The sequence below is a fragment of the Alnus glutinosa genome, chromosome 12, assembly GCF_958979055.1.
Source record: "Alnus glutinosa chromosome 12, dhAlnGlut1.1, whole genome shotgun sequence".
Taxonomy (NCBI): domain Eukaryota; kingdom Viridiplantae; phylum Streptophyta; class Magnoliopsida; order Fagales; family Betulaceae; genus Alnus; species Alnus glutinosa.
This window is the reverse complement of record NC_084897.1, coordinates 16126054-16259675: the sequence shown is the minus strand read 5'-3', so window position 1 is coordinate 16259675 and position 133622 is coordinate 16126054. Positions and strand designations below refer to the sequence as shown.

General features: G+C 36.6%; 4 protein-coding genes across 4 annotated transcripts; 3 read left to right on the top strand and 1 right to left on the bottom strand.

The window, feature by feature from the left end:
- The first annotated feature begins 3877 nt into the window (after window positions 1-3877).
- LOC133852437 (phosphoenolpyruvate carboxylase kinase 1-like) lies at window positions 3878-5644 on the top strand. The gene is made up of 2 exons (XM_062289196.1): window positions 3878-4809; window positions 5176-5644. The coding sequence occupies exons 1-2, from the start codon at window positions 4032-4034 to the stop codon at window positions 5220-5222; spliced, it is 825 nt and encodes a 274-aa protein (XP_062145180.1). The 5' UTR covers window positions 3878-4031; the 3' UTR covers window positions 5223-5644.
- A 54028-nt stretch (window positions 5645-59672) lies between these two features.
- LOC133851733 (phosphomannomutase-like) lies at window positions 59673-63631 on the top strand. Its single transcript, XM_062288288.1, has 12 exons — window positions 59673-59846; window positions 60121-60207; window positions 60352-60396; window positions 60501-60567; window positions 60859-60935; window positions 61361-61396; window positions 61736-61791; window positions 61879-61978; window positions 62101-62196; window positions 62322-62411; window positions 62965-63016; window positions 63392-63631. Exons 2-12 carry the CDS (start codon window positions 60139-60141, stop codon window positions 63448-63450), a joined length of 747 nt encoding a protein of 248 aa, XP_062144272.1. The 5' UTR covers window positions 59673-59846; window positions 60121-60138; the 3' UTR covers window positions 63451-63631.
- A 1441-nt stretch (window positions 63632-65072) lies between these two features.
- Window positions 65073-93218, bottom strand: LOC133851425 (serine/threonine-protein phosphatase PP1-like). Its single transcript, XM_062287853.1, has 4 exons — window positions 92745-93218; window positions 70379-70938; window positions 69721-69990; window positions 65073-65478 (listed from the first exon to the last, which is right to left on the bottom strand). Exons 1-4 carry the CDS (start codon window positions 92917-92919, stop codon window positions 65458-65460), a joined length of 1026 nt encoding a protein of 341 aa, XP_062143837.1. The 5' UTR covers window positions 92920-93218; the 3' UTR covers window positions 65073-65457.
- A 32682-nt stretch (window positions 93219-125900) lies between these two features.
- Window positions 125901-127151, top strand: LOC133852593 (putative disease resistance protein At3g14460). The gene is made up of 2 exons (XM_062289365.1): window positions 125901-126126; window positions 126265-127151. The coding sequence occupies exons 1-2, from the start codon at window positions 125901-125903 to the stop codon at window positions 127149-127151; spliced, it is 1113 nt and encodes a 370-aa protein (XP_062145349.1).
- Window positions 127152-133622: the final 6471 nt, after the last annotated feature.

Genomic DNA, 133622 nt, shown 5'->3' with positions numbered 1-133622 from the left:
GCATTTTTTCTCTAAAAGTTGGTTCTCAAGACAGGTGCCACTATACTATAAGATGATGACACATTTATCAAAATAATAGATCTTATGGAATGATGACACTTGGTAACCAACTTTTGAAAAAAAAAAATTAAGAAGTGTAGCATTTTTTCAGATCTAAGGTGATTTTTAAAAATGAAAAAGATGTGAGAAAGACAAAAAAAAAAGGAATGTATAACACAACTCGCCTAGAGAAATTTATAGTTGAAGGAGTTTTTCTGGGGTGTGGCCTAACCACTTCAGTTTGGCCACAAGCAAACTTATTTTTTAAGAGAATGGTTGAGTCGCTCATAAAGTATCTTTTTATGTACCATATGCAATGACGGAGAGAGGGGGGGCCGGTGGGGGCATGGCTGCCCCCCCCCCCCCCCCTCCTCAAATCTCAAGAAAAATATAATAATTAAAGGTTAAAAAAAAAAAAAAAAATTAAGGCTTTTTTTTGCCTATCAGCCCTTAACAATAAATTTTTTTTGTAGCCTTGGCCCTTTCCTTTTTATTATCTTTACAACTGGTTTCATCTCATTTAAAACGATAGCTTTATTGTCAAAACTTTTTTCTTTAATATTGCACGGTAGCAACAGACATGTCTAAAAAGGTAACAATAAAATAAGCTTTACAAAGTTGTAAAGGCTTTGTTCAAAATAAATGAAAAGAGTTTAGTAAAGCAGTGCATTAGAAAAGACAGATGTGGATTTAAGGAGTCACAAGCCTAACAAAGCTCGATTTCCTTAGGATGTGTGGCAAAAATAGCAAGATGACATTAGAAAAGTCTATAAGATATGCGTTTCATTTGTTTTGTATTGTGTTTAGCAAAATGTGTTTTAAATAATAGTTAGTGGGCTATTGTGTTAGTTAGAGTGGACTGTTCTAACAAAAGGAGCAAGATAATATGGGATTTGATTCATACACAACACCATCACAACAACCACACAACAACCCCTCACATGAGGGTGGGCCCCAATGTGTAGGGTCCACCCTCATGTGAGGGGTTATTGTGTGGTTGTTGTGTTGGTGTTGTAAATTTAACATTTTCCAGATAATATTAGCTTCAAGAGCCATGTCATTCAGGTAAAGCCTTGCGAAAAGGCTGAGAAGCACACAATTCAACCAATTGAAATTTCTCAATTTCAATACAGAAACTGAGACTTTTTTTATTTTTTATTTTCCAAATCTTTGGACAACAGTTTTCTTAACTTTTTTTGTTTTCAAAAAACTTTTTTCACTTTTGCTTATTGATTTTCAATTTGAAGGGAATAATAAAAATATCAAAACTGGGTTATGTTTAATTTACTTAAAATTTGTCTTTATATATATACTTTAACCCATACTTAAGAAAAAAATTTATTTGGCCCGGCCCCCTCCCATTAAAATGTCTGGCTCCGTCCCTGACTATATGTCTGCATCATTTGTTTGGACCAAAAATATTTTATGATTAAAAATATGACTGCAAAGGCGACAATGGGCAATAGCGGGACATGGCTAGTAACCTTTGGTGGCGGCAGTCGGTGGCGAAGAATGAACTGCAAGGGAGAGCATGCAAGAATGAGAAGGTAAACCTTGAAAAATTGTTTATGGGTTTTCATTTTATTTTTAAAAAGACAATTTTACAGAATTAATTTAAAAAGGGTTTATCTAGTAAACTGAAAATGTTTTTAGTTGAGCACAATTTTCTATCGTACCAAATACTAAAAAAAAATATTTTATGTCAAAACAGATGAAACCTCGGTGGATATAATACATGGCTTAACTTGGCTGGCAGTGGCAGACCTCAACATATAAAAAAAAAAAAAAAACCTTGGGTGATTATGCAGTAATTTAGACCGTATTTTAATCCTTCAACTCACTCTTCAAGGCTAATGTGCTTAATTTGTTAGCGTTTGGTCACATGATATTCGTCATGAGTGACATATCACACTTAACAATATTCTTTTGTGCCAAAAGAATAATTCCTTTATTTGTCAAACTAAACCCTCAGTCAGCCAGTCACGTGTATTGACTTCCAAGAGAGGACACCTTCTTATTATTATTCATATTTTATTTAAAGGAGTATTATTATTATTATTATTATTATTATTATGGTGGATGTAGAGTAAGTGAGTAACATATCAATAAATAAAATATGGGGGAAGTGATTATATAACACTCTCATAAGCTATCGTAGCACATGGAGTCCATCCCATACCCAATTGATAACTTATCTTGGTATCCTCATGCATCATTACAATTAATATTGGAAATTGTAATAAGAGAGACTATTGTGGCTTGTTTTTTACAACTTTTTTTTTTTTTTTTTTTTTTTTTTTTTTTTTGTTTTTTAAAAAAATTTCTTTATTTTAAGGGCTACTAGTCCTTTAAGGAACATTCATGTATAAAAGCACTAAAAGTTAAGCCAAATGAAATTCTGATAAGCATCATTTTGAAATTTACAGCCAACGGGGGGCCGGGGTGGCGTGTGGTCACCCTCAAAGGGATTAGCCACCCCGCATTATCTCTGGGGTTACGCATTGCCACTTTCATTGGCCGAGGGTGTCTAGGCGCCGGTGACTACCTAATTGGCAAATACCCATTTTTTTTATCAATTTTTTTCTTGTTTAAAAAAAAAATAGTTTCTTAAGTTTTATATATTTGTATTTTTTTTTATTAAGAGGGACATGTGTCGATATCTTATTAGCGTTGATGTGACACTTAACGAAATCTGTCAAATTTTTTAACGAAATTTGACTTTAAGAAGCGATTTGTAAATTAGCCTAATTACAGGATCTTTAAATTAATTTTGATATCCCATGGAAGTAACAATTTATAATTTAGGCCGATCAAAAGACTAATTACGTAATTTTCCAAAAAAAAAAAAAAAATACCAAATTTGCTTCCAAATCTTCAACGTTAATGGGTTGCAGTAAACTTCACGTCACACTAAAAGACTAAAACCAAAATCTGTAAAAAAAAAAAAGAAGAAAAAAAGAGAGAGACTAATGCTCCGTTGACGTAAAATGATTTTCATCGTAAAATATTTTCGACGAAATTAATTTCAAAATAAATTATTTTCTCGAAAATATTTTTCGGCGTTTGGTTCGCACGAAAAAATTACGAAAAGTGAAAATGCAAATGTTGTCTGAATCCGGTGACGACCGGTCGCCGTCGCCTGAATCCGGCAAGCATGTTTGGCCGGATTCCGGCAGGACACCTCCGGGCCCGGTCAGATCCGGCCGGATCTGCCGGTCATTTTGGCCGGATCTAGGTAGGATCAGTGGCCGGATCCGGTCAGATCATGCCGGATTCTGGCCATTTTGGCCAGATCCGGCCAGATCAGTAGCTGGATTTTGGCCAGATCCGGCCAGATCAGTAGTCATATCCGGCAGGATTCCGGCCATTTTGGCCAGATCCGGCCAGATCAGTGTCCGGATCCGGTCAGATCAGGCCGGATTCCGGCCGGTTTCTGTCCATGGCCAGATTTCGCCGTATTCCGGCAGCCGGCAGTATTCCAGTGGTCGGATTCCGACGCCGGCATTATTCCAGTGACTTGATGATGCCAGATTCTGGTCCTGCCTATTTTCGAACGACCGACTAGTGTCGGATTCGACCAGTCAGATATCAAACGTGCGTGTAAAGACGAAGAATATAATTTTGGAAAATTAAAACCGTAAATCGTTTTCCAAAAATTAAAGAAGGTTTTACGGTCAAACCGAAAATGATTTTCGTTGACCGTTATTTTCGCCCCTACCAAACACCGTAAAATACCGAAATCATTTTCTGTAAATCATTTTACGCCGAAACAAACGGAGCATAAAACCAAACAAGTTTATTATTAAATAAATTAGAATTAGAAGGTCTTGCTGTCAAACCAACCACAACGTTGTGAATCTCAAATGGCCGCCCCCACCGGACCGAATATTCCCCCGTCGATTCCCCCTCTTCTCCTCTCTATAAAGAAGGCATTGTAACTGGAAAACACACTCTTTGACAAACCCAACCCCATTAACAAATCGCAACCCCAAATGTGTGACGCTTTCAAGAACAACTACCAGCTTTGCGACGAAATCGGCCGTGGTAAATTCGGCACTATTTCTCGCTGCTTTCAACCCATCTCCGGCGACTTCTTTGCCGCCAAAACCATCGACAAACGCCCTCTAACCGATCCCACCGACCGAGAATGCCTCGAAAACGAGCCGAAGATCATGACCCTCCTCTCCCCGCACCCCAACATCGTCAGACTCTTCGACGTCTTCGAAAGCGACGACTCTCTCACCATGGTAATGGAGCTCTGTGAATCCTTTACCCTCTACGACAAGATCATCCAACGAACTTTCTCCGAGCGCGAAGCCGCTTTGCTCGTGAAGCAACTCCTCGAAGCTGTGTCTCACTGTCACAAGATGGGGGTCGTGCATAGAGATATCAAGCCGGAAAACTTGTTGTTCGACGGGTGGAGCAATCTGAAGGTGGCGGATTTTGGGTCTGCCGTGTGGTTGCCGGAGGGGAGGTGCGTGGATGGGATCGTGGGAACGCCGTATTATGTGGCGCCGGAGGTTTTGATGGGGAGGGAGTACAATGAGAAGGTGGATGTGTGGAGTGCTGGAGTCATTTTGTACATAATGTTGGCCGGGGTTCCGCCGTTTTTCGGCGAGTCTGCGGCTGAGATTTTCGAGGCGGTGTTGAGGGGGAACTTGAGGTTCCCGACGAGGATCTTCCGGGCGGTGTCGCCGGCGGCCAAGGACTTGTTGAGGAAGATGATTTGTAGGGATGTTTCAAGAAGGTTTTCTGCGGAGCAAGCCTTAAGTAAGTTGTTTATTGGTTCTTTTTTTTTTTTTTTGTGTGGTTAATTTGATTTGCATATAATTATACTTGGGTGGATAGTTTGTCAAAGGTTTTGAATAATTTAAGGCTTTACTTTGCAATACATTGTCCTTTCCAGTAACTTTGAAGCAGCCAAACAGAAATTAAGGGTTGACTTTCTTGGTTTTTTTGATTGGCTTTCTGAGTGCATAGTTTCACACAAAGAAAAGCTTTTCTAGGCTTTGATTCTTGTCATATTTATGCCTATGAGCTCCTATGTGTTTGGTAAATTGTTATTGTTTTGCTCTGTTCTGAAAATTGTGAAAATTGTGAAGTTCTCAGCTCTGCCTTCTTGTTTGTAAAATACAGGGCACCCATGGATCCAGAATGGAGGGGCAGGTGAAGTGGACTGTTAAATTTAGGGAAGGAAGGAAGGAAGGAAAGGCAGTTTGATCATTGTAGATGAATAAGGGATCCCACTGTTCCTTCAGCAGCAGAATAAATGCATGATGCTTCTAGAAACCAGTTTTTTTTCCACTCATAAAGGGTGTAAAAGTGTGAGCAGTAATAGTCAGAAAGAGAGCAGTCCATATATGAGTTTTTGTTTGTCTGTCTGTTTGTTTCTTTTTGTTTGAGGATTTGGAGAGAACCTGATGAGACTGTAGAAAAAGACGTGGGTTGAGAATATTATTGCCTTTCCCCGCCTTTTCTTTTCCGTAGTTTTTATTAAGAAAAGATTAGGAAGTGAGAAAGGCCATGATGATTAACCCAAGTTTGCTTTCTGGATCAGTGATCACCATATGAGCCATGTTTTGGGAATATGAATGTGTTTTTGTTTGTCCGGATCTTTAGTAATTTATTGTCTATATTATCATCGATCTGAGTAGTAAGGGTCCGTTTGGGTTTGCGATTTTAAAAAGTGCGATTTAAAATAACGATTTTAAAATGTGCGATTTGAAAAAAGTGATTTTTAAAAACGCAGTTAAACGTTTGGCAAAATCGCAGTTTAACTTTTAAAATCGCGAATTTACCTTTAAAATTCTGCGTTTTCAAAAAAGCACAATCTTATCTGCGATTTGAAAAAGCAGATTTCCTGCGTTTTCAAATCGCAATTTTTAAAAACGCAGTTCCCAAACGATCTATGTTCTGCAATTTGGTTTAAAATCACACTTATTATCTACGAAATCGCAATCCCAAACGCACCCTAAATATGAGAGTTTTTATGAGACTTAATTACTTGTTCAAACAAATGGACAGACTGTTCAGTTTCTTTTTCTGGTGGAGTAAATGTATATTTGATGAGGATTGGTACAAAGCAAATGCTTTGATATATACCATCTTTATTATTCCTTGATTAAAACATGTGTGAATCTTTTCTATGTAGTGGAAGAATTTGCACAAATTCTCAAGGATTCCACACCCCCAATGGCAAACTACTCAAACTTTCCCTCTAGTTTTTTTCATTTCTCCAAAAAAAAAAAAATATTCTAACTTTTTTACATTTTTTATATCACATCAATTATTTTTATTATTATTTAAATAAAAAAAAATCCATTACAAAACAAAACTTTTCAACTTTTCTATAAAATATTCTCAAATTTTATATCACATCAATCACTCTTTACTACATAACACACAAATATTTCACACTAAAATTACTTACCAAACATGCTCTTAGTCTTTGCCAAATTATAAGGTCACATCACATCCAAGATGAGGCATCTTCTTTTCTTTTTATTAGTGGATGGTAACTTAATTCAAAAAAGAAACTTATGGCTAGCAAATTGTGCTTATGCCAACATTAGTCATAGATTCCTATTGTATAATAATTTAAGAAAAGTTTATACTCTCTCAAACTACCATCCAATTGACAATGTCCCTTCCAAACTATCAAAAAAATTGTCAATGTTTCTCAAAAATAGATGGTATTTTTGTTGTTGCGGGAACATAAAATGTTTTGGTAGTTGGGGGAGAACATTGTCATTTGGGTGGTAGTTTAAGGGCTATGTGAATTTTACCCAAAACAAAACTAGAGCTACTTTATGATAATGTCCTATTTAGCCCCCTAAAAATTTAAGAAAACCCTCTTGATCCCCTTAATATCATCCTTTGACTCCACCAAAATGTATGGAAAAAAATATATTTGATTTTTTTTTTTATTACATCTTAAAGGTCTCTCTTAAAAAATAAATTTTTATAATCAAATTTTCTTATTTTAAATCACGACCATGAAATGAAATGAAGAGAATCTTTATCCGCTTTAGAAGTTGGAGATACAAATGTCAAATGAGTGCTTTCTAATCTACAGGACAAAAGAGCTTTCTTTCCAAATTGTATGAAAAAAATATTGGCCATTTGCATCATAATTAAGTACCCCATAATGATTTAAGTCTAATAATTATAGTTTCAAGGGGGGATTAACGCACCCAGATAAAACCTTATGAGCATCATCATTGAGGCCAGAAAAATAATTAGATATACACAAACAAGTATGCATATTAATATTAAAAGGAAACAAAAAGCAAAGCCACTTTTAGAATTATATCTTCCATTTTAGAAACAATAGAAAGCCCCTAACCCCACACTGGATAAGCATTACCTTCAACATTGTTTATTTTAAAGATGAATTTTATCAATTTTTTTGATGCCATAAAAAATTAGTCTTCAACTCCTCACGTTTTATTTTTTTGCACGCTATCACCTACGTAATGAATAATTCTATTTAGTAAATTTATGTATAATTATTAAGTTTGTCATACAACTGGATGACGTATAGTAAAATTAGTTCTTAGATTAACAATTTTTTTTTTTTTTTTTTTCGCAAGTGCTGTTTTTTATTGCCACGTAATTCTGTACGTTGTATAACAGTTGTACACGGGTCTCCTACATAGCATTACTGATCAATTGATAATAATAAAGAGTTTAACTCTAAAATATAAAAAGAGGAAAACCGAGTTATTGTTCAATCACTACTCAAAAGCTTAAACTAGTAGGAAAATGATTAGTTTAATCATTTAATTAATATCTAACATTGATCACCAAAAAGTGAGGTAAAACAATTAGAATATTTAATTGAAACAGAGTGAATTGACAGAGACAAAGTTTGAACTTATAACATATGCTCTAATCTATGTTAAATCACCACTTATCTCAAAAAATTAAACCAGTAGAAAATCATTAATTTAATTATTTAATCAAGAGTAATACTATATACCACATTTGTATTCCACAAGTATCGCACAATGATGACATGGAAGTTCCAATCAAACCTTTCATTTTTTTTTTAAATAATGATTGATTGAAGGGTTGGTTGAAATTGTCACGTAAACCTTGTATGATAAACGTATATTTTCTAGCATTACTATTTAATTAATATTCTATCAATTATTTCATAGAACAGCTCTTCTAAAAATTTACAAAAAAGTTATTTTGACTTAATCTAAACTAATAATGTAAGAGAGAGAGAGAGCATAATAGTTACCCTAATTTGAGAAATGTTAGGTTTTCAATGACTTTTTTCAAACTTTAGCATTTCTCAATTTGATACAGACAAGCCCTCACTATTTTATTTTATTTTGTAGATAAGCCCTAACTATCTTAATAAACCACAAATCAGTAAAGTTAATTCCTCGTTCCCTTTGATAATGGGAAACATCCGTCTCTAGCCTTTCTCTCCTTTTTTGTTTGGCTCATGTCCTTTTCATTTATATTTTTTTTTCTCTCTCTCTCTTTGTTTCGCTCCAACACGGAACCACAAATTACGTGGGTGGTTCGGATATTGAATCCAGTTTCTTTTTTTCTTTTTTCTTTTTTTAAGATCAAACAATCATAATTTCAGCATCTACAAGCTAGTTCCGACAGACATGTCGAGTAAGAATCTAACCAAACTATGTGTTGCTGTTGTAAGACAGCAAATTTAACGAGGTTACGAGCCACTTTGATTCTGTCTCTTCTAACATGCCTAACATCCCAAGTCTGAAAAGTCTTGAAGGAGTCTTGTAGTATCCTCAATTAAAATGCCATATCCATTAGCATCACCATCAGGCCGACACAAAGCCTTCATGCACCACAGCAACAGCAAGGGCGTCTCCCTCCAAAATCACAGCAAGGAAACCTAAAAATTTGGGGACCAAACAACATAAATAAAAATATGACATTTTATGTATTGCTGTAATTATTAATTAGAGAATTGGAGTGGGAGTGGGAGTGTGTGATAGTGTGTTGATAGGTTATTATTAGTTGTTAATCTTATGTTGATTATCCATCCGCCAAATGTCAAATCAGTCCTGAGAAAAAAATGAACGCCATTAGTATTTTTTTTGACTTTTTTGCTAAAAACCAATTACTCTTTTTCAAATGTCTTCTCTACCATTTAACCTTTTCTAATCACGGAATTAATTTCAGGCCTTGATTTTTAATTTTTTTTTTCTTAAGTCAAGTGATGCTGAGATCGATTTCTAAAGTTGATTTGTTTGTTTCTTAAGCGTTTATATGATGCGAGTATTAACCATTCGTATCAGCTATTCGTTATTTGTATATGTGTGTGAATACCAATAGTAAAAAATATTATCTGCAAGTGTTTACGTAGATGTTAATTTTAAAATATGTGGATGCAGATAACAACCGCATCGGCATACCCTTTATATATATCTAATAGTGTGTTTTTGTTTTTTTTAATATATCTATTCCACTTATGAATGTGTAATATCATGTTAAATCAACACTTATTTCAAAAGATTAAGGAAGTAGGAAATCATTGATTTAAGAGTAATGCTATAGAGATATAATAACGTTTACAATTTCTGTACAATTCTAACAATTTTTCTTTTATTTTTAAATTAATCATTAGATCTGTTTCTTACATGTGAGTCCTACATATCAAATGGTTGATTTAAAAAAAAAACAATTGTTGGAGTTGTACAGAAGTTGTAAATGCAGCTTACAACTTCTGTACAACTTAACAACTTTTTTCTCAAACTAACAATTAGATATATTTTTCTACACGTAGGTTCTAAATATCCAATAGTTGATTTTAAAAAGAAAAATTATTTTTGCACACACACCTTGTACACACCTTGTATACACACTTACAATGCGTGTGAGACCCATGTGAGATGGGTTCCTGTTATGAAAATGGATTCTATGCGAAACAAATATTAATATTAGAATATATAATATGGTAGGATATTTTTCTTATATTAGAATATATGTTATGATTTGATACTTACTTTATAGGATAATTGCTTTTTAGATGATTGATTGTAATTGATGGTAATCAAATCAAATAATTTAAGGGTCAAGAAGCGCCTTTTAACATCAACCCAAGGTTAAGCTCGTCAGTTCAACTGACCAAAATCAATCGTAAACCAATTTTGCTCTGGCGATTGGCGATTTCTAAGTAGTCCTAGGTTGAGTGTTCGGTTTGAGGCGGAGGAAAGCCCTCCTTCCCTATTTTATTTTGGTTGTTCTTTGCTTTGTTGTTTTAATAAAGGTTTCTTCTTCTTCGGCGTCTTGGCATCGAAGGTGGAGAAGTGGTTGTTCTCTCGCCCTATCCTGGGTGGAGCGGTTGGTTTTTATGGGTGCCATGGCGGACGATCTCTCTCATTCCCCCGCCTGGGGTTTTTTTTCCACGGATCTACTGATTTTGATTTGCGGAGACCGGTGTTGTTTTTGGGTGTAGCGCCGGCCGATGTCTCACTTTCCAGGATTTGGACTCCTTTCATGGATCTACCGGCTGAGTCGAGGAGTCCCATGGTTTTACCGGTATTCTTCGTGAAGGCCATTGCAGATCTTGAATCTGAGGCTTCTATTCTTCACGGTTATGGCGCTGGCTGATTTGATGGATGCGTCGGGTTGCCTGCAGCAAAGATGGCCACTAGATCTCTATTGGTGTGGCGGTTTGGATTGTGAGCGGTTACTTTGGGTAACCGTTTCTTTGGTAGGTGGGGCAACATGTGGCCGAGATCGAGGGAGGGTTCGGATTTTTCTGGAGTCTTCATGCTTTGTATGCGGTTCGAATGGCCGATTGTCTCGCCCCTTCCGATCTTCAAGGAACGGTTCTGTTTCATCCCAACCGTCGAGCAAAAAGGGGGAGTGGTCCATACTGTCCGGCATGTGCATTCGTAGTGGGGTTTTCTTTTTTTGTCTTGTTGTTGTGTTTTGCAGCTGCTCTATTTGTTTAAGACTAGAACCTGGGCTGTAAAAGCTATTTTATAGCTTAGACCGCAGAGGAATTATTTTGTTATCTAGGTTATTTTTAACAGCTGTGGTCTATTATAATCCGAGTCTGACTTGCCCAGTCTAGAGGAAACTCTACCCATAATGCCTCTGATTTGGTTTATTAGGGATTCTTTGTAACCCTGGACGTTTAACCGATTAATATTTTTCTATTTATTCGTAAAGTAATATCTACATTTTACGAATATATTTACAAATATCACAAATAACTGAGAAGATATCCAGGTATATCCCTAGTTTGAAGGAAGTTGATTAATTAAAATTAAATAGCATTATATGTTTTTTGTTTTTCCATTATTATTAGTTCCAAAAGTTGTCAAAGGTAACATGGGAAGCACCAAACCAGGACATGGGTTGTTCACTTGTCGGCCATTGTCCATTTCTCGAGTACCACCGAAATGTATTCCTTTTGCACGAAGCACAAGAGATTAATTGAACCGTGAATTAATTATATAGGTTGGTTAATGGGATCAAGTTTCCATAGCATTTTCAAATAATAATTAATTAAATAAATAAAAATTCATACGGTTTAAAAGAACAGGAGAATAGGTTAAGTATTCTTTTACACGATTCACAAATTTTACATAAATTCAATATAAAATAATTGGGTTGGATTGAAGTTGATAAATAGTTTTTATATTCATGTTTAAACACAATTTAAATTTGACAAATGAATATAAATTATTGAATATATTTAATAAAAAAATTTGAGCTGAACTTTGTTTTTGAATAGACTGAATAGTAATAAGAAATACTTGATGTGATATTAAGGGAAAACAAATTTATATGAAAATATGAGGAAATTTTATTTTGTAATGTGTTTTTTTATTTGAACAAATTAAAGTTTTTTTTTTTTTTTTTTTTTTTTTTTTTTTTTTTTTAAGAAGTGAAAACAAAGGAAGTCGCTAAGAGAATGGTTACCAAACAGAGCTATTATTTTTAATTCTAGGGTCACTTAGTTTGAACAGCTTAAGATGTAAAACCTACCTACTTGAAATAAATGAGCCCGGCTGGCAGGTAGCATTTATTTTTAAAAATTATTTAAATTTAAAAACTTTCAACCAACTTAATAATAAAAAATCTCAATACAACTGATAATTATATAATTACATAATAATTATTGGGAGCTTCCCAATTATATAACTACAAGGAAGAGAGTTAGATCTGTGCGACGGCAGATCAAGGGATGTGGGGTTCAGATCAGGTGAATTATAAATGTTGATACGTTGTGGGAGATGAAAAGTCAATGGAGTGTTAAAACGGTGGTTGGACTGAAATAAAACTACCACCCACGTGAGTGGGACCTATCTGCTCTGAAAAACTGGTGCTTAACTTTGTACGATGAATCTTGTCGTGGCTCCCAAGGACTTCCATCTGCCCAGGAAATTAAAATAATGGACCCCCCACATATTTCTTATGTATTCAGATTAGAGAAATTATTATTTGTCTCTTTTATGTGCTTATTCTATCCTCTCATTTTTATTTTTTATTTTTAAAAAATTATTTTTAGATTTGTTGGGGTATATGTGAATCCTCCCATATGCGCCCCACGTGTACTTCTCGAATTTTTTTTCTCTAAAAGTTAGTTTTTAAGAGAAGTGTCACCATACGAGGAGATGATGACATATTTATCAAAACAATAGATGTCACGTACAAGATGATGACACTTCACTTGGTAACAGGGGCGGAGCCAGGTTTTAAACTTTGGAGGGCCAAATTGATAAAGAAAAAAAAAACTTTGGGAGGCCAAAACTAAGAAAATAAAAAAATTTAAGGGTAAAATTTAAATTTTTTTAGGGTAGCTCCGCCCTTGCTTGGTAACTAACTTTTAGAGAAAAAATTTAGAAAATATAACAATTTTTTTATTTCAAATATAATAACAATTTTTTTAAAAAAAATGTGAGAAAGACAAAAGGTTGTATAACACATCCCGACTAGAAAAATTTATAATTGAAGGATTTTTCTTGGGTTGTTGCCTAACCACTTTGTTTGGCCACAGTCAAACTTTTTTCAATTAAAAGAGTGGTTTGGTCACCTATAAAGTATTTTTCTTTGTACTATTTGTCAGCATTTAGGAATCATTTGTTTGGACAGAAAATATTTTGATGTTTAAAAATATGACCGCAAAGGTGATGACCAGCAGTAGCGAGACATGGCTGGCATTAACCATTGGTGGTGGTAGTCGTCGGCGAACTCTAGTTGTGGCTTCAGCAACTTCCGACAACCTTTGGTGACGACGGTTGGCAGTGACTTCTGGCGAACTCTGATTGCAACTCTAGTGACTTCTAGAGACTTTTGGTGGTAGATGGCAACGATGGCGAAGAATGAACCGCAAGAGAGAGGGGGCATACGAGAATGAGAAGGTTAATTTCGAAAAATTGTTTATTTATTTATTTATTTATTTTTTAAAAAGAAAAGAAAAAAGAAATAAAGAACCCATGTTACAGAACTTAAAAATGGTTTTCTAGCCAATTGAAAATGTTTTCGGCTAACTTCGATTTTTGGTTGTACCAAATACTAAAAAATAAAAAATAAAAAATATTTTTTAGAAAACATTTTATGTCCAAACAGATGGAGCATATGTGGATATAATGCATGGCTTAACTTGGCTGGCATGCAGTGGCAGACCTAATATATATATATATATATATATATATTTTTTTTTAAAAAAAAAAACTTGGGTGATTATGCAGTGTAATTTAGACCAATGTATTTTAATCGTGCTTAATTTGTTAGCGTTTGGTGACATGATTTTCGTCATGAGTGACATATCACTTGACAATAATATTCTTTTGTGCCAAAACAATAAAGAGTAAACCTCCCTCCCTCCCTCTTTGAATGTGGACAACTTTCAGAATAATGTTAGAGAGAGAGAACTTGTCAAAAGCAGGCACCGTCTGAATTTGACTTCCAAGAGAGGGATGCCTTTATTATTATTATTTTCTCATTTTTAAAGGGGTATTATTATTATTATTTTCTCCTTTAATAAGTGAGGTAAAACAATTAGAATATTTAATTGAAACAGAGTAAATTGACAAAGACAAAGTTTGAACTCATAACATATGTTCTAATACTATGTTAAATCACCACTTATCCTAAAAGATTAAGCTAGTAGGAAATCATTGATTTAATCATTTAATTAAGAGTAGTACTACAAACCACATTTGTATTAATTCACAAGTATCGCATAATGATGACATGACAATCTCAATCAACCCTATTATTTTTTTAAAACAATGATTGATCGAAGGGTTGGTTGGGATTGGCACGTAAACCTCGTAAGATAAACGTATATTTTCAAGCATTATTATTTAATTAATATTCTAACAGTTATTTCATAGAATAATTCTTATAAAAATTTACGAAAAAATTATTTTAACTTAATCTAAACTAATAATGGAAGAGAGAGAGAGTACTATAATAGTTACCCTAATTTGAGAAATGCTAGGTTTTCAATGACTTTTTTCAAACTTTAGCATTTCTCAATTTGATGTAGACAAGCCCTAACTATATTATTTTATTTTGAAGATAAGCCCTAGCTATATGGTTAATTCCTCTTTCCCTTTGATAGTGGGAAACATCCGCCTATAGCCTTTCTTGTTTTCCTTCTCTCCTTTTTTGTTTGGCTTATGTCCTTTTCATTTGTATTCTCTCTCTCTCTCTCTCTCTCTCTCTCTCTTTGTTTAGCTACAACACGGAACCATAGATTACGTGGGTGGTCCAGATATTATTAAATCCAGTTTCTTGGGGACCAAACAACAGAAATAAATATATGACATTTTTATATTGTAATTATTAAGTTAGAGAATTGGAGTGAGAGTGTGTGATAGTGATAATAGTGTGTTGATAGGTTATAATTAGTGTCTTAATCTTATGTTGATTATCCATGCGCCAAATGTCAAATCGGTGCTGAGAAGAAAATGAACGCCATTAGTATTTTTTTTTGACTTTTTTGCTAAAAACCAATTACTCTTTTTCAAATGTCTTCTCTACCATTAAACCTTTTCTAATCACGGAATTAATTTCAGATTATAACTGCATCAGTGTACTTTATATATATTCATAAGTGAAATATATATATATATATATATATATATATATTTCACTTATGAATATATAATATCTAAAAAATTTATGTTTTTTATGTTATGAATTTGTAATATCTTTTCTAATTATGTATTTGCAATTTTTTTTTTTTTTTTTTTTTTTTTTTTTTTTTTTTTTTTTTTAATGTCTGTTGGCCGGCTTGATTGTTATGCTCGTTGAATCATGGATAAAAAAAATATAAGAGTATTTCTTGTGAAAATTGATTACCATGAATATTTTGAAGTCATATTCATCATCATTTTTTTTTTTTTTTCTTAATTCTTCATACTTTTGGTATTGCACTATATTTTCAAAACAAGCCCAAGAGACTAAAAATTTGTTAAAATTATTTTTAAAAGTGTTTAAAATAGGCCTATTACCTATTTGCGGATAATAGATAATAACCGTATTCAATAACTGCAATAACTACGCAGATGTAAGTAGTAAAAAATATGCATATGCAAATACCTAAAAATAATATCTACGTTTTACAATTATAAATACAAATATCACAAATAATCGTGCTATTCGTGTGGATATCCTGGTGTATGCTTCTAGTTTGAAGGAAGTTAGAGCATTCCCATGGCTTATGTATATCTCAATCTAGAATGATTAACCAAAACTCACTTTATCTAGTTTAACTAATGAGTTTTAATATGTACCATATATCCGATTATCTATTCTTAACTTTATATTCTTTCTTTATTCTTTTTTATTACTTTTTTCATTATTGTATTTTTTGTCCTTTTTTTTTTTTAAAAAAAAAAATAGTCATATTTAGTCATATTTGTCAATGGTCGTTTTGTTAAAACGGTCATTTCTCTAATGCAAATTTTTTACGGTTATTTTCACTATTTTTCTAACAGTCATTTTTTGACAGCCGTTTTATTAAATTAGTCATTTTTCTAGCGCAATAATTTTTAAACAGTCATACCAATTTAAAGAAAAAGATTATCCTTTTATTATTACTAGTGATTAAAAAAATGAATAATCTTAAAGCAACTTGGAATATTCTCATTTGTGCAAGAAAAATATCACAACTAATTGAGATATTTATGGAATCTCATTGGCAGTATGCTTCATGTAGAACGTGGAGTGAAAGAAAAAAACAAAAAAAACAAAAGAATGTGGTGGAAAAAAAAATAGATATGTGAATAATGCAACCCTACATGTAGAGTTCCACTATTTAAGGAATTAAGTAAAATCTATTCTAAAGTTTAAATAGATAAGCGAATCTCTTTTTAACACTTTAGTTATCTATTCTATCCTAAAAATGAAAATATATAAGTCATTGAGAGTGCTCTTAGTTGATTAAATAGCATTATATGTTTTATTTTTATTTTTCCATTATTATTAGTTCCAAAGTTGTCAATGTTAACATGGGAAGCACCAAGCCAGCACGTTGGTTGTTCACTTGTTAGCCATTGTCCATTTCTTGAGTACCACCGAAATGTATTCCTTTTGCACGAAGCCCAAGGTTGTCCATCCACTAAGATTAGGAAGTTGTTTGGTAACCGAGCCTAAAATTTTCAATTCCCATTTTGTTGTAAAATCAAAGAAAATAATAAGACAAGATAAAGAGATTGTAAATGTGAAACTAGTTCTTTAGGAATTATGTATGATTCTTCTCTATAATTGTGTATTTTACAAAGTACCCAATACTCCCTTTTATATACATAGAATCATAGTGGGAGGTTAAGGAATAAGAAAGGATAGGACATGAATTAAAAGGTTACATCAATGTATTACATGAATATTATGAAATTCTAAAAGATGACATGAATGTGTAGAATTCCAATAGATGAAACTAAATGGTCATCCATCAAATGCATGAATGCATTCATAACACTCCCCCTTGGATGACCATACACTAAGAATATGCCTCATTAAAACCTTGCCAAGGAAAACCTAGTGAGAAAAACCTATGGTGAAGGAAAAAGAGTACATTATTCTTGTGTGTCGTCATATGCTTTAGGATTGCCTCATTAAAACCTTGCAAAGGAAAACCCAGTGGGAAAAACCTTAGCGAAGGAAAAAGAGTACAATTAGCATAATCATTTTACTCCCCCTCATTAGGATGAAGAGCTTCAATTGTTTATGATGAAAGATCCTTGAGTCGGCGCATTCCAATGTTATTCACCAACTTCTTAAATGTTGCAGTTGGTAATGTTTTGGTAAATAAATCTGGTAAATAAATCTGCTAAATTGTCACTTGATCGTATCTGCTTCACATCAATATCACCACTCTTCTGGAGCTCATGTGTATAAAAGAATTTTAGTGAAATATGTTTTGTTCTATCACCTTTAATGTATCCTCCTCTGATCTGTGTGATACAAGCATCATTATCTTCATATAATATTGTCGGGCTACTTTGATTGTGGATAAACCACACTTTTCTCAAATGTGTTGAATTAGTGATCTTAGCCATATGCATTCCCGACTTGCTTCATGAATTGCAATAATTTCTGAGTGATTTGAAGAAGTAGCAACAAGTGTTTGCTTGCAGATCTCCATGAAATAGCAGTACTTCCACATGTAAATAGATATCCTGTTTGAGATCTACCTTTATGCGGATCAGAAAGAAAACCCGCATCTGCATATCCAACTAACTGTGAATTTGAACCTCTTGGATAAAATAATCCCATGTCAGTTGTTCCACGAAGATAACGTAGAACATGTTTGACCCCATTCCAATGCCTTCGAGTTGGTGCAGAACTGTATCTTGCTAGTAAATTAACTGAAAATGCTATATCAGGTCGTGTGCAATTTGCAAGATACATGAGTGCGCCAATTGCACTAAGATATGGTACTTCAGGACCAAGAATTTCTTCGTCATCTTCTCGAGGGCGAAAATGGTCATTTTTTACATCAAGTGAACGAACAACCATTGGAGTGCTCAAAGGATGAGCTTTCTCCATGTAAAAGTGCTTCAGGACTTTTTCTGTGTATGTTGATTGATGAACGAGAATTCCATTTTGAAAATGTTCAATCTGTAAGCCAAGACAAAATTTTGTCTTCCCAAGATCTTTCATCTCAAACTCATTTTTTAGATAAGTGGCAGTTTTTGTGAGCTCTTCTGGAGTCCCGACAAGATTTAAATCATCTACATAAACTGCAATGATAGCAAATCCAGATTCTGATTTCTTAATGAAAACGCATGGACAAATTGAATTATTCTCAAATCCTTCTTTCAATAGATATTCACTAAGACGATTGTACCACATGCGTCCGGATTGCTTTAACCCGTATAAAGATCTTTGTAGCTTGATAGAATAAATACTTCGGGATTTGGAATTATATGCTTCAGGCATTTTGTATCCTTCAGGGATTTTCATGTATATATCATTATCAAGTGATCCATATAAATATGCTGTAACCACATCCATTAAACGCATATCCAAACTTTCTGTAACTACCAAGCTAATAAAAAATTTAAATGTAATTGCATTCACTACAGGGGAATATGTTTCTTCATAATCAATACCTGGTTTCTACAGGAAACCTTGTGCAACAAGTCTTGCTTTGTATCTCACAATTTCATTTTTCTCATTACGTTTTCGTACAAATACCCACTTGTATCCAACAAGTGACACACCTTTTGGTGTTTGGACTACAGGTCCAAATACTTCACGTTTTGCTGGTGAGTTCAATTCTGCCTGAATTGCTTCCTTCCACATTGGCCAATCATTTCTACGTCGACATTCTTCGACGGATTGTGGTTCAATATCATCATTACTTCTGGTAATGTCAAATGCAACTTTAAATGAAAATATGTTGTCGACAACAATTTTATTTCTATCCAATATTTCTCCTTTACTTATATAATTTATTGAGATATCATTATTTTCAGGTACCTGATCCTCTTCAGGAGGTAACTCTTCAGGAGATTCCTCTTCAAGGGGTTCCTCTTCAGGGGATATCTTTCCAGGAGAATTTTGTATAGAAAGTTTGGATGGATCAATTTTCGTTGCCTATGTTGTGGGTAAGGCCTCTTCAGGAGCGCCGATTTCATTTCCTTGTGCTTTTCTCTTTCGGGAAATCTTATCCTTTGCACCAATAGGTCTTCCACGCTTCAGGTGTGCCTTAGACTCATTTGCTGTTGTATTAGTTAATTGTCCTACAGGGACTTCTATCTTTGCTGGAGTATTAGCAGCTGGAATGTCAGACTTAATTATTTTCTTGTTGTCAGTAAATGCATCCGGCAATTGATTTGCAATACTCTGCAAATGAATGATCCTCTGAACTTCTAGTTCACACCGGTTTGTACGAGGATCAAAATGAGATAACGTCGAATTATTCCAAGTGATTTCTTGTCGTACTTCTGGCAACGACTTTTCTTTCCCTAGTGATGAAAATATATTTTCATCAAAATGACAATCTTCAAAACGTGCTTTAAAAATATCACCAGTTAAAGGTTCAAGATATCTAATAATAGATGGAGAATCAAAACCAATATAAATCCCAAGTCTACGTTGAGGTCCCATCTTAGTGCGATGAGGTGGAGCAATTGGAACATATACAGCACAACCAAAAATGCGAAAATGAAAAATATTTGGTGGTTGACCAAATGCAAGTTGTAAAGGGGAATATTTTTGGTAAGATGTTGGTCTGATCCAAACTAATGATGCAGCATGTAATATTGCATGCCCCCAAGCAGAAACAGGCAGTTTTGATTTCATAAGCAAAGGTCGAGCAATTAATTGAAGTCGTTTAATAAACGATTCAGCTAAACCATTTTGAGTATGTGTATGAGCAACAGGATGCTCAACATTAATACCGATTGACATGCAATAATCATAAAATGCTTGAGATGTAAATTCACCCGCATTATCCATCCGAATAGATTGAATTGGATAATCAGGGAATTGTGCCCGTAATCTAATTATTTGGGCAAGAAGTCTAGAAAATGCAACATTACGAGTAGAAAGTAGGCAAACATGTGACCATCTAGTTGATGCATCTATTAAAACCATAAAATATCTAAATGACCCACATGGAGGGTGAATTGACCCACATATATCCCCTTGAATTCTTTGTAAAAATGATGGAGATTTAAGAATTACCTTAGAAGGGGATAGTTTTATTACAAGTTTACCTTGAGAACATGCAGCACAAGGATAATCACTTTGTAAAAGAATCTTTTGGTTCTTTAAGGGATGCTCATGAGAGTTCTCAATTATTTGATGCATCATAATTGTTCCCGGATGTCCAAGACGATCATGCCAAAGAATAAACATTTTTGGATTAGAGCACTTCTGGTGCATCACAACATGTGATTCAATTGTTCTTATTGTTGTATAATACAACCCGGAAGAGAAAGCAGGCAGTTTTTCCAATATGAGCTTCTGGCCCGAAATTATTGAAGTAATATAAAGATATTCGTCACTGCCTTCATTAGTGGTTTCAACATGATAACCATTTAGACGAATATCTTTAAAATTGATTAAATTTCTTTTAGATTTAGAAGAATACAAAGCATCATCAATACAAAATTTTGTTCATTTTTGCAATATAATATTTGCTCTTCCAGAGCCTTCAATTAGGTTTGATGAACCTGATATTGTATTGACACTAGTTTTGTTTAATATTAAATATTGAAAATATTTCTTATCTCTAAGAATTGTGTGCGTTGTACAACTGTCTGCTAGACACAAATCTTCACCAATCATTTTGGAATTAATCATTCCATCAGTATGACCCATACCTCCATACATAATAAAGTAAATATTAAATTTCATTAATCAAAATAAAATAACAAAATAAAATTAAAATTGACAACATAATGAAAACATATATATATATATATATATATATATATATATATTACTACAGGATTACTGTGATTAACAAAATTCATTTTAATCCACTTTTCTTTCTCTTTTATGGATGCTTGATATAGGTCGATCAGATGTTTAGGCGTACGGCAGGTACGCGACAAATGTCTTTTCATATTACACCTGTAACATTTTTCGATCTTCATAGTTCTTTGTAGGTTTATTCTGTAAACCTTTGTTTTTATATTCTTTCGCCTCAGTGTGGTTTCACTTCTGGTGGAAATGAACATTTCTTTTGTAAGATTTATGAGTACGTTCCCATTGACCTCTATAATATATATATATATATATATATATATATATATATATATATATATATATATATATATATATATATATATATATTTTCTACCACGTCCACCTCCACGATAATGGTTTCTTTTATTACCACAAAATGAGGTTCCATTTGCTTCAGGAAATGGTGTAGAACTCGTTGGACGAGATTGGTGATTTTTCATTAATAGCTCGTTGTTTTGCTCAGTCACTAGAAGACAAGATATTAGTTCAGAATATCTTTTAAAATTACGCTCTCGATATTGCTACTGCAGGAGCACATTCGAAGCATGAAATATGGAATATATCATCATAAGTGCACAGTTTTAACTGTGAGCTGATTTTAAAGAGTGCAACTTTAGGTGCATCCAACAATAATGAGCTTTTTGGGAGGATAACTGTCTTCTGGTACTTGTATCTCTCCCTCAAATTATTCCACAAGGTCAATGGATCTTTTACTATAAGGTACTCATTTTTAGTTAATTCATCATGTAGATGATGGCGAAGAAAAATTATTGTTTTAGCGCGATCCTGTTGGGATGCTTGATTTTCATTCATTGCTTTAGCATGATCCTGCTGGGATGTTTGATTTTCATTCTTAATAGTATTTCCAAGATTCATAATATCAATATTCATAGCATTATAAAATGATAACATTTTAGTTCATATTAATCTTATATGGATCATAAGATTCATATGTTTTAATATGATTCTTAAAACAATAAAAATTTCTAAGTATATGTTAGAATGTTAATTAATGAAATAGATAATAAGATTACTAAATCTTAAAGAGACTTACAATGATTTAAGAATATCCCACGGATAGCTTTTGATGTTGAAGATCAAAAGAACACAACAACTGGCTAGAGCTTCGTGCTGATAACGTGTTGTAAAATCAAAAAAAATAACAAGACAAGATAAAGAGATTGTAAATGTGAAACTAGTTCTTTAAGAACTATGTATGATTCTTCTCTATAATTGTGTATTTTACAAAGTACCCAATACTCCCTTTTATATACATAGAATCATAGTGGGAGGTTAAGGAATAGGAAAGGATAGGACTTGAATTAAAATGCTACATCAATGTATTACATGAATGTTATGGAATTCTAAAAGATGACATGAATGTGTAGAATTCCAATAGATGAAACTAAATGGTCATCCACCAAATGCATGAATGCATTCATAACACATTTCACTTTATCTAAAAAAATCAAATAAAAAATATTTCAACTTTTTTACACTTTTTACACCATATTAATAATTTTTTTTTTTATTATTCAAATAAAAGAACTCACTACAAAACAAAACTTTTTTACCTTTCTATAAAACATTCTCAAATTTTATATCACATCAATCATTTCTTATTACTATTCAAATAAATATTCCAATTCACAATTACTTACCAAACGGCTTCCAGATGAACCGCGATTATAGGTTGGTTAATGGGGTCAAGTTTCTATTGCATTTTCAAATAATAATAATAAAAATTCATACAGATTAAAAGAATAGGAGAATAGGTACTAGTCATTTACACTATTCACAAATTTTACATAAATTCAATATAAAATAGTTGGGTCAAATTCAGGTTGATATTTAGTTTTCATATTAATGTTTCGACACGACCCAAACTTCAAAGATAAATTTAAATTATGTTATCTCTAACTGTAGGGTTACCTAGTTTGGATAGTCTAAGACGTGGAATTTACCTTGTTGAAATAAATGAGCTGGACAGATAGCATTTTTTATTTTTAAAATTTTTTAAAATAGCTTAATAATATAGAATCTCAATCCAACTGATAATTATATAATTATATAATAATTATTGGGAGCTGCCTAATTATATGATTACAAGGAAGAGAGTTAGATCTGTCGAACGGCAGATCAAAGGAATGTGGGGTTCAGATCAGGTGAAACTTGAATGAATGTTGATAAGTTGTGGGAGAAGTGAAGTCAATGGAGTGTTAAAACGGTGGTTTGACTGAGTTGAAATGAAACTACCACCCACGTGAGTGGGGCTCATCTGCTCTGAAAAACTGGTGCCTAACTTTGTACGATGAATCTTGTCATGCTTCTTCTACTAAAATGGCTCCCAAGAACTTCCACGTGCCCAGGAAATAAAAATAATGGACCCCCACATATTTCTTATGGATTTAGATTAGAGAAATTATTATTTTTCTCTTTTATGTGCTTATTCTATTCTCTCATTTTTTATTTTTTTTAAAAAAATTATTTTTAGATTTGTGGGGGTATATGTGAGTCCTCGTATGAGCCCCATGTATCTAAAATAAATGCTATTATTCTCGAATTTTTTTCCTTTAAAGTTGATTTTCAAGAGAGGTGTCACCATATCATGAGATGATAGCACATTTCTCAAAACAATAAATCTTATGGGATGACAACACTTGGTAACAAACTTTTGAAAAAAAAAAATTTATGAATGTGTGAAGGACATAAAAAAGGATGTATAGCACAACTTGCTTAGAGAAATTTATAGTTGAAGGCGTTTTTCTGGGTTGTGGCCTAACCACTTCCGTTTGGTCACAATCAAACTTATTTTTTAAAAGAGTGGTTGAGTTACTTATAAAGTATATTTTTTTGTACTATTTGTCTGCATTTAGGAATCATTTGTTTGGACGAAAAATATTTTATGTTTAAAAATATGACCGCAAAGCGACAACCGGCAACCTTTGGTGGCTGCAGTCGATGGCGAAGAATGAATTGCGAGAGAGAACATGCAAGAATGAGAAGGTCAACCTCGAAAAATTGTTTTTTTTTTTTATTAAAAAAAAAAGACTATTTCACAGAACTTAAAAAGGACAGGTTTATCTAGTCAGCTGAAAATGGTTTTAGTTGACCACGATTTTCGATTGTACCAAACACTAAAAAAGAATATATATATATATTTTATGTCAAAACAGATGAAACCTTGGTGGATATAATACATGGCTCAACTTGGCTGGCAGTGGCAGATCGACAAAATAAAAATTGCTAGGAGGTGGACGGGCTGATTGCTATTGTGGGTTGGGAGGATGACTATTAGGTGGCGGCTGGTAAAATTGATTATTGGACTGTTGATATGCTTGGTTTTGCAGTCCATTAAATTGTGGAAGATTAGGCCGCCACACACTAGTATTATTTCTCAAACTTGGGTTATAAAAATTATTAAAATGATTGCCAACTAGTCTATAGTTGCGTTCATTTGCTCAATAAGAAGCTCAGAAAACTGTCCAATGTTAAGACAATCTCTTGCCTGATGTAATGGGTTGGAGCAAAATGAACATGCTTCTTGTGGAGTCGAAATGTGAGAAGCAGTCGCAGGTACAAAATCAGATGCCAGTAAGTGGTCCAATTTTCTAGATAAAGCATCTACCTTGGCATTCAAGTCCAATGGCTGTGATACTTCATAAAGAGTTTGACTCTTAGCATTTGTCATACGACCGGATGATAAGTGATGTAAAGAATTTTCTGATAAATTTTCAAAAAGTATCCATGTATCGTCCTCACTCTTTAACATAAAAGTGTCTTGACAAGAGGCATCTACCATCTATCTATGAGGCTCAGTTAAGCCATCATAAAAGCACTGTACAAGTTGCCACGTGAGAACAACATGATGTGGACACTTTCGTAAAAGGTTATTCATCCTCTTCCAAGTCTCATGAAATGGTTATCCCTCTATTTGCGAAAAATTCGTCTAAATGCTTACAAGGGTCCTTGGTACTAAGTCCGTAAAATAATGGAAGCATTTGAATGAATTTGAATTTAATTTCAAAAGGAGCTACCGTAATGCCCGGTAACTGAAGGCCTGGAGTGGGTGTATATGTCGAGGGAACATAGTGGTCCTTCAACAACACATGCTTTGGTTCTTCAGCCATTTGGTCTTTAGAACAGGCTCTTACACGTGAGTTCCGTTTGGATCTACTTCGTCTAGAAATCCGTTCTAAGTTTGGGTCGTATGGAAAAATAGGCAATAATAATAAACAACGACCAAACATGCACCAACAAAATTAAAGCAGTATATACAAGGTACATAAAAGACATAAAATGAAAAAATAATAAAAACTAACCAGTTCTGCAGTGAGACAGTGCAGCAGCTGCTGGAGTGCTACTGCAGGGAAAAGTCGCTCGATCGATCACTTTTAGAGTAGATTGATCGATTTTCTGCAAAAAAGAAAAATGTAGAAAAATGCAGAAAAATAAATCTAAAACAAAATTAAAGTTTAAATATGCACAGGACAGTAAGAAATTAAATGTAGATTCAGTTAAGAGACAGCAGAAAAGCAGTGCTGCTCAAAACAAAAGTCGATTGATCAGATTTTATGTCGATCAATCGAAAGTCAATCTATCTAAATTTTTAGTTCACTTAAGTCGATCGATCGATCTTTTCTGCAGAAACAGAATTCTGCAGAAAACAGACAGAATTGAATTTAAACACCAAAAACCGCAAAACAGTTTACAGACAGAAATAAAACTGCTTATGGACAGAATTTACAATATGTACTAAATTAAACTAAATACAATCTTAAATATCTCATAAACAACCGTTACAAATCCCCGGCAACGACATCAAAAATTGGTAGTCGACTCGACTACGTGGATTTTTAAATTTATAAGTTTTACCACTCGCAATAGTACAAATTAATTGTACTATAGTAAGGGTTATCGAACCACAAGAATTGGGGGGTTGTTTTGCGTAACAGGATATTTAAAAGAACGTATTTAACTTAACTTTGAAAATAAAAACAAAAGTAAAGGTTGTAGAATTGAAGTTACAACAAATCAAGTGAATTGAAACTAGAAAATGAAACAAATTTAAAAGAAACTTAGGGTAATGATCGCATCAAATCCTCAACCAATGAAATGTTTAAAGTCTATATAGATCTTCCTAACATGCATGATATGAGCGCATGATGGACGTCAACCATTACGACGACCTGGACATGAAAACACTTTCGTTAAGACGTAATAATAAAGTACCTAGTTTCACATTAAACAACTGCACGTAAAGATTAATTTATAATTGAAAAACGTTTACACTACAAAAGGTGTAGGGTGATTAATGCTCCCTATCTTACTACTCTATAAAACATCTTAATAAACATACACAATACATGAAAACCTTAATTAGGTCACAATGATAAGGTATCTAGTTTCACACTGATCACATCACGTAAAAGTTATACTACAATTGAAAAATGTTCTAGACTACCAAATGTGTGAAACGATTAGTGCTCTCTAGCATACCCTATAATGTAACTCTAATAAGTGAATATGCATCATGTCAAATAGAACCATTGCACAATACATCGTTCCCTTTCAAAAACGTTGATTTTATTCATGAATCTAAGAAACCTCATAGGGAAGCATAACTCTTTGTCATGAATAAATGGATTGGAATCTTGAAGACAAAACCTTTTAGCATGGGTTTTGCAATCCTCTAGTCTTATACAATCATCGAACATATCAAAAAATTTCAAGAACATCAAGAACGCTTCATGGTTTTTGGAAAAGATTTGATCAAAACCCTAAGGAATGGTTTAGCTAGATATGAAATAAACTAATCTAGACATTAGTTCCATGGAAAACAGTAAAGGAACAAGAAGAGAATTAATAAAAAACAACTATATTAAAATTATAAAATTCGGATTACAAAAAGAAAATAAACCTAAGTTAGAACATGGAGAACAAAAAGGAAAAAGAAGAAAAAGTTGCTCTCTGGATTTTGGCCCAGAAAACGTGCATCAAAGGAATTACAAAACACTAAAATTAACTAAGGATGCCCTTGGAAAATCGAAAACCCCAAGTAATGCATGATTAAATCTATACACTAATCTCATATATATAGAGATTTGATTTAACTCATCAAGGATCAATTCCAGCTGCACAAACAGAGGAGGTCAGCGTCCAATTCTGTCTATAGAAATCAACTTTTGATCTGGATCGCACAAATTTGGAAATATCTGGACCTTTTGGAAGATGCGAAGTCGATCGATCGATTTTATGGTGTTTTGAGATTCGATCGATCGCATCTCGATTGATCGAAGTTGGTTCGACTGAAAGTCGATTGATCGAATTATTGGCTGTACAAATAATCGATTGATCGAATTGCCTTAGACGATTTTTATCTTTTCAAGATCAACCTTGAACTCCAGAAATAGCCAAATTGCCCTTGATGTATTTTTAGGTCTAATTCAAGTGTTTTAAACTAGATTTCAACTAAGACCTGAAAATAAGACATAACACAAAACTACAACAAAACGTTATATATATAACACAAACTAGGTAAGAAATGCAAATAAAAGGGTATTTAATCGAATAATTCAAGACTTATCACCGCCTTTTCTTTTCATAGTTTTTATTAAGAAAAGATTAGGAAGTGAGAAAGGCCATGATTAACCCAAGTTTGCTTTCTTGATCACCATATGAGCCATGTTTTGAGAATATGAATGTGTTTTTGTTTTTTTGAATCTTTAGTAATTTATTGTCTGTATTATTAACAATCTGAATAGCAAATATGAAAGTTTTTATAGGACTCATTTGTCCAAATTGTTCAAGATTTGGTCAAACAGTTTTCTTTCTTGGCGGTGTAAATGTATCCTTGATGGGGATTGGTACAAAGCATATGCTTTGATATATACCATCTTTATTATTTCCTGATTAAAACATGTGTGAATCTTTTTTATTTAGTGGAAGAATTTGCACAAATTCTCAACGATTCCACACCCCAATGAAAAATGTGAAGGGCTTAGTCTCTGCCAAATTATAAGGTCACATCCAAGATGAGGCATTTTCTTTTCTTTTTATTAGTGGATGGTAACTTAATTCAATAAAGAAACTTAATTAGCTAGCAAATTGTGCTTATGCCAACATTAGTCATAGATTCCTATTGCATAATAATTTAGGAAAAGTACACATACCTCTTCAAACTACCATCTAATTGACAATGTTCCTCCAAACTTTTAATTAGAACAATATCTCCCCTCCCCCCCAAACTACCAAAAAATTGTCAATGTTTTTCATGAATATATGGTATTTCTGTTGTTGTTGGAACATAACAATTTTTGGTAATTTGGGGAGAACATTGTCAATTGGGTGGTAGTTTGAGGAGTACGTGGACTTTACCTACAACAAAACTAGTGCTACTTTATGATAATGTCCTATTTAGCCCCCTAAAAATTTAAGAAAAAACCCTCTTGATCCACTCAATGTCAAAAGGTCCCATTAATCTCTCCCTTAAAATCTGAAATCCGACCCCACCAAAATTTATGGAAAAAATATATTTGATTTAATTTTTTTTTATTTTTTTATTTTTTTTATTTTATTTTTTATTTTTTTACATCTTAAAGGTTTCTCTTAAAAAATAAATTTCTATAACTAAAAAATCTCAATTTAAACCATAACCATAAAATGAAGAGAATCTTTGTCCGCCTTAGAAGTTGAGATACAAATGAGTGCTTTTTATTCAAAAGGACAAAAGAGCTTTCTTTCCAAATTGTATGAAAAATCTATTGGCCATTTGCATCATAATTAAGTACCCCATAATGATTTAAGTCTAATAATTATAGTTTCAAGGGGGGATTAACGTCCCCCTAGGTAAAGCCTAATGAGCAATTAACGCACCCAAATAAAACCTTATGAGCATCATCATTGAGGCCAGAAAAATAATTAGATATACACTAACAAGTATGTGTACATATTAATATTAAAAGGAAACAAAAAGCAAACCCACTTTTGGAATTATATCTTCCATTTTGGAAACAATGGAAAGTCCTTAACCCCACACCTGATAAGCATTACCTTCATCATTATTTATTTTAAAGATGATTTTTATCAACTTTTTGATGCTATAAAAAATTAGTCTTCAAACTCCCCACGTCCTTTTTTATCTTTTTGCACGTACGCTATCACCTAGGGGTGTAAATCCGGACCGGGTATAACCGGTCGGGAAACCGGAACCGGGAATTAACCTGCTTCGGGAAACCGGGAAACCCGGTTGGTACCCGGGTACCCGGAGCCGGAGCCGGGTATTGATGGTATGAAATCCCGGGTATATCTGGGTACCCGGCTCCGGGTACCTTAGTTAATTAAAAAAAAAAATTATCCTCCTACCCCTTCACTCTAATATTACACACAGCTTAAAGAAAAACTTAATGGCTTATGAAGGGGTTTTTTTAGTCTTTTTAGTACCTGTTACCTGTTGCCCACTTGCCCTAAGTCCCTAACTCCTTACCCAAAGTCCCAAACGGCCAAACTCCAGATTGCAGATTGTGCCGTACCGCCGTCTGCAGCTGCTGACTCTGCTGAGCTGCTCCCTGTGCCTCCCACTCATTGCCTCGTTCACGACGTTCAGGCCATTGAAGCTCCTGCAAAAATCATCTCCTTCATGGTTCACGGCTTCACGACGTTCAACCGAAGACTTTCTGCCCATTGAAGCTCCTGCAGAAATCGTCTTCTTCACGGCTTCACGACATTCAGCCGACGATGGTTCAGTACTTCAACCCAGAATCTTGAATCTTTGAAACTTTTGTAAAATATTTGAGTTTCTGACTTTTTGGGGTTTGGCTTAATAGGTGGCTCGTATTCGGTGCTTTGCACTTTGCAGCTTCGGCATTCTCTATTACTTCTGTTTTACGGTAGCCTCAAGCTCAAGTACCTCAAGGTATGGTACCCCTTTGTTTGCTTCTTATTCTTTACGAAAAAAATAATGCTATCTTTCGGTTGGATAAGCGTGAATTGTTTTTGAGCAATTAATTTCATTGGCATCAGATTTCTTGGTTTTAGAGTTAAGCCCCCTGTCACCAAATGTAGATTCAATCTGTAGTTGATAGCTCACTTTTGAACATCCTTTGCGTTGTGTTTACAAAGGATTGTTTTGTAATTTCTTAACAATGGCTTCAAGAGAAAATTTAGTTCCTTGATATTTGGAGAAATTAATAAAACTCACTGGTATAAATTTATTCATTTAAATTTAACAAAGGTTGATCTATCTAGATTATAGCTAAACATCTATTCCATTGGCTTGGTGATGATAATCTTTTGTTGTGCTTTATGGAATAACAATCTTGTGCTTCTTTTTGTGTTTGTTTTTCTGATGAATACATATGATGTTCTGGCCATGTTCTTTGTGAGAACAAATATCGGAAGATACTTAGTATATTCGATATACAAGAGAAGGAAGTTTTCTGAATTTTTCACATAATTACAAGGCTGCTTGACTTCTAGTTCTAGTTCTAGAGGAGAAAAATTAAAGCAAACGAAATATATGCCTTTCACAAGAACTACAATGAAGAAAATTAATGATTAGTTAATTAACTCTTTGCTGTGTATCTTTATGTGTACACAATATCACAAAGTTGTTTCATATTATTATGGCTCTTAATTGTTTGGTCAGTACTATTAAATGTAATACTGTTTTTACTTTTTATGCTCCAACTAGGCCTATTATGGAAAATGTCAATGAGTCACATGACAAGCCTTCAACTACAAATGTTGAAACCTTCTCGCCTTCCTTGCAAACAGAATTGGATCCCTAAAAAAAAAAATCACAAGCTGTGAATCGGTCAAAAGCATGGTTGCACTTTACAAAAGTGGAACCAATTGACAAGGAAAACCCTAAGGCATCATGCAATTGTTGCAATAGGAGGTTAGCGTGTCACTGGAGACATGACACTTCGTCTTTAATGAACCACCTTACCTTTAACTGTCCAACTTCTCCACTTAGAAATTTGGAAAAATCCAATGTACCCAAAGGTCAAACTCTCTTGCAACAGTCATTTAAGAAAATGTCAGAGAGTGGTAGTTGCAATACCAACCAATTGGGATTTGTGAAGTATGATCCGATTAAAATAAGGAAGTTGGTTGTTCAATATATCATTAAGGAGGAATTGCCTTTTAGGCATGTGGAGAGTTTTGGGTTTAGAGAATTGATGAATGGAATTGAACCAAGGTTCAATTTACCATGTCGCATTACTCTACAAAAAGATTGCATGAAACTTTATGAGGAAGAAAAACTTAAATTGAAGGCTTCTTTGAGGGGTAAAAGAATTTGCATTACTACTGATACATGGACATCTCTTCAAAATTTGAACTACATGGTTGTTACCGCTAGTTACATAGATTCTAATTTGAGAATGCATAAGAAAGTAATCAAGTTTAACTTGATTTCAAGTCATAAGGGTGAAAATATTTGAAGAATGTTGGAGAATACATTGATAGAATGGGAGATTGAATCAGTGTTCACTATTACAACTGATAATACGACAGTCTATGATGTGGCGATTGATTATATGAGAAGGAAGTTGAAGGACAAGAGAGATTCTATTTTGGGAGGTGAACTCCTTCACATGAGGTGTGCGGCTCATATATTAAATCTTCTTGTAAATGAAGGCTTAAAAGGATTGGGTGATTGTGTTTCTAATATTAGGAGCGTAGTAAAATTTGTGAGGTCTTCACCACAGAGAATGGCAAGGTTTAAAGAATGCATTAAGTGTGAAAAAAATTCAATGTACAAAGACAGTTTCTCTAGATGTTCAAACAAGATGGAATTCTACGTACTTAATGTTGAGTGCGGCTGAGAAGTATCAAAAAGCTTTTACTCGACTTGGGGAGGAAGATGGTAATCCTTTTGTTGTTCCTAGCTATGATGAGTGGAAAAATGCTAAGGAATTTGTGAAGTTTTTGAAACCTTTTTATGAAGCCACATTGAAGTTTTCTAGTTCAATTCATGTCACCTCCAATGCATATTTCATTCAACTTTGTATTATTATAAAGATATTGTCTGATGGGTGTATGAGTTATAATCCTATCCTTAGTGCAGTGAGTTGGGATATGAAAAAGAAGTATGAAAAGTATTGGGGGACTATGGAAAAGATTAACTTATTGTTGTATGTTGTTCATGTTCTTGACCCGCGTACCAAGTTGAAGGCATTACAATATTACTTGGTAAAATGTAGTGGCCCTGATTGGGCGAAACAAATCGAGACAAATGTGAAAGACCTTTTGAACCGTTTGTGGGAGCAATACAACAAATTATATGAGAGGCATTTGTCTAACATTGATGCGGGTGTGGAAAGTTCAACTGTTACTTCTATAGATGTTAGTGTTGATGATGATGATGAAAATACACTTACAGAGACGAAATATATGAAGAGTTTCATCAAACACCTTGAGGAAGAGAACAACTCGGAGTGTATGTCAGAGGTGGATCGTTATTTTTTGGATGGATGTGAAGCATCAACAAATGAATTTGACATCTTACTTTGGTGGAGGGTTAATGCACCCAAATATCCTATCCTCGCAGAGATAGCCCGTGATATATTGGCCATTCCTATTTCTACCGTTGCATCTGAGTCTGCATTCAGCAACGGAGGACGTATATTGGATCCCTTTAGGAGTTCATTATCTCCATTGACAGTTGAGGCCTTGATTTGCACGCAAGACTGGTTAAAGGGCAATGAAGACTTGGACTATGAGAACTTTATTGAAATATTTGATGAGCATGGTAAATGTTTATAAATTTATTTTAGTTTTCATTATTATTAATTCGTTTTAGTTATTTATTCATTTAACTAATTCTCTTTTCTTTTTCTTCTTCTTCTTCTTCTTCTTCTTCTTCTTCTTTTTTTTTTTTTTTTTTTTTTTTTTTTTTTTTTCTGTTGTAGTTATAGAAGATTGAGGGCAGAGCTACAAAAAGTCAGAAACCGGACCATGTTGGGATATGTTTAATATATGTTTATGGACTTTTGGCTATGAACTTTTTTTAATATGTTTATGGACTTTTGGTTATGAACTTTTTTAATATATTTATGGACTTTTGGGTTTGAACTTTTTTAATATGTAATATGTATTATGTTTATGAACTTTTGAATTTTTAATATGTAATTATGTATGTGAATTTATCCTCTCTGAAGTTTCACAGTCGACTGAGTCGAGAAGGAGCCAACAGAATCTTTTTAGATGATTCAAAGAATTTTGCACCTTCTTCAAGGATGAAAAGGTATAATAAGGAATCAAAGAATTTTGCAGGCCAATGAATTTTGCACCTTCTTCATGATTGGAGTCTCTTGCAAAGGATATCTTTAGATTTTTGGAGCTCCAATTAGAAAATAGACAAAGACCGAACCTTGATAGTTTGGTTTTTGTTATATAACATGCATTTTCCGATCCTGTCAGCATGAATTTAGTTGCTATATTTTCCTTGGTTTTTGTTATGTGTCCTTTTGATTGCAGTGTGAATTTGTTCCTTGGTTTTTGTTATGTGTCCTTTGGTCTTGTCTAATTTGATTTTATTTTGGTCACAGTCTGATTGCAATGTGTTTGTTTGTCATGGGTCTCATTTCTTGCCCTGAATGTGAATATTATGATTTCCTTTCTTTTGAGCTTAATATTATTGTAATAAAGTGAATGTTTTAGAATCACATAAGCCCATCTATCCTATTCGGCCATCTCAAGATTTCAATTCAAGTTTTGTTACACGTAATTGTGATTTCTTTGCAATGGATAGGGTTATTTGTCACAAAAATTAATTTTTTTTTAAACAAATATACCACCCGAACCGGATAACCGGTTTTATCCGGGTATCCGGGTAAAACCGGTTACCCAGGGTACCCGGGTCCGGGGCCGGGTGTTAAATGCGAAAAACCAGGGGACCCGGAGCCGGATCCCGGTTTTTACCCAATACACGGGAACCCGCTCCGGGTTTACACCCCTACTATCACCTATGTAATGAATAATTCTATTTAGTAGATTTATGTATAACTATCAAGTCTGTCATACAGCTGGATGACATGCAGTAAAATCAGTCATTAGATTAGTATTTTTTTTTTTTTAAAGTGCTAATTTTTATTGTAGTGTAATTAAGCTATATGATTGTTGTACGTACACGGATCTACTAAATAATATTACTGATCAATTGGTAATATAGAGTTTAACTATAAAATATAGAAAGAGGAAAACTTAGTTATTGTTCATTCACCACTCAAAAGCTTGAGCTAATATGAAAATGATTGATTTAATCATTTAATTAATATCTAATACTCACTTTTAATAAGTGAGGTAGGACAATTAGAATATTTAATTGAAAGAGTGAATTGACAAAGACAAAGTTGAACTCAGAACATATGTTCTAATACTATGTTAAATGATCACTTATTCCAAAAGATTAAACTAGTAGGAAATCATTGATTTACTCATTTAATTAAGAGTAATGCTATATACCACATTTGTATTAATTCACAAGTGTCGCACAATGATAACATGACAGCCTCAATTAACCCTTTCATTTTTTTTAAATAATGATTGATTGAAGGGTTGGTTGGAATTACAACGTAAACCTTGTAAGATAAACGTAGATTTTCTAGCATTACTATTTAATTAATATTCTAACAGTTATTTCATAGTACAGTTCTTCTAAAAATTTAGGAAAAAGTTATTTTGATTTAATCTATACTAATAATATAAGAGAGAGAGAGAGAGAGTATAATAGTTACCCTAATTTGAGAAATGTTAGGTTTTCAATGAACTTTCTCAAACTTTAACATTCCTCAATTTGATATAGACAAGCCCTAACTATTTTATTTTATTTTATTTTATAGATAAGCCATAACGATATGGTTAATTCCTCTTTCCCTTTGACAGTGGGAAACATCCGTCGATAGCCTTTCTTGCTCTCCTTCTCTCCTTTTTTGTTTGGCTTATGTCCTTTTCATTCGTATTTTCTCTCTCTCTCTCTCTCTCTCTCTCTCTCTCTCTCTTTGTTTAGCTCCAACACGGAACCACAGATTACGTGGGTGGTCCAGATATTATTAAATCCAGTTTCTTGGGGACCAAACAACAGAAATAAATGTATGACATTTTTATATTGTAATTATTGAATTAGAGAATTGGAGTGAGAGTGTGTGATAGTGATCATAGTGTGATCATAGTGTGTTGAAAAAATGAATGGTTTTGTCTTGCCTGTGTGTGTGGCAAACATAATCCGACTGTGTGATAGTGCGTTGATAATTAATGATAGGTATGTAGGTACAAATATCACTAATAACGGAGAAGATACGGCGATATACCCCTGATTTGAAGGACGTTGATTGATTAAATATATAGCATTATATGTATTTTGTTTTTCCATTATTATTTGTTCCAAAGTTGACAATGCTAACATGGGAAGCACCAAACCAGCACGTGGGTTCGGACCCGTTGTCGAGTTCCTGCAATGCAACATGTTTAACTTAAGCCCCGACCTCGTCCACCAGTCCATTGATAAGGAGCCCATGCCACATGCAACCAGCAAATATGAAAATTGGCTCCTTTTATCATGCAATTTCCCCCAAAAAAAAAAAAATAAATAACAATAATTAGAATTTCTGTTTTGGGAATGCAGGCTCTCTATCACTTTATTTCCCAAATATTAGCTACATTTTGTTTCTAATTATTAAATGCTAGATCTTTGAAAGTGTTAGAATATATTCCGGATTTATTCTGAATATAATATTATTGATTTTCTATTTCTTAGTATAAGTCAATTTGTGTTTCCTTGTATAAGTCGATATAAGTTTACTTGTATAGATCAACTTATTTAATTATAAATAGGGACATATATATATATATAACTATCAAGTTATTGAGCAGAATATAACCCTAAAGGCTATTCAGAATGGTAGACGTAAGTATCTAATACCGAATCACCCGTAATTCTGTCTCTCTTTTCTCTCTATTACGTCTGCTTTTATTCTTGTATTTTAGATTTATATACAAATCTCAATATGGTATCATAACTATCTTTCCTTAGCCTAAACAGTTCAGTCATGCCTTCATGCTCCGGCAAGAGTTTTTGCCTTTGAAACTCCGCACCTCCAAAGTCGTCCAATCACCTTGGTAGCCGCGCCAATCAATAGATTTGAAGCAGACATGTCCATCTTTGCCGAGATCACCGCCATAGTCATCGTCACGCGCTTCCACGCGCCACCCAAAAATTCTGCACAATCAACCACGCGTCGCTACGGTCACCCAACCACCTCGACAGCTACACCATCCGACAAAATCTGCCGACTATCATCCCAGATCTACCCAGAACATCGCCATACTAGCACCAACGCGTTGTCATGCGCCAAGCCAAGATTTCAGTGTCTGAACTCGGCGCTCCACCGGCCCTCGTCGGCCACCACGCGTCGTCGTCGTCAGCAATTTGAGGAAGAAAAGCCCAGATTCTTTATTAGAGTCGACTGATCTATTGGACCGCCTCCACCACGCGCCCAAAAGAGGTTCCACACTCCCTCACGCACCACCTACAAGAAGATTCTGGTTGAGCTCACTAAATCCACAACTGTGCATCGCGCACAATCCCTGCTCGCAGTTGCACCTTTGTGAATATAATATTATTGATTTACATTTCCTAGTCTAGGTAGATTTGTGTTTTCTTGTATAAGTCGATATATGTTTACTTGTATATGTTGACTTACATATAACTATAAATAGGGACCTATATATATATATATATATATATATATATATATATATATATATATATATATATATATATATATATATATATATATATATATATATATTGTAAACAATCAAGTTATTGAACACAATGTAACCCTAGAGGCTATTCAGAGTGGTGGATGTAGATGTCTAACACCGAACCACCCATAATTCTTTGTCTCTTTTTTCTCTCTTTCTTACTTTCGCTTTTATTCTCGTATTTTAAATTTGTATACAAATCTCAACATATGTATTTAGCACCTAAAAAAAAAAAATCATGGTCACATTACCTATGCATGTGAAATATATGGATTGCAGAGTATAAAATGGGTGGTGATGCATCAAAAGGAGAGGAAAATAGACCTAATGACAAATGTTTAAAGATTGTTTCAACGTCCATGGCTTTGTTAAGATAGCAGATTTCCAAAAAGACTTCGGATAAGTTTAGTAAAGAGTTTTGAAAGTGAAAAGGATGAGGAAATTGATTGATGTGATATAATGAGATGCATTTTTAAATTTTGTGAGAGAAAAATAAATAAAGTTGTTTGGTAATGTAAAAAAGAAAGAAAGAATCATTTGTTTATGAGTTCATTTTTTGTAGAATTCAATTCTAATATTGGGGCTCGAGCATAGATCTTACAGACAGCAGTACTGAAGTTGCTGTCCACTGCTACAATAACTTTTGCCTATGCAAGGTCGTCGATCTCAAAATTCAGAACTCATTCCATACAATCCAGATATTGAACGCACTATTCAACAACGAAAATACACCTCAAAAGCAGAAATTCTATTCGAAGTTGAGGAAAGATGGTAGAAGTACGTGTAGAAAATCCACTTGAGCGGAAGCCAATGAAGAGTTCTTTCATACCACAGAATCTAAATTAGCCCTCATGCATTGCTTTCCAGCCGAATGTGCAAAGCAATTTCAATTTGTCTCCCCACCTGCTCAGCATGGTTCCACACTACAGAGACACACCTACGGAGGATCCTTATCTTCATATTCAAGACTTCTTTGATCTTCGCAAGACACAAAACATCCACGGCTTAAATGCGAAAGGAATCGGGTTAATTCTTTTTTTGTTTTCCTTGAAAGATAATGCTAAGTTATGGTTGAATTCTTTGGCTGTAGGATCTATCCACAATTGGGAGGAGTTGGCCACAAAGTTCTTCCCAGCCCAAAGGACTAGGCAATTGAGGAGGAAGGTTCAAACCTTCCAACAAAAAGATGCAAGCCTATTCTTTGAGGCGTGGGAGCACTTCAAGGAGCTACTTCTAAAATGCTCATATCACAATCTATCTTAAGACGATCAGGTTCAAGCTTTCTATGAAGGTTTAAATGATTCTAACAAAAGTCTTGTAGATTCAGCTTGTGGAGGTGTACAAATGGAAAATAATAGTGAGGAGGCAATAGAAATGTTTGAGACTTTAAGTGAAAACTCCCAACAATTTTCATCCCGAGGGAGGCAAGGAGTAAAAGGAAAGGGTGTCTATGAAGTGAACATAAATGGCGGAGTTCAAAATCAAATGGCTACCATGGAAAGAAAGTTGGATATGCTAGTCAAAGCCATGACTACACACAACATCTCGCCCATTGAATAGATTGCACAAATTGAGGTATGTGCCATATGTTCCCAGTTTGACCACACCACTGAGACTTACCTCATGTCTTCATCTACAGATCAAGAGCAAACAAATTATGTGGGTCAAAATAATTACCCTCCAAAGAACAATCCATACTTCAACACTTACAATGCAGGGTGGCAAAACCACCCCAATTTTTCATGGAGTAACAATCAGAATGTGCAGAATCCACAAGGGCAACAAAAAAATTTCCAGCGAGGAAATAACTATCAAGCTCCACCATAAGCGGTTCAACCAAATCCAGAGCCAAAGAAGAATGAGTTCGAAAGTGCTTTACTCCAATTTATGACTGCACAACAATAGAACAATACTCAGACCAGTTAAGCTATCCAAAGATTGGCAACACAAGTTGGGGGGGGGGGGGCAGTTGGCTAAAGAGCTAAGCAAGAGAAAAATGGGTGAATTCCCAGCCCAAACAATACCCAATCCAAGGGGCCACGAGTAACTCAAGGCTATAACAACTCTCAGAAGTGAAGACCATTGACAACAAGGTGGGGATAGAGCTTGATGAGATAGTATCGACATCTCCAACTGAAGCCACAACATCCAAGGATCATGAAAAGGTTGCTTTAACAGAAGAGGTAAGTGTTGTACTATTGAGGAAGTTGCCACCAAAGCTGCAAGATCCAGGTAGTTTCACTATTCCTTGCAAGATTGGTGACCAACTTTTTGATTGTGCATTGCTGGATTTGGGAGCAAGCATCAATCTGCTACCATATACTATATATGAGACATTTGGTTTGGGGGAGCTCCAACCAACCTCAATCACCTTACAATTGGCAGATAGAAGTATTAAAAGATTAAAAGGTATCTTGGAAGATGTCTTGGTAAAGGTAGATCAATTTATTGTACCTGCTGATTTTATTGTGCTGGATATGGAAGAATCCCCTATGCCATTACCTCTAACTATTATTTTGGGAAGACCCTTTATGAGAACTGCAAATACAAAAATTTGTGTAAAAAAGGGTATGGTGAGCATGAAAGTTAATGCATAGAAAATTGAATTTAAGGTCTTTGATGCATTTAAATTACCCCTAAACAACCGTGATTGTTTTAATATCTGTCTAATTCAAAATGTTGTGGAGAAAGTTTTTCAGGTACATCATAGTGATCCAATGGAAGCCACTCTCACTCATAGTTTCACAAGGCAAGACATTAAGTTAGATTGTGAGAATGTTAATGATGATATCATTGAAGCCGTTCAATTCCTTGAAGCCTCTCCACCTCATCCAAGTAAGTATGCACCTCCCTTTGAATTGCTTGTGCCAACTAACACTACTCTTGTTCCATCTATTGTCCAGGCACCAATCTTAGAGCTGAAACAATTTCCAGCCCATTTGAAATATGCCTACCTAGGAGACAATCAGACATTACCAGTAATAATTGCCTCAGAATTAAGTTTGGGGGAAGAGGAGAAGCTTGTAAGGGTTCTTAGAGATCATAAAACTGCACTAGGGTGGACTATTGCCGACATCAAAGGTATAAGCCCTTCCAAATGCATGCACAGAATTCTCCTTGAAGATGAAGCAAGGCCAACTAGGGACGCACAAAGAAGACTTAACCCTCACATGAAGCAAGTAGTCAGAGATGAAGTTCTCAAATTGCTAGATGTTGGCATTATCTATCCCATCTCTGACAGCAAATGGGTAATTCCGGTTCAAGTGGTGCCAAAAAAGAGTGGAATTTACAGTGGTGAAGAATGAAGAAAACGAGTTGGTACCTACAAGAATGACCACCAGATGGAGGGTATATATTGACTACCGAAGGCTCAACAAGGAGGCCCGAAAGGATCACTTTCCTTTACCTTTTATTAACCAGATGCTAGAAAGGTTAGCTGGTCACAGCTACTATTGTTTCTTTGGATGGGTATAATGGGTACAATCAGATTGCTATCACTCCAGAGGATCAAGAAAAGACCACATTCACATGTTCTTTCGGCATGTTTACCTACCAGAGGACGCCATTTGGATTATGCAATGCACCTGCTACATTTCAAAGATGCATGATAAGCATTTTTTCAGATATGGTGAAAAATTTCATTGAGGTATTTATGGATGATTTTAGTGTGTTTGGCTCTAACTTCGATGAATGTCTCCATCATCTGCAGATTGTCCTAAAAAGGTGGGAAGATTGCAATCTAGTGCTTAATTGGAAAAAGTGACATTTCATGGTACAACAAGGTATCGTGCTGGGTCATGGTACTTCTAGCAAAGGTATTGAGGTTGATAAGGCAAAGATTGACATCATCTCCAAACTCCCTCCGCCTATGACGGTAAAGGGTATAAGAAGTTTTTTGGGGCATGCCGAATTTTATAGAAGATTCATTAAGGATTTCTTAAAGATTTCTAGACCCTCTCTGCACACTGTTGGCCAAAGATGCAAAGTTTGTATGGACTGACGAGTGCATGGATGCTTTCAATTTATTGAAAAAACTACTCACATCCGCACCAATCATGATGGCACCAAATTGGAACCTCCCGTTCGAACTTATGTGTGATGCTAGCGATTTTGCCTTGGGAGCTATTTTAGGCCAGCGAGTTGATAAGGTACCTCATGCTATTTATTATGCTTCTAGAACCTTAAATGATGCTCAGCTAAATTATTCCACCACTGAAAAAGAGCTGTTAGCAGTCATCTTTGCATTGAAAAAGTTTAGATCATTTGATTGGATCTAAAGTCATCATCTTCACTGATCATGCTGCTCTCAGATACTTGTTTGCAAAGAAGGATGCAAAACCTAGGATGATTCGATGGGTCTTACTACTGCAAGAATTTGATCTAAAAATAAAGGATAAAAAAGGTAGTGAAAATGTGGTTGCAGATCATTTGTCTAGGTTGTTTTATGAAAAAGAAGGGATTGAGCTCTCCTTAGGCGAACAATTTCCGGACGAGCAATTATTTTCCATCAATGTCCACCCTCCTTGGTATGCAGACATTGTGAACTACATCACTACAAAGGTTTTTCCCTATGTCCAGTCAAGCAAGGGAGAGATTAATACCTATATCTAGACAATACTATTGGGATGATCCTTATCTATTCAAATTCTGCCCTGATCAAATCATCCGGAGATGTGTACCCAAAGAAGAGCATACCAGCATTTTACAGCATTGCCATCAGCTTGCCTGTGGAGGACACTTCGGAGCAAAGAAGACAACACTTAAGGTATTACAAGCAGGTTTCTTTTGGCCTACTATTAGGCATGTATACGAGCCGAGCTCAGGCGAGTAGTGGTTGTCCAAGCTCGGCTCGTGGAGATTGTTCATGAGCTCAAGCTCAGCTCGAGCTCGTGACGGGTACCAAAATCTAGGCTTGGCTCGGCTCGCCAAAGGAAAATTCTTGTCCGAGCTCAAGCTCGAGCTTGGTCTTTTGACGAGCCGAGTGTCTTATCAAGCACTCGGCTCGCCCAGCTCGTGAGAAAAAGGATTTTAAGAAAAAAAAAAAAGAAGGGAAAAACAAAATGTATGGAGTTGATGCGAACCTGGGAAAGAAAGAAAATGGAGGTTCTGTTAGGAAAATACATAAACAAACCATCTCGAGCTTTACCGAATGATATCAATTTGTATTTTAAAGGGAGAGGAAAAAAAAAAATTGTTCCAGATTTCATCCATTGCTCTTTGTTTGTTAAATGATACGAAACAAATAGGAGAGAGTAAGAGATTCACAACAAGATTACTTACACTATGACTCCTGTTAAAGCAAGCTAAAAGGAATCCCCTTCCTGGATTAAAAGAGTAAAATCAAAATCTCCCAGCAAGACACAGGAGTAAAATCAAAATCTAACCTTGCAAAAATTTTGAAACTCTTAAAGTCGCCTGACTCGTCTCCTCGGTAACATGCATGATGCACAGTGCACTAATGCTTTCAATTACTTCAATGTTTGGAAAACAGGAAATGGCTGAAAAGCCATGATGCGTCTCTGCCAGTGACGCATGTCACGCACGCAAGTCCAAACAGGAAATAATCTTGTACACGCAACTTGCATTTGATTATATACATCGGAGTGAATCAGACGAATCCTAGGCGTTGATATCAATTAGCTATTGGATGATTCAATAATTATTGTTGAATCTGATGAATAGCGTGCGTGCAAAACACTGAATAAATTCTAGGGTCAGTTGTGCTCTACAGCTGGAATGCACATTAGCCATCCAACGATTGAAATTGATTAACAAGCAAATCTAACGGTCATCTTTAATTAGTTTTCAAAAAAAATTAAACAAAAATTTTCTACTCACTCTCTATCTCTGAGCGTCTCATTTAGAAGAAAAAAAAAAAAAAATTCTGACTCTTGAGTCTTAAGTGTCTCAAATGTCGTTGTCCCGTTGTCCACGTGGTCCACGACCAGTCGACCACGCTGCACGCACGTCGCCTGTGGTGGAAAAGACACTGTTTCCAAATTTCTAAACACTGTGCTTTGTGGAAAACACACCGTTTTTTCATTTATGCAATAAGTTACTTATCCTATCTTTATTAGTATCTAATAATAACATTTATATGACATGATATAACTAAAATTGATAGAACTTAAATCACATTTAATTATACGATAATACAAAATAAGTATTTTTTATATGATTATTACATTATACATTATTCCATATGACATGGGATTTAATATCATATAAATTATTAGATCATACTTAAATTAAATCAAATGAATTTTTTGATCACATCATTTATTGTTGTTACATCATAGTACATTGTTAGAACTTATATCACACTTAATTATACAATGATACAAAATAAGTATTGTTGATATGATTATTACATTATATAATAAAGATATAATGTGTCATATCACTTAAGATTTAATATCATATAAATTTTAGATCATATGTATTTCATATAAATTCTAGTGATAATACATATAATCATATAATCTAATAATATGAATTCTAATAATTATACTTAATTTGTGATTATAAGAAACACATTGTTGATTTTAATGCTAATCAATTGATTTGGGATTATACCAATTATATTGTCATTGTATATGATATGATTATTTAAATAATACGATTAAGTATCAAGATTTTCATTAAATTATATGATTAACAATTTATTGTTAATTCAACAATTATTAGATATTTAATTATTAGACTTAGAATCTTAGTCTCTTAGATCATATAAGATATAATCATATTAATTATCTTTTATAATTAAATTATATATTATATAGACACTTATAGATATAACTAATAATTATATATTGTATAACAATAATTAATTATTATATATATATATATATATACAAGTCGAGCTAATAAGCGAGCCGAATCTTTTTACGAGTATGTTCTCGAACTTTAAACGAGCGAGCCGGGTTTTATACAGGTATGTATTGTTTAATAATCGAGTATAGTTTTATGTCCACGAGTAGCTAATTTAATAACCGAGTCGCGCACGAGCCGAGCCTTATTGAGCCGAGCCCGAGCGAGCTCATGGGTAGCGTTGCTTCGTTTACATCCCTACCCACTATATTTAAAGATGCTTTTGGGTTTTGCAGTGCTTGTGACAAATGCCAAAGAACAGGGAACATCTCTTCCCGAAATCAAATGCCATTACAGAATATTCAAGAGGTCGAACTCTTTGACGTATGGGGTATTGATTTCATGGGCCCTTTCCCTAACTCCTTTGGATTTTTATATATTCTAGTGGGGGTTGATTATGTGTCCAAATGCATCGAGGCTATCCCCTCTTAAACTAATGATCATTGAGTTGTTGTGAAGTTCTTGCAAGAATATATTTTCACTCGATTTGTGACACCAAGAGTGATCATCATTGATGGAGGAAGCCATTTTAACAATCACCCTTTTGCTTCTTTGCTAAAGAAGTATGAGATCACACATAAGGTAGGTACTTTATATCATCCCCAGACAACTGGACAGGTCGAGATCAGCAATAGAGAAATCAAGAGCATCCTGGAGAAGATGGTGAACACTAACAGAAAGGATTGGTCTTTACGCTTAAATGATGCACTATGTGCTTATTGGATTGCTTACAAGACCCCAATTGGTATGTCACCATATCGGTTAGTCTTCGGGAAGGCTTGTCACTTACCTGTGGAGCTGGAGCATTGAGCATACTGGGCCATAAAGCAACTCAATTTCGATATGAAGCATGCAGGTGAAAAGGGAAAATTGCAACTGTTTGAGCTTGAAGAATTGAGACATGATGCCTATGAAAATGCGAAGATCTACAAGGAATGGACTAAGGCATATCATGACAAGCAACTTGTCAGAAAAGAGTTTCATGTAGGCCAAAAGGTATTGCTATACAAGTCCAGAATACAACTTTTTCTAGGTAAGCTTAAATCTCGGTGGTATGGTCCTTACACTGTTACTAAGGTTTTCTCTCATGGAGCACTAGAAGTTCATAACAAAGAAAAAAAATCATACTTTCATGAGGAATGGGCATAGAGTGAAACCTTACTTTGAGATTGACTTTCGGCCTCAAGACAAAGATCTGGAATTACATACAGTTCAGAACACTGCCTATCCTGCGCTCGAGCGAAATTCAGACTAGGCTCAAGCGCATCTACCCCAATCAGTGATACTGAGGCCACATCCTGCACTAACACTGCCATGTCATTTACACTTTTTGTTTGTTTTGATTTTTGTTTTTTTTTTTCCTTTGTCTGGCTAAAGACGTTAAACTTAGCACTCATAGGAGGCAACCCATCTTGTCACAATTTTTTTTTCCCCTTCATAGTCTTATTTTTTAGGAAAAATGTGACTGCATTCAAGTTTGGGACTATGCTACGAGCCATACCTAGTCCAACTAGTTTTCTCATCTCCATGGTATGATCTTTCCATTCTATCTACACATTGAAGACAATGTGTAATTCATGTTTGGAGGTATGGGACATATACTTTTTGTTTAAAAAAAAGAAAAAAATTGAAATTGCATGTTCATGTTATTTTTAAGACTTTGGTTGATCTAAAAATTGTGATTTGAATTTCATTGGTGAGCTTAGAATGTTGAACACATGATCATTTGAAATTGATTCTAAAGTCCTACTACTTACTTTTGGCATTTAAGGATTCATTTGTTTCAATCTAAACTATCACAAACACATTAACATATAATTTATGAGGTATGATATATGAACTTGATTGTGTATTTTTCAATGTCTTGAGTGAAGTTGTGTGACTTGTTGGATGGATACCTTGGCATATATATAACAAAAAAGAAAAAGAAAAAAGCCATTTTTGAAGCTTTCACTGAGTAACTGGACTTCTTGCCTCATTAAGCATTGAATGTTCACGTCAAAAAGCGAGAAATTCGAATTGGTTAAAGTCATGACTAGTTTAATTTTATAGCCTTTTTAACTTGAGTTAGTAAGCTCTTAGGAGTGTTTCCACACCTACTGCCTTAAAGCCATCTGGTTTGGGAGTATTAGCCTCTCACTCGTTCCATGAGTCAATTAAAAAACTTAAGAGAACTAAGCATTGCATAGTCTGACCAAAAAAAAAAAAAAAAGAATAAAGCTCTTGCTATTATGCCTTGGTTATTCAATTTGATGGGGATCCCAATGAATTTTGAGATATTGAGTCATTACACATTGAAATTAATTTGAAGCCTCATGATTATGTGTTAGTTCACCTTACACTGAATTAAATTTGTGATGCCTCAGCTTGTCGTTCGTAAGTGGTTAGACTGTGAAATTCTAGTTTATATTGAAGATGGAGTTTATCTTTCCAAGCTTGCTAATAAATGAGAATCATAATTTTGATGGCACTTAACTCTTTGTAATAAACATGAATTTTTGCATCATGTTTGTGGGTATCATTCTTGGCAAACCCTTACGAGACTTCACACATCCACTAGGGAGTCCTAGGGGTTTAAAATGCTTATTGCATACACTAAATGCAATCGTGTTTCTCGCGACAAAGAAGGTAGAGTTGTTATTGTTTTAGTTTTCCTTTTATTTTCAGTTTTGCATTGCTAAGAGATTAGCAATATGTAAGTTTGGGGGTGTGATAAGTGCTGAATATTACACATTCAAGCCCCTTAATTTACATATATTAAGCTTTTAGTTTTGTTATACTTTGATGTTTTGTGTTGTTTTTATGTTTTATTGTATTTTACAGGTTTTGGAAGAAAATCCATCAAATTCCAAGATTATAACAAAGTCAGCAAACTTACTTTTGGAAAGATTCAACTCCAAATCAATTTTGAATTTAAGGAAATAGAAGTCGGCAAAAATTCGTTATTTTTGGAAAGAATCCAGAATGAGCATGTCTTTGTACTTTAATCATAACTTTCGGGTCAAGTATCGGATTGTGACAAAATTAGTGGCGTTAAAAAGCGAATAAAAAATTCAACAAATATGTCAGAAATAGGTTTTTTCTAATTCAGACGTTTACCATACCAAAATAGCTCCGCAATAAAGGACCTTTGGAATCATTTTCCTACTTGGATGGAAATTTCAGAAAAGGAAAAGACATATACTTATTCTATTTGGACTAGAAGACCTATTTATAATTGTTCTAGGATTTCTAGAGCTTCTCTAATCCCTATAAATAGGCATTTTGCCTTTGAAGAAAAATACACACAAGCTTTGAGGAAGAATCAAAGGCTACATAAAAAAGGAGGCTCTTTCTAGTTTTTATTTTCTTTCTTTTCCTTTATTATTTTCTTATGAGGATGATTTCCATCCAATTTATGTGTAACTAATACTTCAGTTAGGGCTTGATTGAAGCTTTAATTATGTCTCGTTAAGGTTTTCAATTGGCGTCTTTGTTACAATTTATATATTGATGTTTAACTTGATTATTTTCTATTTTCTTGGTTTCCTCTCATGTTTATTCCTGATCATCATATGCATGTGGTATGAATTTGTTATTCATGTCAATTTGAATGACTGAGTCCTGAGCATAATAAAGTAACAAAAAAACCCCATCACAGGTCCTTGGATTAATCAACATAAAGACAACTGGAATAGATACCATGTTCCAATCTGAGTGTGTTTGTCGATTTCCATAGATTTATGCTTTCTTAAAAAACAATTTAGTAGATACCATGTTAAATCCTTCAAGGAAGAAAATAGTTAGAGTAGATACCATGCCTAACTCGTTGCTCAGGGAAATCAATAGCTTTAGGAGAATATATTATTCCCTTGGGGCAGGTAAGCATTAAGTATCAAGTTATGATGCTAGCATTGACATTGTGAATCTTAATTGAGTTTGATTAAAGGTGGATATTGAAGCCCTACCTTATCTCCTATTATATTTCTTCAATATTTTTGTCTCTTCTTTTATTAGATCTTATTAATATTTTTATTTCTTTGCACTCATCTTAATTATTTAGGGAATCTTTTAAGCATAATTTACCAATCCTCGTGGGAATGATTTCGTATTTGCCTACTATACTATCTTTCTGATCTTATGCACTTGCGAGTAAAACGTACAAATATTTATCCAAATATCTACCTAAATAAATAGATAAATATTTGTACGTTTTACTCACAAGTGCACAACATCAGAAAGATAGTATAGTAGGTAAATACGAGATCATTCTCACGAGGATTGGTAAATTATGCTTAAAAGATTTCCTAAATAATTAAGATGAGTGCAAAGAAATAAAAATATTAATAAGATCTAATAAAAGAAGAGACAAAGATATTGAAGAAATATAATAGGAGATAAGGTAGGGCTTCGATATCCATCGTTAATCATACTCAATTAAGATTCACAATGCTAATGCTACTATCGTAACTCGATACCTAATACTTACCAGCCACAAGGGAATGATATCTTCTCCTAAAGCTATTGATTTCCTTGAGCAACGAGTTAGGCATGGTATCTACTCTAATTCTTTTATTCCTTGAAGGATTTAGAAAGGTATTTACTAAGTTGTTCTTCAGGAAAGCATAATTCTATGAAATCCGGCAAACACACTCAGATTGGAACATTGAATCTATTCTAGTTGTCTTTATGTTGATTAATCCAATGACCTGTGATGGGGTTTTTTTTGTTGCTTTATTATGCCCAGGACTCGGTCATTCAAATTGACATAAATAATAAATCCATACCACATGCATATGTTGATCAAGCATAAACATGAGAGGAATTCAAGAAAATAGGAAATAATCAAGTTAAGCATCAATATATGAATTGTAGCAAATGCGCCAATTGAAAACCTTAACGAGACATAATTAGGTATGAGTTACACATAAATTGGATGGAAATCATCCTCATAAGAAAATAATAAAGGAAAAGAAAGAAAATAAAAACTAGAAAGAACCTCCTTCTTGATGTAGCCTTTGATTCTTCCTCAAAGCTTGTGTGTATTTTTCTTCCTCAAAGCTTGTGTGTATTTTTCTTCAACGGTTAAAGGCCTATTTATAGGGATTAGAGAAGTTCTAGAAGCTCTAGAAATCCTAGAACAATTATAAATAGGTCTTCTAGTCCAAATAGAATAAGTACAAGTCTTTTCATTTTCTAAAATTTCCATCAAAGTAGGAAAATGATTCCAAAATTCGTAGTCCTTTATTGCGGGGCGATTTTGGCATGGTAAACGTCCGAATTAGGAAAAACTAATTTTTGACATAATTGTTGAATTTTTGATTAGCTTTCCAATGCCGCTAATTTTGTCACAATCTGATACTTGACCTGAAAGTTATGGTTAAATTACATAGACATACTCATTCCGGATTCTTTCCAAAAATAACGAATTTTTGCTGATTTCTCTTTCCTTAAATTCAAAATTGATTTGGAGTTGAATCTTTCCAAAAGTGAATTTGCCGACTTTGTTGTAATCTTGAAATTCGATGGATTTTCTTCAAAAACCTGTAAAATACAAGAAAACATAAAAACAATACAAAACATCAAACTATAACAAAACTAAGAGCTTAACATATATAAATTAAGAAATTTGAATGTGCAACATTTAGCACTTATAAAGAGTTTATTTATTTTGTATTTTGATTGCTTTTTGGAAAGTCAAGCAAATCGTAAACCCAACGCTGAAGTCTCATGCACTTCTCCTAACAACGTATCATTTTCTACGCTACAGTCAAGCAAACCGTGAACCCAACGCTGAAGTCTCATGCCTACAGTATGGAAATAGGCATTTCTAGGTGCGACATGCCTCCATAGATCTAGAGGTCTATTTCTGTTAATTAAAAGGGAAAAGACTTTTAATCTGGAAGTTAGAATTTTCAAATTAAGCATAAGTTTTGGAGTCCTTAATTGACACGCTGATAGTAATATAATATCTTGAACGCGTGAAAAGTGGGCAAATTAAACAAGACTCTGAAACTTGTGCTTAATTTGAAAATTCTAACTTCACACCCTAAATGCCTACAAAGAGCACCTACATAATACTGAGTAACTTCACAAATACTCTCTGCTTCCGGCCTTCTCCAGTACTCCAATGAAGCTTCTAAGCCGCAACTTACACCTTGGTGTGATTCTTCTCTTTTCTACAAGCCTACTAATACTATGCTTCCAACCTACCATTGCTGCTGCAGCTGCTCCAATGAACGAGACTAATCGTTTGGCTTTGCTCAAAGCCTCAAATTCAAAGAAAGGATAACCAATGACCCATCTAATATTTTCACCTCCTGGAATTATTCTATCCACTTCTGCAACTGGCAGGGAATTACATGTGGCTGCAGGCATCAAAGAGTTACGGCCTTGGATCTAACTGCCAATTCCTTAAGTGGATCCATATCACCTTACATTGGCAACCTTAGCTTTCTTAGGGTGCTCAACCTCTCAGACAACTTCTTACACGGCAAAATTCCACAACAAGTCACTCATTTGTTCCGGAAGCAACTTAGTTTTTTGTATATTGGTGGCAATCAAATATCTAGAATTATTCCTGCAGCACTAGAGAACCTCATCAACTTAATTTTCCTTAGCATGCCGGAAAACCTGTTCACGGGCACCATTCCCACTTCTTTTGGGAAGTTACAAAACCTGCAAGGATTGATTTTGTCTGGAAACAGATTGTCGGGGCACATACCATCTTCTCTAGGCAACCTCACTCAATTGGTCCAACTTTACATATATCAAAACAAATTTGAAGGAAGCATTCCATCAAGTTTTGGAAACTCCAAAAGGTTGCAGATCTTATTGATTATAGAAAATAACCTTAGTGGTGCCATACCCAAAACGAGTCTTCCTTCCCAATTACTAAGGCTCTACTTATCAAAAACCTCATTAACGGGCATCCTACCTATGGAAGTAGGCAATTTGAAAAATGTTTTGGAATTGGATATCTCTGAAAACAATTTGTTTGGTGAGATTCCTACAGCCATTGGAGATTGCTTGAGTTTGCAGAACATTTACCTACAGGTAATTCATTCGAAGGAAACTTACCTCCATCACTGGCTTCCCTAAAAGACCTTCGCTATGCAGATCTTTCACGAAATAATTTGTCGGGATTAATTCCTAAAGATATACAGAAAGTTTCCAGTCTACTATATTTGAATCTTTCTTTTAATGATTTGGTGGGCGAGGTACCGACCGAAGGAGTCTTCTAAAATGCAAGCGCAATATCAGTGATAGGAAATAAAAAACTTTGCAGAGGTATTTCAGAACTGCAACTACAAGCATTTGATGACGTCAAAGTTATGAAGCAAGGAAAATCTCATGTTTTCAAATTAACTGCCATAATTGTTGGTGGGGTTTTATGTTTTATTCTATTTTCATCATTTCTTGTCCTTTATAAGAGGAGAAAATCGAAAAAAGAATCATCTTCTACACTCTCAAAAACCAACCAACTTTTAAATGTTTCTTACAATGAGCTCTATCAAACGACTAACAGATTTTCTTTTAACAATTTAGTTGGATCTAATAGTTTTGGCTCTGTATATAAAGGAATTCTTGATCAGGAAAAAATGATTGTTGTTATGAAAGTATTGAACCTTCAACAGAAAGGACCTTCCAAGAGCTTCATGGCTGAATGCAATGCGTTAAGAAATATACGGCATTGGAATCTTGTTAAGATCTTAACTTGCTGCTCTAGCATGGACTATAACGGCAACAAATTCAAAGCTTTAGTTTTCAAATTCTTGTAAAATGAAAACTTAAACAAGTGGCTGCACCAAGATATTGACAATGAAAATCGGCTAAGACATTTGAATCTCCTTCAAAGACTAAATATTGCAATTGATGTAGCTTCTGCACTACATTATCTTCACAATCACTGTGAAACAACAATCATTCATTGCGATTTAAAGCCAAGCAATGTTCTTCTTGATGATGACATGATTGCTAAAGTAAGTGATTTTGGTTTGTCAAGGATCGATCTTCTCTACAACAAATGATGTTTCTCAAAATCAAACTAGCACAGTTGGAATAAAGGGCACTATTGGCTACACTGCTCCAGGTACATAACTATTTCGATCTTAAATCCTTTAAATCATGATTTTGATCAAGTTGAAAAGTATCACTAACTGTCCTTTTACTATGCTCTACATATTCATTTTAGCTTTGTCGATTTTATTTTGTTAAGGTTCTCCTACTTATCTGATAGCATGTTGATTAGATATATCAAATTAATACATCAGCTAACAACAAGGAAAATGTGTAATCCCTACTGTAAAAATGGTGGGAACAACTTTTTTAAGAGAAAACTGTTTGTTTGGGAATATTAGTCACATGTGAGATTTAGGCTTTGATAGAGTTTAATAGGAGTGCATATTGGAGGATTTGACAACTACTAAACAAATCCTTAATTAGTAATAAATATGAGAAAATAATTTAATTTCTCTTATATAAAGAGAGGAAAACTTCACTTATAATCCCTGATCTTTCATCACTTTTGAAAAAAAGTACCCAAACTTTAAAAAGTGTCAATTTCAGGTATCCATCTTTCAATTTGTTTCGATTTCAACCAGAGACGGATCCAGAAGCTCTTATGGGCAAGGATCAAGGGCCAAAAAAAAAAAAAATTGTTAGTATGGGCTAGTAGGCTAAATTTTGTTTTACCTAATTTTTTCTTTCTTTTTTGGAATTGAGGGGGGGGGGGGGGGGGGGGGGCATGGCCCCTACCAGCCCCCTTATTTTCCATCCCTGATTTCAACTTTCAAAATCATTAAATTCCATCAAAATTTCTAAAAACCCCTGTTTTTCTTTGTTTGTTTGTTTGTTTTTTTTTTTTTTTTTTTTTTTTTTTTTTTAAATTATAAAATTTTCAGAGATTCAGGTATGGGTATTTTTGCAAATTCTGTTAAATTCTGACCAACACCTAAATCTTTGCAATTTTATTTTATTTTATTTTTTTCCTAAAAAAAGGTGTATGTTGTTCAGGTATGGGTATTTTTGCAAATTCTGTTAAATTCTGACCAACACCTAAATCTTTTCAATTTTATTTTATTTTATTTTTTTTCCTAAAAAAAGGTGTATGTTGGGAATTTTGACAGGATTTAATGGAAAATCTTAACGGATGATTGAGATTGAAACTTTCTAAAAGATGGATACCCTAAATTAACACTTTTTAAAGTTTGATACATTTTTTCAAAAGTGATGAAAGCTTAGGGATTATAAGTGAAGTTTTCCCTATGAAAAATGACTCATTGAGATTAGGATCTAAAGTTCAAGGAGTGAAAATTTAAACCAAAAAAACAATCCAAGTATCGATTAAATACGTATGAAATGGAATGTTGGTAAAGAGGCTAGGAGATAAACACTAATATGGAAGAAGAATTATTCAAACCAATGTCCCAATAAAATTCAGATGAAGCTATTTAAATTTAGTAAAGGTTTAAGAACTTAGGTAGGATACTAAAAATGGAAATTCCTCTCTCTAGAAGGCTTTTTATTTGTATTTAATTTTGAGAAAGTTTTATTTCAGATAGTTAAATTTTGTCATGCTCTCCCTCTCTTTAGAAGGCTTTTTATTTGTATTTAATTTTGAGACTTTTTTCTTAGCTCTTTCAAGGTAGAGAAATGTTAAAGGTACTAAATTTTTTATTAAAAGATGGATACTAAGATAATGTAGAGCTTATTCATTGGTGCCCGTAGTATTTATTTTTATTAATTGTTTCGATCATCTTTAATGAATAAGCATTACATCATCTTAGTATTCATCTCTTAGTAAAAGAATTTAGTACAAGATATCTAGCTGCCCTTGTCACTACATTTATACATGACTGAAAAATAAAAAGAACATACAATTAAACATGGTATAGTTGTTCTTTCACAGATTCTTAAATAGCTTAATTTTTTTATCTCTATCTTCTATGTGGCCGTACATGAAGCCATGTCTCGTTGGAAGGCCTTTATGATTTTATCTACTCTTTAATTTGTTGAACAAATAAGAAAAAAAAAAAGGAAAGATAATGATTAGATGATCAAATTAATCCTAACATTGGCCTCTTTTATTATCCAATTTCCTAAGAGAAAATCACAAGTTTTGAATGTAAAATACAGACTATTTTTCCCATTAAATATTAAAATATTTTAAATTACATATGAAACAGCTATTAGAAATTATTGTCATGTTAATTGTGCATATGAAATATATGAATTGCAGAGTACGGAATGGGTGGTAAAGCATCAACACAAGGAGATGTCTTTAGCTATGGAATTTTTGTGTTAGAGATGTTTATGGGAAAAAGACCCATTGACAAGATGTTTAAAGATGATTTCACCCTTAATAACTTTGTTAATATGGCATTGCCAGAAAAACTTGTGAAAAAATTGTGGATTCCAATCTTTTCAAAAGAGAAGCAAATGAATTTGTAGTTACAACATAAGAAAATGTCTACAACTACAATGATCACAATGAAATTGGGGTAGTATAAGAAAGAATCCATCATGAGAACCTAAGCCAGATGAATTCTAGTGTGCAAAAATGCCTACTTCCAGTTTTTAAGGTCAACCTTGCTTGTTCACTAGAATTGCCAAAAGAAAGAATGAATATGGGAGATGTCACCACGGAACTACATCAAATCAAAAATGCTTTTCTAGAGGTTGGAATTCATTTCTGACCGAGGTAGGGTACTACAAACTTTAATATAAAAGTTTAGCTATGATAGACAAGTAGACTTTCCAATGATGTCATTCACATCAAACCATTCACCTAAAGGTTTTAACCGACCTTATTTAAGTCTGAATTTGGATCCATTATAATTTATTGTTTGAATTGCACGTAATTCAAGCAACCTAAGAGAGCAGTAACTGCGGGGCCCAATTTTTTCCGGCAAGTGGACCCATCTTAGGCTACCTGGTGCATGTAGGTCACACACATGTTCTCGTGGTAGCTACCCAAATTGCATGTAATTTGGGCAATTAATTGTAAGAGATCCTAATTCTTTTAAGTCCACATGTAACCTTATAAGTGAATTTGATTTTTCTTTCCTAATGTTTTCAGCGCAAATGTTGTTTTGTTTCTTGGATCATGGAATTTTCTAAATGTCCCAAGATTTCCAACATAGTAATATAATCAATTAACTTCTACTTTTGTAAGAAAATGGAGGTTTGTGAAGAAATCAATTAACTTCTAATATTGTAATGCACCAAAATATATACAATGCTTAATTGTCCTCACGTTACCTTTGTGAGCCCAATTTTTCTTAGGGTGCATTTAGAATTGCGATTTCGTAGAGAAAAAATGCGATTTTAAACCAAATCATAGAAAATGAACTATTTGAGAATTGCGTTTCTAAAACATTACGATATGAAAATATAGAAAATTGCTTTTTTAAATTGCAAGCAATATGGTGTTTTTTTTTTTAAATGCATAATTTTAAAAGGAGTACCTGCGATTTTAAATGCCAAACGACGACTTTACCAAACGCTTAACTGCGTTTTTAAAACTTATTTTTTCAAATCGCACATTTTAAAATCGTAAATTCAAACGGATCCTTATTTTTTTTATTAAAAAATTTCTTATCAATGTTGGTAAAATTGTTACCCCCCCCCCCCCCCCCCCCACCCCAATCTTCTTAATTATCATTATCACTAAATCCCTAAATTCTACACTAAACTATATTTTTGGTCTCTAAAATGTATGACAGATTTTAATTTAATTCTTATATTTTAAAAGTTTGCAATTTCGCTAATATAGTCCTTTTGTCACCAAATAATAATATCATTATAAAAGTTGATAGCTAGTGTGACCAAAATTGAAAGAAAGTTACGTCCTCAATTTTTGTTAGAGTATGGTTATTAGTTTAGATGGAATGATAAATTACTTATGACTAAAAATTATAAGAGTGGAATTAATACTTTTTATATTTAGATATGAAATTGAGTGAGTAATATATTTCAAAGACCAAACTTATAATATATATATATTTTTTGAACAGATAACATGAGTCACCATATATTACTGAAGAACGCCCGAAGGCAATTACAAAGAATAGGACCCCATACACCCTAAGTCAGAAAAATCTGATTAAAACAGTTATCTAAACAACACACAAACATTACATGAACAACGTTTGAGCCACTCTTTACATTTAAGCACAATTTAAACAAAGAAAAATATGGCTAATCTAGCTACTATGTCAACAAATAGTCCAGTAACAATTGAGCATTACAAAAGCAGACTATGAACAGAAAAACAAACAAAAAATCCAAACAGAAATCAAAAGAAACCGGCGTTGGGAAAAAGCTGTCACTGGAACCAGCGCGTGTAAACACACGCCTTCACCGGGAATCTCCCTCTATAGCAAACTACCGCCAAAACCTCTGATCTCCAACGATCGATCTCCACCATAGAGAGGCGAGTGTCATGAAAGACCCAGCCGAATAACACAGATCTGGCTCTAAAAAAGACATAAAAAAAAGCACAGCTAGAAAAACTCGTCGGAGACACACTAGAAAAGCCGCTCCCAAACATAGACGTCTCGTGTAGCCTTCTGCCAAGAAAACCAACAGAAAAAAGCACAAGGAAATTTTTTTTTTTTTTTTTTTTTTTAAAAAAAAAACCAACCTCCATAGCCCTGAAAGGACTAGGAGAACATCAACCACCACCAGATCTAGTCCGGTTGAACAAAACTCCCTAGAAGGGATATGAGGTAAACCAAAGCAGCAAAAAAAAAAAAAAAAAAAAAAAAAACATAAAGGAAATGAGAGAGGAGAGGAGGGAAGAGAAGAGATCCTTCCCTCCTCCCTCACCGGCTGCACGAAGAAGAAGGATACCAAGAGAGAGCAGAGAGGTTTTGAGAGGGGCGGCGGCTAGGGTTTTGAGATAATCTATGATATCTGGTTCTAAAGACCAAACTTATAATTTAACCTTTATTCTAGTTTTAACCTAAAAATTAAAAAACATAACGTCATATATTGGTTTAAAATATGCCTAAACAAATTGCATACCTGATTGTTTAAGTGCAAACTCATGTACCTCGTCCACTAGCTTATAAAAATTTGAGAAATGCTAAAAACTATACTTTTATCTTATTACTATTATACTCTGCTAATGTAATAGCTAAGTGTCAATTAGTTATTGGTTCAGCCTTTGTCAAAATATAAAAAATAAAAATTCAAAGAGTACTAATTGACATTGTCATGTCAATAAGGTAGGATAGTAATGAAATAAAAATGTGGTTTATAACATTATTCATAGAATTTCATGGGCTAGCACTCAACGTTATTGAATCAAAGACAAACAATGGAGAGTGAGGTCATGGGTTTATGTGCCACCAAGTGCATGTGCAACTTATTAATAAAAAAAAAAAAGTGAACAGATTTATGTCAATTGGTCATTTTACTGGTACTCTCGTATTACTTTTTATATCCAAAAAAAATATGAGTCACTTGTTACAACAAATTCTCTAGTGGAAAATCTAATCATGATTATCTAACTCTTAACTTTCTAAACAAAACTATTCAGAGATTAAAGTTTTATACAATAGTGGAATCCCCATATGTACAATGAACCTAATAGTGTTTGGAAATCCAGAATTTTAAACCAAAAATGGAAGTTGAGACATCATATGAGTTGTTTGGCAGAAAAAATATAGCTGACAAAATAGAAAAAGTAGAATAATTTAAAAAAATCTTTATATTAATCTTTTGTCGCACTTCCATGACTCGAATATAAAAATAAGTACATAAATGAGTGCATAGGCATCCAATATATATATATATATAAAAGCTTTCATAAGAATCTCCTTGAGTGTTCCCTAAGAAAGAAATTTTTTGTTCATATGGTTGAAGCACTAATGGAACGTTGTGAAGCCTCTGAAAGCGAGGTTATGGAGGTTGTGGCACGGAGAATATGGCTCCGCGGCAATGGGGCGGTGTATGGGGGGAGTTTACTCATCCACAAAAAGTAATTCGAGAAGTCAATCACTTGATGATTTTTGACAAGCTACGTCAACAAAGATAAAGCTACAAAGCATCACCCATGAAGCATCTCCAGTTTCTTGATAACCTCCCCTTACATGAACGTACAAAGTTAACTGGATGCGGTTGTGGATAATAATTATGGATGTATTGGAATTGGCATTGTTGTCATGGACTATGAAGGCATTGTCTTAGCTGCACGTTGTACTACTAGAAACGTGTTAGCTGAACCAGTTGTGGCTAAAGCCTTGACTGTTTTACACGCGATGGTGTTTAAGTAGAGAGATGGGCTTTAATTACATTATTTTAGAGAGGGATGCCCTTCAAATTGTAATGGCGATTAGAGCGAAAGGAAATAATTAGAGTAAAATTAAACATATGGTTGATGGAATCAAAAATGATTTACGTCAATTGAGATCATGGAGTGTTGCACATGTCAAGAGGACTTAAATTTGGCTGCTCATACCATAGTCCGAGAGACTATTTTGTGTGTCATAGATAGAATTTGAGTTGTGGAAACTCCAAATTATATATATATATATATATATGGTATTTTAGGTCGAGAATTTTCTATCGCCAGCTGATTCCATGAATTTTCAATAAAAGTTATGACTTTTGTTATAGATTTCAAGAATCTTGAAAAGAGTACAAGAGGCCCTTGGTGAAGCAGAACCAGTCAAGTCTAGACGGTGAGAAATTTCCTCCAAAGTCCAAACGCAACTTTCGTGGGGAAGAAACTTCTCGTCCATTTCCTACTCTTGTTCGTTATTCTACTGCTGGAGAGCTTTTGTCTGAGCTCCATCGATTGCGATTCAGGAGTCACTTTTTTTTTTTTTTTTTTTTTTTTGAAAAAAATACAATTTAACCTTCTAAATTATCAGTCATTCTCCACATATATTCTCCGGATAGCCCTTCGAACTACCAATGCTTAGACTCTGGCCCTCCAAAGTACTAAAACTTTTGAAAAAAGCTTATTTTGACGAAATATCCCTATAATACCCTTGCCACATGTCATTTTTCAATTAAAAATTTTTAAAAAAAATTAAACAAAATTAAAAAAAAATTTAAAAAATTAAAAACTAAAAAACTAAAATTTTCTTTTTTTATTTAAAAAAAATATTGCGATCGACCGAAAGACATACTACTTTTTTCCAGCATCATCGTTGGGCACGATCCACGCCTGCAACTCGGCAAACTCGTTCCCACCTCTCCAAACGCAAACATGGCTAATTTTCTATCATTTGATGTCTATGATAGTGATCTTTCAAAGGTTATGAACGATTCTAATTTGAATTTTGTTTTGTTACAAATGACGAGCAAACCTATCATCGTTGTGAAAGATCTCGATTGGTTTCTGACTGAGAAATCATTGGTTGTGAGCTTGTTTATCGATGTTCATATTCATTATCCTCTTTGTGATTTTTTGGCATTCAAAACATTGGCCAATAGATACCTGGGGCTTAGGGATTACAAGCTTTTCTCTTAGGTGGATAATATTTTTCAGAGCGGAGTGAGCTTGAGCCCGGCCGAGATCAGTGAGCTGATGATTGCGAACTGGAACTCCCTGAGCTGGGCTATAAAATCGGTCATAACCGCATTGCAAATGAACGGTGATCGGAGGGGTGTCTGGAAGATCGGATTGCAGTTGGAAAATAATGCCACTGCAAACATCCATATTTTTTTAAAATAAAAATAAAAATAAAATAAGAAATAGAATTTTAGTTTATTTATTTTTTAAAATTTTTTTAAACTCCTTTAACTTTTTTTTTTATTATTTTTTGATTTTTTTTTAAAAAATATTTAATTAAAAATGACACGTGTCATAGATATTATGAGGATATTTCGCCACAATGAGCCTTTTTCAAAGGTTTTGGTAGTTTGGGAAGCTAGAGTCCAAGCGTTGGTACTTCGAGGGGCTATCCGGAGAATGACCGGTAGCTTGAAAGTCTAAATTGTATTTATTTATTTTTAACTACTTCTTCCTAATTATTTAATTATTTAAATAAAGGGAGCGAAGGAAATGGACGGTTAAGATTCAACAAGGAAAAAAGGTGACCAAAATTAACCACTTGATGCCTTGATGGTGTTTCGGAGGGAGGACGGAAGGGACGGAAGGAGTCCGGCGCTCAGTTCTTTTTGGGGTATAGCTTTCCTTCTTTTAAGTTCTTCTACGGGTGATCGCTACTGCACATTGGGACTTCTCAGCGGCAGTTTTGGGATACAGCTCGTCCAACCCTGCAACTGTAAGTAATTATTTGTTATTTGTTTGATTTTTTTAAAAAAAAAAAAATCAAATTTTATGTTTGCATCAATGTGAACCTTTGTTTGAAGTTAATTTTGTTTTTAAGTTGTGTAATAATTCAAATGGGTGGTGAATGGATTGCAATGTACTTCTAGGTTTCCCTTTTTCTTCTGGGATATTGAAAATGGAGATTTAATTTCCTAGAAAGCCTTAGCGGAACTAGTTTGTTAAGTTTTTGTTGGAAGCATTGTGATATTGTGGATATTGTGTGGCAGAAAAATATATTGAGCGGAATGGCCATCAGGAAACCTGGTTTAATTGCTTTATTTGATATGGATGGGACCCTTACTGCTCCAAGAAAGGTACCGATTTTCTTCTCCGATTCATTTTGTTTGTCAATTTTATTCCATTGTTTTGTTTTTATGATTATGGTCACAGCAGCATAGGATATATGATTATCGGCTTGAAATTGTCTTTGATGCAACGTTTTTCCACTCAAATGCTAGGTGGTCACTCCAAAGATGTTAGAATTCATGCGGGAACTACGAAAGGTAATTGCTTAGCTATACGAAGGGGTTTTATGGGACTCTTTTTCTTCGTATTCTCTTTTACCAACACTCAGAAGCCATTTGATAAGAGATATTTCTGGCTGCAGGTTGTGACAGTCGGAGTCGTGGGAGGATCTGACCTTAGTAAAATATCAGAGCAGCTTGGGAAGACAGGTTTGCTCTATCTATCTCTTAGTCATTTGCTCGTAAGAGAAAGTGAAATGGGCTAGGAACCAAAAATCTGTTTGATCATTCCATTTGTTTCAATACGATCTAAAAATATACTTTGGTTTTTAGCTTTTCAAATGTATTTGTTATGTGGATATTCATCATGAACCTTGACAATCAAGCATTATCTGAATGGTTCTCAATAGTTCTCAAAATCAGGGCCAAATGCAGTTGTCTACTTCATTGTTTTTAATATTTACATGACTATACTATTAAGTGTCTCTTTTCTCTGTGCAGTTATTGATGACTACGATTATGTATTTTCTGAGAATGGCCTTGTGGCTCATAAAGATGGGAAGCTTATTGGCACCCAGGTACTGTTTACAGCATAAAAACAGAACACAAAGAAAGCAGTAACATTTGTAACTGATGTTTATAAATTTAGATATCCACAAAAGACTTGAGCTAGAAGTGTCAAGATGGTTTTATTTAACTTGGTATGCTAAAATTCAAAAAGCAATTGATGCTTGTATACTAGTCCTTTGCTGGCCCATTGTGTACATCCCCCACGGAAGTGTTTGTTATTCTGGACAATTATGTGTCACCTCCTAGTCATTTTGTTATTACACATTACCTAAGTTTGAAAATGCCTTTGGGTTGATTTTGGCCTTTCAGGTGCTTGCCAACTATAAATTGTGTCCTTGGAAGCTTTGACGAAACTTTATTATCTTTTGCGAATTCCTTGTTTCCTAGTTTTATATATATTACCTTGATGGGTTTTCTTTCTTCCTTTGTCCAGAGCTTAAAGTCGTTTCTTGGAGAAGAGAAACTCAAGGTAATGACCTTCCTGTATTAAATAAACCAACTGTTGAGTTTCTTATTTGGAAAATGCCCAATGTTTTATACTCTTAGGACACCTAGGATGGGTCTCGTGCACTTGTAAGGACTAGAGTAATTAATTCCTCCCATGTATGCTTGCTTGCATGCAAAGAACTAAACAACAATAACTAGAAGCATCTTATTAGTTCTTCTGCGAGCTTATAGTAATAATGGATAGTGAGGATGAATATGGGTGTAGTTCATAGAGTTGTATGGTAGACTAAAATATGCACAAAACATTTTCTAGCGTACTAGATTTATCAATTCCTTGAATTGATGGATTGCAAATGTGCAGGAATTTATCAATTTTACACTCCATTATATTGCTGACTTGGATATCCCTATAAAAAGGTTAGTGGAATAAAAGCCTAAATATGTATGTGTGTGTATGTTAAGCTTGGTAAGATTTTCTATATATATATATATATATATATATAGGGGAACATTTATAGAGTTCCGAAGTGGCATGCTCAATGTATCACCAATTGGGAGAAATTGCAGCCAAGAAGAAAGGGATGAATTTGAAAAGTATGACAAGGTAAAGAATCTTTGGTTCTTTTTTCCCCAAAATATCACATTTTAAATTATTCTGTTGTCATAGTATAACTTTTATGCGTTTGGGTATTTAATGTGGAAAAACACATGAAAACGATGTTTCAGGTTCTCAACATTCGCCCGAAAATGGTTTCTGTGCTTCGTGAGAAGTTTGCTCACCTTAACCTTACATTTTCAATAGGAGGAGAAATAAGTTTTGACGTGAGTTGTACTTAAAGATTATACTTTATCTTCATTATGTTGCGACGAGTCTTGATTTGGCAGTAAATCAGAAGGCAAATGGAAGTGCCATTGAATCTAATTTAGGTGCATAATTCTGGTAACAGGTTTTCCCTCAAGGTTGGGACAAGACATACTGCTTGAGATACGTTGATGATTTTCCTGAAATCCATTTCTTTGGTGACAGAACTTACAAGGTCAGCCCTTTAATCTCATCATTTATCTCTTTTGATTATTCTGATAAGTGATTTTGCTGCTTTTCAAAATTGAGTTATGGTTCGATCCTGTCATATTGGATAAATTACTCCTTAGTCTCTCATATAGCATTGTTGGCTTTGGTAAGAAATGATTTCGGGAAAACGGCAAGTTGACTGCTTTAGAGGAAGAGAGGAAAAGAGGAAAAGCATAACAGAGATGTAGATATACATCCTGCACGACATTGGAATTGATGCATTTTATTTCTTATTTTTAAATTTACAGATATCCTGTAATTCAAAATGTTGAAAATCTTACTATGGAACTTGGTGGTATTTTCATACGCTAAACCAAACTTTGGCCCTTAAATTTTGGTTGGTTAACTCTTTGTGGCATTCAGATATATATTTTGTTGCAAGTACTTGGCCACGTACAATTTTAGCCTCCGAAATGACCAGTAGTGTTTTTATACCTATATTATTTACCGTGCTTCCTTTTTATTCTTCCTTTGTTCATGGTAATTGAGAAGTTCTTCTGGTTTTTTTGTTTGAGCAGGGAGGGAATGACCATGAAATTTATGAATCAGAACGAACCGTCGGTCACACAGGTGAGATCTACATCTGAATTTCAACTCATATACAGGTTCCTTTGGAGGTGAAAAAAATCTTAAGACTTTTGGAAATAGTAGAATCTAAATGCATAATCCCATCATATGTGGAGTAATTACAGGACATAAGTGGTGGTGACACCAAGATTGACCATAGAGGATGTAAGATGACATTATTTCCAAAAGTCTTGAGATTTATCTTACAGGGAAAATGTCAAAAATTTGTTTCAAGTGCCAAGCACACAAAAATGGATTCACTCCAAATGCAGTGAATTAGAACAGGTTGATTCATGACTGCTGTGTATCCAAATTAAGATCAGTTGTTTCTACTGGGGTATCATATTGTTATTGACTGTAAGTTTTTTCCTTCCTCAGTTACCAGCCCTGAAGATACAATGGAGCAGTGTAGAGCTCTCTTCCTTGCAAACCCATGAGCATTGGGCAACTTTTCGATTTTCAAATTGATGTCATTTGTAATTTACATATATGAATAATCAAGCTAGGCAGGGAGTCCTACCTATATATGAAAAGAACTGTAATTCATTCATAAATTATGACATCTAGCTATATGCATACTTTTATCTGATAAGCAATAACATTGTGGTTTCTAATTCATTCACTATAGTACATTCTGCAAGACAATATGGGGTTCATGCAATCTCCCCAAGATGTTGGTTTTTTTTTTTTGTTTTTTTTTGTTTTTTTTTTTAATTTTTTTGTGGTCATTTCCAAAAAAACTAGTGGGAAATCATTCAACTTCTCCGGGCTTCAGTGGCATGAGAGTCCTACTGTAAATGCTACCTTTTATGCTCTAACCATGATAATATGCTTTAACAAAAGTTTCAGTTTATGGTGTGGAAAATCTAGGAGGAGAATATAGAAACGGAAATCAAATATCCTTTTTTGTCCTCTCACAAATAGGCGGTGTAAAAATAGAGAAGCCTCAATAAAACACCGTTTTAAGTGGTTGCCGCCAACGTTATAGTTGTCGTTCATAATTTCATTTAAACGGCAGAATTTAAACGTCGTTTTTCTTCATCTAAGAAATTACCAAAAACGGTAACGTACGAGACTAACCTTTCTTCTTCTTCTTCTTCTTCCGCTTGGTCCTCAATACAGGCCTGTCTTACCTTCGGTTAATCAATTTCCTAATTGCGGTTTGCTGATTTCAGATTCCAAGATGATTTAATATTGCCTCTTTATTTTCTTTTAAGAAGGATTAGAGGCTTTTTCTTTTATACCAAGAGAAGGAGAAGCTTCTATAAGAATGAAGCTTTTTTTTTTCTTTTTTCTTTTTTTTTTTCTAAGCCAATAGGGAAAAGGTTACAAAGGTGTATAAAGAATGAAGCGTGACTTCAACTACATTGTACTTTCCAAAATATTTGTTATTTTAAACATATTTTTGTGACCTAGTGCAAGGTGTTCCGGGGCTGTTGAAGATACAATTTTACAATTTGTAAAATTGTTACAGGAACTAGGAATGGCATATAGCCTATATCAATTATGCTTTAATTCCGAACAGAAAATAAAAATAAAAAAATAAAAAAAAATAAAAAGTAAAAATTATGCTTTAATTACAACTCTTAAGTCAACTCATCCATCAATTTGTGAGCAAAAACACATAGCAAGCATGTATCTAGTTCAGCCACTTCCTTACCCAAGCGTTAATTGTGGGTTGGCCATCTGTGAAATGCACCAAGTTTAATTTGACCCTCATCCATCATCTAATTTAACAACTGTTAATATATAATATATTATTAAAACCGATTACCTGGTGATTAACCCTTTTTGTTAATCCCCATAACCGATAACCACAACTAGTCTAGACGGTTATCCGGTTGTTAGCGTTTAATAACCACCTTTACCCTATCACATAGTCTTGCTCAAATTTCTGAAATCAATTAATAGTTCCTTGAGACTTGCAGCATAAGTAAGCATCTTCATTATCATTTAGAATTTGAAAAATAATAAAATATTTTCCTTTTCTTTACGTGTGCTAAAGCTTGATGTTTGCTGAAAACAAAAGGCAGACATAAAAATTATTTGGTGCCCACTATTTTCCCAAGAAAAATAAAATAAAATAAAATATTAAAAGAAAACATGAGACATTTTTTGAACATTCTTGTGTCCCTGAATCAATCTTTCACGGTTTCATAGCAAACGTGGGTGAAACATTTTAAGCTAACAATTCATATAGCTAGTGTACAAGCAGGAAGAAAAAGGATTACAGCCTTACCATCTCTTCAAACACAACTTCGTATCAAGGAAAACAATCTTTTTGTATTAGTTTCTAATGATATTTTCCTTCCAATTTTGTACAATTTTCGACATTTTATAGTTAAATTAAATGGACCTCAAGCTCATAAAGTGGCCTCCCATTTGTGTTTCTGACCCAACTGGGGTGTGGCTCCAGGCTCCACCTCTATCCATCAAAACAAATCTCATATTGCCCCAAGGAAGGACTGCAAAGCCAAAAAAAAAAAAAAACCAGTTACTTATATGGGATGCATCATTAATCTGACAATAAAAGGACAGAGATCAAAAGCAGTGACAGCAGGACTTGTTATGATCAGATTACGTCTTGTGTGATATATACACAAGCAAGCACAATGATCCATATGGGTTCTTTCAAATCCCAAAATAAAATATCCATAAGCAGAATCGAATCTTACAATACCTTGTTTAAAATTTCTGTGTATAAGAATAAACAAAGGGAAGTCATCACAGATGTGGAAGAAATTTTGTTGCATATACAGAAAAATAAATGAATCATGTCTTTGATTGCAGCCATTCACTACTCACCAAGGCAGAAAATATGAGTTTGTTCCCCAAAGTATAAGAGATAATCGCGTATTACTCACTTGCTACATAAGTTGAGGGAAAAACAATAAAATCTAATAGAGGGCTAGAGGGATATGTGCAAAACCATGAGAAATTTCAACTCTCACCATTTTAAGGGTTCAGTTGATAGGTAGGATGAAATTGGGAGATGAAAGAAGAGGTAAGGACGCAAGAAAATGAAAGATGAATATTTTTTATTGACCAAGTATTTCGTAGGTAGAAAGGATGGAAAAGTGAAAAGGATGAAAAATAGAAATCCCATTCCTTTGTATGGTAGTAGAGAAGGATGTGAGGAAAGATGATGAATGCCATTAAAACCTTAAATAATTAACAAGTTTATTTCTTTTTGTGGTACATACAGCCTACAGGGAATATTGATCACATCACAAGCCTTTTGTCTCATTCCAATTTCCCAACCCTTTTCCTTCCACATTTGAGAGGATAAAATAATGTGGGCCTGAGTGGAAAATCCTCCTTATACCCCATTTCCTTTCACCCCATTTTTCCTTATAAAACAAGAAAATACCCATCAACCCTCCACTTTCCTTCCTCTCTTATCATTTTTCTCACTCTCTCTCCAACAAACAGATTCAAAGTGCCAAGTTCCATCATTAGGCACAACTGTTGCTACACCTCCGCTAATTCCATGCGGTGTGTTCTAGTTTTAAGAAACCAACTTCACAATGCAGAACTTTGTTCATAAATTTAAGAACAATTGGAGGTTTTTGGCTCTAAGGATTAAGGTACACATAAAAGAAAAGGAATGCTTCAGGACAAAGCTTACAGTTCATATTGATGTAACATGAGCAATAGATTAGGTATTTTCTTTACAAGTCATAAATAAGGGACCCATAACAATATACAGAGGAGGTGTATTAAGATTATTAGTCTAGTGAGTGGGGTTTATAAGATTATTGCCAATGTTCTTGCCAATAGGTTTAAAGGGATTGTAGAGAAGATAATTTCGAAACCTCAAAATGCATTTGTCAAAGGCAGGAAAATTCTAGACTCCGTTCTTATAGCTAATGAATGCCTGAATAGCAGGATCAGATCTAGTGACATGCTTTCCAAATTGGATATTGAGAAGGCCTATAATCATGTCAACTAGGAGTTCTATTGTACTTGCAGAGGAGGTGTGGTTTTGAGGAGAAATGGTGTAATTGGATAGCACATTGTATTTTTTTGATGTGCTTTTCTATTTTGGAAAATGGCACTCCCTCCAGTTTTTTCTGTAACTCATGTGGTTTCAGACAAGGAGATCCTTTGTCTCCTCTGATCTTAGTCATTGTTATGGAGGCTCTTAGTAAAATGCTTATTGCTATTGTAGATGGGAGCTTTCTTTCAGGCGTTTTTGTGGGGTCTAGAAGTGCTATTCACATTTTCCATGTTCTATTTGTGGATGACACCTTGATATTTTGCAAGGCTAACCCAAATCACATCCATTACCTATGTGCCTTATGGCCCTTATTATTATGCTTCGAAGCTATATTTGGTTTGAAAATTAATTTGGCAAAGTCAAAGTAGGTTCCTATGAAAAATGTTAAAAATATGGATGGGCTGGCCAATATTCTGTGTTGTGTGGTGTCGTCTTTGCTTTTGAAGTATCTTGGTCTTCCATTGGGAGCTCCATGTAAGGCCAAATCGATTTGGGATGGTGTTATCGAGAAGATCGAGAGCCGCTGGGTTGGATGGAAAATGATGTACCTGTCTAAGGGTAGAAGGATTACCTTAATCAAGAATACCCTTTCCAATTTGCCTATGTATTTCATGTCTCTTTTTTCCCTTCCAGCTGGTGTTGCCAACAGCATAGAGAAGTTATACCAGGACTTCTTAAGGGGTGGGCTACGTGATGAGTTCAAATATCTGGTCAATTTGTCCAGGGTTCCCCCCCCCCCCCCCCCCCCCCCCTAAGAGTTGGGGGTCTAAAACTTGCTTCTGTTCAACCTAGCTACTTTCGAAAAGCTACTTTGGCACTATTTGCATGAGAGAGAGGCTTTGTGGAGAGTCGTAGTGGCCTCCAAATATGGCAGCTCGTGGGGCTTGTGGTGTTCTAATGAGGTTCATGAGTCGTAAGGGGAGGGGTTGTGGAAAAATATCACGAGGGATTGGGGGTGTTTTTTAATTACACCAAGTTTGAGATGGGAGATGGCTCCAAGATTAAATTTAGGCATATGTGATGTGGAGATCAGGTCCTTAAGGATACTTTCCCATATTTGTATAGTATTGCTAGAGTAAAAGGATGCTTTTGTCGCAAACCATTTGGAGTTATCTAGTGGTTCACATCAGTGGAATGTAAGCTTTATCAAGACGGCTCACGATTGGGAAGTAGATTTCTTTACTTCATTTTTCAATTTGTTGTATTCCTTTAGAATGAGACAGGGAGGTAAAGACAAGCGTCATTGGGCCCTTTCCAGTAAATGAATGTCTGATGTTAAATCTTTATATAACGTCCTTGTTCCTTATGATAACGCTCTGTTTCCTTGGAAGAGTATTTGGTGGTAGAAGGCCCCCTTGAGAGCAGCGTTTTTTGCTTGGGCAGCCGCTCTTGTGGAGTGACATTTTTAGTCGAGTTGGGTTAGCTTGGATTATGCTTAGAAGAGTAGTAGACCTTTTCGCTTGTTGAAGAGGTTTGGGAGGCGGTCCTCAAAGTGTAGTTGTCTGGAAAATGGTTTCGTTCTGCCTTTTGTGGTGAAGAAAAGAAATTATAGAAGTTTTGAAGATTGCAAGAGGACAGTGGTAGAACTAAAGTTGTTCTTTTTCAAAATTTCTTTACCGCTGGACAGCTGCCTTAGATCTTTTTAATTTGACTAGTTTTCATGGTTTTCTCGACTTATTTTCTCTTTCTAGCTAGATGTATCTCTTGTATACTCCATGCATACTTAGGTTGCACCTTTTGCGCTTTTATTGATATTCGATTATTTATAAATATATATATATAAAAACAATACACGGAGGCCAAATGTGGGTTGTAGAGAGCTCTTGGTCCTTGGATCAGATGGCAATGGATTGCGGTAAGACTCGAGCAGGTCTTCAATTCAATCTTATGAATCAAAATAACAACGTAACGAGGGAATATGCAAAAGAACAGTATGAAGACTACATATGGTATTAATCCTTTAAAGTACAATTCCATCAGAAGAAGACGGGAATTAGCTAAAACAAGCCTAGCTCAGTAAAACCATCATAATGCTTAAATACATACTACCCATCAGCGACTAAGGTAATTTCAAAAGAAATATCGCCCCACCACAACTGCTTAAAGAAAAAGTGAAATTACTTTTAGTTTAATGATAAATATATTTTAATTTCTCAATCGTATAGCTATAGTCACTTTGGATATAGCACAATGTTTACGAAGAGTGCATTAGATGCTTGACACATGTTCTCTACTTTTTTTGGGCCCTTTGGACCCACCTTTGGGGAGTAAACCCCGAATACATGACCCCACCCATCAGAACCGTGTATTAGGTAATCCAGAAAAGCTCTCAAGTACAAAATTGTACCGAAGCCCGCCCTTTGACCACTAGGCTCCCCTTTCTGTCCTCGGTTCTACTTCTCAACTCAAGAAACAATAATTCTTTTAGCATGTAATAACAATACAATAAAGGGTAGTATGTGAATAAATACATATTGTTGTTTGACTTTTTATGTGGAGAAACATTTTGAAACATCCCAAAATAGAAATTTGTAACAGCACAATGAAGTTAGCATACCACTCTATCTAACAAGTTAAAAACAATCTAAATTTGAGAAAGATGTAATAAGAACTACATAGTAATGGGAAGAACTTCATGCAAATTCTATCAAGAAGCTTCCAATAGTTAACCTAAATTTGTCTTTCTACGTAAAAAGGGCACATTTACCTTCACTCCAGTTGGGGGGTTTCCAGGCTTAGCTGTAGTTGTACTCCCAAAAATCCCTGTTGGAGAATTTCCAGGTTTGGCTGTTGGCATGCTCCCAAAGTTGAACTTCGACTTTTTATCTGCAGGCTTTAATATTTGGAAGGAGCACATTAGTGTCTCATCCACACTCATCATGGCACCGGCATTGTCAAACTCCCCACAATAATTAGGTGCTGAAAATATAGTAACAAGTTGTCGGTTGGCAAAGAACTCATAGCCGTCCTCTACAACCTGCCAAAAATATAATACAAGAACACTAACTACATAGAGGTGCTAAACTTTATGAAAGATCATATCCTCTATACCCAGCATAGGACCGTACAGAATGAAGCAACCAATGGTAAAATCATTAAAACAAAGGGGTGGAGGCATCGCATCTAAAAAGATGCAAGTACCCAAGAGGTCTAAAATTTAGAAATTTTGACAAGTATCCAATAGAATATAATTGCTCCATATTTCACGAAAAGCATTAGTTCCTGCAAAATGACTATCATACTCCTGACAGAGAAATATGTTTGGCTTTAGGAGATATATTCTGTACAGTTCTACCAGAAGGGAAGACGATATGGACTCAACTCTGAAAACTATCAGTAATAAATTGCACTATGGCAGGTGAAACCTGGTGAGCACGACAAACGAGATCCAAATCGTGCTTCTGAAGAAACTCCGTCACCTTGTCAGCACCAAATGTATATGAAACTCCCCTATCATTCATTCCCCAATCTTGAATATCATTACTGGGATCAGACCAGAGAAGATCACAGAGCAAACCTGTGTCTGGTACATCAGTTGGCCGCTGTAAATTTCTAATCTGATCCAAATTTTGCAGATCCGGAGAAAGACCCCCATGCATGCAGAGAATTTTTTCGTCAATTAGGGCTGCAACTGGCAGGCAGTTAAAGCAGTCTGTGAATGTCTTCCATAACCTGATATTAAATCTTCTCTTACATTCATCATAAAAGCCATATATACGATTGATAGAAGCACATTCGTGGTTTCCCCTCAAGAGGAAAAAGTTCTCAGGATATTTTATTTTATATGCTAGGAGTAGACAAATTGTTTCTAAACTTTGCTTGCCTCGATCCACATAATCCCCCAAAAATAAGTAGTTGGCTTTAGGAGGTAATCCACCATACTCAAAAAGCCTTAAAAGATCAGAATATTGACCATGTATGTCACCTGAATGTCATCAAAAGAGTCATCATTCAGACAGATCCAAAAATTCATTCTTTCTAGAAAAAAGAAAAAAAATAAAAAAAAAAAAGAGAAAAAAGAAAAAAGAAAAAAGAAAAACAAGAGAGGTTCTCATAAATAGCAAAACAATAACTTCATACCACATCAACTACGTCAAAAGATTTTTGTTAAACTTGCACTTCATTCTTTATTTATCAAGAAAAAAAAAAACCATGGAAAATGTAGTAACTTCTCAAAGGATACAAAATTCAAACATGCAAATAATTAAGACTGATAGTTTGGTTCAGACTTTGGCTTTAAACATTTTCAGAAAACTTCCACTTGTCTTTCAGAATGTATTGCATAATATCAATCGCCATACAGCTTCTATTTGGCCTCACTGGTTGTGTTACATCCTTTATGAGCTTGCCAACCTGATCAAAGTTCCTCATTTGTACCCTCTTTTTACTTTCGAACCCTGAACAAGGATATTCACTCTGTGAAACTGCTTTTTGACCACATACCTCCTCAAAGTCCCTCCCTCATCTGTACTTTGTTTTTACTTTCGAACCCAGAAAAAAGATATACTCTGTGAAACTGTGGAACAGCTTTTCGACCACATACTAAAAAAATTACATATGCCACTACCAACAGATTCACCAGATTTTTTCTTGACCCTTTAAAATTATTGGAATTTCAGACACATCTCTTCAGCACTTATACAAAGTTTACAGTCTTATTCATGAAAGTTTGTTGCATCTTTTTAAAATGTTCCACCTTCTTAGACCAGTTTCTTTCTTAATCCTTCCACAACCTTCCCAGATATAGATGTCCACAATAATAGCCCATGATCCACCAAGACACTATCATTTACATTAGTATCACAAATCCATGCATAAAGATAATAATAACACTATTATTAGGGGCTTAAAGTTGGGTTGTTTCTTGTCGGGTCAGTGGTGAAGCTTTTCTTTCTTAATCCTTCCACAACCTTCCCAGATATAGATGTCCACAATAATAGCCCATGATCCACCAAGACACTATCATTTACATTAGTATCACAAATCCATGCATAAAGATAATAATAACACTATTATTAGGGGCTTAGAGTTGGGTTGTTTCTTGTCGGGTCAGTGGTGAAGCTTTTGCTTCTTGTATACTCCATGTGTACTAGGGGCGCTTAACGCTGTTTTTTTAATAAAATTGCAATTACTTATCAAAAAAAAAGAAACAGGTCTGTCGACTTCAACTTGACACCTGGAAAATAATAAATTGATTATTCCAAATCAATTTATAAATATTTGTGCCCCAAAACTATTGGAAAGAAATTCAAAAAATTAAAAAAAAAAAAATTACTAATTAGTTATTTCAAATTAAAAACTAAATTTCTTGTGCTATTTTGATAGGCTATTCAATTGTCCTAGATTATTCCACATGTACTTGGCCTACTTATTTGATCACAAGAGGAGATTTAAAGCAATAAAATATTATAAAATTAATTATTCCAATTTTTTTATAAAAAGAACTTAACTACTACCAACAATGCAAGAAATGACTGAGATATATTAAACAAAACAAAAAATTCTCAAAAGCTTTCCCACATCTTTTGAGAACTGAAATATTGATCAATCAGTTTTTCTTTCAAGAATATCACTTCTTCCACCTGATCATTTCAAGTACTAAAAAATTTTAAGAGAAGAATATATATACATTTTTTAAGAATAATAATTAATTAAAAGAAAAGGCAAAACACTTGTACACGAAAAGTATACAAGAGATACGACCATCCTAAAAAGTGTTGAAAATTCAAAAAGTTAACAAAATCTATATAAGTTTGAAGAGGGCAGAGATTAGGAAAATATACTACAGCCCAATCCAAGAGACATCTCAAAAGGACAAATTTTAAACTAAGCACATTAGACTTGCATTCCTCAAAAAGGCGTTGGTTCCTTTCTCTCCAAATGATCCATACTAAGAGTGCAGGAATAACTTTCCGGATAGCTTCTTTGGGAGTCTTCCAACAATGAAGTAGCTCTAGAATGTTGTTAGGCATAAACCAACTAAACTCCGAATAAGTTGAGAACTAAGTGAAAAAATTTCTAAATCACTAGTATACTCACAATGGATGAGGAAGTAATTTACCGTCTCCTCATTCATTTTGCACAGGCAACATTAGTTTAAGAGGGTGAAACCTCACCTTCTAAGATTATCAACCGTGAAGATTCTACCCAAAGCTGCCATCCAAGTGAATAAAGCAATGAGTGGCGAGGCCTTAACCTTCCAAACACTTTTATAGGGGGGAACGAACTAGAGGTGTTTTTGATAAGTAATTCAAATTCATTAAAACCCCAGAGAAGTGCAAGCCTAAAGTATGGAAAAAGAAGAACAAACTCCAAAAACTCAAAGAAATTAGAAACAAGCAATCTAATCAACGCTACTATCCATGTATAAAGGGATTGGAACAACAAATTCTTTAACTCTAACATCACCATCTCACGATCTTAAAAGCTCATTGCGTTCTTTTCTCTCCAAATACACCACATTAAACATAAAGGAACCAACTTCCACAATTCCAAAACATTGTGTTGTCCCAATTGTCCCCTCTAACACACCGACAAATCTCTCACCCTTCAAGGCATAACCCATAGAACCCCAAACAACTAAAAAAATGAGCTTCATAATTCTCTTGCAACCTCACAATGAAGAAGAAGATAATCAACAGATTCCCCACTTTTCTTACATATACAACGCCAATCCATCATAATAACAAGCCTCTTTCATAAATTATCCAAAGTTAAAATTTTTCCTAAAGCAGCCATCCACGCAAAGAACGCCTCTCGAGGGAGCCTTAACTTCCGAATACTTTTCCAAGGAAACGGGAAACTCACCGGAGGAGATAACACATGATAGTAAACTTCACTTCAAACGATTTCCTTTTAGAAGGAATCCAACACATTTAATTCTAACCACCTTGCCTTTCTCTTTGGGAAAATAACTCAAAGAAATCAAAGACCACTTCCACCTCCCAATCATGCATAGGTCTTGTAAATAAAATATTTTCAATGAATGTTTCAATTCCAAAACTGCATACAATCCGCCACTAACGCATCCTTACAATGAGTAATAGCGAATAATTCCGGAAAAGAGAATTTTAAAGGCTGCTCCCCATACCATGAATCATCCAAAACCACATCATAGATCCATCTCCCACCTCATACTTCACAAATTTAGAAAAACCTTCCCACCCCCTCCTTTTACTTTTCCCCGCTCCCACACCATAGGGCCCGCAACCTCCTTAGAACACTAACCTCCCCCCAAACTCTCACATTTAGCATCCACCACCGATCTCCATAGAGCCTCCCTCTTCGTAACATACCGCCACAACCACTGACCCAAAAGAGCTCGGTTAAACTGAATCATATTCTTCAACCCCAAACCCCCTAAGATGATTGGAGTACATATTTTCGACCACTTCACCAAATGAAACTTAAACTCTTCACCAATACCCCAAAAAAAAATCCCTCTAAGGTTTTTCCAATCTATTAGCCACCCCTACCGGAATAAGGAAAAGGGTCAAATAATACATTGGTAAATTCAAGAGACTAACTTTTATCAAAGTCAACTTGCATCCCTTGATGGATAAAGCCTCTTCCAACCTGCCGACCGATGTCCCATCTTCTCAATAATGTCATTCCAAATGGTAGAAGCCTTGTAAGGAGCTCCCAGAGAAAGACCCAAATACTTCATTGCCAATGAAGCCACTCAAAACCTAAGAATGGTTGTCAACCCTTCTACATCACCCACATTGCCTATAAGAACAATCTCTTAGTTGGATAAGTTTATCTTCAACCCCAACACCACTTCAAAACATAAGAATAGACACCGTAAATTACGAAGTTGTTCACAAATAGGCTCACAAAAGAACAAAGTATCATCTACAAACAACAAATGAAATACTATCATCTCCTCATGATTCCTCACGCCCAACAAAAATTCTGAAAAGAGCCCATTATCCACAATTGCAGAAATCATCCTACTTAATACCTCCATAAAAACACAAACAATAAAGGAGATAACGAGTTCCCCTGTTGTAATCCACGCGAACTAGGGGTGTACATGCGGGGGGATATTAACCGCACGTGTCCGCTATCCACACTGCAGATGTGGATAGCAAAAATCAATATCCGCAAGTGTGGATGTAGATAACGGTTTTAGGGTTTGCAGATGCGGATAATAACAACTCTTTATATCTAATATTTACTTTTTTATATTTTTATATATATTCCACTTATGAATGTGTAATATTTAGACAATTTCTATTTTTATGTTATGAATTTATAATATTTATTTATTATTTTTTTTTTTTTTTATGTTGGATTTGTAATTTATGTTTTTTATGTTTGCTAGCTTGATTGTTATGTTCATTGAATCATGGACAAAAAAACATAAAGGTGTTTTTTTGTGAGTATTGATTATCATGAATATTTTGAGGTTGTATCCATTATCGCCTTTTTCTCGGTTCTACATATATTTTTTTTTTTTATAAGTAAGAAGATTTTATTAAAAAAGCGTAAAGCGCCCTAAGTACACAAGAAGTATACAGAGGAACAACTCAGCTAGCCCACAAAAACAAAGGAAAACCCAAAAACAAAGAGAGGCCCCAAAAACCCAAAGGTAAGCCCCCAACATACACCCAAGAAACAAAAGAAGCTCCCCAAATACAAAAACAACCCCTACCAAGCAATCCAAACACCCAACAATAACCCAACAAACAAAAGAAGCTCCCCAAATACAAAAACAACCCCTACCAAGCACCCAAACCTACCCCGAAAGCCCCCAAACTAAGACTCCCTACATCATGAGAGCTTTTCCTTTCCCACGCTTGGAGGAAGTGCTAGCATCGCCATAATTGATAGAGCTCTTCAAATTCAGGAGCTCCCTCTTGCCTTTTGTCTTTTGGCGAGCAATCATTTTGTCCCGATGGATATCTTCTTCCAAGGCATCCAAAATAGCCAAAGACTCCTCATCTTGAACACCATCCATCTCCCAGTCCAATGGTAACCCTTCCCAAAAATCGTCCTTCTCCCAAACAGCAAGCTCCCCATTTAGATCAAAACCACCAGGCCAATTCCGAGAAGGAGAAAATCCATTGCCCTCTACGGGTGGAGGACAGCTTGGGGGGGAGGGAAGACTTCCCACTCCAACATCCTTGACCACCCGAGACGGAGGGTTGAGGAACCCCTTCCGAAGGAAGCTTTTCTTCTCTGAACCCGCAAACTTCTTCATTGGAGGCTCTGTAACTGAACCCTTCCATACAGACGTCTTCGAAGCTTCCAATGAGTCAGCTAGCAACACCTCGTTCCAATTCACAGAATGGCCTACCCTGAGATCTCTAGCCTTTCTGTAGTATCTCTGGAAAGGCTTGGAAGGTTGCAAAACAGGAAAAGAACGGATCTTCTCTCCCAACACAACCGCGCCTGATGGAGAAGGAAAATCGGCCATCCCAGTACCAGCCCCGACTGAAGAGTATGGAAGAGAGGCGTGAACAGAATCCACTTTAGACCTAACCGGAATCGGTGCGACGTCCATGGACGCCGGAGGTAGCAAATCCAAAGCCGGCGAAGGGTGGAAAGCGAAAGGGGAGGGAGACATGGCGGGAACAACCGCCGGAAACGACCCACATCCAAAACTTGGCACCTCCTGACCCAACCCATAATCTGCCGCCGTCGATATCTCTGGCCGAAGAAAACTCCCACGAACGGCCGTCGAAGTCGCACCCAACAAACCTTTCGGCTGCTGCAAAACTTTAGGTTTAGGTCTTGGTCTCAGAGTGAACCGACCCAAACGAAGGCCTTTACGAAAAAGGCCCTTCCTAGACCCAGAGGACCGCCCCAACCTTCTCCCAAAAACCCGGCCCAAAGCCAAATATAAACTAACGAGCAAGTTTCTCCACGTGTGCAAGTTCAAATTCCAAAAAAAACCCCTATCTGGAAATGCCCCACCTCATGCAGAGAAACTCGGATGACGAAGCTGCTTACCCATCGGAAGAGGTTTGTCCAAATCCAACGGACCATCCGGAGGGGTCACCTTCACAGGGAAAGGCGTCACCTTTGCTGCCGGCACCAGAGCCGAACTCACCACTGTCACATATGAAGGCCCCGACCTATCGACAGAACAGCCCAGCGTTTCCCCTTCCTTCTTCCCACCCAGACTGTCCGTCGCAACCGAGGACCACCTCCCACAACCCACCACAGCAGAGAGAAAGGCAGAAATCTTACTCAACTCCCCGGAAAACTTGCGCCAGCCCCAACCTCCGCGACCCTCCGGGATCAGAACGAAACCTCTCCGACCTCCCAACCCAAACACCGCCGCCTCTAAGAACTGGCCGTCTTTGTTGCCACCTCTCCGAGCAATCAACAACTTCGGACCTTCCCTGTAAGACTTGATAAACTCTTGTTCTCCAGGAAAGCCCAAAAGTGTTTTCATCGTCGAAGCAAGCCATGCAGAACAATGGGAGCTCAGAACGACCGCTCCATGGAAGCCCTGACGCTTCTCCTCCACCCGCACCACCGACGCCCCCTCCAAGACCGAAAGGACAAAGGATTTTGACTCCACAAGGAATATCCTCTCCATTACGGCACTCTCTACATATTTTGTGTTGCATTATATTTTCAAAATAAGCCCAAAAGACAAAAAATAAACCAAAATTATTTTTAAAAGTGTTTAAAATAGGCCCATTACCTATTTGCGGATAGCGGATAATAATTGTACTTAATAAATGTGCGGGATGCAGATAGTAAAAAAATTATGCGGATATTTAAAAGTGATATCCGCATTTTGCGGATGCATGTGCCGATATTGTAAATAACTGTGCAGATATCCACATGTACACCCCTAAAGTGAACTACAAAAAAATACCAGATGGAGACCCATTAATGAGAATGGAAAACCGCATTGTAGATATACATTGTATCCAAATTCACCATCTCTCCCCAAAGCCACATCTCTTCAACAAGAATAATAGAAACTCTCAGTTTACTTGATAATAGGCCTTCTCCAAATCCAATTTACACAATACTCTCGGTTCCCCAGATCGAAATCTAACTATCCAAACATTCATTCCCCACAACAACTATATTGATAATCCCACCAATTCTAATTTCTCTACTAAAACATTTCCAAAAACAGAAAAAGGAAAAGGATATTTTCCCTTCCTAAGCTAGCTTTTTCCATTTTTCCTCTGTGAATTATTCAAAAGGATTGTCGCCGACTCCAAGCATTATTGCAACATGCCACCTGAAAAACTTTTAATAATAAAAATGTAAATAACTCAACTCAACTAAGTGCAAATTCCAAATAATTGAGGTCGGCTACCTGAATCCTTTTTTGCCACTCACCCCCATGTAAGGTGTATCCTCTGTTACATGTTTAGCAATCATGACAAACCATGTCAATTTTTAGCCTCCCCTAGACTTTTCTGGTCCAACTTATTTACCAATCTTTTGAGACAATTAAATAGATCCAGTAAATAATTAATATAGTTAAACTTCATGATATGAAAACATAGTTTTTTATAAGTAATCGGATATCAAAACATAGTTTGTTCAGAATTGTATCTCAAGCCACTTTCAAGATGTCATCTAGTGTCTTGATTGTTGATAATTGGAAAATCTAGGGGTTCATGCTATAAATTAACATTTTAGTACCATGAGAAAGATTAATTCATTGTGCTCTCACATCACACGGTTTCACTATCACATCAACTTTCTTTCTTTTTTCATAAACAAAGGGAGGTTTTAAAGCATCAAAAAATGTAGCATACTAATGCAAGCCAGAAATAATACAAAACCAAAAGCTATGAAAACAATGAGCTCAAGACCAGAGCTCTATTATCCCTCTCTCTAAGTCAAACAAGACGATGGCTTTCAAAATAATCGTACTCCTTCTCCAAAACCTACCTTTCCAACAAGCAAACGACTAACCATCAATTTAGCCATACAGAATATCAAAAACAACCAAATACCCTTAGCACTAGAACTATTCCGAAGGATGCCCCTAAATTGGTAGATTATATTAAGAAAATAGTTATAAAATATTGCATATTCAATCTAATACTCGAGAATTTTAGTTTACATGACGAATTAGGTGTCATGTACTCAATTATATTGGTAACATTAAAAGTAACAGTTTAGAAGAGTTATATCTCCAAAATAAACTTCATTGATTATTAAATAGCAACCAAAATGAAGTGATATAATAAAAGCTATAAGCTTTTGCATCCTCCACTTTAAAGAATTTTGCGTATACACGTGAGTGTAAAAAGATTGAATCCCAAATTAGAAAATATGCCACTAGTGTAAGTGGTTAACATACCATAGTTAGGCTCAAACCCCTAAGATTAAGCTTTTGAGTTTAGTGGTATCCAACATGCTATATTATGATCTCATTGAAAGACTCTCAAATGTGTCAATCTCCCTAACAAGTGGTATCAAATCCAATGGCTGTGTGGTAAGGTCGAGTTGCACAGACACGAACGAGGGTCCCTAGACTAGGGACAAAGGTGCTAGGTGCAACATGGACAAGAGTCCCTAGCATAAGGACCAAAGGTTTATGGCATGAGCAAAAATGAAAGCCCCCATGATAGAGACAAAGGTGCAAGGTGCAGGCATAAACGAGGTTCCCTAGAGTAAGTGGGCAAAGGCCCATGGCACTAGCACAAACGCAAAGGGCCAAAGGTGCATAGCTCGGGCAAACCCACATAGGTTACAAATGATCCTAGAGACTGCCCATAAGATTGATAAAAGCTTCCGTTTGAGGGGAGTGTAGGAATGTGGTATGGACTCACACGTGAGTGGGAGATTGTGGAGTATATGCATGTGAGTGTAAAAAGATTAAGTAACACATTGCAAAGATTGTACAAGTGTGAGTGGTTAATATAGCATAGTTGAGCTCAAACTCATAACCATAAGCTTACGCTCTTGGGTTGAGTAGTGTCCCAACATGCTATATTATTGTAAAGACCCAGAAAAAGCGCTAGCCACATCTGCACTATCACCTAAAAGGACTAGTCAATTTATAGCTTCCCTAAAATCACTTATAAAGTCCAATTTCACCTAATAAGTAACCAATGTATGACTTAACACTCATGAGTTTCTTTGTATAAACCACCCACTTTATGTGGGCTACTCTCATCTTCCCAATGTAAGACCGGAGTGTTACAAACTCCCTGCCTTAAACTCCTGACGTTGGGTCAGGGACACATCATGCGCTGATGACAGTACCACATGACGCATTACTAGGTAATTTTGAGCTTGTTTGGCAAAGAAATGTACAGAACAAAACAGAGTAATGGGGTTGTTAGTTTTGAAATTAGTAAAAAGTTATGATGTAATATAAAATAAAAAGAATTTGTATAAAAAAGAGAAAAAATTTTGTATTGTAGTGAATTTTTTTGTTTGGATAATAATAAAAAATTATTGATGTGATATATAAAGTGAAAAAAGTGGAAATGTTTTGATGTTGATTAGTAGTGGAAAATATAAAAAAAATGAAAAAAAAAAAGTACATGAACAGTGCTGTTCTGTAATTTTGCTTGACAAACAAACCCTTTGATACCATTTGCAATAACCCAGGAAAAAATGTTAGTCACATCTGCACTATCACTCCAAAAGGACAAGACAATTTGAAACCTCCCTAGAATTACTTATAAAGCCCAGTTTCACATAGTAACCAATGTAAGACTTAACACCCATGGGTTTCTTTCTATAAACCACACATTCTATGTGAGCTACTCTCATCTTCCCAACAAAGATCGGGGTGTTACAATTATGATCTTACTAAAAGACTCTCCAATGTGTCAATCTCCGTAACAAAGAGAAAACAAAATAAGCTGAACATGTCACCTCACAAATGAACCTTGCACACGTTTTTCATACTATAGGTAATGTAATGCTTAATATATAGGTATATTTTACAGGCACCAACTTGCAACTTATAATTTCCAATGCACAATCTTGCCTTTATATGCAAATAATTATGTTCCTTTATATTTTACAGAAGAATATATGTAATGGGTCTATAAATTGCAAAACAATGGTGTGGTCTGTGAGTCGTTTGTCTGTTGAGTCTAAGGACTTCGACTTGTCGGTGGTGGGTGGTTGTACTGGGATTCGGATACGAGAAAAATGCAAAGGAGTGACGAGGTCTATCCTTCTACGTAGAGATGAGGCAGTCTGGTTGGTCAAGTCGTTTGATGAGTTAGTTTCGGTTCAGGATTCTAGAGTCTTTTGGAATCAATCCGTTGCTGGCTTCCCACGTATTCTTGGACAACAATGCTCTAATAGGCATGGTTTTTTCCTGCTTATTGAAGAATATGAGGGCAGGAAGAAATATGGTTCCATTTTAGTGCCGAAAGGGAGATACGGTGAGGGTTGGGAGAGGTTTGAGGTGGAGCTCCGCCTAGCCATCAGTCATCTTCAAGCGGATCAGTCCAGGGTCACAAAGCAGATTAGTGCACCGAATGTTCTACTAGCTGGGACTAAAGCGGAGACAAGGAGGAGTTTTGCAGAGGTGTTAACTTCGACTCAGCCAGGGAATGAAGAGCTGTTTGGTCCTTCCAGTCAGCAGTTAGCAAGAATTCCAAGGTGGTTGGAAGGTTCAAAGGAAACAGAGAAGAAGGAACTTTATCAGGTGCAGGATCCGGTTAAGGATTCTCGTGCTCATGCAAAGGCTCCTGTGTGTCCGGCCCCTTCTTCGTCGATGTTTCCTCTTTCGGCGGCTCACGATAGCCTGTCCAGAGAAGTTTTTCCGGCGAAGGGGTTGAAGAAGAATCCAGCTCTGATGTCTCACGCATCGGGAAAGTCGCAGGACTCATTCCCAAGGAGAGAAGCTGCTAGGTCTGCCAACACGTCTTCCGCTGCTTCACGCAATGTCTTCTCTGGTGATAGGCTAGGGGTTCGTAGGCTAAGGGAGTCGTTGGCAGTTCTGCACGAGGAGATAGGCCTTTGTCTCACGGATCTTCTCTTGCTGGAGGAAGGACACCTGGATTTCAGTCAGAAGCAGTTTGCTTCTCACGCTGCTCCTAAGACCAAGCAGGCCTTTATGGGCTTCAAGGATACCCGGCCCATCTCCAAATCCTCTAAAATGGCCCATGATTCTAAAGGCAAAGCCCCACTGGGTTTTCCCATTAAAAAGCCCAAGTTTATTGTTAAAACTAAAGCTGGATCATGCCTAAGACCCATTCCGACCCCTGTGTTTTCTTTGCATGCTGGAGCGTCAACTTCCGCAGCACATTTGGTGCGTAAAGCCAAGGATTCCGGCGCCTCTGCATGTGGGTCTGGTCCAGATCATTCCAGTCGTGGTTTTCAACGGGTGTATCAACGCCGGAAGTCTGGAATTTCTAAGGCTATTTGGACAAGAAAACAGGGACAGGTCACGGTAGTGGGTCGGAGCGTGAGGGATGGGAAACCAGAAAATTCCCTTCGGCTGAGTATGCCTGAGGTCGTGGTGTGTGGTGAAGAAGGAGAAGATACAGCAGTGGCTATTCAGGTGGACGATGGCTCTTTGAAGGGTAACATCATTACTGAAGTAGGGGAGCAGGTTTCGGGAGTCTTGCCGGAGCTCCTGGTAACAGAATGTTCTTGTAATGAGATGGGTGCTCCTGCTGTGGGTACAAGCTCAGTGACAAAGATGATGGACATTAACAATTTGCAGATGGTGTTATGTGAACCTGTTTTAGTGGGAAATCGAGGGGAGAGCTGCCTTGGGGAAGATGCTGGTGTAACAGATGAGGGAGAAGTTCTACTGGACAGTGGTACACAGGATGTTAGAAGCGATCTCCTGTTAGAACTAGTAGAAAATAATTCTAACGAGGAGGGGGCGAGTGGTGCACCGCTGGAAATCACACCTTTGGCAGCAAAAGGGGGAGAAAAACTCAGGATATCACCTAGATGGGTGGTGGAAAAAGTTATGAGATGTTATCAGGCTATCGGATTATCTTGCGAAGGATTTGAGGACAGAATGTTAGCTATGTTTGAGGAGATAGAAGCTGCTGGAGGAAGATCCTCGGCCAGTCCTCAGACTTTGTGTCCGTTGAACAAAGAGGCAAAAGGGAAGAGAGAACTAAACAGGTTGGCTTGGTCCTTGAATTATGAGAAGAAAGGGGCTCTATCGGCTAGAGGTCGCAACAAAGGAAGGGGTTCTGTATGCAATTATGATGCCTAAACTAATTTCGTGGAATGTTAGAGGGATTAATGAGATGAAAAAAAGAGTAGAAATTAGAGGGCTTCTAAGAGAATGGAGGGCGGATATTGTTTGTTTGGTGGAGACTAAGATGACAATAATCTCAAGGGAGGTGGTGCGGAGTTTATGGGGGTGTAATCAGGTTGATTGGTGTTATTTGGGAGCCAATGGAGCATCGGGTGGGATCTTACTTATGTGGGATAGGAGAGTGGTGGAGAAATTGGAGGAATGTATAGGTAGATATACGGTTGCTTGTTCTTTCCGCAACATTGGTGATAATGTTTCTTGGGCGTTTGGGGGGGTTTATGGCCCTAATGATGACAGGGATAGGAGGGATTTATGGATTGAGTTAGCTGGATTGATGAATTGTTGGGAGGTGCCGTGGTGTATTGGGGGAGATTTTAATGTTGTTCGTTTTCCGAGTGAGAGGTCGGGCATGGCCAGTTTCTCAGCTGCTATGGAAGAATTTTCAGACTTCATCTTCATGCAGAACTTGGTGGATCTACCTCTTCAAGATGGCCAATTTACATGGTCGAATAACCACACATGGTCTAGAATTGATAGATTCTTAATTTCTGTGGAGTGGGAGGAACACTACCCCGAAGTAGTCCAAAGGAGGCTTCCAAGACTTCTGTCCGATCACTTCCCTTCGTTTTTGGATTGTGGGGCACCAAGAGGAGGAAAAAGGTCTTTTAAATTTGAGAACATGTGGCTGAATTATGAGGGCTTTGTTGAGCAAATCAATAAGTGGTGGTTGTCTTATGAGTGTTCGGGTTCTCCAAGTCACATTTTGGCGTTTAAACTGAAGGCATTGAAGACGGACTTGAAGAAATGGAATGCTGAAGTGTTTGGTGATATAGGGAAGAAGAAGAAGGAATTATTGGAGGGCATTTGTGAGCTGGATGCAGTTGATGAAGACCGAGGCCTAGAGGAGGAAGAGAAGGTTCGCAAGATAGATATGTCTAGAGAGCTGGAGAAAACTCTTCTGTGTGAGGAAATAATTTGGAGACAGAAATCCAGAGCTTTGTGGTTGAAGGAGGGGGACAAGAACACAAAATTTTTTCACAGGATGGCCAACTCGCGTCGCAAATTTAATCAAGTGGATTCTATAAGTATAGATGGTGAAATCTCCAAAGACCCAAAGGAAATTCAGGAGCATATAGTTCAATTTTTCAAAAACTTGTATGTTGAGAATTCTTCTTGGCGGCCAAGGGTAGAGGGCCTTTCTTTTCTTTCAATTGATGAAGATGAGAGTAGCTGGATAGAGAGAGGGTTTGAGGAGAAGGAGGTGTGGGAGGTCATCAGAGATTTCAATGGAGATAAGGCTTCGGGCCCCGACGGTTTCACTATGGCTTTTTTTCAGAAGTGTTGGGATATCTTAAAGCATGACATTATGGCTGTTTTTGCAGATTTTCACTCTCGAGGCAAGTTTGAAAAGAGTTTTAATGCTACTTTTGTCTCTCTGATTCCAAAGAAGAATGATGCTGTGGATGTGAGTGATTTTCGGCCTATCAGTCTTATTGGGGGAATTTATAAGATTATTTCCAAAGTCCTTGCGAACAGGTTTAAATCAGTGTTGGGTAAGATTATCTCAAACACCCAAAATGCGTTCATTGGTGGTCGACAAATTTTGGATTCAGTGCTTATTGCTAATGAATGTGTGGATAGTCAAATCCGTTCAGGGGAGGCTGGGTTGCTGTGTAAGCTGGATCTGGAAAAGGCCTATGATCATGTGAATTGGGACTTCTTACTCTACTTATTACAACGTTGTGGCTTTGGGGAGAAATGGAGAGCTTGGATTCGTTTTTGTATCTCTACGGTGAGATTCTCCATCCTTGTCAATGGAACTCCGACGGGTTTCTTTACTAGCTCTCGCGGGTTGCGACAAGGTGATCCTCTGTCGCCTTTATTATTTGTGGTGGTTATGGAGGCTTTGAGTCGGATGTTGGCTGCTGCGATGGAGCAGGGTTCGATGACAGGCTTTACTGTGGGACATAGTGAGTCAGAGGCAATAGTAGTGAATCATTTATTGTTTGCTGATGATACGTTGATTTTTTGTGGAGCGGAAGAAGAACAGATTCGACATCTGAGGTGCATTTTCCTTTGTTTTGAGGCAGTTTCGAGATTAAGGATTAATTTAGGAAAGTCAGAAATTGTTCCTATTGGTGAGGTGGAGGATGTTGAAGGGTTGGCCCATCTTATGGGTTGTAGGGTTGGATCGCTTCCTATGACATATTTGGGTATGCCTTTGGGTGCCTCTTACAAGTCCGTTCGTACTTGGAAAGGGGTGATTGAGAAAATGGAAAGGAAGCTGGCTGGTTGGAAGCGTATGTATTTGTCAAAGGGCGGTCGGTTGACTCTTATTAAGAGCACGCTGTCCAATATCCCCACGTATCTCTTGTCGCTGTTCCCTATTCCTTTGAGGGTGGCTAATCGTCTTGAAAAAATCCAGAGGGATTTCCTATGGGGTGGCATAGGGGATGAGGCCAAATTTCATTTAGTGAAATGGAACAGGATTTGTACTCCGTTGCATTCAGGTGGATTGGGAGTTCACAATCTTTCCCTGTTTATCCAAGCTCTTTTAGGTAAATGGTTGTGGAGATATGGTAGGGAGAGAGAGGCTCTATGGCGTTTGGTGATTGACGCCAAATTTGGGAGCCTAAAGGGTGGGTGGTGCTCTATTGAGGTGTCGGGTTCCTATGGAGTAGGGGTTTGGAAATATATTAGGAAAGGGTGGGAGAAGTTTTGTAATTATGTTCGGTGTGTGGTAGGGGATGGCTCATATATCAGTTTCTGGCATGATCGGTGGTGTGGGGAGATTTCTTTGAAGCTTTGTTTTCCAGTTCTGTATAGTCTTGTGAGGAACAAAGCGGCTATGGTGATAGATAATATGGCTGTTCATAATGGCAATATTCATTGGAATGTTCTCTTTACGCGGCAATTACAGGACTGGGAGTTGGAGATGGTGCTCTCTTTCTTCGAGCGGTTGTACTCCACTCCGATTCGACAAGGAGAGGGTGACAAGTTAGTTTGGAACCTCTCTTCAAGGAGCTATTTTGAAGTAAGGTCATATTATGAAGCACTTAGTCGGAAAGAAGGTCCATCATTCCCGTGGAAGAAGATATGGTGTGCTAAGGCTCCGACAAGGGTGGCGTTCTTTGTATGGACTGCAGCTTTAGGAAAAATTTTGACTCATGACAATCTACGAAAGAGGAATATTGTGGTTATTGAGTGGTGTTGTATGTGTAAAAAGAAGGGGGAGTCTATTGATCATCTGTTACTTCATTGCGACACCGCCCGTGAGCTTTGGAGTTTTGTGTTTTCTTTGTTTGGAGTTGAATGGGTCATGCCACAATCGGTGATGGGTTTGTTGACTACTTGGGGTGCTTTTCGAGGGCATGGCCTAGCAAAAAATGTTTGGCGTTTAGTTCCTCACTGTGTTTTGTGGAGCATTTGGAGGGAGCGGAATGCGAGGCTTTTTGAAGATGTCGAGACGGTAATGGTGGTTTTAAGGAAGCGTCTTCTTAACACGTTATATCTATGGATAGCTCCCCATCTTTGCCACCTAGGTGTTTCTACTTTTGTAGACTTTCTTAATTTATTAGTTGTTCCTCCTGTTTAGGGGCTCTCTTGTATACTTCCCGTGTATTAGGGTTGCGCCCCTCTGCGCTTTTTTATTGAATTTTAAATTACTTATCAAAAAAATATATGTAATTGGGCTTTGAGAAATAATTAGGAATCTTGAAATGTTGAGAACATAGATTGTTTATACATGTATCGTAAGATACGACGAACTTGCAAAACAAAGTTAACAATGCACATCATCTTGCCTATAGGGCATGATAAATTGTATTCTTAGTAATTTAAATTTTGACAACTATTGCCAAAAGTATATTTAGTTCATGATATATATGATAAATTACTCTTTATGTTCTTACTTCAGATAAAGCTACGTCACATATTCATCCCTCTATTCTAATTCGCGTACATAGTTAATAACAAATGGCCAAGGTCCCAGTAATATACTATCTTCCCTTGGAAACTTAACAATCCCACAAAAATTGGACCACAAAATTTCCAGTTATATCATGGTTAACATAATCAAGCTTCACTGATTGTACAGGAGTCTATGAAGCTTTGCTTGCCTGAAAGCACAAAATCAAATTCTTTTATTTGCTGATAAACAAGGACCAGCAAACAAAAAGCTAAAATCTTCTCTTCTCATAATTAGAACTATAACAATTTCCTTGATTTACTAATCCAAGCTTCCTTCTTTCATATATAACCACCAATAACATCACAACACTAGTAATTAGATGATTTAAGAAATACTACAATGAATTCTTCAGTTTTAATCTCAAAGTGGAACTGTTTTTTTTTTTTTTATATAAGTAAATTTAGTCTTATTGAAAGCGTAAGGTGCCCCCAAAATACACTGAAGTATACAACTAGGAATAGAAAAACGAATAAGAAAATCAGCATAACTAATCGACAGTGAGGACAAAAAAGCCATCGTCCAAAGATACAGAGTATGAAAGAACGAAGCTAAAATATCGTCAATGGAACTCTCTAAATCCTCAAAACACCTAAGATTTCTTTCCTTCCAAACACACCAAAAAATGCAAATTGGCAACATCTTCCAAATCGCAACACTCCTCAGCCTTCCAGACTTCCACCAACATACAAGTCAATAACTCTTCTAGGCATAACCCAAGACATACCAAAACGAGTAAAAATGTGATTCCACAGAGAGGAAGCCACATCACAGTGAAGAACAAGGTGGCCCATTGATTCCCCATCTCTCTTACACAAACAACATCTATCCATAATGATGATATGCCTCTTCATGAGATTATCCATAGTAAGGATCTTGCATAGGGCTGCCGACCACAAAAAAAAAAAAAAAAAACCCGCCCTTGAAGGAGCTTGAGTGTACAACACACTCTTTCAAGGGAAGCGTCTACCTTCAGAGTAGGCCAAGGAGCTAAAGAAGGACTTAACCTTGAACAATCCTTTCTTGAAAGAGACCCACCAGAGCCTATCTGCACGATCACTACTCACCATGGCTGAGTGCAACACCTGGAAGAAGGAAGCAAAGACATTCACTTCCCAATCATGCGCCTCTAACAAAGCTCACGTTCCACTGAGTATAACCGCCCAAAATCTCCATATTATCTGCAATTGAGGCATCCTTCACACGAGAAATACCTAAGAAATCAGGAAAAACTTCCTTCAGAACCGTATCCCCGCACCTCAGATACTACCAAAATTTTGTCCTCACCCCATCCCCCACCTCAAATCTAGCAAAACCAAAGAAAGTCTCCCACCCTTTCCTGATGTTCTTCCACAACCCCACTCCAAAGGCACCTACAAGCTCAAGGGAGCACCACCCACCCCACAAACTGCCAAACTTGGAGTCCATCGCAACTCTCCACCAAGCATCTCTCTCAATTCCAAACCGCCACAACCATTTACCTAACAAAGCGCGGTTGAACATCAACAAGTTCCTAATACCCAACCCCCCTTATGAAATTGGGGTACAGACTTTCGACCAACTCACCAAGTGATATTTAAACTCTTCACCAATCCCACCCCATAGAAAATCCCGTTGTAACTTCTCAATGCGAGCAGCAACACTCCCCGGGATAGGGAACAGAGACAAATAATACATAGGTAAATTGGTGAGGGTACTCTTAATAAGGGTGACTCTACCACCCTTGGAGAGGTATAACATTTTCCAACTAGCCAATCGATGCTCTATTTTCTTGATTACCCCGTCGCAAATATGAGTGGACTTATAGGAGGCCCCCAAAGTAAAACCAAGATACTTCACCGGCAAGGAGGCAACCCCACACCCTAGTGGAATTGTTTATCACTCTCACAATGTATTTCAAGAAAGAAATCAGTAGCAACAACATTTTTAAATACAAATATTAGTTGAGGCCATTAGAGCATCAAAGCCCGAAGAAAGATAATGATAATTTTCTTTGACCTCAAAAAATATTGCTACCTCTAATTAAATAAAAGGAAAAGAAAGGGAGCCTACCACATTATGGCATAGAGTAAGGCTCTTGGAGTACAGCATTGCCCTATTCGAAAGAGACAAGAAAACCAGAGCACGGTGTACTAAGTAGTTATCGCAAAGCCTCCCTAGCATAAAGCAATCATTTTGGGCAGACCACAACCAAACATAGAACCTAGTCTGGTATCCTTTTCCCATGATCTAATTTTTGCATCACTTTATTAGTTACAACAGCAATTCAAATATTACCAAGGAATAATCACCTACACCCTCCCATTACAAATTAAAGTGTATGAAATAGAAATCAATTATGAAACATTACTACCAGATTAAAGTGTCTTCAATTGGCTTACAAGTCAAGACTCACATAGTCTCTAATTTTATCAAATTGAAATTTACAACCCAATCAATAAAAAACTTGACCACTGAACAAAATATTTTTTTGGTAAGTTATCAATATGGCTACAGTACATTGCTTTTGCCTCTTCTTTCCAGTAGATAATAAACTGTATTAAAGGACAGTATTAAACAATGGGCATTCTTCAGGAAGATATTACAATTTTATTTTCTTATGAAAGTAGGAAATGTAACTAATTGCGAACCAGTGGTATTCTGCCAAATCAGCAATGCAAAAAGATTGGAACACACTATTGATGATCTCACTTAATAGATTGCAAGAAAAGGGCTAAGATGAAGATTAATAGTTTTGACTAAATCAGGAAGCAAAATGTACACAATATACAGACACACAAGCAAAATGTACAAAAGACCATGGAGCAAACAAGAAGTAATATGCATCTGGTAAAAAGAAAATATGGCTAGCAATTAAACTCCCGGTGTCTGGAAAAGTCAGTACTACATAAAACCTTATCAGGAATAGATAAGTGAACAACAAGATAAATAACTAAAACAACAAAACAATCACACTCTCCAGATCATTAAACAGTCCTAGTTATTGTCTACTTGTGAGAAGTAATGACTTGGAAAAAAGGGTAAAAGAAGAAACTTCATTTGCAATTGCTCCTAAAACTCCATACCATGGCAATTATAGCTATGCAGTTGTTGCAATCACCACTGAACAGAATATCATTGCAGCAAATCAATAAAAAGCTACCATGTTAACATCCAAGACAAGTTTGATTGCTGGGGTAGAATCTCAGAATATTTTGGCTTTCAAGCTTGCTCATATAGTGAACATTGGATGAAGAAGGATTGGAGGAGGTCTGTTTCACAGAATGAGTAGGGGAGGAGGCGGCAAAAGAAGCAGTGGATTCAGTCATAATGATGATCGGAAAAAAAAAATGGAGACGTTAGTCTATGGGTGCTCTGATACCATGTAGAATTTCAGAATATTTTGGCTTTCAAGCTTGCTCATCTAGTGAGTGTATACTGAATTATATATAGAACTTACAAGATAGTATTATTTTCACGATAAGTCTCAGCTTCTAGTATTCTAATCTAACACAAACTCTTAGATAGAATTCTAATTACAAGTAAACCTCCTCTAGATAACTTTATCCTTATCAACCAGTTGTGTTATCAACACTCACTAGGAGGTTTGATCAACCGGGAGTCTATCAGCACACTCACTAGGATTCTTAAGAGATTGAATCACACTAGGAGTGTGTTGTGCCCTAATAGCTGGGTATCACGAAGAGCTAGCACTATGGTCAGGCTAAATCATTGTTCTGGAAAACAGGTCATGTTCCTGATCAGAAATATAGCGAAGTCACATTTCCTATTCTTTTCCCCAGACCCCACTACTAAAGAAGATGTTCACTTCTTAAAATATCCCATATATGCAGGCAGGAACAGAGGAAGGGGTCAGATTTATCCCAACGGTAACAAGAGTAGCAATAATTTTTATAATGCTAGAGCAGAGGGTATAGTAGGCAAATTTTTGGAGAAGGTATAGTAAGCAAAATTATACAAAAGAAAAAGGAGGTTATAAAAATAAACATAGTGGATGCGTCAAATGGACGTCAAGTGGTTTATATCATTCCCCTGGGACCAGAACTTCTTGTTTCAGAGGGCTGATAAAATCACTTGTGTTATGTTTATACAACAAAATCATATCTGCTGCTCTTGATTCAACTCAATTTCTATGCTAATATATCATCTCTCATGTATCCTAATGGTTTACATAACTAAACCATGCAAGTAAAAGGCTCTCACTAATTGCCGATTCAAACTTTAAAGTCAACCTATTATACATCAAGGCAGTATCACAAATGGAAACAAAGCACAGCGTACATGATCCAAAACCCAATCCAAATAATGGCCAATAAAGAATTTGGTGGTGTTTGGTAAAGATTGTTGAGTTGATTTTTTTTTTTTTTTTTTTAAGTAATTGTAAGAAGTGATTGGTGTGATATAAAGTATAAAGAATTTTTATGGGAAAGTGAAAAAAAAATTGTCTTATAGTGGATTTTTTTTATTTGAATAGTAATAAAAAAATTATTGATATGATATAAAAAGTGAAAAAAGTTAGAATGTTTTGAAGTTGATTGTTTTTGGGAAAAATGAAAATAAAGGAAGAGAATTAACAAACACCCCCTTTATGTATTTAGTAATATAACACATAATTGTTAATTATATCAAAATACAAATGTCAACTCTCAAAGCCCTTCCGAGCTAAGCGATTCACCCACACAGGCTACGATTATTACACAGATTCATTACAACTAAACAAATGAAATGTCAACTATCACTCAGATTGAATTACTAACTGGGGGAAAAAAATGACAGTGTTCATTCCGAATTAAATAATTTAATCCAAACCTAGAACACATTTTCAACCAGAAACAAACATTAACGTAAAAGATAAACAGAGTACACTCCAATTTAAGCAACTTAATCCGTAGACATAACATAATATCGTCCATGTATAAAAACATGTAAAATTGTACACACACAACTACACAAGTAACTCGCACGAGTTTTTGCAAACTAACTCGAAAATGAACATGGCAATTTTCAATTAAGCAATCAAACTCATTAGCACACAAACAACACCACGAAAACTGCCACTACATAGTAAAGCAGTTAAATTATTCCCTACATTAAAAACTCAAAGAAGAATCACAGAATTACTTAACAATATCTAATTAAGCAATTATATCCAAAAGAGAAAATTAATCACAAGAACCAAGTGCGCTTAACATAAAATAGTGAATTCTGAATGGTTTCATCAGAGTAGAAACTTGGTCTCCCAGAATTTCAGGTAAGAATGCTTTAAATGAAGAAATCAAATCAAGCCCAGCCGACAGCAACCAAATGGGCTTCGCTTAGACAAACAAAATTCTTTCGCGGAAGCACAAACAAAGACTCAAAAAAAAACCAAGTAAAAAAAGCTCCAACTCAATCAAATAAGCATACCCACAGCAAAGAAACGACAAAAAGGAGACCGGATTCTCAAATTTCAAGACAAGTATCCCAGAAATGAACCAATCAAATCAAACCCAAAACATAAACTCATAAAGTTTAATAAATTAAAAGCAAATTTATGAAAATAAAACTAAACCTAAAAAGTGGGTTTTGCATCAAGTACCACAAATCTTGATGGGTGCCGCAAGCTCCAACAAATTGGGCTGTTGCAAGAAAATCTCTCTAGAAACAACGCAGAGATGTCGGATCTCCGACTCCGAGAGCTGGACCTGCTTGCCCGGTCGGCCTCGGACTTCCATAAGCCGGTTGATTATGTCGTCGAGCAGCGATTGGTCCATTCCTCCTTGGCCAGGAAGGAAAAAAGTCAACGGTTCTATTGGACGTGACTGAAACAGCGAAAATCTGAGATTGTTGAAACGGGAGAGAGGGAGTGAGCAGGGAATAACAGCATGCCTTGGTGGGAGAGATGTCGTTTCGTCAGGAGAAGGACGTCGTTACACAATTTGACAGAATTAGAGACATTCCCCTTTGGGAGTTGAACGGAGAAAGTGGAAAAATTGCTTTACAGCTGAGTGTGGGTTTAGAGAGAGAGAGAGAGAGTCTCTACAAATACGATGGTCGACGGAAGACGGAAAGGGTGCAGCACACTTTTTGACCTATTTTTATTTCTTTTCTTTTTTTTTTGTAAGTTATTTTTAATATTTTTATTTCCTACCTCAAGGTATCCCAATTTTGTAAGAGAGCTCATTTTATATGGTCATGGCATAAAAGAAGAGTTTTTTGCCCAGCACAAGCACTCCAAAGCACTATAGGGTGAAAAGGCTCAGTCACACCAAATTCATACATCCAACCCGCTAAAACCCCATTCACATTTCCCATCACCACCTCCCCAACCCAACCTACCACTGCTGCCACCACAATCGCAGTCACCACAAATGGGCTGGCCAGTAGAGTCGGAGTCAACCTGGGCCGACTGTGAGTGACAACCCTGCCGACAGTGAGTGACAGCCCGGACATAAGGGTTGGCCCGAAGGCCACCCCCAGATCCCGGGAGGGGCCGTGTGACCACCCCCCAGTGCCTAGGATGGCCTTTGGGCCAACCCTAAATCTATCTAGGGGTAGCTTTCGGGGTGGCCACCCCCGACCACTGGGGAGTGGCCGCGTGGCCCGGTGGCAGCCACCCCAAATTCCGGCTTGGGGCAGTGGCCATGGCGACGGCCGCGTCTAGGGTGTGATGGGTTTTTTTTTTTTTTTAAAGAGTGAAAGGGAGGGTTTAATCCAATGTTTTGCTAGGATTTGCTAATATTTACTTTTTTTTGTGTCAATCTATCATTGGAGGGCACAAACCAAGGAGTTTTTGCTACTGCCTGATTGAAGTTATTCCCATTTTGTAATTAGGGATGAGGAGCTCTTTGTCTCCTTTTTTTCTTCATTAAATTCATAATAGAATACATATATAAACTTATAATTATACCTTCAAAATAAAAAATAATAAAAAATAGTAAAAATAAAACTGAAAAAGAAACCTCTTATACTAGAAAATTGAAAAAAAAACAAAAGCAAAACAAATATAATATTATACAACCTCCATGGCCATATCCAACCCAACACAAATTTTTACTTAATTAGGTTGGAAGGATTTACTCTACTAAAATCTATAAATATAAATTTGTCATATGTCCTTCCGCACGTAAGAAGTACATATTTTTACAATAGTTTAATAATATTATAGTTATTTTTACAGCACTTAAACCAAATAAAAAATATATATATCTTTTTCACATGCTCCAATGACACGTGGATTCCGTTTGTTAACAATCCCGTTTGTTTCTTTTTCCTCCACACGTTTATTCCCTCGGTTGCTTTCTACACTGAATTTATAGTTCCTTTTTTAGTTTTTTTAACGTAGATATTTATAAAAAGTACACATATTCCTCTCAAATTATCATCACATTATCAATGTCTCCAAACTTATTAATTGTGTTAATATCCTCTCTAAATTATCAAAAAATATCAACGTCCTCCAATGACAAAAATACCATTAGTAATTTTTTTTAAAAAAAAAAAAATGAATAAAAAATTTCTCCCTGAACTTAAGGTCTTAAATATTTTCTTTTAAGAAATATTGAATAACCACCTTATTTTTATAGCTATTTTTATATTTTTACCATCTGGGTTGATGAACCAATGACTTCTTTATTTATAATGGCCCTGTTTACTATCTCCCTCTCCCCCCCCCCCCCCCCCCCTCTTTCCCTCTTCTGATACTGTTCATGTCAGCATCGTGCTGACATAAGAGTTGAAAATCCTGCCTCTTCAACAAAAATATTTCCTAGTTTACCCTTCTCTGCTGCCCAAAAAGTTTTCCCCCTCTAAAATTTCACTTCCCTCTCTCTCCCCTTTCCCTTCCCTCCGAACCCAGCCCAAGGAGCAGACAAAAAATTGAAACTCACTCTCCCTCTACGGTACAACGCCTGGAGACGCCCAAACTCGTTTTTTCTTCAATCTTCCGGTGCGTTGAAGAAAATCCACACTTCCCTCAACAAACCGAACCCCCACTTCAGCGCAAAAAGCAACCCTCTCTCTCTCTCTCTCTCTCTCTCTCTCTCTGTTACCCTTTTTCTTCAAGCATCGATCAAGAACAGCTGCGGGTTCCGGAGTGGGTCCAGTGAGGGACTCCCACAACACAACACTTTGACAAACGTGAATTGAACCTTCCAAGCCTCTAGATAACTGCACACACTCAGACGGTAAGCCTATTCTTTGTGAAGTTTGAATTCTCTTTTTCTTCTTATTTTGATAAATGGGTTTTAGATTTTTATTTAATTTGGTGGAGAACATAGGATTCTAGAAGGGATCCGGATCCTCTCCAGTTCTAATGAACCGGAGAGAAGCCGATACATGTCCTAAACCTCTGTTTGAGTCCCAAGAAACCGCAGGAAAAGAAGCAAAAAATAATAATTTCGTAGGAGATTTTGGTTGATTCATGCCCACCCTCAGCCACTCATTGGGGGGCATCCACATTACCGGCAAAGCTTTTCCAGTCTTTCAAGGATTTAGGTTGCTCACTGTTTCAGATTTTCAGTCCTTCACGGTTCAGTGTTTCAGAGATATAGAAATTAGGTTAGAATCAATCACGAAGAAGGAAGACAATACAAACGATGCGTTCCAAGTTTAGTATTTGGCAGAACGCACCGTTTAAATTATAAATTGAAGTTACGTTGATTTGCGTGTTGCAATTTGCGTGAGACCGTGAGTTGCGTGAGGGGATTTGCGAATTTTGATATATGTTGCTTAAAGCATATTTGTTAAACGCTGCGTTTAGTAATATACAGAATTCTCAAGTACACAGAATTCCATGACAATCTGTTTCCTAATATGTTGACATTAGCCTACATAAAAACGTTAAAAACATAAGTATATATTGAATTCTAAGCTTAAACTTAGAATTGTGAATCAAGGCACATCATGGGGTTTTAATGAAAATCACTTTATAAAATTACCAAACCAAAAAAAAAAAAAAAAAAAGAAGAGAAGAAGAAGAAGACCGTGAGAGAAAAGGAAAGAAAAAAAGAACCAGAGAAGCAGAGGAGAAATGAAGAACACCCATAATATATTTCTCTCTCTCGCGTTGTTCTGTGGGTTTTTCTTTTTCTTTTTCTCTAAGTTTTTGATTATTCTCTCTTGATATTTTTTTTTAAAGACGGAATTCCTATACCTTAAGACTACTTTGTGTACTCACTTTTGTCAAACAAATCTCAGACCCGTACAAAATATTCCCTTCACACGACTAAATAAGACTCCGACTTAGCTAAGAGGCGTAGCCCCAAAGAATTGTTTCCGCTCAAATAAATTCAAAGCTTAAAATTGATGAATGCGACTAAGACCAAAGCCTTAAACACTTGAACTAACCATTTGGAGTAATTCTCCCTTGATTTCTCTCACTATATATGTTGCGATTTTGAGTATGAACGCAAGTATTTGTTGTCGGTGATTCTAAGTTTCGTGATTTATTGAGGAATCTGATAGATATATTGATTTGGTGTTCTGATTTTATATGGCCAGTTGGATTGCGGTTGTAAATGGGTTTTTTTTTTTCTTTTTATTATAGGGTAATTACATTTTCCCCCCATCAACTACCAGCCATTGTCAACATGCCCCCATGAACTGACACATCGACCAAAAGAGAGCATTCAACTACCATCGTTACCCACTTTGCCCCCATCCGTCAGTCTAATTCACACAAAGACCAAAATGCCCTCTACAGTAATTAATAAAAAAATATTAAAATTAATATTTAAAAAAAAAAAAACTGAAAAAGGGCGCCAATTTTTGTTTTTTTTTTTTTTAAAACAAAAAAATATATTAATTTTAATATTTTTTTATTAATTACTGTAGAGGGCATTTTGGTCTTTAAACAAAAATTAACGCCCAAAAATAGAATATTACATCCAAGTTAACGGAATCTTCTGACGGATGGGGGCAAAGTGGGTAACGATGGTAGTTGGATGCTCTCTTTTGGTCGAGGTGTCAGTTCATGGGGGCATGTTGACAATGGCTGGTAGTTGATGGGGGGAAAAGGTAATTACCCCTTTTATTATTGATTTGTTTGGAGTTTTGGGGAATATTTTTAACCAATAAGTGTGTTTGATTTAGTGTGTGATGGGTTGTGGGTTTTTCCCATGATGAGCGAAATTGGTGGGAATTTTCAGATTGAGTTTGATTTTCAGGAAGGATGTTGGTATTGTGCTTAATTTCGAAAATATGATGAATTGTTGTTCTTTTTTTTAATTGCACCAACAAGAAATTATAACAAATAAAAACATACGGTGTTATACCCATTAGTTAGTTTAACTGAATCTTGATAAATCCGTTTGATGGAAGACTCATGTTGATTTGTTTGTAAAAATTTTAAGATCGGTTGATTATTGTTAAATTATCCCTTATCTCAAAAGTTTGTTGCGATTTCGATTTTTCAAAGTTTCAAACAACTTATTTTCAAGTCGAGCAAATTTCTCTTCTTTCCCAAGAATTCGAAGTCAATTGGTTAGTGATCACTATCATTATATATAAATAATGGAGTGTTTCCTGTTAGGATTTTGGTGATGATTTCTGTATTCATAGGAGTGTACTGGATTATGTGAATACCATATATACAACTAGAATGAAACTTGTTCCAAAACCAAATAAAAACAATATCTATTTAAAATGGATAAATTTAAATTTCTTTTTCTATTTAGTCAATTTAAGTCTTACGTACGAATGCAACTATATGAATAGGGGGTTTGATTTTTTCAAACGGTCATAAAATTTAATTTCAAACTTACCTAGGTGTATACTATATTCAAAAAAACTGAATTAGATTGGAAAACATTAAAGTTGTTTCTTTCACATTTTTTATTCTTTTGTGGATGTTATTTATTTAGTTCAACTTTAATATTTTATCTTAATATTTGTTCAATTTTAATTTTTTTTCGATATGCTTCCTGATGTAGGCACACGTAAATATGTCTACAACTAGCGACTTCTCAAGTGGTCCTCCGTTATGTAAATGTGGAGTTCCTGCACGAATAAGGTTCTCTTGGACCTCAAGCAATCCCGGTAAAAAGTGGTACGGATGTCTTAAGTACAAGGTAATTTCAGAGATTATCTTTGTGTTATATGTCGTCATCCAATATTTTATGACATTTTTGTTCGCTTTCTATGTAGAAGGCTGGTGACTGTGATTTTTTTGTATGGGCTGATAAGGAAATGTCACCTTATGAGAAGGGTTTAGCAAAATACCTGAAAGAAATGGAGGACAAAAGGGTTGCTGATAATGACAGGTTCAATGCATTCATTGAAGAAAAGTGCAATCAACATTATGACAAACTGCGGTGGGACTTAGAGTTAGGTCAAAATGACAAAGTTGATGCAATGATTGGAAAAAAATGTAAAAAACATTATGATAAAATACGACAGGAGTTTGGGATGGGTCAAAATACAACTTGGATGATGTTAAGGGCTGCATTGTTAGTTGTCTTTCTGCTTTTAGTATTTTATGTTAGTGGTTACAGTGGAACTAGAATTACTAAGTTAATGTTAAAATAACAATCATGGATGCAGTTTAGTTGTATGTTTTCATTTTGAATGTTATATCTATGTACGCATCAAATTGAGCACCTCTGTATTTTGAATGTTATGTACATCTTCTTGTCATGGTGTTATTTAAAATATAGCATTTCGGACATATATTGACACAAACATACTTTGTGTATTTGATACTATGGAACATAGAATTAAACAAACCTTCGTTTATAAACATAAGCATTACTTAAGTTAAATATCATTGATGACATACCATACCCGTCTATAATCCATTACACCTCAACATATTGGAGTCTTAAGTCATTAAAACAATTACAACCAAATCACTTGTCATAAAATTACAACCAAACATATTCATCACCTAATACCCAAACTTTGATCTTGTTGACGTTCATCTCATATTGTTCAACTCCCACATATTATTTTTCATTGTATTTCGATATGCGTCCATGTACCTTGCACTCGACTGTGATTGATCTGGTCGTAGTCCAGGTGTTACATGCGTTTCACCTGGCATATTAACCCGCTGTGATACATCAATCCAAGCTTCGCCGTATAGTTGTTGTAGAGCGTGTCTGAATAATGGATCAATATCCCCACAGTCCTTTCGGATGAAGTTGTGTATAGTACAACACGCAACCACAAGTAACCGTTGGTCCGGTACCTCGTACAGGGGCATATTTTCCAGAATTGGGAACCGATTCTTCAAAATCCCAAACGTCCGCTCCACTGTCGATCGCAGTGAAGAGTGTCGGTAGTTAAACAACTCTTTATCAGTCTTGGGTTGGGGTCATCCCCTGCGAAAGGTTTCCAAGTGGTATCTTTCGTTTCGATATGGAGGCAGGAACCCCTTGTAGCAACCATAAGCCGAATCCACTAAATAATAATATCCTACAAAATACATGTTTTTTCATTTATTATAAGTATACCCTTGTCTAAATAGTAAACCACTATGCCAATAAATATACTTGTTGTAGTAACAGTACCTTCGTCTGGCGTTGGGAAGTTCATGGTTGGATCGTTTATTGTCTCAGTGAAAATTCTTGCGTCGTGTGCGCTACCCTCCCAACCACTGCATACAAACGTGAAACAAAGGTCAAGGTTCGTCATGCACATCACATTTTGTGTCGGGGTTGAGCTTTTGCCTCGAAAAGGGACGTCACTATGATTCGTCACGCGCGCCATCAGATGTGTGCCATCGATAGCACCTATACAATACTGAAAGTGGAAAGTGGTTAAAATTTGAATAATAAATAAAAAAAACACACATAATAAAATCTACGAACCTTAAACCACAGGTAAAATCGCAAATCACGGGCGACGTAAAGATGAGGAATCTCAGTGCTACACAGTTGTATGATCGTCTTTCCCAACCTACAAAGTGCCCTGCATACGCGATGACAATATTTGCTAATTGTGGCAATTGATCGCTGCAGCCTGTCACACACCGTCCTCTGTGACTGTGCCTGTGCAACTATTAGGCAAAAGGCTGCTACTTGCTCAGTGATTTTAACATAGCGGCTACTTCTAAGATAACCATTATGTTTTAAGGTGCAACATAGTTTCATGAATGTGGGAGGAAACATTCTGAAGCGCTCATAGCATGTATTCGGGTTAGGATTGCTCAAAACCTAATGGATCCACATTGCGCCTGTCAAGGAAGACGTGCGTTGCGGAATGCGCACAACTCGGTCCATGTGTTGCATCATATAATTCAACTCTTGAAGCACACTGAACAGTCTATGAAATGAGTTCTCTCACTCCTCAAAGACCTCTCGCGTGTATCTTGGCCCATCGTCTTCATCTTCATCGTCATCCATGTTATCCAAATTGGGTTCGTCATCCATAATATCTACCCTGTTTACAGCGTCGAAGTTCAAGCTCGATGTACTAGGGCCATCCATGTCAATTAATCGGATCAAAAAAATACTACCTACATGATGATACTAACAACTTATTAATATAACTAAATAGGAATAAGTACGGAAGATAAATATCATAAGGTCGAAAAATATCACGGAATAGAGAAGGTAATAAGTCATTACATATCCAAACTACAAACACCGCTAAAAGGCATTAAAATGTCTAGTGAAATGCCAACAACGAAACATAAACAAGGTTCAATCGTCGTCGCCCCGAACAAAACGAATCATCCAGTCTCTCTGGCAAGCATCTCCCATCGCTACGAAAAGCTTCGCGTAATTGTTGACGGACATGGCTTCACACGCCTTACGTTGTTGATGAGCATCCAATCCAAACTCAGCGGCCAATGTGCTTATTATGGCAACTGCGTCAAGGAGCCAATCTCGTCCACGCCCGGTGCTACAACCTGCATTCCCAACAGATCCAATGGTCTCGGTCTTGATCAGTGTACGCTCAATTTGATCTGCGATTTTGTAGAATTCCTTATTGAGGTCATGCACCATCGCCTCCCCTTTCGACGACCTTTTGCTACTGTGTGGCGACTGGTATGTCGGGGACGCAACCCGCTTACCCTTACTCTTGTGAGTCCGTGGGGGGGGGGGGCTGTTGGGGTTCAGTGAGGTCGATTATGGCCGGTGTGAGGTTCAGGTCGACGCATGCAATGTCGTCGTTGGCCGCACTTTCCGGGGGGGACTGTGTGCTAGCATGTCTGTACTGACCAGTTGCAGTTGTCCTTCCAAAGATGTTGTTCAATAGGGAGTAGTTAGCCGGAGCGCCATTCCTAAACTTGTAAAATTTCTTCATGCCGTGTTGCTGCAACACATTGTGAATCTGTTAGGGGATGAATAGCATTTGTCAAGTTCATAGAGTAATTGTACAAATGATATTGAGAGACTTACTGATTTCAGTTGCTCCCATTGACGCTCATTAAGGGCGACCGTGTTGTCCACCTCGTTCCAACCCGCTCCGGTCGCAACGTGGCCAGTAAGGAGGTCAGTGAAGTTCTTCCAATTTTCTCTCAATTTCTCAATCTTCTTCGTCACCTGATCCTGACTGTATTGTACCCCATCCCCCTCAACACGTTTGTTCAAATTAGCAGTAATGTTGGCGAAGTGGCCCTTGAATGACTGCCGCACACCTTGTGTTGCCAAATCCAACAGTTCATAAACTAGTGTCAACTCATGCTCTTCAGCCCATTTTATTTTACGGGGTTTCGACCGTGTGGTGGATGAGGTTGGTACATTATGTTTCCTTGGGGACTTTCGTGGGATATTGACATGACATCTATGAAAAGGTTTCATATGCATGTACAACAGTTTTATACACAATAGATGTTAAGGAATATAAATGTCATTAAAACACATCACGAAGTTTAAAATAGATGATCAATTGTTGAAATTTTAAACAGCATTATACCTTTTTAGTTGTCGCACGTGGTCGTAGGAAATATCGTTAGCGCTGGAGTGAACAGACACAAAACAATTCAAAGAACACGATTAGTTAAAGATCAACAAAAAATAAATATATATTTTTAAAAGGTACGTATAACTATCCCATTAAGAATACAAATAATGAATATATATGTAAAACAAATAACACAAGATAACTCATACTCTAAACAACTTAATGAATATAAATAGACCAATCACTTAAAAACTCATAAACTATAAAACTAAGGGCAGAATGCAAAATCTATATTCCCAACAAAAGGATTAAAAAGATCTCAAGTTTAAAATGGACGCCAAACTAGAACACCAAAAAAGCCATTTATCACATTTGACGGGGCATGGTTTGGTGATTTTAGGGTAGGGATAATAATATGCATGTTTGAGATTCAGATTCATCAACAATTTTTAGTTTGAATTCTAACAGTAAATATGAGGGCATATTTACTGTTAGATTATTTGTTTGAAAATATGAGGGCATATTTTATCATCTTTTCTCAAAAAGCTAAACATTTACTCTCCAGTTCCCCATGATATATCCTTATATGAACATCATATCATATACTAAACGATATAAATATACAAAAAGTTTGAATTTCAGCATCATGCCTGTTTTAGTTTGAATTTCAGCATCACTAGACTGATTTTTATTATGCAGATACTGTTGGGAGTAATCTCCCAGCTGAAGAAGGTTGGAAGTGGGGTCTATCAGAGGAATGGTACGATTCAGATTTCAGAGGGTCAAATGTCTCCATGATCAATATTTGTTTTGGAAGCTTCGCCACCATCATTGCCATATCCTGTCCCCACTGCTTTGGGAGCTAGCCCGCACAGATCCTCTTCATAGCTCGTGGTATTATTACTTTTTATTTTTTTGACTTCTTGTATTGGCTTCCAAGAATTCACATATTGTGATCTTGATGTTATAAGTTATAACTTTGTGAAACTTGTTCCTGTGTGTGAATGATCAAATTGTTGTAGAACAGAGGAAATCCAAATTGCTTATATGTCAAATCAGACATTGAAACAGCACAGATTGCTTTTAATAACCAAAAAAAAAAAACAAGCTATAGATGACAGCAAATTCCCAATAGCCAAAGTCGTCAACACCTACCTATTGAAACTAAAATCAGCCAAGCCCCTACTTTAAATCAACTGTCCACAAGAGAGGGAAAAAAAAAAAAAAGAAAGGAAGAAGATATTCATCCGGAAAAGAGTTGCGTCATGCATTTCCACCAGTTAACTCCATCTCCACCCTGTTCTTTTAAACCCAGGTTCGTCCTTGATTTACATGGATGGAATTGAGGAACTTGTAAGAGTTGACCCAAGCACATCGTCAAACAGGCTAGCTCCCTCGCGGCTCTTTTTGTTCTCAGCTCCTGGGCTGCTGCCTGAACTACTATTTGAGAGTGAACTGAAAGGCACCTTTTGCAAGACGCTAGTGGGGGAAGACCCCAACTGAGGGCTGCCATCCCACCCTTCAGTCAAGAGGTTAAGAGCTGATGAGTTCTTGCAGGCTTTCACAGAGTTTGAGGTGTTGGTCAAGACCTCACCTAAAGGACCCCCCATTGAAGTACCCCAAGAGATTGGAATCCAGTGTGATTGATGCCCGGTTGATTCACTAAGCTCAGTGCTCATCGCCAAGTTCATTTGAATTGGCTCAAATGCACGAGATAACCTTAGAGGTGAAACCGAAAGTTTATCTTTTGTGGGTGAGGATGAGGATGATGAAAAGTTTGAGGCCATAGGGATTGACATGGAGAGTTAGGTCCAGTCTGATCTTAGTTCTTCAGGCCAAGAAATGACTGACCGATTCGATTGGTCCTTTGGACAGTCATCAATAAATTGGCGAAGTGGATTTTGGTCTTGGGTTTCCTGGTCATTGAAGTCTAGAAAGGAACAATAGTTTTTAGAATGATATGATGTTGAAATTCAAACTTTTAAATTCAACTCAAATTCTCTTAAATTCAACAAAAAGTTTGAATTTCAGCATCATGGCTGTTTTAATCGAAGTAAATCCTATAAACGATCTTTCATAAGTCCTTGTTTCAATTCTCTTAAATTCAAAGAGACAATATGAAAGAAACATAATTCTATATATTAATTCAAACAAGGACAGCAACCCAGCCCCCACGGCACCAAAGTTTTGAAAAAGTCAAGAAAGCTGAATGTTTCACTTTGGATGAATGCTGACCTTTCAATAACTTAGAAACAGCGTAGCTGTCGACCCCATCAACGGAAAAATCTAAACCTTATCAAACATTACTTGGAGAAAACCCTTAACTAATAAGCCTCTGAACACCTGGTTCCATCAACCTTTTTGATAGAGAGTAAAAACAAACACACAGAAACTGTACCTTGGAGCTCTCAGAGAGGTAATGATAAGCAAATTTGCCTTCAAGAAATAGAACAACAGATGATATTTTCCTTATTTTCAACTTTCCCTATTTTCCTTCCAACCAGACAAACTACATTTATCAAGAGCTAGCATCAAAATTGAAAAATCTTGGGAAAAAAAAAAACACACCTGTGAACGTGATCTGGTTCTTGGACCCGTCGTTGCAGAAGTCGTCGACCCTCAGGCCGGGCATGCACCACTGGAGGCGAAGCAGCTGTTTCCCCGTGCAACCCGAAATCTATTGGACCCACTATACACTGACGTTGGCTGTTGCTGCCTTGTGGAAGACCTTGTATCCATTTATAGGCAACTGATGGCAGATTGCAAAAATCAAATTGGTATAATGGGGGAGTAGATTGAAAAGACCGGAAATGGGAAAAACGGATGTAGTGTTTCGTACGGCTCTTAGTTGCGAATCGTAGGGTGGTTGAGGCGTAAATGTAGGAGATAAATTATAGATGCGAATCGCCCACAAAGGAAGAACTGCATATTGATGGAGATAGGTGTCTCAGTGGTGTGAGAGGTTTGGGGAGAGGCGCTTTGACGGAGTCCCTCTATGTTCGCTCAGTCTATTCCCTTAGGGTTGCAGGAATTTTTGGGGCATGAGGGTCTCTATACTGTGCAAGCTGGCTGGATTGCAAGAATGGAGAAGGAAAGAGAAGGGTTAAAAATGAAAATTTAGCAACTGCAAGTTCTGTGTCAGATCCAAAGCAGAGATTCATTGTGGAAAAAATGAAAATTTAGCAACTGCAAGTTCTGTGTGAGATCCAAAGCAGAGATTCGTTGTGGATTTTCTTCAACGCACAGGAAGATCGAAGAAAAAACGAGTTTGGGCGTCTCCAGGCGTTGTACCGTAGAGGGAGAGTGAGTTTCAATTTTTTGTCTGCTCCTTGGGCTGGGTTCGAAGGGAAGGGAAAGGAGAGAGAGAGGGAAGTGAAGTTTTAGAGGGGGAAAACTTTTTGGGTAGCAGAGAAGGGTAAACTAGGAAATATTTTTGTTGAAAAGGCAGGATTTTCAACTCTTGTGTCAGCACGATGCTGACATGAACAGTATCAGAAGAGGGAAAGGGTGGGGGGAGGGAGATAATAAACAGGGCCAATCTCTCACTTTTTTCTTTTTTCTTTTTTTCTATTTTTCTTTTGGATTCTGTGATAATATAACATGGGGATAAGAATCCTCTCCTGTTGATGGGACAATCGAGAATTTTCTTCGGCTACGGGCCACAGAAGCCCATCTTCTTCATCTTTCACTTTTGGTGTGTTCTCATATTATGGGACTACAAAATGTAGCTGAAAATTCTCCATATATTTTCAACTTTATTCACCTTTCAGAATTATTTGATTGGATGTCTGATATAAAGATTTTCTACCTCAAACTCGAATTGGGTTTAGATTTTAAAACTCAATCACAAACTGTGTTAAATGGGGCGGAGCTAGACCCAAGGTTTTTTCAAAAAAAAAAAAAAAAATTTAAAAAAATTATCTCTATTTTATTTTTTTTAATTTTGCCCTCCCAAATTATTATTTTTTTTTTCAATTTCGCCCCATAAATCCCAAATGTTGGTTCATCCCCTTGTGTTAATGTTGATGTATTTTTTATTTTTTATTTTTTAATGTGATAAGTTCTAAGCCATGTATTTTTTTAGCCTCACTAGTTGCCCATCAATTAGAGAGGATCCTATCACTTCATTGTGATCCAACTTTCTTTCCTTTTGTGCAAACAAATTTCTTTTTAGGCACAAATGTTTGGACAGGACACCCTATTTAGGATTCTCCTCTTATTATCTATCCTCCACTTTTTTTTTTTTTTTTTTTTTTTTTTGCACATAGTATGTGAGATGGGGTTTTCCTACCCAAATGAAGGCCAACCTGTGGGACCTTCAATATAGGCAAAGGTTCCATTGTTCGAGCTGAAAGCCTCTCTCACATATTTTCAAAAGTGATGAATTCCTCAATGAGTAATGCTAGAAAGTGAATTTAATCCTCATTGTGTCCTCCCAAATGTTTTTTTTTTTTTATTAGGTGTCCTCTCAAATGTTATGTGGCTTTTAAAATTATCATTAGATCAAAATTCAATAATGATCATTTCAAATTCAATGGTCATTTCAAATTCAATGGTAATTTTGAAAGCTACATGACATTTAAGAGACACAAGAGCCCTTATTCTAGCATTTCTCTTCCTCAACACCTAACGCATAAAGTAAAAATGGTCCCAAAATGTAATTCTGGCAAAATGCCAAATTGGTGTTGTTAAAGCACATGGACTCTTATCCAAGAGTCCGAATATTGAAGGTCTCTTATCTTCAACTGAAGATAAGAATACTATCTCTTTACCAAGAATAAATAGATAACTTCAGTTTTGAAATGTAAACAGATTAGGCTTAGATCATAATAGGTTTTAGATTAAACCTATCTCTACTCATGTGTATCTATTTAGATCAGAATAGGTTTAGATTAAACCTATCTCTACTCGTGTATATCTCATAGTTAGAGTGCAATTCTATCCCTGTAAACTCTCATAGGTAGAAGTACTACCTATGACAAACTTTTGTAAATCCTATACTATAAATACAAGTGCAAGCAACCTATATTGATACGGTTGAAACATTTTATTCAAGAGAAGTTCTTTTATGGTATCAAAGCTACAAAAAGACTAAACGTCTACTCTACTTTCGTTTCTCTCTTTTCTCTTCTCAATGGCCAAGTCTAACATCGCCACTGAGTCAAGTTCTACCTCACAATCTCATGTTTTCAATATCCCTCAAATGAATCACTCTTCGTCCATCAAACTGGCCAAGGATAACTACATGGCCTGGCAGTTCCAACTTCTTGCATATCTTCGCAGACAAGATGTGTATGGTTTCATTGATAGCACGATTCTTCCTCCTACCCAATTGATCGTGAATCTCGCCACTACTCCTGTAGCTCCCGCCATGATCGCCAACCTTGACTACCTTTCTTGGTACCAACGAGACCAGCTTATCATTAATGTTATGGCCTCCATGCTTTTCGACTCATATGTCTCTCACGCTGTGGGCTGTACCACCTCTCGTGCATTATGGAATCGCTAGAAAAGATGTTCGCTTCCTAAGCTCATGCCCGAATGATGCAAGTTTACTTTCAACTTCCTACCCTGAAGAAAGGTAATTCTTCCATAACTGATTATTTTCATAAACTGAAAACTCTCAGTGACATACTTGCTGCATGTGGACAACCTCTCAATGATTTTGAGGTTGTCTCCTTCCTGCTGGCTGGACTTGGATCAGAGTTTGATCTATTTGTCACCTTAGTCACTACTCGAGTAGATCCTATCTCTCGTGATGATATCTATGGGCTTTTACTCGCCCATAAGATGCGCCTCGAGCTACAAATGGTCAACACGGATATCTCGAATGCCTCTACTCATGTCACTGCCCGTATTCTGGCACTTCTGGCCAGTGTGATTGTAGCTACAATGCTGCCCATGGACGTGGATTCCCAAATGGTTGTGGCTACCACGGCTCCTTTTCTGGCGAACGTGGTCTCTCTTCTAGTAGACGTGGTCGTGGGCAGCAGTCCCACTCTCATGCTTCAGGATCCTCTCCTCCCAAATGTCAGATCTGCAACAAGCCGGAACACTATGCCATCTCCTGCTATCAACATTTTGATCAGTCTCCCTAGCATGTTCCTTGGTCCCCATTGTAGGCTTTCTATTACTTTCTTGGTTTACCTACCGATGATAGCCGGTACCCTGATATAGGGGCTACTCACCACCTCACGAATGATTTGCACAACCTCAACCTGACCTCTTATGCATACACAGGTTCTTACCATATTTGTGTGGGAAATGGCACAGGTTTGTCTATTCACCATGTTGGTTCTGCACTTATTTCTTCTCCTTGTCAATCCTTTATTCTAAATCAATTACTCCATGTTCCATCTATTTGCAAAATTCAGCTATTTGTCTGTCAGTTTGCTCATGATAACTCTGTTTTCTTTAAGTTTCACTCCTCTTTCTTTGTGATCAAGGACTGGCGATCAATCCTCCACCAGGGTCCTCTTAAGAATGACCTCTATTAGCAGTTGCCTTCCTCACCTCTTCTTCCTCTCCGTACTCTCTTGTAGGTGAAAGGACTTCTGCTGGTCATTGGCACAAACGCTTTGTCATCCTGCTCTTCACACTATTAAGCAAATGATCTCCAAGTTTTTTCTTCCTGTCTTCTCCAATTAGCCGGTTGCTTTCTATGTTTCCTGCCAACAAGCTAAAGCTCACCAGCTCCCTTTCCCGGCATCCGCCTATGTTTTTAATCATTCTTTAGAACTACTTTTTCCCGATGTATGGGGTCCTTCCCCTGTTGTAATGGAAATAATTACTCTATTACTTTTGTTGATGCTTTTAATAGATTTACTTTGTTGTTTCCAATCCAATGCAAATCTGATGTTTTATCAGTTTTTTATAAATTCCACGTTATGGTTGAACGTCTCTCCAACACTAAAATTAAACAAATCAAAATTGATGGGGTCAGAAATTTCAATCACTAAACATTTTCTTTCACAAACTTGGAATTGTTCATCGTGTCTCATGTCCTCATACGCATGGGCAACAAGGTTGTGTCGAGTGCAAACATCAACACATCATTGATACCTCTCTTGCTCTCCTTCCTGAAAGCAATGTTCCCAAAACCTTTTGCGATGAAGCATGTCAAACTTCATGTTATTTAATCAATTGTCTCCCTACACCCGTCTTACAAAACAATTCTCATTTTCAAAAAACTTTTCTATCGCAGCCCTGATTACAAGTTTTTAAGGATTTTTCGACTGTGCGTGCTTTCCCAATCTTCGTCCATATAATCAACATAAGTTTGATTTTCGTTTTAAAGAATGTGTGTTCCTAGGTTACAACAGAAATCATGAAGGTTACAAATGTTATCATATTCCAACTGGCGAATGTATATCTCTTGTGATGTTGTGTTCCACGAATCAACATTTCCTTTTTCTTCAAATTCTTCATTCTCCATACCACATTTGCAGTCTTCCTATACATTGTTACCATCCTCCTTGCAATTGCTTCACTACCAAGTTAGTCCTCAACCTGCAACACCAGATTCTACTAATATTGCAGTTTCACCTAATTCTGTGTCCAACTTGTCATCAAATGATTCCATCTCTGTATCCGGTTCTCCCCATTCCCTGTCACCCAGTCCCTGCCCTGCTCCCACTCAGATACACCAAATGGTCACTCGTGCACAAAATCAAATTGTGATGCCAAGAGTCTTTACAGATGGAAGAGTGAAATATCCTTATCTCTCGTGCTCTGCTGGTTGTACCAGATTCAACTCTTGAGGAACCTACTTGCTATTCTAATGCTATCAAACCACCCGAGTGGAGACAGGCTATGCAGGCAGAATTTAATGCATTACTTCAGAATCAAACTTGGACCTTGGTTCCTAAACAAAATGCTACCAACCTTGTGGGCTGCAAATGGGTGTTCAAAGTAAAACGTAAGGAGGATGGATCTATTGAAAGGCATAAAGATCACCTTGTAGCTAAAGGTTTTCATCAACAGGCTGGCCTAGACTATGGAGAGACTTTCAGCCCGGTTATTAAACCCACAAGCATTCGGACTCTGTTGTCCATGGCTTACTCCCACAGTTGGGAAATGTGACAAATTGATATTCAGAATGCATTTCTATATGGTTTTCTAGATGAAGAGGTGTATATGTCACAGCCACTAGGTTTTTCTCATCCATCTCTATCGAATCATGTATGCAAGCTGCACAAAGCATTATATGGCTTGAAGCAAGCACCATGGGCCTGATTTTCCAGACTTAGTACCAAGCTATGTGACCTGGGTTTTATTGGCACCAAGGCAGATTCATCTCTCTTTATTTTACGGACTACATCACTTACTATGTTTATATTGGTGTATGTTGATGATATTATTATCACTGCCTCTATTCCAGTAGCTATTAATGATCTCTTGCAGCAACTTCGAACGTCCTTTACAGTCAAAGATCTTGGCAAACTGAATATTTTCATTGGTGTGGAAGTAACTCCACTAAAATTTGGTCTTCTACTCTCCCAAAGACGCTGAGCATGTTTGGCAACCATCTCTCATCTCCTACTCTCTTTTTTTTTTTTCTTTTTTTTTTTTCACTTCTCCTAAAAAAGTAAAATCCTAAACATTTTTTCACTTTTTTATATCACATCAATCATTTTTTATTACAATTCAAATAAAAAAAGTCAACTAAAAAAAAACTTTTTCATTTTTCTATAAAACAATTCAAAACTTTTTAATACTTTATATCACATTAATCACTTCTTATTACTATATTTTTTAAAAATAAAAAATAAAAAAGCCACAACACAACCATTTACCAAACACACCCGCTATATTCTGGACTTGCTCAAGCGCACTAACATGCTGAAAGCTAAGCCCATTTCTTCCCCAATGACTTCCTCAAGTTCCTTATCGGCTTTTGCTTTAGACCCAATGGAAGATCCTTTGATCTATCGTAGCACAGTGGGCTCCTTACAATACTTATCTCTCACGTGACCAGACTTGGCTTTTATAGTAAACTGAGTGTGTCAATTCATGCACAAGCCTTCTAAACTTCATTGGCAAGCGGTCAAAAGAATACTCTGCTACCTAAAGCACACGCTCGCTCATGGACTCCTATTAACTCGATCAAATGTATCCACCCTTGAAGCCTTTTCTGATGCGGATGGGCGGGGTATCTTGATGATTGAAAATCCACTAGCGGTTATTGTGTATTTCTGGGATCAAACCTAATTTCTTGGAGTTCTAAGAAACATCCTACGGTGTCAAGGTCAAGTACAGAAGCTAAGTACAAATTAGTTGCAAATGCCATTGCCGAATTGCTATGGATCCAGTATCTTCTCCATGATCTTGGTGTCCAGCTCACTTCTCCCCCAAAGTTGTGGCGTGACAACATTGGAGCAACATATTTAGCAGCAAATCCGGTGTTCCATGCTAAAACCAAACATGTGGAAATCGATTTCCTAATATTCTCACCAAACTTATTGTCTCTAATCGATATCAATGGTTTTGCTCCAAGCTCAACGTGCACCCTTCCCCTGTTGATCTTGAGGGGAGATGTTAAAGCACACGGACTCTTATCCAAGAGTCCGAGTATTGAAGGTCTCTTATCTTCAACCGAAGATAAGAGCATTATCACTTTACTTAATAAAGAGATAACTTCAGTTTTGAATTGTAAACAGATTAGGCTTAGATCAGAATAAGTTTTAGATCAAACCTATCTCTACTCGTGTGTATCTCATAGTTAGAGTGTAACTCTATCCCTATAAACTCTCATAGGTAGAAGTACTACCTATAACAAACTCTTGTAAATCCTATACTATAAATACAAGTGCAAGCAACCTATATTGATACGGTTGAAACATTTTATTCAAGAGGAGTTCTTTCAGGTGCTTATGCCAAAATCTTTTTTTTTTTTTTGTAAGTAAAATGAGCTCCAAAAGCCATTTTGGTGACCATGGCAAAACCCCCCATAACAATAGCTTAAGAACCTTGGAAAAATGAAAACAACTAATTATAAAAAATAACAATAGAAATTGCATTTTTTATCTCACAATGTTGATGTGGTAATTACAATCACCATTTGATAGTTGGAAGAAATTTTATTAAAAAAGCATGTGCATCTCACATGCTAATAAAAAATGTGTTATCACATATTAAGGCCCGAGACACATCATTTTTATAAATTGGACAATTTGAAAAAGGTACAAACAATTAACAAGAAGTCTTTTTTTTTCCTTGCCCACATGAGTGGGATATTTTTGAGACTAACAACAAGCTGATTTGGGATTTTTTTTTAAAAAAATAAATAAATGTTCATCTTTCATGTTAAGAGGGGAAAAAAACTATAATAGGGGTATACTGACGCAAAGCTATTTTAAAAATAATAATAATTAAGGCTTTTGTGAATATCCTATAAGAAACCTCCCAAGGTTCTATATATGGTCTTGAGACCTTGAGATGGATCAAAACTTGCATCCTTTCATCACTTTATGTTTAAACTTATAAAAAGTTTAGGGTTAAATCCAAAATTGGTTCCTATGCTTTTGTAGTTTATTAAATCAAGCTTTGGGTTTTCAAAAGTAATAAAATAAGTCTTTGGACTTTTCTAGCCGTGTAAAATTACTCCTTATGTCCACTTCCGTCAATAAGTCGTTTGCCACCTACACTTAAAAAACAACTTGTCCAATTACATTACACCGAGGGTACATGTGTCCATATAAGCATTGTCATATTTGCAATACCGAGAATAATTAATGGGATAATTACACTTAAACCCCCTGATTTATCCACGGTGTGGCGATTTACCCCTCAATGTACCAAAATTGGTACATGACCCCCCCGAACTTGCCAACGTGTGACAAAATCGACCTTCCGTCCAGTCGCCCGTTCGTTTGGACTGAAAGTCGGTCACGTGCAAGTCACGTGACTTGGGGAGGGTCTCTGTCTTAAACGGTCACGTGACTTGCACGTGACCGACTTTCCGTCCAAACGAACGGGCGATTGGACGGAAGGTTGATTTTGTCACACGTTGGTAAGTTCGGGGGGGTCATGTACCAATTTTGGTACATTGGGGGGTAAATCGCCACACTGTGGATAAATCAGGGGGGTTAAGTGTAATTATCCCATAATTAAAATATATAGGAAATAAGAAATAAAAGGCAAGAAAAATATATATATATATTTTTTTTAAGAACTCAAATTTCTTGTTCGGACGAGCGAGATGTCATTCGGACGAGGTGTAATTGGTTCGAACAAAATGAAATGGTTGTTTGAACGACATTGCCATATCATTGAAAACTAGCCAATATCTATAGCAATAAATGTCAACGTACTTAACCAAAACATGCTTCACATTTCATCATATCTACGTACCTATATTCCTTCAGATTTTGTATTTATTTTATTTCCCTTTACATGTCCTTAAATCACTTGTTATACTCTTGGTTCTGTCGTCAAAATCGATTTATCCCATGATCGGCACGGGAAATTTATTATGTGACATCATCATGACCAGCTAATATCATGACCGGTTCTAAACCATTGTCACTTCCAATTTATCCAGTGACATTGTCACGACCAGCCTATCTTGTGACCGTGCCTAAACAGTTTTCATGACTAATTTATCCTGTGACATTATCACGACCGGTTTATCCCGTGACCATATCATTTTTATTAAGCCATTACATTTTTCTTACCCTCAATCCTTTAAGCATACACCCATTATATAACATGTTATCTCATGTATATAACATCATTTCTTTAAATTCTAATTTCTTAATTATTGGGGAAATTATCATTCCCAAAGTCCAATGGGCCCATGACCGAACCAGGGGCCCAATCGATCCGACTGACCTGGCAAGACCCGCTTGGACATGAGGGTCTCAAATATCCGTTGCGGAAACTTATTAATATCCTCAGTTGACAGGGTCAGGATAGGCACGCTTCAATGATTTCAGAATATTATTGTCTCGGGAATGGTAGAAGGACATACCAAAGGCCAATATCCAGTTGATCCCAGGGACAAGTTTCTCGGGATCACCACGAGGCGATATGGATGAAACATGTTGAAATATTTTTTTTCCTGAAATTACGGCTGGGATTTATGGGATAAGGTCTTTATCTCATAATCCCTAGCAAGGCGCAGAAGGACTCTATTCCGGATTTCCATGAATAGGCCCTTATTCCATAAACATGTTGAAATATTTTTTTTCCTGAAATTACGGCTGGGATTTATGGGATAAGGTCTTTATCTCATAATCCCTAGCAAGGCGCAGAAGGACTCTATTCCGGATTTCCATGAATAGGCCCTTATTCCATAAAATATGGGATAAGAGCCTGATACTTACATGAAATCAACTAACATGAAGTATCCTACCCGAACTAGACTCTTAGGAAGATAAGTCTGATCCCATACAATCTAGGGATCAGACTCCTAATTGAATTGTATTACGGCATTCCAATTATCTCATAATTGTGTGCCTATAAATAGGCTGGTACCATAGGTATGAAATTAACTCTGATGTCTCTGATTTTACTCTACTCTCGTTACTTCTTGAAATTGTTTACAGAATCTGACATCGGACTTAGGCATCGGAGTAGGATCAGTCAGCACCCCCAACAAGTTGTTTACTATTTTGCAGAACTTGAAGAAAGTGAATCAAAATGCGACATGTCACCAAACCAGAAACTGTACTAACATTAACATTTTTGTCGAACAATTTTAACATAATTTCTTCATAAATGAAACTACGTGAAAGTCTGGTCATACTCTCTAAAAAAATAAATAAAAAATAAAAAATAATAATAATGTATGTCAATCAATAACCCTTTAATAAAAGTGTAAACCACATTACCAAAAGGGGATTTAACCATTTTTTTTTTAAAAAGGGATATATATATATATATATATATATATATATATATATAAAAGTAATGATATACATCATCCTGATCTTATTATCCCATTTTATCTTTCTCCCCATCCTCCCATAATATTTAGTGCATGAAAATAATAATAATAATAATAATAATTATTATTATTTTTAATTTGAGAGCCATATCACATCAACTTTGAAAATTAAAAAAGAAAAAGACAAAAAGGTTGTATATAAAATTAATCTCTCTCTCTCTCTATATATATATAGAGAGAAATGATTTTTACATATCTCTTGTATATTTTTTATACGTCATTTTTCTAAATCAACCATTAAATTTGTAGGACCCACAATGATCCATATGTGAGTCCTATAAATTTAATATTTAATTTAAAAAAATGATATACAAAATATGTACAAAAAATATGCATATAACATGTGTGACGTCCCACATCGCCTGGGAATGAGGATGTGCTTATATGTATAAATGCACCCTTTATGACACAACGCGTTTTAAAACCGTGATGGTCATGAACCTATCATAACTCCGCAGTTAAGTGTGCTTCTGCGGGAGCAATCTCAGGATGGGCGACCTCTTGGGAAGTCTGGTTTGGGGAGCCAAAAGCGGACAATATTGTGTCATTGGGGGTGGGTTGTTACAAATCGTTACAAATGGTATCAGAGCACGCCGCAGCCATCGTGAACCCACCCACAATATTGTCCTCTTTGGTATCTTGGGACTACTCGAACCCTCAACCTCAAGGCTTTGTTCCTTACACCCAACCATTTGGGCTCCAGACGCGTTATATTGTGACGTCCCACATCGCCTGGGAATGAGGATGTGCTTATATGCACTCTTTATGACACAACGCGTTTTAAAACCGTGATGGTCATGAACCTATCATAACTCCGCAGTTAAGTGTGCTTCTGCGGGAGCAATCTCAGGATGGGCGACCTCTTGGGAAGTCTGGTTTGGGGAGCCAAAAGCGGACAATATTGTGTCATTGGGGGTGGGTTGTTACAAATCGTTACAAATGGTATCAGAGCCATTGCCCAGCCTGAGATGGTGGGAGTGTGCACAAGCCCAATGAGGGACGCCAGCAGGGACGCTGGGTCCAAAGAGGGGGTGATTGTGACGTCCCACATCGCCTGGGAATGAGGATGTGCTTATATGTATAAATGCACCCTTTATGACACAACGCGTTTTAAAACCGTGATGGTCATGAACCTATCAGAACTCCGCAGTTAAGTGTGCTTCTGCGGGAGCAATCTCAGGATGGGCGACCTCCTGGGAAGTCTGGTTTGGGGAGCCAAAAGCGGACAATATTGTGTCATTGGGGGTGGGTTGTGCGGACAATAAGTGTGCTTCTGCGGGAGCAACCCACCCCCAATGACACAATATTGTCCGCTTTTGGCTCCCCAAACCAGACTTCCCAGGAGATCGCCCATCCTGAGATTGCTCCCGCAGAAGCACACTTAACTGCGGAGTTCCTGGGAAGTCTGGTTTGGGGAGCCAAAAGCGGACAATATTGTGTCATTGGGGGTGGGTTGTGCGGACAATAAGTGTGCTTCTGCGGGAGCAACCCACCCCCAATAACACAATATTGTCCGCTTTTGACTCCCCAAACCAGACTTCCCAGGAGATCGCCTATCCTGAGATTGCTCCCGCAGAAGCACACTTAACTGCGGAGTTCTGATAGGTTCATGACCATCACGGTTTTAAAACGCGTTGTGTCATAAAGGGTGCATTTATACATATAAGCACATCCTCATTCCCAGGCGATGTGGGACGTCACAACATGTCTCGTGTATGTGTATATATATATATATATATATATATATATATATATATATATATATATATATATATATATATATATAGGGATAAAAAATGGGTACCAAATTGTAATAAGTGGGGCAAATTAAAAAATCTTGAAGATTGAAGGTGGGAGATTCTAATATATATATATAAAATTTGCCATTTAATGGATCCATATTATATTAAGAGAAATATAAATTTAGAGAAGAATCTTTGACATATTTTAATGTGAAATCCAGCTTGATCCTTGAATTCCTGGGAACAAAATCTTCACGTAGGTACGTCCATATTATATAGACTTGTGTACGGTGTACACTAGAACCGGTGAAGATCCCTGCTATTGCCCGTGGCTTTTCTGCTCTTGGTTTTCAACCAATCCTCAGGAGTCAGGAATGGGGAGCGCGTGCTGATTTGGTGGACGACACATGCATGAACTGATGAACACCTACAGTCCTGTCTTTTGCACGTTGACTTTAACCGCCGACGCAAAAGTCCTTGCTTGCATCATGTTGCAAGTTGTGCAAACCAACAGCAATATTGAAATGTTTGACCAAGTGATTGCTTGGGCAGGCAAATTGAAACAACGTGTTTTCGGTAGTTGTCCCGATTCAAATTGTCAGATTTCGGTCGCGGTGGTTGGAATTTAGTGAGTGCAGTCAAATTTTGACAATTGAATACTAAAATTTGAGGACGTTTGGCGATAGATTTGGACTACCAACAAACTCTAATACCTGACGGTAGCAGATTCTCACAAATGTGCGTACAATAATAAAGAGTTTAAATTCAAAAAATGATCAAAACCGTAAATTATTTTTCAAAAATTAAAGAAATTTTTAATGTTAAACTGAAAATAATTTCTATTTACTATAATTTTTGGTAACACCAAACATTAAAAAATCCAAAAAATATTTTTCAAAAAATATTTTACATCTAAACAAACATAGCATAAGAGAATATCAATATTTATTACTCGAAATGATACAATATTGATTTTGGAATTAATATTTTGATTGATTAAGCCATAAACATGCTTCATTTATTAAACCTCATTTTCTCTGGGATTGAATTTTAATACCCTATTTTGTTCTTCTCGCACCCAGTTTATTAACCATGAAATACCGGGCCGGTGGTTATTACTCCCGGTAATAACCACTTTCTATTACAGTACCCACCACTATTAAATTTGGTGCCAACGCTTATAATTAAATAACTAATAATGAGTATTAAACATATAAAATTGAGATTAGATTATTTAAGATTTGAGTTAATTTCTTTAATTACTTAAACAATCAATTTTAACCATAATTAAATAATTAATAATGAGCATTGTTATTTTTTTTTTTTTTAAAAAAAAAAATACATTAAACAATCACGACATTTAATTTATATATGGAATGATTAAATTAATTAATTGAGCAGTTTATAAACAAGCTCGAGTTTGTTCGAAAAATAAATGAACAGAGCCTGAATAGATTATCTAGCTTTATGATAAGTTTGAGTTTGGCTCATGTTAAAATAAATTAAACGATATAAATTTAAACCTTCAATATTCGACTTAACTCGGCCCTAACTCGAGTACGGCCCTAATTTTCAACAACCCAATCAAAACTACAAATTAAATTTTCTTCAAAGTCAACCTACGACTCTAACAAAGAAACGCAACTTCAAAACCCCGAAATTTATTCAATCGGCCACAGTCAAAAACCTCACACCAGCTGTCAACTGACCAGTCGGCCAACAAAATTTTATTTCCTTAAAATAATCGAAAAACAACCAAAGTTCAACAGATCATTCCAAACCAAAACCCAACCAAGACTTCCATACCCAAAATGCCCAGAAATATAGTAACAACTCTCATCCCTCAACCCAACCGAAATTTTCTAAGAAAATAACTCAACGCTCAATTTCGAACTCCAGCTATCAACAACAGCCAAAAAGAAAACACCAAACACTCCAGTTTGCTCCCAACTCATCGCCATCCTTCTTTTTTTTTTAAGAGTTTTTTGTTGAAAAATATAATAAGATTTGACAGGTTTCGGATTCTAGAAGAGGAAAAAGAAATAGATGGTTTGTCAAATCTAAGGCATGAGAACTGTCCTGTATGTCTTAAGTTTAATGTATATAAGTTTTTGGACTTTCTTTCTTGTAATTCGGTTTTTAAGGGTTTATTCTATATATCAAAAAAATTTGTATGATTTGGTATTAGAGCCAAAGCTATTACGTTACGAGTTCGAGTCACGGAAGGGGTGACCTATGGATTAGATTAAAATATTGATAGGTGAGTGAGGCCGCCAAAAAAGAAATAGTTACTGTCGGATAAGTGTCAATAGATTGGACTGTCATGGATGTCGGTTTTAGAAGCGTGGTGGTATATTACGATCTTTATGTCTCATATAGGTTAAGTTTAATCTTAACAATGCATATGGCTCTTAAGCACTTTTTCCTTCCAAGCCGGTGTTTAAAGGTGAGTTTTAATTAAAATTTGTATCGAGAAGATGCTGAGTAATGTAGACATGCACCATTTCTTGTACTTGGTGATAGCAAAAAGGACTCTGCTCGTGGTGGTCAAAACAGAGGCAATTAAAGTATTAAACAGGGGAAGATTAGAAAGTGCTAAATAATGTAGACATGTGCCATTTGCTTTTGTAGATACAATATACAACACACAGTCCACTTAATCAACAACTCATTCAAAAGTATCCCACTTATCAATTAACTCAAACTGGTACTCGTGAATGATAGCTCCTCAACAGATGATGTTCTGAGATAAGGATATGCAGCAGATGAAGTCTGTTTCAATCGATAGGATGAGTTTGATTATGTGTAGAGATGGGATTTTTCAATTTTCGATTTTGATTATGAACATGTTTAGATGCACTTGAATTTTTTCTGTAAATGAAATTCAGACAGTAGCTGTTTTGGTTAACTCAACTAAAACACTTTTAAAGTATTGTAGAAGAGAGAGATATAGGAATATGAAACTAATATCGATCTTTTGTGAATATTCTATGACGGTGCACCAAAATGGAGGGAGATCCGTAGGGGTGCTCACCTTACGACTTTTGTTAGCTCCAACTTTTATGACGTTAAGCTGTACAGTCCTGTCTTTTGCATGTCGACTTTGAGGTCGGACCCGGGCAGCGCCAGCGCCGACGTGAAAGGCCTTGCTCGCATCATATATGTTGCGAGTTGTGCAAACAAACCCCAATGAAACTTTTGCCCAAGTGGAAAATATGGTTGGGCAGGCAAGTGATCCAGTTCTGAAGGGCATGCTCAACGATTGTAGTAACGAGTATGGGGACTGTGTCGTCGGTAGTTGTCCGGATGCAATCGACAAGTTTAATATCGGCCTTTTTCGCCTAGCTCAAGGTGACATGAAGGACGTAGCCGGAAGTGCAGAGTCTTACGAGGAGTACTTCAGCTGTGATGAGGTCTTCCCTGATGGACACATTCGCAGAAAAAGCTTTGGTCACTGCCTATTAAGACCATATCTGCTGACAGCACCTCAACCATTGCAAATAAGGAAATGACAACCCAGGATCCACCTCATGTCAAGGAGCCAACTCATGATGGATATTCAACAAGGAAAGTTTCTGCCGCATTACTCTCTAGCCCTGCAATCAACACTTCTGCATTATTACATTATGCAGATAAGGAAAAGGCATGCAAGGAAAGCATCCCTACAAGGAAGCTATCAATCCACCATCAAAGGAATAACATTCAAATTTCAAATTTGTAATTATGTGTAATTAAGAAACAATCCCACGATACATGAGATTGATCTGTACTGCTTGTGTATAAATAGTCTTACATACAGTCAATAAAGATATTGCAAAGCATAGCAGTATTTTTTTCTCAAAGTCTTTGGGTGTGCTTGCTGGCCTCATCTCCGTCCATACAACACCAACAAACTTGATTTCCGCTCCAAACTCTGTGTTTTCCTCGGGTATAGCCTTCAACATAGAGGCTATCGCTGTTTACATCTTCCTTCTAGCAGAATCTACATCTCCAGGCATGTCGTTTTTGACAAAAATAATTTTCCTTTTAATTCAGTTTCTCCTCCTCCTCTCTCTTGCACATCACGTCCTCCTGTGTCTTCTCCCATCTGTCCTTTTCTTCCAATCTCCAACCCATCATTTTCCCCTTCCATAGTTGCCCCTCCAATACCCTTAACGTCTTTACCAGACCCTCCAGCTGCTGGTTCACATTCTGCCCAGCCTATCCCACCACCTGACCCTTGTTTGATTCTTGCTGCCACGCCCTTGCCCACAACGGATCCCTTGCCTCATATTTCTCCACAAATTGCACCTCCAGTGCACACACATCGGATGCAAACTCGTTCCAGAAATAATATTCAGAAGCCGAAGTCCTTCACAGATGGAACAATACCCTATCCTCACCGCAAGGCTTATTTCTCTGAATCTGCAGGTACTGAAGCTGAACCTACCTCATTTACAGAAGCTTCAAAGCATGTTCACTGGCGAGAGGCCATGAACCACGAGTTCAACGCCTTAATGCATAATGGCACATGGTCTTTAGTTCCTCGCTCCCCCACCATGAATTTGGTTGGGTGTAAATGGGTTTTTCGAGTCAAAAGAAAACCTGATGGTCAAATTGATCGCTACAAGGCCAGCTTAATTGCGAAGGGATTCCACCAGCAATCGGGCATTGAATATAGCGAGACGTTTAGTCCGATGGTGAAGCCAACCACCATTCGCACCGTCCTCTCCATTGATGTGTCCTCAAATTGGTGCATTAAGCAACTAGATGTTACCAATGCATTCTTACATGGTTTTTTGCAGGAACATGTTTATATGATTCAGCCCCCAGGGTATGTGCATCCCTCTTTTCCAGATCATGTCTGCCACCTAAAGAAGTCTCTCTATGGTCTAAAGCAGGCATCCCGAGTGTGGTTTTCCCAACTCAGTTCCCGTCTTCTGGAGCTTGGTTTTCAGGGTTCAAAATCAGACACTTCCCTGTTCATTCATGGCCATGGTTCCTCTGTTATTTTCATCCTTATTTACGTGGATGGCATCCTCATTACTGGACCCAGCTCACAGGCCATTACAGCATTAATCACAGCACTCCAATCTGACTTTCCAGTCAAAGACCTTGGGCCCATTCACTACTTTCTCGATATCGAGGTTCTTCATGATGTCAATGGACTCTTTTTATCTCAAAAGCAGTACATTCTGGATTTATTGAAAAGATCAAACATGGTGAATGCCAAATCCGTTACTTCACCTATGTCTTCTTCCACTACTTTAACCCGTTTCGACAGTGAAGCTTTTGGTGATCCCTCACTATATAGAAGCATCGTTGGTTCCTTGCAATACCTCTCTCTCACTAGGCCGGATATATCTTTTGCTGTCAACAAGGTGTGTCAGTTCCTCCAACGTCCCACCATTAACCATTGGACTGTAGTAAAAAGGATCCTACATTATTTGAAGCACACCTTATTTCATGGTCTCTTCATTTGCCGACAGTCCTCTCCACAACTCCATGCCTACTCCGATGCCGATTGGGTTGGATGCCCTGATGATAGACGTTCCACCGGTGGTTATTGTATTTATTTGGGATCAAACTTAATCTCTTGGAGCTCCCGCAAACAAGCCACCGTCTCACGGTCCAGCATTGAAGCAGAGTATCGCTCTTTAGCCAATGCCACTGCTGAACTACAATGGCTTCAATCTCTCTTAAAAGAACTGGGAATTTTTTTATCTCATCCACCAACACTTTGGTGTGATAACCTTGGAGCTACTTATCTCACTGCTAATCCTATGTTTCATGCGCGCACAAAGCACATAGAGATTGATTTTCATTTTGTTCATGACAAAGTTGCCTTCAAAAACTTAGTGGTCCGCTTCATCTCCACCAAGGATCAAAGGGCTGATATTTTCACCAAACCCCTTGTCTCCCATCGGTTTACTACTCTTCGGACCAATCTTAGCGTCTTGGATATTCCGCTTAGATTGAGGGGGCCTATTAAGATCATATCTGCTGACAGCACCTCAACCATTGCAAATAAGGAAATGACATCCCAGGATCCACCTCGTGTCCAGGAGCCAACTCATGATGGATATTCAATAAGGAAAGTTTCTGCCGCATTACTCTCTAGCCCTGCAATCAACGCCTCTGCATTATTACATTATGCAGATAAGGAAAAGGCATGCAAGGAAAGCATCCCTCCAAGGAAGCTATCAATCCACCATCAAAGGAATAACATTCAAATTTCAAATTTGTAATTATGTGTAATTAAGAAACAATCCCACGATACATGGGATTGATCTGTACTGCTTGTGTATAAATAGTCTTACATACTGTCAATAAAGATATTGCAAAGCATAGCAGTATTTTTCCACTTTACTGCCAACCACGGCCGTCGCCGTTAACCGATCAGAATAATCTTGTTTACACCCTTGCCCGAATAGCCTTAGACATTATAGCTACCATTAATTGGTTGATTAGATCTCTTTTTTATGTTTAAGCAAATTAAGCCTATTTTAGACTTTAGAGTAGCAGTACTACAATTTTCAAGGAATAAGAGAATATCAATCATTTACAATATTGATTTTGGAATTAATATTTTGTTTAAACCAAAACAGAGTGTTCTATTGAAATATTGTTTCATTGTCCAAAGATTCTGAAGAACTCTTAACAGTTTGATCATCAATGAGGCTATTAAGGAAGCTATTAATATTGAAATATTGTTTCATGTGATTACGTTGTAATTGATTAATAAGAGATTTGTGTATAAATATAAAATACGAGAATTATAGCGAAAGTAAGAAAAAGAAAAGACAGAAAGAATTACGGGTGGTTCTGTGTTAAACACTTACGTTCACCGCTCTAAATGCCCCCGGGCCTATTCTTTTTCAAAGGAAGTGTCCATGAAGTTTCTTTCTTTCATCTTTGGGGATCAAATGTTGAAAATTTTCATTTCAACAGACTTGAGACGATAACAAAGACTTGGTTGTTTTCCTGCTTTCATTTTTATTTGATATTTTTTTTTGATTTAGTGAGATGTTGTGGAGTCCACCACAATTGGCCATATTCAATCCACCAACGGAATCCAAAGCTCTCTCTTTTTCATTATCTAAAGAGAAGGAAAGAAACAAAAGCTAGAAACCTTTTCTTTTGGCTGTACGATCAATATAACTCCACTTCTTCTTTGTTAAACCAAAACACACTTTCCTGTCTGTTTTTGCTCTGCATTTTGCATTCCCCTTCCTTCATTTCCAAAGAAGAAAGCATGGCTGAGATTGCAACAATTTTTCTCTCTCCCTTTCTCCAAGTGTTTTTCAAAAGATTGGCATCCGGGGAGTTCGTTGACTTCTTTCGACGACAAAAATTCTCTGATGGACTCCTAAAGAAGTTGAAGACAACATTCCTTACCCTCAATGCAGTGTTTGAAGATGCGGAGGAGATGCAAGCTACGAAGCCTGCTGTGAAAGAGTGGCTTGAGGAGCTGAAAGATGCAATCTATGATGCAGAGGACGTCTTGGATGAGATTGCTACTGAAGCCTTGATAAGCAAGTTGGATGCTGAATTTCAATCCACTGCAAGCAAGGTACGAAAGTTATCCATGTTTGCTTTTTGTAATTCTTTTGTCCAACAAATAGAGCCAAAGATAAAAGAGATACTTGGCAGACTAGAATCTCTAGCACAACAAAAGGACCTTATAGGTCTGAAAGAAGGTGTTGGAGGTAAATTATCTGAAAGATTGCCCACAACTTTTTTAGTTGAAGAATTTGATATTTGTGGTAGGAATGATGAAAAGGAAGCAATCATTCAAAATTTTGCACTCAGATGATGTAAGCAGCAATGAGATGTGTATAATTGCCATAGTTGGCATGGGGGGAATTGGCAAGACCACCCTTGCTCGGTCTGTATATAATAACGACAAGGTGAAGGAGCACTTTAACATTGATGCATGGGTTAATGTTTCAGAAGAATTTGACGTGTTCAAGGTAACGAAAACAATTCTGGAGGCAGTAACTTCGTCAATTTCTCATATTAAATATCTAAATTAAATCAGCTTCAACTTAGACTAAAGGAGTGTTTAACGGGAAAGAAGTTTCTACTTGTTTTAGATGATGTTTGGAATGAGACTTATGTTCACTGGGAGACACTATGCAAACCCTTCAAATATGGGGCACAAGGAAGTAAGGTCATTGTAACAACACGTAGTGATCGTGTTGTATCAACTGCTAGAGCAATGTCTCATCGTCTAATGGAGTTACCAGAAGAAGATTGCTGGTCACTATTTACAAAACATGCATTCCATGATAACAACTCTAATGCACATGGAGAGTTAGAAGTAATAGGTAGAAAAGTCATCAAAAAGTGCGGAGGCGTTCCATTAGCAGTCAAGACAATTGGTGCTCTATTAAGATCTAAACCAGATGTTGATGAATGAGATAAAATATTGAATAGTGAATTATCAATTGATGAGATGGGCATTCTTCCTGCTCTAAGATTAAGTTACAAATATCTCTCTTTGCATTTAAAGCGATGCTTTGCTTATTGTTCAATATTCCCAAAGGATTATGCTTTCAAGAAAGACCAATTAATCATGTTATGGATGGCAGAAGGTTTCCTCCAGCAATCCAAAAACAAAACAATGGAAGAAGTTGGTAATGAGTATTTTGTCATTCTAGAATCAAGATCATTATTCCAAAAATCAAGTGACGACAAGTTATGTTTTGTAATGCATGATCTTGTAAGCGATTTAGCAAAATCTATATCTTGAAATTTTATTATAAGGTTGGAGGATGATTGTTCTCACGACATTGTAAACAATACTCGCCACATGTCCTATTTTTCCAAACAAGAGTTTCATAGCTTGAAGAAATTTGAAACCCTTCACAAGGCTAAAAGGTTGCACAGTTTCCTACATTTTGATATGATAGGTTTGAATGGGCCCTTCTACTACTTGACTAAAAAAGTAGTACATGATTTGTTGCCGACATTAAGATGCTTACGGGTGCTTTCTATGTTGAACTATGAGAACATTACTGAATTGCCAGATTCAATTGGCAAATTTAAATATCTATGTTACTTAGACCTTTCTTTCACTAATGTGAAAATATTGCCCAATTGTCTATGTAAGTTGTGCAATTTACAAACATTGATTTTATTAAATTGTAGAGTGCTCTCTTCATTGCCAAGAGATGTGTGGAAACTCATTAATTTACGACATCTTGATACTATCGGAACTCTCATAAAAGAGATGCCAATACAACTTGGTAGACAAAAATGCCTCCAGATGTTGAATACATTTATCGTCGGCAAAGGTAGTGGGTTGTGCATTGGAGAGTTAGGAAAACTCACAAATCTTCGGGGATCACTTTCAATATTTGAGCTTCAAAATATTGAATCTTCTACTAATGTTCTGAATGTAACAAGCTTAAGGGATAAAAAATATCTCGAAGAGTTGGTATTGAGATGGAAATATGGTAATAATTTTTCAAAAAGTCAAAGAATTGTACTCGATAGTCTCCAACCTCATACAAACTTGAAAAGTCTCACTATCCAATCCTACGGTGGTAAAAGCTTTTTAGATTAGGTAGGGCACCCTTCATTCTCTAATGTAGCATCTCTTTATCTAGAAAGCTGTAAATATTGCAGCAGCTTGCCACCGCTTGGGCAACTACCCTCTCTGCAAAACCTCTCTATTGTTGGGTTTGATGAAGTTGTTAGAGTGGGACATGACTTTTGTGGCAGTGGTTCTTCTTCAGTTAAGCCATTTGGTGCCCTTAAAGTTCTTTGGTTGATGGAGATGCCAAAGTGGGAGGAATGGGTTTCTTTTGGTGATGAAAATGGAGGTGGAGCTTTTCCTCAACTTGAGAAGCTTTATATTAGGAACTGTACTAAGCTAACAGGAGGGTTGCCAGTCCATCTTTCTTCTTTATCCAAACTTGATTTTATTAAATGTCCGCAGTTGGTGACTCCACTCCCATTGACTCCTACTATTCGTGAATTGGAGTTCAGCGATTGTAATGAGATGCTATTAAAGGAATTGCCAATTGGAATGGAGAAGATCGTAATTAAAGGATTTAATGCCCTAGAGTCCTTACCGAAAGGAATGATAGACTCCAACGACAGTCTTCAAGAGTTAAAAATCTATAAGTGTTCTTCACTTATGTCCCTTCCAAAGGATGGTCCTCCCTCTTCAATAAAAATCCTTTATATTTCCGAATGTAAGAAGTTGGAGCTCTCAACACACTTGGACCATTCATCCCTTGAAAAATTGTGTTTGTGGAATTGTGGTTCTCTCAAGTGCTTTCCATTAGATTTATCTCCAAAGCTTTATAACATCAAAATCAAAGGGTGTAGCAATCTGGAATCTCTTACCGTTCCAGAAAATTATGAACATGATTTAGTCACCTTGCAGATTGATCTATCTTATTGCCCTAATTTTGTATCTTTTCCCAAAGAAGGATTGCGTGCCCCAGCCTTATATTGTTTTTTTTTTTTTTGATAGGTAAATAACGAAATAGCATAAAAAGCGTAAAGGCGCCCCAAAGCATACACGGAGTATACAAAAAGGACACCAAAACAAAAGAAAAAATAGAGAGCAAAAAAAGAAACCCCGAACAAACCCAAGAAAAACTACACTAAATCCCCAATCTCTTGCCTTTAAACCTGCTAGATCCCACACCCCTAGCATCGAAATTGATCGAGCATTCTAAATTCTTGACCTTTCTATTCATTTTTTTCTTAGAAGTAGATACCAAGTTCTGCTCCTCATCCACCAATGTCAAGAAATCTAGAAAACTTTCCTCAGACCCCATAAAAGAAATCCCCATCTTGCGAAAACACAACTTAGCATCTTGCACTGCCTTGGTGTGAACAATCCCACCCTCCAGACCATCCCCCTTCGAATTCTCACCCAACTTGCACTGTTGATCCCTCCAAGACATCCCAAGTAGAAACTGGGGAGAACAATCAACCATTGAGGAGAATGGTCTAGGAGGAGACAAAGCCCAATTAAACCCACTAAAAGAGTCCACCTGCGACGAATTCGGGAAGAGAGGGCCTTGACCACGACCCATGCTAGGACACGAACCCAGACTCGAATCCTGGGCAGAAGCCAACTTCGGAGCAAGCCCACCACACAGAACCACCTTTTCCTTAGCGACCGGAATCACCAGAGGAGAAGCCTCTGACGAAGTAGTAGAATAGATCCCAGCGAAAGGAGGGAACTTAACCTTGTGTTGATAGGAGAGCAAAAGCTCAAGCGATAGAGAGAGAGAACCCATCACCATTGCTTGAGAAGTAAGCAAGGTAAGGTCCGGCCGACTCCCATTCTGCCGAGACCATGCAAGAGCAGACGCCGCCGAGGTCGCTGAAGAAAGAGAGGGTTCTGAACATTACCCAACCTCATGCTCGAACCCAGATTCGAAACCCGCCTCATAGCCTCACAAGGAACCAGCGACAACATAGGCCTCGGCTTCACAACAGCCCCCTCGGCCATGGGCTTATGCGTGTTTGCCCCAACCCGACTTGGAATAAATTTACACCTTTTAAGCCTTAGGCCCGCCAGAAAACCAGCCCTTCGAAAAAGCCCAACTGAGGGCTTAAAGCCCAAACCCTTTGAAGACCCACAAGCCCGAGAGAGAGACTTTTTTGAAAAACCCCGAGAAGTAGACTTGGTGAAGCTTCGGAGGAGTTCCAAGATCTAATTCAACACGTCAAGTATGCTGTCCCACCGCAGAGAAACAACAGCCTCAACGACATCTTCCCTAGACACGTAAGCCGTCCTACTGCCGAAATCTCAGGAACTGGAACGTTCAACGGTCCGGAGGACCTTACCCAGGGGATCAAGCAGTTGTTCCTCCAGAACCGGACAATCCGGTTCCTCGTGGAGAGACACCCTACGAGGAACCGGAGTCTGACACATCGGTTGGCAACCCAACACCGAATCACCAGTAGCTGCCGAGCGAACCACTTCCGCAAACGACGGAAATCCTGACTCCTTACCCATCTTAAAGGTCGTCGGAGGACCACCTGCAGACGGAGACCCTACCTTGGCACCAAAAAATGCCAATGCTTTGCTCAACTCCCCAGAGACACGGCCCCAACCCCGCCCATCGCGACCTTCAGGGAAACAAACCCGCCCTTTCCGACCTCCAATGGTGAAAACCGCAACCTCCAAGAATTGACCGGATCTATTCTCACCTACCCGAGTGAAAGTCGCCGAAGAACCCTCCCTTAAAGATTTAATGAAGTCCTCAGTCTCGGGATGACCCAAAACCTCTTCCACCACAGACAGCAACCAAGCAGAGCATTCCGACCCCAAAACAGCAAACCCCGAGAACCCTTTCCTCTTTTCCTCTATCCGAAGCTCTGCCACCCCTTGTACCACCGAAATGCAGAAAGATTTCGCCTCTACATAAAACCGGCTCTCCATCTCTCACCATGGACGGCAACCCTTACATGTTGAATAATGTAAAGAGCTCTGACTTGTAAATCAGAGAACGCTGGAGAAAGAGACAACCGGAGAGAAACTACCGGAGACAGAACAGGCCTGAAGAGGGATGATTGGTGACGCTGTGCGAGAGAGAGTTTTTTTACAGGTGATCATGTCAAGAGAATTACTTCCTTATATTGTTAAGGATCAGTGATTGTGAGAATCTGAAATCATTTCCTGAAAAAATGTGCATACTCCTTCTATCTCTTGAGAGATTGCATAGAAGTACTTGTCCAAAAGTTGGGTCGTTTGCTGAAGGGGGCTTACCTTCCAATCTGAACTCAATTGACATCAAAGGTTGTGGGAAACTCATTGCGAGTCGAATGGGATGGGGTTTGCAAAACCTCCCTATACTTAAATATTTCTCAGTCAGTGGCAAAAATGAAGATTTGGAGTGTTTCCCAGAGGCACAGTTGTTGCCCACCAGTCTAACCTCTCTTTCCATCTAGGACTTTCCAAATTTGAAATCTTTGGACAAGAAGGGGCTTCAACACCTCATTGCTCTTGAAAAATTGAATATCTTTGGTTGCCCTAAGCTCAATTTCATGCCAGAACAGGGGTTACCTGCCTCCCTTTCTATTCTAAACATCAACGATTGTCCTTTGTTGAAGAAAGAGTAGCAAAGTAAGAAAGGAAAAGAATGGCGCAGATTGCTCACGTCGAACAGATATGGATTGAGAGCAAAGTGATTGAATAAGTTACAAGTCTGGCACGATTTCTCTAATTTCGATACGTGCACTTTTCAACCATCTAATTTTATCAATATATTTACCCAATCTCTTTTAATTTGCTTAGTGGCTATCTTTGATAAAACAGAATGCTATGCCCACTTCACTATTCCGGACATAAGTAGTTGACTCATGTCACCACCCAGAATTATTGACAACTCCATAGAGAATTGGGGATGCTTCGAATTAACAAGTTATGTTCCCATGATTTGTCGTTCTATAAATATTGATATTATTGTAAATTCTCAATTCCTTGTTTATAGGATCACTTTTTGCGGTAAAAAACAAGTGTCATATATATATGCTTGGAATCAAATCATGTAAACAAAAACAGTTTAGATTTGAATTTTTTCTTAGAATAGAAAGACTGAGACAAGTAAGTCAATGATTTGCCTTATATACCTAGGTATTCTGCATATGTAACGACCCACTCTCAATGACACAATATTGTCCACTTTTGGCTCCCCCGAACCAGACTTCTCAGGAGGTCACCCATCCTGGGATTGCTCTCGCAGAAGCACGCTTAACTGCGAAGTTCTGATAGGTTCATGACTTTCACGGCTTTAAAACGCATTGTGTCATAAAAGGGTGCATTTATATATATAAGTACATCCTCATTCCCAGGCGATGTGGGACGTCACAGCATATTTGTTTGATTTACTAAAATGTCCTGTAGGTGATTTTTGGTGAACAACTTCTCGGTTTGCCCCTTTTTTTTTTTCTTTTTTTTTTTTCTTTTTTTTTTTTTAAAGTTTCTCATACATAATCAAACCCTTAAAAATTTGGTATTTCCTATTATGATTTGAAGCATAAACCAACTGCTTCCTTTTTCCATTCCTTAATAATTAACTTCAAAGCCAAAATCTTTTCCCTAAATTTTGGTACCGATTAAGCATAGAAACAAGTTGTGCTGTTGTCCTATGTTGGCGAGGTTGATAACTATATATTGGTGAACAACTTAAAACTTTTTTACTTGAAAAGAAAGTCATATATTCCCTGAGATTTCTAATAACTCAAATTAAGTTGAATTTACTTGAAAAGATCCATGAATGGGTGCTAGGAGGTATACGAAGCCTAATTTGCTATTTTTTAATGCATGCTTTTATTTGTGCCAAAAAGAATTTCTAATTTATTTGAAACCATATTCTTAACAATTGCATGAAATGTTTTATTTGTGCTGGACTCTGCTTCTTTACCGCACAACGGGCAAAAGGGGTCATCCACAACACGACGTTTACATAAATTTTCTTTGGTAGGTAGAATAGCATTACATGCCCTCCAGAGAAACAATTGAAATGTCCTTGGAATTTTGAGCTGCCAAATTAGTCTCCAAATGGAGGTGTTTGAAGATGTAACCGAGCAGCTACCCTGACTACGAGATCGGCGTTCCAGCTCCAGGTGGTATGCACTGCACTACGCACAGTGAACTGCCCTGTTTTTGTACCTGCCCAGATCAACCTATCTTTCTCACCCGAGGGCTAATAGCAATGTTACAGATATGCTCCATTGTTTCTGTGGGAAAGAGTTGCTCTATAAGAGGTATGTTCCACCTGTTAGTTTCAACGTTGATAATATCTTATACTCTTGCTTCCAGATTTAAACCCTGCAAAGGGGCTTGTATCATATGTGAATATGTTATTGGAATCCATTTGTCTCCCCTTATTCTGACATGTGTACCATCTCCAATCCGCCATATTAGACCCTCATTAAGTAAAGGTTTAACTGTCCAAATACTTCTCTAGGCGTAGGAAGGTCTAGTGCCTAGAGAAGAGCCCAAAAACTCCCCTTCTGGATAGTACTTCTCTCGATAGACCCGAGCTACAAGAGTCTTTGGATCTTTAGTTAACCTCCAGCCCTGCTTAGCAAGGAGTGCAGAATTGAAAATCTCCAAATCTCAATACCCCAAACTAGGGGTGTAAACGAGCCGATCCTGAGCGGGTATTGCCTGCTCGGGCTCGGCTCGTTTAACAAACAGTAAAACTCGAGCTCGACACGAGCTGAAAAATCTTGTGCGAGCTCGGCTCGCGTAACAAAAACTATTGTCCGAGCTCGAGCTCGAGCTCAGCCATTTTGGTCGATCCCGAGCTCGAGTACTCGGCTCGAGCTCGGCTCGTATCATAATTTAAATTATTGACTTTAGCAAAAAAAAAAAAAAATTAAAAATTAAACCACAAATTTTCAAAATAATGTGCACTTGCACGTATTAGAATTTTGCAATAAAAGCAAACAATAAGGCAATTGCCAATGAGTCTAGAATCTGAATTACAATTATCTATGAATCTATAATAAGTAATTAAATATGGTCAAATTGATCATTATGAATTTATGAGTCATAAATCATAATTTATAACTACCTACTAATAATACTAATATTATATGATCATACGATCTAAGTATTATCATATGATAGCATATTTAATGTATTAATATGATTTAACAACTCGTATGATCTTAAATCTTAGATCTTAAATCACGTGATGTAATGATTATTAAGTATTTAATGATAAACTCATAACATATAATAAAGTGATAGCATATTTTATATTTACATGTCATATGGCACAATGTTATATTATTATATGATCATATAGCCATATAATCTTATTATATAACATGAATAATATGATTAAGTATACAAATTGTCATTATATCATATGACTAATAATTAATTATTGATATTATTCACTTTTATTATTTTATATACCTATAACCAATTAATATATACTAACTAATAACTATTGTTATTTATTACTTAATTTATGCTTACATATAGTATATTATTTATTAATATACTATATTATAAAACTAGTTATATATATATATATATACGAGTCGATCCTTATACGAGCGGGTTCACGAGCTTTAGTCGAGTCGAGTCGAGTTTATACGAGTTTGCATCGTTTAATAATCGAGTTTGATTTTCGTGTTCACGAGTAGCTCATTTAATAATCGATTCGAGCACGAGTCGAGTTTATTCGAGCTGATCTCGAGTAAGCTCACGAGTAGCTCAGCTCGTTTACACCCCTACCCCAAACCCCCTGCCAGCTTATTCCTTCCTAATCCCTTCCAAGACATCCAAGCAATTTTGGTATCATTATCCTTATGCCCCACCAAAATTTTCCCATCATCGAGTTTATTTCACGGCATAGAGTTTTCGAGAGCTGGAAGACACTCATGGTGTACGTAGGTATAGCCTGAATAACTGATTTTAGGAGAATTTCTTTGCCCGCATGGGATAAGAACTTCTCCTTCCACCCATTGATACGCGTCCAAATCCTATATTTGATTCCATTAAAGGTAGAGATTCTAGATCTCCCACTGGGGGCAGGGAGACCAAGATACCTCTCATATTGGGTTGTGGAACTTACACCCGTACCTTGTAGAATAGTAGCTCTATCCTCCTCTTGGGTATTATGAGTAAAAATATAGCCGTTTTTTCTCGGTTAAGTTGTTGCCCTGAAGCCGCCTCATATTTCCCTAATATAGTGTGGATATGCCCCTATTCTACAAGATTAGCATGACAAAAGAGGAGGCTATCGTCAGCAAAAAGAAGGTGATGAATTCTAGTTCCTCCACGAGAAATAGGGATCCTAGTAATGGCTCCTTCCCTCGATGACTGTTGCAACATAGAATTTAGTGCCTCTACAAAAAGGATAAAAAGATAGGGCGAAAGAGGATCACCTTGGCGGATACTGCGGGTCAGCACAATTAATCCATGGGGCTGTCCGTTAATGAGTATAGAATAAGTAAC

What these genes read in the sequence shown, in the direction of transcription:
- LOC133851425 (XM_062287853.1), bottom strand. Translation starts at nt 92,919, where the DNA reads ATGGACCAATCGCTGCTCGACGACATAATCAACCGGCTTATGGAAGTC. An exon ending in GGCACCCATCAAGATTTGTG is followed by an intron (nt 70,939 to 92,744) that starts GTACTTGATGCA and finishes GATGACATTCAG; the next exon opens with GTGACATACATGGTCAATAT. An exon ending in ACCCCCCAACTGGAGTGAAG is followed by an intron (nt 65,479 to 69,720) that starts GTAAATGTGCCC and finishes TTGGCTTTGCAG; the next exon opens with TCCTTCCTTGGGGCAATATG.
- LOC133851733 (XM_062288288.1), top strand. Translation starts at nt 60,139, where the DNA reads ATGGCCATCAGGAAACCTGGTTTAATTGCTTTATTTGATATGGATGGG. An exon ending in CCCTTACTGCTCCAAGAAAG is followed by an intron (nt 60,208 to 60,351) that starts GTACCGATTTTC and finishes CTCAAATGCTAG; the next exon opens with GTGGTCACTCCAAAGATGTT. An exon ending in TCATGCGGGAACTACGAAAG is followed by an intron (nt 60,397 to 60,500) that starts GTAATTGCTTAG and finishes TTCTGGCTGCAG; the next exon opens with GTTGTGACAGTCGGAGTCGT.
- LOC133852437 (XM_062289196.1), top strand. Translation starts at nt 4,032, where the DNA reads ATGTGTGACGCTTTCAAGAACAACTACCAGCTTTGCGACGAAATCGGC. An exon ending in TTCTGCGGAGCAAGCCTTAA is followed by an intron (nt 4,810 to 5,175) that starts GTAAGTTGTTTA and finishes TGTAAAATACAG; the next exon opens with GGCACCCATGGATCCAGAAT.
- LOC133852593 (XM_062289365.1), top strand. Translation starts at nt 125,901, where the DNA reads ATGCCAATACAACTTGGTAGACAAAAATGCCTCCAGATGTTGAATACA. An exon ending in GGTATTGAGATGGAAATATG is followed by an intron (nt 126,127 to 126,264) that starts GTAATAATTTTT and finishes TCTCTAATGTAG; the next exon opens with CATCTCTTTATCTAGAAAGC.